General features: G+C 37.2%; 2 protein-coding genes across 3 annotated transcripts; one reads left to right on the plus strand and one right to left on the minus strand.

Moving 5' to 3' along the window:
• Window positions 1-21,925: 21,925 nt before the first annotated feature.
• Window positions 21,926-29,423, minus strand: LOC145630664 (tetraspanin-2-like). Its single transcript, XM_081682874.1, has 2 exons — window positions 28,932-29,423; window positions 21,926-22,243 (listed from the first exon to the last, which is right to left on the minus strand). The coding sequence occupies exons 1-2, from the start codon at window positions 29,421-29,423 to the stop codon at window positions 21,926-21,928; spliced, it is 810 nt and encodes a 269-aa protein (XP_081539000.1).
• Window positions 29,424-44,071: 14,648 nt separating this feature from the next.
• On the plus strand, window positions 44,072-63,535 carry LOC145643108 (glutathione S-transferase 2-like). 2 transcript variants are annotated; one of them, XM_081694270.1, is made up of 11 exons: window positions 44,073-44,130; window positions 44,285-44,381; window positions 44,509-44,565; window positions 49,465-49,550; window positions 49,650-49,721; window positions 50,780-50,833; window positions 50,947-51,022; window positions 52,082-52,143; window positions 52,469-52,528; window positions 52,689-52,799; window positions 63,264-63,535. In XM_081694270.1, exons 1-10 carry the CDS (start codon window positions 44,128-44,130, stop codon window positions 52,797-52,799), a joined length of 678 nt encoding a protein of 225 aa, XP_081550396.1. In that variant the 5' UTR covers window positions 44,073-44,127; the 3' UTR covers window positions 63,264-63,535. The 2 variants fall into 2 exon arrangements, with proteins under 2 accessions (XP_081550400.1, XP_081550396.1); XM_081694274.1 differs by lacking the exon at window positions 52,689-52,799 and having other exon boundaries at window positions 44,072-44,130.
• The last annotated feature ends 80,644 nt before the right edge of the window (window positions 63,536-144,179 follow it).

Below are 144,179 nucleotides of genomic sequence, written 5' to 3' on the forward strand. Positions count from 1 at the left end.
TTTGTAGACGGTACCGACATTCTCCCGAAAAAGAAAGACACGAAAAGAATCAAAGCGAAGTATTTTTTGAAGATGCATGTTGAATGAGCTTTATCCGTTAACGTTGTCTCTCACAGTACAAGGATTGTAACATCTTAAACTGTCCTAGTTGACTCGATAATGAAAGTATTTAGGTAACTTAGGCATGGAGGCTGAGTACTTCATACTTTGTGATGCAATGATAATTGATGAGCGATTTTGACATGACAAGGCATGCTTCAGCGTTATGCTAAGATTTCATGATAAAGGGTTCCTAAGGGAAAGACTATTTGGTCATGTATCTATGCGGTGTGTGATAGTGATACTAAAGTTAGGCCGCAAGGGCTAAGTGTGTGGAAAGATATTATTTTTAGAAGAGTCAAATAATGGTGACTCTTAGGCTAGGTAAGCTAATGATATAGGGATCAAGCCCCCAAATCTAGCTCTAAATGAATAGGGATGAGGATTGGAGATCCCTTGATATGATCAATTATGAACGTAAATATGAATGCATGAATTTTTATTACGGTCGCACCTCGATGTGAGGTTGACTACGTATCCGTTAGGAATCAGGCCGAACGTAGCTCTAGTCAAACCTCGCACAAGTGTGTGTGTATACCTCAAAAAGGTCTTTTAAAAGGGTTGTAACGTGGTTAGGCTAAAGGTTATAGAAGAAAGGGATAAAGGCTCAAGACCCTAAATAAGCCCCCAAGGTGTGCAACCTTGCTTTTGAATCTTTATACCATTATGCTTGAGGCTTTTAATTCTTTTTTAGCTCTCTTTTCTCTTTTGCTTTAGTATCTATTTTATTTTTATAAGTGTGGGCAATCCCGATCATGCGGTCTATCACTCACTTGGCATTCATGTTTCTCAGGCACGGTACCGAGCACTCGATAAGAGACACAATCTGAGACGTGTTCATATCAAAGACATTGGAACACTTGCCCTTTTGTACACTTTTATTTATTTATTTTTATTTTTTGCTATTTTAATCTTTTGAAGTCACTCAAGCTTTTTATGAAATTGAAAATTGCATAAGTTGCACATCACCCCATCCCAAGGTTAGGTAGATATGGGTTGAAAAATGAAAGGTCTATCGTTAGACGAGTCTCAAAGTGGTTTATCAAAAAAGGATTGCATATTTGAAGGGTGAAAGGTGACATGATGTGGCTTTAAGGGTGCCTCAAATCATTGGTATACCTTGCGTTTAGTTTGACATGAATTTTTTTTTATTATTATTATTATTTTTATTTTATTTATTTTATTTATTTTCTTAAATGCAATGTAATGAAATGGTCATATGCAAGGAAATAAATACTCATTTTATTAAAAGGGAAAAAGAAAGATTCTACAAAATTAATCTAAGGAAAAAGAAAGGTGCCTATGCTAGACTTATTGGGGAAAGGGTTTGAATAAAAAGAAGAAGAAAGCATGAAATCTTGGTGAGAAGCTTGCCTTGTGCATTTGTTTCATCATTACCCTCTTTTCTTTTTTTTCTTTTTTTTTTTTTGTCAATCACATGACTCAAACTCGATTCAACATGCATGGATGGAAGAAGGTAGGATGAATGAAGGTTGTGATATGGAGAAAGCATGTAGAGAATGGAAAGATGTTGTAGATGGAGAGATATGAAAAAATTAGGAATAGAATATACCCCCAACTCAAGACACGGAAAAAACCGACTCATGCATGAACCTAAGACATGGTCATAGTGTGAAAAGAGTATGTACAAAGTGTGTGCTAAGACTAGTGAGTTTAGGTGACATTTTAAGCTTATGTCATGACCATGTGACTAGACTTGAACAAAGACTAAGTTAAGACCTCACGTATATGCATTAAACTGGACAGGATGTGGTATTTTAGTCATAACTTTTGATCTGTGACTCTTATTGGGATGAAACCAAAGCCAAATTAAAGATAAAACTCGGGGCTACAGATAAATAGGTTGTACAACTCGTAGTTATTCCTAGAACTCCGTCTATGACCAAAACAAGTTGACGTTTGTGCAGTATACGGGAATAAAAATCCTGGTTGACTTAAAGGAACTATGACTCGATTTTAGGCATATTTATTAGCTGAAATTAATTAATTAATTAATTAATTAAAAAAAGTTCTTTATTCATTAATTATTTTATTTAGGCTTAATCACAAGTTAAACAAACGGTTAGGAAAAACACATAGAGTATGCACAAGCAAATAATGCACAATTAGGCAAGTAGGCACAATATGATGTAATGAGTTTGCAACCTAACCATGGCTCTAGTTCTCTAAAGTTCGGGATATGGGTTAGTCAAAGAGGTTCCATGGTTAATTTTCCGGATGCACCGCGCGGAAGCCTAACCGTGAAGGGTTGGCGCGAGTGGATGGGAGACCGCGAGTTAAAAACTCGCTTCCATGGTTTGGTGAATTCAACATTTTTGGATGTACCCTTTGTTGCACAGAGCGTTCAAGCAGGTAGATGGAGCATGAATTCCCAGAGGGTTATGTCCATATGTAGAACACATATGGGTTTCAGAAAAGTGAGAAAAACTCAATCAGGAAGTAGGATCGAGCAAACAGTGCTAAAAACTGGTCAAAATTAGAACGCATATTTCTGGCTCGGTATTGGAAGAACTTGGCGCCAGCAAACAGAGGCCGGCGCCACAATTTGGCTTTAGCGCCTAGCGACAGAAGACGTCGCTTGGCGCCAGAGTCAAATCAGTGGCGCTAAACTCTGTTTTCTGACGCTAGTTCCTACATGCCTCAACAACTTTCTGTGCTCGATAAAATTTTCCAGTTTTGTGCAACATTATTTCGATTCTATTTGTGAAAGATATTCCTCAAATTTCCTACGTGTGAAAAACCTATGTTTTTAACTCATTACGGATGGTCTTTCCAATGAGATCTTTTTTATGCATATGACAATAATGTTAATCAAAATTACGCCCATGAAATACTTAGAACTTTTCAAGTCTCATCCACTCATTCTAAATCATTGCCGAAATAAATTTCAGGAATTAAAATAGAAATCCTCCCCAACGGAGTCGCCAAAAAACTGTAGGGAATATTTCAAGCATTATCCCTAGCTTGAACCCCACTGTGATCATACACTAAAGTACGGTGGCGTCCAAAGGGAAAGAAGATAGAGCAATAGAGTCGCCAATAAGTTTTAGGAACTTGTAAATCGTTCATAGGGTGAAGGTTACACCCCTTAACGATCCAAGAGATCGTTAACTACAATAGGTCTGGAACCATGACTGGTAGTTCAGGGATGAAGGTACAAATCCAACCTAAAAGAGATTGAACCTGCCCTAATAATAGGCCTCTACTTTATTCTGATCGTATTCATGTGCGCTTTCTGACTAACATGCAATCAATAAGATTAACCTAAACCTGTTTAATCTATGTTGGTTGAATATTAATGCACAATTAAACTATTATTAGCGATCACTTGAGTTATAATCAAATTAACCCTAAACAAGATTATAAATTATCTTATTAAGCATGATTACAAGTACCAATTCCCTTTAAACATGCATAAAATGTGTGATCAAGCAATAACAATAAAATATCAAGCAACAGAATAATAATCATAATAATAATAATAATAATCATAATCATAATTATCATAACCATGTTAAAGCATAATATTAATAGCAAGATCCTAGGCATGATACTAACAAGATTAATAATAAACCCTAGCATGTCACTAAACAATAAAGATCAAAGTTTTAACCCTAACATGATACTAATATGCTATTAGGAAATAAAATAAGAAGCATCATAGAAATCATAATTGATATAAGCAAATCACCCTAAATATTAAATAAAGCATCCTAACATGATACTAGGAACATCCTAAACATGATACTAGGAATCAATAAAACATCCTAAGCATGATTTCTATATCATAAAATCAATAAATCAATTAATGCACCTACTTGGATGCCACGTACCTCTTTCTAATAACAAAATACACATGTTAGTAACTTCAAGGAAAATTTAAAATCAAACAATTAAATTAAATAATTGAAATAGAGATTTGGGACCAAACCCTTAGAATTATCAAACCTTTCACGTCTAGGGCAAAGGCAACTTAGAATTATGCAAGGGTCTAGTGCTAATGTATGAGGAATTATGTTTGTAAAATGCTAGGCTTAGAAAGAGAGAGAGAAACAAGAATTTCTTGATGAGAGTTGGTGATTGAAAAAGGGGAGATATGACCTCTATTTATAGAGAAAAAAGAGGGTCGAAGAATAAGAAAAGAAACCAAATTCGAATCGAAATAAAACTCGATGGACAACAGTTTTTACAGATTTTGTTTTTATCATATTTTTTGATCCAGAATTCCAAATAAGTCATATAATATGTAGTTGGAAAGCTCTTCAAGTCTACTTTCCAATACAATTAGAATCAGATTAAAATATTTTGTATATTAAAAGATATGTCCGAAATAGTAGGACGGTGTCAGTCTTAGATAGAGTTTGGTATCTCATTCATATCTTTTTCGTTATACCTTGGATTTAATATTATAATATATCATTGGAAAGATAATTTCAAGATCTATCCAACCATTTAAAATTTGGATAAAGATTATGAGGCACAAAAATATAATCTGACTGTCTTTGAACATCTTTAAATTGGAATAGAATTAGGATTAAAAAAAAGGAAAGTTTTTATAAAAGGAAAGTTTTTATTTAACTCAAATTCTTTAATCTTATCTTTTCAAAAAGGATAATTAAGGTCTTTTAGAAACTTAAGAAGCTTGTAATTAATCATAATTAGTTTAGGAATAGGATTAGACCTTTGGACCCTCCACATGATCATTGGGTCGTAAGTAAAATCCGATTTGGGCCCAGTTTAGTATTTTGGCCATAACTTCCTCATTATTCATCGGAGTTGGGCTTATAATATATCGTTGGAAAGGTCTTTTCAAGACCCATCCAACTACACTATTATTGGACCCATATCATGGACCAAACTATACTAGAATGCATGTTTTTCATAAATAAGGTAAGAAAAGAAATATTTTCAAAAACAGAAAGAAGAGATATTTTAATAAAAACATCCTCATCATTAGACTTTTCACACTTTCGCTATGTTCGATAATCAAATAACGTGAAAGGTATTCATCACTGGGTTTGGTTTTGGGGAGACACATTTGGGTGTCTGATGGGCGTTAGAACGGTCGCACATTCCACACTCAATCAAACACATTTATTAACAAACACCTTACAAACCAAGCATAATGACAAGTAAGAGTTCGGTCCACAAGGAACGGGATATGGTTGCCAAAGATCTTAACACTTAAGCTAATTTGAAGTCAATGGTGAATTGGGGTTCGTCAAGAAGACAAACAAACTATGGTTCTAAATCAATGGATTAAGGACACTAGGGAATGGGATCCACTCGACCAAGGCAAATAGACAAACGGGGAGTGAAATAGATAAGATATAGCAAGGACTATATGTAAGATCAACCTCATGCAATTAGGAAACAACTCACACTACTAAACTTAGATTCCTCATTAGTTTAGCAATAGAAGATACATAATAAAATTGCAATAAGTAATGCCATGCTTCATTCACATTTCCATGTCAAACTAAGCATATCATGCTATCAAGCTCCTAAATCAAGGGTAGCTAATCCTATCATTGAAGAACTAACAAGCAATCTCATATAATCAATTTAATTGCAATACAAACATCAATGCTTCTCCTTGCATAATTAACCCAAAAGGTTGAGCTTCACCCAACCCCTAGCAAGTAGACTACTCACAACTCATATTTATTAACATGCAAACAAGTATTAGGGTTCTAACTTCTTCAATAATTGGGGAAAAATGATTAACAATTGAAATAACTATCATCCAATAACAAATTATCAAGAACTAAGAAGATTTAAATATCATGCAACAACAAATAAAATCAGAAATTGAATGGAGAAAAGTAGAAGGAAGTTACTAATTGAGGCTTGAAATTGTTGAATACAAAGTGTCAATCTTGAGAAACAAACTTGAAACCAACTATTACAATGATTGAATTGATGAAAATTAAGCTAAATTAACTAAAAGGAATGTTTCAAACTAAGAGGAGTCTCTAAAAACTAGGCTATATCTGTCTCTCCCACAAATGAACTAAAGGGGAAGTATTTATACTCCCTGAAACACATAGGGAAATCCGTCAAAAGAAAACGGATTCCCAGCGAAGGAGCGCCCGCTCCACGGCCAGGAGCGCCCGCTCCAGAATGTTGCGCGCCCGCTCCAGCTGTCTTCAGAATACATACAATTTTGAAAGTTTGAGGAGGAGCGCCCGCTCCTCACTGGGTGCACTTGACATTAAGTTTGGCAGAAGGTTTGGAGCGCCCGCTCCTGAGGGGTGCACGCCCGCTCCAGCTGAAGCGCCCTCTCCATTCTCAATTTTCCTTGCCTTGAACACAAACCATGCACCGAATGCTTTCCAAATTGAGTCCATAGACCTGCAAAACATGAACAAACACAAACCAAGAGGGGGAAAGCCGAGACAGAACATTTTCATTCTAAAACGGGTTAGAAAGAGGGGAAATGAATGCAAAATCGGGTCTAAATTGACACAATAAGTGGTCAAATAAACCACTTATCAGTGTCTATAGAAATACTTAGACTAAAACCAATCCTAATTGCATTAGGAATGATAAATCCATATTAGGCCCTCCTCTAGATCATTGGGCCCCATATAAATATCAAACCGGGCCCAGTTTAGTAATTTGGCCATAAATTCCTCAATATTTATCGAAATTGGGCTTATAATCTATCATTGGAAAGCTTTTTTCAAGCTCCATCCAACTACACTATTTTTGGACCCTTGCCATGGACCACAACAAACTAGATTGGTTTTGGGGAGACACAAATGGGTGTCAACAGTTATATAAGCTATCTTGATCATGGGCTCATCCACTCATGCTATATCACAGAAATCATAATTGATATAAGCAAATTTTGACACTAATGTTAATCAAAATTACGCACATGAAATACTTAGAACTTTTCAAGTCTCATCCACTCATTCTAAATAATTGCCGAAATAAATTTCATGAATTAAAATAGAAATTCTCACCAACGGAGTCCCCAAAAACTATAAAGAAAATGTCAAGCATTACCCCAAACTTGAACCCCACTGTGATCATACACTTAAGTATGGTGGCGTCCAAAGGGAAGGAAGCTAGAGCAAAAGAGTCGCCAACAAGTTTTAGGAACTTGTCAACCGTTCACAGGGTGAAGGTTACACCCCTTAACGATCCAAGAGATCGTTAACTCCAATAGGTCTGGAACCATGACCGAAAGTTCAGGGATAAAGGTACAAATCCAACCTAAAAGAGATTGAACATGCCCTAATAATAAGCCTCTACTTTATTCTTCTCGTATTCATGTGCGCTTTCTGACTTACATGCAATCAATAGGTTAACCCTAAACCTGTTTAATCTATGTTGGTTGAATATTAATGCACAAATAAACTATTATTGGCAATCACTTGAATTATAATCGAATTAACCCTAAACAAGATTATTAATTATCTTATTAAGCGTGATTACAAGTACAAATTCCCTTTAAACATGCATTAAAGGCGTGATCAAGAAATAACTGAATATATATCAAGCAACATAATAATCATAAATCATCAAAATAATAATCATAATTATGTTAACAATAAAGCATAATAATAGCAAGATCCTAGGCATGATACTAACAAGATTAATAACAAATCCTAGCATGTCACTAAACAATAAAAATCAAAGCTTTAACCCTAACATGATACTATTATGCTATTAGGAAAGAAAATAGGAAGCATCACAGAAATCATAAAATATATAAGCAAATCTCCCTAAATATGATACTAGGAAGCAATAAAACATCCTAACATGATACTAGGAATCAAAATAATAATCTAAGCATGATTTCTATATCATAATATCAATTAAACAATTATAGCACTTACTTGGATGCCTCGTATCTCTTTCTAATAAAAAAATACACACATTATTAACTTCAAAGAAAATATAAAATCAAAGAATTAAATTAAATAATTGAAATAGAGATTAAGAAATTTTAGACTAGATTTGGGACCAAGCCCTCAGTAATATCAAACCTTTCACGTCTAGGGCGAAGGCAACTTCGAATTATGCTAGGTGTGTCTAGATCTTATGAAAGCGGAATTTTGTTTGTGAAAAGTTGGTTTAGAAAGAGAGAGAGAGAGTATCAAGAATTTCTTGATGAGAGTTGGTGATTGAAAACAGAGGTTTTAGGAGGCTATTTATAAAGAAAATCTGCCGGATATTGATATGTCTATTTTATATAGTATTTTACCCCCGTCCCTTGGTCATAATTAGTAGTGTTTTTTGGCTCTTTAGAACCACTTTTATTACTAATTGGTGTTTTCTAGTGTTTTCGTAGATTTGGTTGACTTTTGTAGAAATTTGCACTTTTGGAGCATTTTCCCGGAATTTTATGGAGTGACTACGAACATTGGAGAAATACGACCATCCTTTATAACCCAGGGCCGATAAGAGCCATCAAATCGGTGATTAAGGGCTCGGTGTATGTGATACCGGGGCATTTGGACCGAGCATTTAAGACCCGAAGAGGAAATCCGGATTGGCCCGAAGAACTGGAGCCCAATCGAAGTCCAAAGAGTGGCCCACGAGTGCCGCCCGGCCAAAGGAGTTCCCGCCCGAAGGCGCACCCGACCGGGCGAGGGAAGTAAAGTCGATGCCCGAACTCGCGCCCGGCCGGGCGCGAGAGACATACCTGATGAGAAAAAGGCACGCCCGATCGGGCGTGTGTTATTTTTAGGCGGTTTAATTGTCGTTTAAGTTTGTTTCGATTTAGGATTCTCGCTTAATATAAATACTTTTTCGTTAAGCGAGTTTAGGATCTTTTTTTTTACTCTTTCTTAATTCTTTTCTTAGATTTTCTCTCTGTACTTAGCTTTTAGATTAGTTTCTCTCTCTCATATACTTTTGTTCTTTACTCTACTCTTAATTCCAGATTACTTTGGTAATGATTTCTTCTACTTTAATCTCAGTTATTTATTTTAATTCTTTCATCATGTCTTATTTTATTGCTTTTATTAGTTTAGATTTAATTATGTGTGATTAGTTTTGTTTCTAGGGTTTGTGGGGATCCATAAATAATATGAAGGGGTAATTTATTGTTGTTGATTATCAATGCTAGATTAATTTCCTATTGATTGATTTAATGCTCTGTGACTAGATTAGGCCTGATCTTTTATGCATGAGTTTGACAATATTGATTCGAGATTCGAGAGATGAGAATTGATGTTTAGGTCTAGTTTCAATAGGCAGGTTAATTTATAAATGGTTAGGTCGAGATTCGAGAGATGAGATTTAATACCGGTAGATTAATTTGTGATTGTAATACGTAGCGAAAGCCCTTTATGATCTGATTAATTGATGCATTGATGATTGATTATTATGTTTTACCCTGGAATGTTATTTATTGGTGAACCTATGCCCTAGGCCTTTAATTCATTGTTTTCTCTTTACTCTTGATCTCCGTAGTTTAGTTTTATATCCATATTAATATATTGGTTACTTTATAATTTAGATTGCTTGAATTAATTAGGAATAGAAAGACCAATTTCCCTATGGATTCGACCCTACTTCCCTATCTGCATTAGTTAGAGGATTTAGGAATTATTTTTTATTGGGTGATTACGACTTTAGCCTGTCAGATATGATAAAAAAGAATCAGAGTTTGAAGAGGAATAAAACACGACTTTGTTGCCAACTACATGACCTGTCGCCAGCTGTCACACGACAGGCCTGTCGTCCGGCGCTGCAAGACAGTTTTTCGCGGATTTTGTTTTTATTATATCTTTTGATCCAGAAGTCCAAATAAGTCATATAATATGTCGTTGGAAATATTTTGAAGTCTAATTTCCAACCCAATTGGAATCAGATTAAAATCTTTTGTAGATAAAAAAGATATGGCCGAAATAGTGGAAGGGTGTCAATTTTGGATAGAGTTTCATATTCCATTCATATCTTTTTCGTTATAGCTCGAATTTAATATTATAATATATATCATTGGAAAGATAATTTCAAGATCTATCCAACCATATAAAATTTGGATAAAGATTATGAGGCACGAAAATAATATTTGAATATATTCCACTTCGTACAAAACAAGGATTCTCAAAAGGAGTAGTTTTATTCAATTTTAAACTCTTTGAAACATAATTATCAATCCTAACTCCATTTGGATTTAAAAGAACCTTATAGAGTATTCTAGAAGACTATAACCAATCCTAATAACTTTAAGAATTGATAATTAATAATAGGCCCTCCTCTAGATCATTGGACCGTAGGTAAAATCCGGTTTGAGCCCAGTTTAGTATTTTGGCCATAACTCCCTCATTATTCATCGGAATTGGGCTTATAATATATCGTTGGAAAGGTCTGTTCAAGCCCCATCCAACTACACCATTATTGGACCTTTTTCATGGACCAAACTAAACTATAATGCACCTTTTTCATAAATAGGGTAAGAAAAGAAATATTTTCAAAAAATCAGAAAGAAGTGATATTTTAATAAAAACATCGTCATCACTAGACTTTTCACACTTTCGCTTTATTCGATAATCAAATGACATGAAAGGTATTCATCACTGAGTTTGGTTTTGAGGAGACACATTTGGGTGTCTACACCCACACTTATCAAAAAATGCAAAAGCAAAAAAAAAAAAAAAAAAAAAGAAAAAAAAAAAGAAAAAGAGTTCAAAAGTGAGGAAACCTCAAGCATAAAAATATAAAGATTTCAAAAGCAAGGTTGCACACCTTAGGGGCTTATCTAGGGTATTGAGCTTTTATCCCCTTGTTCTTCAACCTTTAGTCTAACCACGTTACAACCCTTCAAAGGCCTTTTTGAGGTATACACACACTTGTGCGAGGTTCGGCTAGAGCTACGTTCGGCCTGATTCCCAACGGATACGTAAGCAACCTCACATTGAGGTGCAGCCGTAATAAAAAAAATGCATTCATATTTACATTCATAATTGATCATATCAAGAGATCTCCAATACTCATCCCTATCCATTTAGAGCTAGACTTGGGGGCTTGATCCTTACATCATTAGCTTACCTAGCCTAAGAGTCACCATCATTTGACTCTTCTTGAAATAATATTTTTCCATACACTTAGCCTTTGTAGCCTAGCTTTAGTGTCACTTTCACACACATCACAAATACATAGACAAATAATCCTCCTCTTAGGAACCTTTTGTTATGAAATCTCGACACAACGTTGAAGTACACTTTGTCATATCAAAATCACTCATCATTGCATCACAAAGTATGAAGTACTTAGCCTCCATGCCAAAGTTACCTCAATATTTTCATCTAGAATCAGCAATCGAAATAGCCTAGGATGTTACAATCTTCACACCCTAAGATACAACATCGACACATATATTTGTTAAAGCTCATTCAACATGCACCTTCAAAAACTTCGCGTCTTTCTTTTTTGGGACAAAGTCGGTACCCTCCACAAAAATGACGGAAATTTTTTGCTTTTTGACTCATAAGTCGACACTCTGCACACATGATTCACATCGAGTTGATTCGACCTCGAGTTGGTCAATCACATTAAGTCAAGTTTACACTTTGGAAAATGACAAGTCATATGTGTTAAAAGCACATTGAGTATTATGGAATGAGTCAAGCTAACACTAAGCCTTAGGTCAACCCTAAAATAAAAAAGATGAGCAAAGTCCTATAGTCCAAAATATAAATGCAGGTACGAGGAACCTTTACAAAAGATTTGAAGTAAAAGGATGCAAATGGCTTAGCAAATCAACTAGAGTCGGCCTTATCGCAATTAGATTGACGATCAGCCTGATTGATTAAGCACTTCCGAATTTTGATCAAGCACCTCGTTTGGAATAGTAATTGGTCATAATCGCGAACTTCCCAAGATGAAATATCTCTACGAAAATTAACTTGGACCCGGTAAAATCTTGAAGGATAGGGTTTTTGACAGAGTTTCAAGGCATGGGAAGCTATCACTTCCAAAGAACAAGCGAGCAAGAACATTCCCGGATTTTGTGAAAAATCGCGAATATAAACGCATGAAATTCTTCCAAGATAAGAGGAGTTTGAGCAAAACTTACATGGATCGGTAAATTAGAGATGAAGAGCTTTAATTTGCAAAAGATTTGAGCGAATTTGGTTGAAAGGAAACAACCAAGTTGAAGGTTTGGAGCGAAACCGAGCAACGAACAGCAGAAGCAGCGGAAATGGAGAAGAAAGGATTTTTTATTTCAAAAACCTGACTCTATTGCCAAACGACAAGATTGTCGTCTAGCACTGGTCTTTGTCGCATTCGACAGAAGTGAAATTGTGGCGATAATATACATTGGCGCGCTGGTGCGGCAACAAGATACGTGGCTCCCATATTAGATTATGCGGACCTCATGCAGTAATTTCAGGTTCCTTGGTATGCAAATTAGTAGTCAGCTTGATTACAATCGTAGTAAGTGATCGGCCTGATGACGATCATATCGAATGAACAGCTTTTGACACCTTTGATTAGAAATCGGCCCGATTATGGTCTTAATTGATGATCGGCCTGATGATGATCATATTATCGATTGCATATTGATTAAGCAAATTTGAAAACTGATTTGAGTAGTGATTGATTGTAATCACAAAAGATTCCTAGGATGGAGATTTCTACGGAGATTGACTTCAAGATAGAAAAATCTTAAGATAAGGTTCTTCCCAAAGCTAGAAAGGTCGATTACTCCTAAAAGTAAAGGCAAGAAGATTTAAAAATTCAAGATGAAGAAGCTTTAAGATTAAAAGAGTCTTTTGCTTGGATTTGAGAAGGATGGTTCGAGATGAAACAACCTTCGATAGCTTTCACTATGATTGGGGAGGTTATTATTTGATTTGAGAAAAGAATGATTCGAGATGAAGCAGTTTTTTATAGCTTTCTCTAAGATGGTGGAAATTATCATATGGATTTGAGAAGATGGCACGTGTGACGATGTTCGCTAAGATTGAGAAGGTTGTCACCCAGATTTCAGAAGATGGCACGAGATGGGCGGTCTTCGACGACGTTCGCTAAGATTAAGGAGGTTGTCATCTAGATTTGAGAAGATAGCACAAGATGGCCGGTCTTCGACAGTGTTCACTAAGATTGTGGAGGTTGTCACCTAGATTTGAGAAGAACGGTTCGTGATGAGGCGGTCTTCGACGACATTCGCTATGATTGGGAAGGTTGCCACCATGATTCAAGAAAATAACTCGAGATATAACAGCAATAATAGACGGTGATCCCTAAGATGTGGAAGATTTTCACAGTAAAAATTAAAGGCAACTACAAGCGGAGCAGTCTTCGGGCCATATCCCCTAGCTTGAGGAAGATCGTCAAGCAAAATTGGTTACTCTAGAGACGTGTGCTCGACAATGCAAGATACGCGTTTCTTAACACTCTTATCTGTTTAACTAACGCTATTTTGCAGGTATCGGCGTTACAAGAATGATTTAGGATTGCAGAACGTGCTGAATCATTCTCCGTCCCTATCGCTACTTTGACTTTTGTTTTTGAAACTTACGTTTCTCCAATCTCCGTCAAAGTGGGGTTTCTGTAGACACCCACATGTGTCTCCCCATACCAAACCCAGTGATGAATACCTTTCACGTCATTTGATTATCGAACAAAGTGAAAGTATGAAAAGTCTAGTGATGTGGATGTTTTTATCAAAATATCTCTTTTTCTGTTTTAAAAAATGTTTCTTCTTTCACTCTATTTATGAAGATAGCCAGTCCAATTTGGTTTGGTCTTTGATAAGGGTCCAATAATAGCGTAGTTGGATTGGGCTCGAAAAAAGCTTTCCAACGATATTATAAGCTCAATTCCGATGAATAAAGAGGAAGTTATGAATTAAATTAGATTTGGCCCAAAATGATTTCATGTGGCCCAATGATCTAGAGGAGGTCCTATTAATTATTATTCCTAAAGTTGTTAGGATTGATTTTAATCTTCTGGAAATATCTAGAAGGTTCTTTTTAATTCTAATGAGATTAGGATTGATAATTATATTTTAAAGAGTTTTATTTTGAATAAAATATGTGATTTGTCACAAGTATGATTTTAATCTCCTTAACGCGGAATTAGCTGCTTAATCGCATTAAGAAGATGATTCCGCGAAGAAGATGATTTCGCGTACAAAGCGCGTTTTAATTTTGACTTAGCGCGAGAAGACAAAGCTGTCACCTGGCGCTAACAGCTATCGCCTGGCGCTACTCCTGTCATCTAGCGCTAATTCCTGTCGTTGTCGACGGGAGGTATTTTATTCTGAATATGACTTGATTTATTTCCGAGCTATTTTTTCTATAAATAGGGGTCGTATATCCCCGTTTTTAATGATTCACAACAATAATCTAATTCTTTTCTTTCTCTCTCTAAAAGCTAGAAGCTTTCTTTCTCCCTCTAAAAGCTAGAAGCTTTCTTTCTCCCTCTTTCTAAACCTTCCCTCACAAAATTTCACATTTATTAGTTCTAGACACACCTAGCCAAGTTCGAAGTTGCCTTCGCCCTAGACGTGAAAGGTTTGATATTTCTGAGGGTTTGGTCCCTAATCTCTATTTCAATTATTTAATTTAATTGTTTGTTATTTTTCTTGAAGTTACTAACGCGTGTATTTTGTTATTAGAAAGAGACACGAGACATCCAAGTAAGTAATTTAATTATTATCTTTTGATATAGAAATCATGTTTTAATTATTTTAATTCCTAGTATCATGTTAGGATGTCTTTATGATTCTTAGTATCATGTTTAGGGTAATAACTAAAATTTCTAATATCATGTATGTTTCTAGGATGCTTCCTATTCTTTTCTTTATCTTGTTAGTATCGTGTTAGGGTTAAAGTTTTGATTTTTAATGTTTAGTGACATGTTAGGGTTTGTTATTAATCATGTTAGTATCATGCCTAGGATCTTGCTGTTATTATTATTATGCTTTATTATTATGATGATTGTCATTATCATGTTGCTTGATATATTATTATTGTTATTGCTTGATCACACCTTTTATGCATGTTTAAATGGAATTTGCACTTGTAATCACGCTTAATAAGATAATGATGCAAGTCTAAGCATGGAGAACTTCGAAGATTTGCTTATCATGCATCAAGATAACTTGTCCCTAAACATTGATTCAAGCCAAGCATTGCATGGACACTTTCTTGGATATCAAAGCAAAGCCACGGTTTGCTTAGTGGCTTTTCTTGGAGTCTAGTTCACTTTCTTGAACTTTCTTGAATTTTCTTTACTTAGATTTTGCTTACAAGTTTTTACCTTTCACTTGAAAGGGTTTTTCTTGGTTCAAGCATTAGGATCTTTAATCTTTATTTAATTCTTTAATTTTTATTTATTTATTTAGTTGCTTTAAAAATCAGTTAGTTAGCAAAATAAATCAGTTTGGTGTATGCTTGTGCGCCAAGGTGCTTGCTCTTCAAGCAAGTTAGAATTCTAGTTTAATTAGGATTGAATTAGGGACTTGTCCTAATCTTCCTAGGTAAACTAAGCCTTATAAATAGGGCTGTAAACACACAAATAAATATACATAGATTAATATTCAGATTTATTTCTTAAGTTGCATACTTGAGTTTTGGTTGATTGCGATCAATTGCTGTTTTGCTTGTTTTAGTTAAAACATTCGTTTGGATTGATTAATTAGGTGGATTCTTAATTGATTAATCTTAGTTTTTGTTTAATTCTTGGTGGATTTCCTGTATAGAATTAGACTTAAACATATCCCTTGTGTTTTGTTGATTTTCGGATCAATAATTCACATCATCTTTGGTATCAGAGCAGGTTTGCGCAACTTCGGCAAAAATTAAACTGGGAACAATTGGCGTGGAATTTTTGCGTGATTCTTTTTGCATTGAACTCTAAAAACGTCCAGATATCACCATATAAAATTTCATAATTTTTAGTTGAGTAACGCGTTCTACACAGCCTCAAACTTTTGGTGTTTGTGCACTGATTTGCGGATGGGAGTCCGGTTTTTGTGTTGCCTAGTTTTCCTTCAAGGTTCGATCTTTTAATCAAGATTTTTGCATAAACTGACTTGGTTTGTGTAGGAATCATGAGTGACGAAGAGGTCCCACAAGTTCCAAGGGGATTAACCTTAGAACAAGCTCAAAATCTTAGAAGAGATAGGCGAATTGACGAGTTGGCAGCAAGGATGGATGAGATATTAAAAAGGCTTGATACTCTTGCTGGAGATTCTTCAAGGAAAGGGAATTCTAACCCTAATTCTGGTTCAAGTGAGGAAGAACAACCAAGGAGGAACCCAAGGAGGCCACGAAATAATTATTCCTCAAGTGATGAATCACCAAGGCCTAGGAGGAGAGATCGACCAAAGGATGATGATAGGAACCTTAGATTAGATCTTCCCGAATTCAATGGGAGTATGAATGAACCTGAAAAATACCTTGAGTGGATTAGAAGGGCCGAGACACTATTTGATTACAAGGAGTATGATGAAAGGAAAGATGCAAATTGGCTGAATTGAAACTGACCGGTTATGCTAGTCTTTGGTATGATAATCTAAAGAAGAAGAGGCATAAGGAGGGGCGTGCAAGAATCTCAACTTGGGAACAACTCAAGAAGCACATGAAAAAAAGGTTCGTACCTAGTGATTATATTCAAGATGTTTATCTTAAGATGCAACTTTTTAAACAAAATTCTATGACTGTTGAGAATTATATTGGTGAATTTGAAAAGTTATGCATGCTATGTGGCTTAGAAGAGATTGTTGAGCATAAGATTGCTAGATTTATTTCGGGGTTGAATGATAATATTGCTGAAAAAGTTGAATTGCAACAATATTGGTCCTTTGAGGATGTTTGCAAGGTAGCTTTGAAAGTTGAAAAACAGATAAAGGGGAAGAAAGGGACGTACACTAAGTCCTTTGTAAAGGGTTTCACTAAACCTTTTGAGAAGAACAGCTTGGAGAAAAGTGGTTCTAGTTCGAACTACAAGGAGACTAAATCAAAATTTGAAGCTCCTAAAAAGCTTGTTGAAGATAGGAAGTGCTTCAAGTGTGGTAGTGTTGGTCACATTGCAACTAATTGTCCATCAAAAAGAGTAATGACTGCTCAAGAGTGGGAACAAGAACAAGCTAAGTGTGAGCAGGGTAGTGACTATGAAGAAAAGAACGAAGAGGAAAACTTTGAAGAAGAGGAGGGGCATATTGACGAAATTAATCCCGAGACTCATGGTCAAAGTTTGGTTCTAAGAAGGGCGCTACACTCTAAAACCGTACCTATGGAAAACAATCAAAGGGAGAAAATCTTTCTTACAAGGTGCAAGGTAGAAGATAGGTTGTGTGACATGATCATAGACACGGGGAGTTGCACTAATGTGGTATCTACTACTTTGGTAGACAAATTGAAGTGGCCAACTACTGAACATCCAAGCCCTTATAAGCTTCATTGGCTTAATAATTCGAGTGATGTTAAGGTAACTAAACAAGCCTTAATCTCCTTTTCAATTGGTAAATTTCATGATAAAGTTTTGTGTGATGTTTGTCCTATGGATGCTTGTCATATACTATTAGGCCGTCCTTGGCAATATGATAGATTTGTGAAGTTTGATGGAAGGACTAATGTGTATGTTGTGAGAAAAGGAGAAAAAGAGAGACCGGTTGCTTTAAAACCTTTAATATGCAACAAGTCTTCTAATGTTACCTCTAATTCGAAGAATTCTTATTTGATTAGTGAGAGGGAATTAGAAAAAGAGATCTGCAGCAACAATGTGGTATATATACTTGTTTCTAATGAGATTCGAATTGATCAAGATAAACAAGCAAAGAGGCCGTATGAATTGGAATCTGTTTTAGAAGAATTCAAGGATGTCTTTCCTAAGGAATTACCTCCGGGACTACCTCCTATTCGTGGGATAGAGCATCAAATTGACTTGATTCCGGGAGCACCATTACCTAATAAGGCAGCCTATAGAAGTAATCCGGAAGAAACAAAGGAGATGCAAAGTCAAATTGAAGAGCTTATGACTAGAGGATACGTGAGGGAAAGTATGAGCCCTTGTGCCGTGCCTACTTTACTTGTCCTAAAGAAAGATGGGAGTTGGCGCATGTGTATTGATAGTAGGAGTGTGAATAACATCACTATCAAATACCGATTTCCTATTCCAAGATTAGATGATCTACTTGATGAACTACATGGTTCAAAGTTGTTTTCTATGGATTTTATTGTGGGATTGCCGAGAACACAACGGGGGAAAGACTCTATTATGGTTGTTGTGGATAGGTTCTCTAAGATGGCTCATTTTGTTCCTTGTCACAAAGTGGATGATGCTATGAAAGTGGCGGAATTATACTTCAAAGAGATTGTTAGATTGCATGGAATTCCAAAAACTATTGTGAGTGATCGAGATACAAAGTTCATGAGTTTCTTCTGGAAGTCTCTATGGAAGCTTGTGGGAACTAAATTGCTCTTTAGTACATCTTACCATCCACAAACTGATGGACAAACCGAGGTTACTAATCGTACTCTTGGTGCGCTTTTGCGTGGGTTAGTGAGTAAGACACAAAAGGATTGGGACATCAAGTTAGCTCATGCGGAGTTTGCTTATAATAGATCACCTACATATGCTACCAAACATAGTCCTTTTGAGGTAGTTTATGGAGTCAATCCGAAACTTCCAATTGATCTTGTTCCATTGCCTAAGGGTGAGTTAATTCACAAAGATGCCGAGTCTAAGTTGAAGAGTATGCTGAAATTACATGCTCAAGTTCGAACAAGAATAGAGAAAGTAAATGACATGTACAAAGCTAGAGCAAACAAGCATAGAAAGCAACAAGGTTACAATGTTGGAGACTTGGTATGGTTACATTTGAGAAAGGAAAGATTTCCAGGAAAACGCAAGAATAAGTTGATGCCTAGAAGTGAAGGTCCTTTCAAGATTATTGAGAAGATCAATGACAATGCTTATAAGTTAGAACTTCCGGGAGAATATGGAGTTAGTGCTACATTCAATGTTGGCGATTTGGCTAAGTATATTCCTGATGAAGAACTTCGAGATTTGAGGACAAATTCTTTCGAAGAAGAGGAGGATGATGCAAGTCTAAGCATGGAGAACTTCGAAGATTTGCTTATCATGCATCAAGATAACTTGTCCCTAAACATTGATTCAAGCCAAGCATTGCATGGACACTTTCTTGGATATCAAAGCAAAGCCACGGTTTGCTTAGTGGCTTTTCTTGGAGTCTAGTTCACTTTCTTGAACTTTCTTGAATTTTCTTTACTTAGATTTTGCTTACAAGTTTTTACCTTTCACTTGAAAGGGTTTTTCTTGGTTCAAGCATTAGGATCTTTAATCTTTATTTAATTCTTTAATTTTTATTTATTTATTTAGTTGCTTTAAAAATCAGTTAGTTAGCAAAATAAATCAGTTTGGTGTATGCTTGTGCGCCAAGGTGCTTGCTCTTCAAGCAAGTTAGAATTCTAGTTTAATTAGGATTGAATTAGGGACTTGTCCTAATCTTCCTAGGTAAACTAAGCCTTATAAATAGGGCTGTAAACACACAAATAAATATACATAGATTAATATTCAGATTTATTTCTTAAGTTGCATACTTGAGTTTTGGTTGATTGCGATCAATTGCTGTTTTGCTTGTTTTAGTTAAAACATTCGTTTGGATTGATTAATTAGGTGGATTCTTAATTGATTAATCTTAGTTTTTGTTTAATTCTTGGTGGATTTCCTGTATAGAATTAGACTTAAACATATCCCTTGTGTTTTGTTGATTTTCGGATCAATAATTCACATCAGATAATTAATAATCTTGTTTAGTCTAATATGATTATAATTTAAGTGATCACCAATAATAGATTTGTTTGTGCATTAATATTCAACCAACATAGATTAAACAGGTTTAGGGTTAATCTATTGATTGCATGTTAGTCTAAAAGCGCACATGAATACGAGAAGAATAAAGTATAGGCCTATTATTGGGGCAGGTTTAATCTCTTTTAGTTTGGATTTGTACCTTCATCCCTGAACATCCAGTCATGGTTCCAGACCTGTTGGAGTTAACGATCTCATGGATCGTTAAAAGGTGTAACCTTCACTCTGTAAACGGTTTACATACAAGTTCCTAAAACTTAATGGCGACTCTTTTACTCTAGCTTCCTTCCCTTTGGACGCCACCATGCTTAAGTGTATGATCACAGTGGGGCTCAAATTTGGAATGCTTGAAATATTCCCTACAGCAGTTTGAACAACCGTTATAAAGGAGCAACTATTCTTTTTAAAGTGGTGAGATAACCGCTATAAAAAGAAAAATACAACAGCTATAAAATACAATATATGGCGTAGTGCTATTTTAGCAAGTGAACCTTAGGTTATATTTTATTAAGTGGTATAAATTAAGTTTATTAACAAAAATTATTAAAGTCATAATAACAACACTTTGCGCAAGGTCCAAAGTGTTAATTATTGTTTGAGTAATTTTCTTTTTTGTAGTTAACGGGTAGTGAAATATATAACTAACTAACTAATTATTAGTAGTTACTTGAGTTATTAGATTAAATAAAATTTATTGGTTGGTGAGATTATTATATTATTGTTGATGGTCTAAAGTAAATTCATAGAAATAATATAAAACTAGTTTTGTGCCCGTGCGATGCCCGAGTTGTTTATTAAATTTTAAGATAAAATTTTAATTTATATGTCAAATTTTAGAACATATCATTGATAAAATATTAGTTAGGAATTGATGTGTTTTTGTGACGATTTAAACTATGTGGTAGGCATGAAATGACTAATAATAATAATATTGGTGAAAAACATTTCTTGGTCCGTAATCTAAAATAATGACCCTGTCCGAAATGACTCGTGACTCGACTCGATTGACAGGTCTACACACAGTAATAAAATAATATTAGATTGTGAAGTATATTATTTTAATTGATTAGAATATATTATAAATATTGGATGTGGTACATTTTGAAATAATTCCTTCGCTTTCTACGATAGTTTATGAGACTTGTAATCTACTTATGTTTTTGAATAAAATTATAATTCAATTTGTACATATGAAATATTGGTACTTTATCGAAAATAAAACTCTAAATTAACAATTTCATTCTAAAATTATATCCAAATTTGATTGAAAATAGAATTCTAAACTAACATTTTTTTATCCAACATATTGGATTCTATATAACTCTATCCTACGTGGCGCAGCACTTGACGAAAAGTTGGAATGCCAAGTGTCGTTGTCTCGTCGTCTGGCTAAAAGTTTAGCTTTATATATTAGTTATATGATTATGAGATTAAACATGTAATAGAAATATTACATGCATGTAGTTTGAGATGACCAAGTTAAAAAAATAAAAATGTGTTGCAACTTATTTAAGATAGAAAGATTATGAAATTACAGTAATAATGATATAAACCCTATGTTATTTAACTTTTATGTTATATTTACTTTTTGCACAACAATGCATTTCTATAATCAAAATATCTCAAGCTATGTAATATCTAAAATCTAAAAGTTATATAGTTAGAAATTACAAATTAAAAGACTAGCAATCTAAAAAAATTCCACGTGACTATGTTTTGAAGTATAAGAAGAAATCATTAAAGCAGAAGATACCAAATGCATAATAATCTCTTAAGATTTAAAATGGGACAAACAAAAGAAAATGGAGGGAGTAATATATTTATAAATAATAAAAGCTTCATATAAAACAATTTTTATTTTGAACTTATAGTAAGCGAACAAAATTACAAACACGCAATAATATATATCAAGTGTTATTCTCTTAATTGAACTTTTATAGTAAACAAGTTATATAACTAGTTTACATGCACTAAAAAACATATATATACTAACTTATGCAACAAATTGAGGAAGTATTTCTTCCCTATCACATCGTTGACATTCCCATTGCCCTATTATATTCCCCACTACAAAGCATGAAATAATCATTACACATGCTATGACAACAACAATACCACTTATAATCCATTCGTTCTTCACATCTTGGGCTAAAGCATCCTTGCAGTCTTGACAATTGTAACATAGCTTTTCGGGATCGTTATCCCATTTGTAACAATCAGAATTTGAGTAGGTGTCGTTGGTAAGGTTGATCCAAATAGTAGGGCTTGAGAAATTAAAGGTGCACTCTACGGGTGGTTTACAACATCCGGACTATAAATGAAATTTATAATTAAGATCAAAAGCAAAACATAAAATTAGTGTATACAATAAAGTTTGTTAGTACACACCTATGATACAGGACAAAAAATTCAAACAGTTGTTGTCCTACCTGACCAAATTAGAGATAAGAGGTGTATAAATCATTTTATCAATTTAAGGAGTAATCAATTATTAAAAAATAATTTTAGGTTGAAACCTTATTTGGATTGTAGGATTGCAATACTTAACGCCTTTATAATGGGTGTGTAACCTAGGTCCATTTGATCATTTACAATTAAGAATATAAATAAATATATATCATTTATATTATTTTATAAATTGAAATTTCTTGGAAATAATTAATAGAACATTCAATTTTTGGAAATGGATGATTATTATATGATAGAATTTCTTATTTTCTTATTTAAACAACATGTATAAATAGTATTTGGGAATTCAACAACCATTGTCTTAGGTGTTATTTATGGTAATTATATTTGATACTTTTTTGATAAATTTGTTTCAATATTAATTTGGGTAAAATCGGTTGCTTAATATTAAATTTACCTAATACTAAAAGACCATTTTTTGAATGAACAACCTTCTAATTATTTTTATATTTTATTTTTCAAAAAATACCTTTCAAAAACCAAAAAAGTATGGGTAGGTCCCACTTTATGTCCTTCAATTTCTTGTTTCATCTTCGTTTTTACATTCTCAATAAAAATTTATTATTCCAAAAAAAAAAAAAAAAAAAAAAAAAAACCCTTAAAAGTCTTTAAATCTCATTGATTTGATATTATGTTTATCTTTTTTATTAACTCAAGAAACTAAGTTTTACTAATTTGGAAATTTTAAGTTTATCAAAGTTACATTGGGGAATTGGCTTAGGTTTATAATGAGTAGAATTATTGTACTTTGTAAAATTAAGAATTTTAATTTGGGGGTTTACAATTCGTAAATTAATATAGGCATTTAGGGTAAGATTGTAATTGATGTCCAACCTTTACTAGTTTATGGAATTTAGATTTATAAATGTAGGCCTTGTTCGATAAAAGATTTATGGATAGTTTTAAAGTAATTTGGGTGTTTGGTAACAAACTTACTGAAAAGATATTTAGGCTAAAAAAGCGATCTTATATATAGTTCATATACTTTTTATAATTAGCATAATGAACATTAAGCTCTTTGGATTGGAATATGGAATAATATATTGTGTATGAAATAATATTGTTGAATGTATATGGAAAAGTATAGTAGCTAAATAGATTAGAAGAATACAAAATTGTGTATTGATTATATTTTCCCTTACATACATCCAAAAAAAAAAAAAAAAAAAAAAAAAAAAACCATTTTGCAGGAACTTTCCACCATAGAGATGACTTGTATTTATTCCTTATCCAAATATGTATTGATTCTAATATGCATTCTATTATTTGTATGACATATATGGGATCAACATGATATCTAATACGAGAATCATATATCTTTAATATTGACCTTTCAATTGTAATGACTCGAGAGGCTAGATTAGCTATCAATTTTAGGCTATGGTTCTCACTGGATTCAAATATGTATTCCATTGATCAAAATATATATGGTAGTTGTAAAAGTGCCAAAAAAAACCTAGTATGATAAGTAAATATTTACAAAAAATTACATCTTAATATATATTTTAGCAAAAATATACTGTTATGTACTCTATTTATATAATGCTAATATAATGTGATGAATGAAGTAAAGCATGAGAATATATATTTTAATAGGTGAAAGGGACTTGATTTTCATTGCCCTTTTTTTTCTTTTATGTTTATCTCATCTGGAAATTTTAATTACTTTGATGGCAAATGAAAATTAACAATTTAAAGAATCTTATAGTTCAATAATTTATTATATAGGATCTTAGCTTGCTATACTTGTCTTGATTTTTAGTTTTTGAATACATAATTTTTATATTTTTAATAAATAGTTTGAGAAAGAGCTCAAGGGCATACATAAATTAAGGGTTTGTTTGACATTGTTGTGCTTTTTCTTTTTTTTTTTTTTTTTTTTCAAACTCATATGATGTATGTAATTTTTGTTTTTTTTTTTATTTTTAGTTTCCAAATACGTAATTTTTTTGTTTTTCAAATTCATGATAATTTTGAAAATTGGCAACAGAATAGTAGAAACACATTTTTCTTGTTTCCTATTTTTGGTTTATTTATTTATTTAAAAAAATAAAGCCAAACAAGCTCTAAATTTGTAGGTTGGTTTTTTGTGTTGTTTTTCTATGTTTTAAAGTTATTATTAAAGATATTTCCAAATTAAGTCTCTATTTTTTTTTTTTTATGAAAAATATTAATGTGTGGCCGGTATGTTGCTACTTTAATTAAACATTATGATTTTAATTTATATTTATGGTGCCTTTTTTCCCTTTTTTTTAATTAGACCTTATGATTTATAATTATATACATTTATTTTCATATTTATAAAATGGTTGGTAATTTGGCTTAGATGGTTAAATAACCATCCTCCTTATAAGAGGTTGGGTGTTCAAATTTCCTTATCTTTTCGTTTTTTACATGAAGTAATGTGGTTAATTGGCTGACAGATTAATTGAGTGGTGATTTGGCATAATGAGAGGTTGAGTAGGTGACATAGAGTATTAAAAATGGGTTTATGTTAGAACTGGCAATCTCGACCCCCACCCGAACGACCCAACCCATGACCCAAAATTGACCCAAAAACATCGACCTGAAACCCGAAATACCCGATATCCAAAATGTCCCAAAAAAGAAAATACTTTATAATTGGAATAAAAATTTCTGGTGCCATAAATAGCTCAAATTGTCATCTTCAACCGTAGCCAATATCATAAACCGAATTGATAGTTCTTATTATAACTATAACAAAATATAAAATTATTGATTTGAGCTTGATCCACAAATGGAACAACCCAACGAAGACCTAATTTGATTTTGACCTGACCCAAACATGACCTGAACATACTTAACCTGACTCGAATAAACCCAACTGGAACTCGGCCCGAAACCTGACCTGGCCCGAATTGTACTTGAAACCCGAAATGACCCGTACTCGACCTGAATATCAATTAACCTGAAATGACCCGACTCGAAATTGACTCGATCTGTACCCGACTCGAACAACCCATTTTTCAGGTCTAGTTTACGTACCACATAGATGTTATTAGGAAATCATTTTAGGATTCGTTTGTGTTGGTAGAAAATATTTGTAAAAAAGGTTTTTCTTGGTTTATTATAGTTTAGAAAAACTTATTGTGGAAAATATAAATGGAAGTTAAAGAGAGGGGATAGAGGAGAGTAATAGAGAAGAATGAAGTAAAAGACCATTAAAAAAAAGAAAAAAGTAAGAAGTAAAGAGGGAAATGTAGCAATACCTTTTTTACAAATGTTTTTTTTTTTCTCTAAAAACTAACTTATCACATAGGAAAAAAAAAATTTGTTAAAAAAAAAATTGTCAACAATAAGTCAATCATTGTCCACTTAGCTCAAAATAAGTTAACCTTTTAATTAACTAAAAGTAAGTCGATCAACCTCTATATAGTATCTTCTCAAACTGACCTGATGAATATTGGGGTAACCGGTTGATTCAATACATTGTGCCACTTGTCATTATGTGGTTGGTCTTTTTTGTTAAAAAAAAGTCAATTAAGATTTATTATTTTTTTTTAAGTAACATTTTTTTCAATTAACAAAAATATCAAATAAAAAAAAAATTCTCAATCATTCCCTACCCACTACTGGCCCCTTCCCCTCTAGCTCCTGCCACCGATGCGCAGGTTGGAGACCACCTATCCCCTGGCGTCGGCGACTCCATCTTCCCCCATCCACGACGCCCCCTATTTCTTCCTTTCCCCATACCCCCCAACCCTACCTGACATCCACCTCTCTCTTTCCTCTTTCATTCTCTAGTTTGTCGGGAACTCGTTGCACAAAATAAGGCAATGCATGCCTTGTTCTTTTGAGTTGTTATACTCTGCCCTTCTCGGCTCTGCTTGGCCCTGCCTTGCCCTACTTTGCTATGCTCTGCTGAAATCTGCTATGCTCTACTGTACAGTGTGTTGAAAGCCTTGCTCTACTCTGCTTTACTCTGTTCAGAAGCTCAAAAGAACAGGGCCGAAGTCGTTTAAATTAAAGTCTCACCTATTTTCCAATTAATTTGTAACTAGGTTTTTTATTCTTTTTTGAAGATTTTCCTAAATTCACTCTTCTCCGTTTTTCTCTTTCTCTTCCATCTCTTTTCTTCTTATCTCAATTGTAAACTTTTACAGGGGCTTTCACCGGTGTTTTTACCAGTGGTAAGCCCTAAAAAACTTTTTAATTGTTTTCAATAAATGGATCCCATCAGTATTATTGGAGGAAAAATTTTAAATACAATGCTGCCAAATGTCTAGTGGTGTTTATTCAATTAGGCTTATTTCTTTTGTTTGTTCGTGTGATAAAGGAAGTTATAGGGTTTCATCGTCTCCGAAAGTATATAGAAGGCCATATGAGTTTTTTCACCCAAACAACTACTCATCCATGGATCTCAAGCCGAATTAGTGCTAACTCACATATTGTATAGCTTCGGATGAAGTTTTTTATAAAGGCGATCATTGATTTATCGTATCTGTGATATAACTAGTTCTAGGATGATTTGTACTTGTGTTGGAATTTTAAAATTTCCTAGGAATTGTTTGTAAGTGCCGTTTGACTATTTTTCATTAATGAAATACCTTTTCTTCTTGTAAAAAAAAAAAAAAAAAAAAAAAAAAAAAAGGTTTGGTTTATATTTTATGTAAAGCAAATTTTATAATTTAGATACAATCTTTTCTTAAAGTGATAATTTTTGTAAAGCAGCGATTGTTGGTTTTTTTTTTTTTTTTTTTTTGCAATTATTATTATTGGAGAGAAATTTTTTAGGAAAAATTGAAAAGAATAATCCCACCTTTGCTCTATCTGCTTAAAACAAGCCAACCTTTGCGTATTCTGGGAACAATCCCACCTTTCATCCTTATTTTCTCAAAACAAGCCTTGACCTGTTTTCTAAATTGTCAACCGGTTTTAGCAATGACATGCCTCGTGTCACTTACTAATTGGCCCAATATTTTCAAATTATTAAAAATAAAAACATAAATTAAAAAAATATATATTAATAACCCAACCCCAGCTCAGCCCCTGAACGACAACCATTCCCCAACCCCTCATCTTCCCCTTCCCTTAAAAATTACTTTTGTTCATGGTTAATTTATTACTCAACATTTGATTTATATTTGGTGATTGTGAAATAGGGTAGATGTGAATTTTTGTGGGTATTAGCAAAAATTGAGGTTTTTATTGTTTAATTTAAGTTTGTAATTGAATTTTTCTGGGTAGAATTGTGGGTAAAAGCTGCTACCTGCCTTACTTGCTTGAATGTTCCATTCATAGCTAGAAATGGTAGTGTGGGGGTTGGTGGAGTACGCATCAAAGAGGGATGGTACACGAATGTGTGGCGTCAGGTGGGGTTTCAGGGGTTGTGGTTGGTGTTTTAAGGTGGAAGTCAATCGTGGTGTGGCGATTGTATGTGATGCAGTGGTGCTGGTGGGTTTTAGGGGGTGAGGTTTCGTGGGTGATGAGAGAAGCGGTGCTATTGGAAGGGTTTTCATGGCGATGAGGGTCAGCGGTGGTGTGAGAGGCGTCGTTGGTGGTGGGTTAATGGTGACATGGATGGAGGTGGTGGGCATGGAGGCGGGGATACGGAGGTGGGGTAAGGTAAGAGAGTGGTGCCTTGATGAACTGGTGGCTGGTGGCCGTGGTGGGGAACTAGGGAGGAAAGGGGAAGGAGGGAAAAGGTGATTTTTTTTTTTTTTTGTTTTTAACTTTATTTATTTTTATTTTGTTTTAGGGAAGAAAGATTAAAAAAAAATTGAAAAAAAAAAAAAACCTTTAAACAAGTTGTAGGTAAAGGGGCTTGTTTTGAGAAAATAGGGATGAAAGGTGGGATTGTTCCCAGATTACGCAAAGGTTGGCCTGTTTTGAGCAGATGAAGCAAAGGTTGGATTATTCTTTTTAATTTTTCCAATTTTTAATATAATGCTACCAAATGTCCAATATTGATTTCGCCTTTAATAATATGTAATAGATTTTTAAGATGATAAGAAGAGCCCAATTAACAAACTAAAATGTCACACACTCACGCCTCCATACTTGGTAAGGATTAGTGGGGGAAGGTAATATACTAAGATCGATAACCCCGAGCTCCAAAGAGTCTCCCTATTAGAATTTGATCCACAACTTTTGATTATGAGAATTGAATCTTTCCACTAGACTAGTTGTGTTCACCTTATTTTCACTTATTTCAGGAAAAATAAGTTCAGATAATTTAAGTTCAGATAAGGGTTATTAAATTTTGATAAGTTCAGATTAGATAAGTTCAGGAAAAATAAGTTCAAATAAGTTTTGATAATTGTAAATATAGGCTACCTAAGCTCAATTTATAACTAAAATAAATTCTAATAAGTTCAGATAAATAAAAACCAGGTGAATAGAACACATCCTAAGCCTTACGAATTACATAGTAACTTTTTCAATCATTAGATCAGGTCATATCTTACCTAATTTTATAATTTTATATTTGCATTCTAACTTATTAATTGCTTATGTGAAAGAACAAGTTCAATATACATATATATGTAGTACAAGATTTAAAGGCATACCTCAATAGGAGTTAAGCGTCTAGCAAAGAACTCTTCTGCCGTGTCATTAACATATTTGTGTTGGAATTGAGAGCACACATTGCTACCTTCATAAAGGCAATGCTTGATGTCCTTCCAATTCTCCGACTTACCAATTTTCTTTTCAAGTGAGGCGAATCCAATCGTGCTTTTTATTATAGCATAGCAACCGGTATATGCTATGACGACGAAGAAGCCTATCATACATAAGAAACATTTTGCAAATAGTTGATCATTATCTTCTCTGTTACAATTGATACTAGAAAACACGACACAACCACACCCAAGTATTATAAACAAGGCACAATTGAAATATATCCAGCCCGTGCCCATGTGCACACCTAGGCACATGTCACCGGGCTGGAAATCTAGCCACACACCGGTCGCAAAAATTGAAATTATTGAAGTGCCTATGACAAACAAGAACAACCGTCGTAAAAAGGTTACGATCCATGTAATCAAATAATCATCCATGTATCTATGTTAATAGAAAGGAACAAGAAGAGGGAGGAGAAGGAATAGATGTCGCTGGCTAAATTAATTTGACTACTTATGTTTTGGTTTGTAGAATTATTCTCTCTGTTTTTACTAAAATAATGTTGACCAAGAAACTCAACATATTATAATCATGCAATTATGCTCAAAATGTTTTGTAAAATATGAAAATGTAACAATTAATGATATATAATTCGCCAACAGTGTGATGCGCAACAACTAATTACTAATCATGACTTGGGACAATTTTATTTTATTAAATTATCTTGAATAACTCAACTAATGTTGCAGCAACATGACTAATACAGTCAATACATTGATCAAAAACGAGATTCTATGATTCAACTTGTATTAGTTAATTTTTGTGTTGAGAAACTTAAGATATTCACCGCCCATAATATCAAAATACTTTGTTCGTTTATGTTTCACAATCTAGTACAGTATATATATACTAAAAGACACACCATTAATAACACATGTCATCTCTTATTGTATACTTAGTTATTTTTATAAGTTTTTTAATAATTAAAAAATCCACTAAATAATTAAGTAAACAAATCATTTATGAAAATAATTTTTTTTTTATACATGTTCCATATTAATGTTGTAAATATTATATTAAATAAAAAGATTTCACAAATCTTTCTAAAAAAAATTGGCAACTATAAACCAAAAATAATAGGAATATTCTGAAAACATTTTGAGACCTATTTTACAATAAGAAAAAAGATTGCTTAGATTTTTTTGCCTACTTTTGTTTGTTTTAGGGGTTTATTAGAAACTACAATGAAAAAAATGCAAATATCAAATCAACCTATCACATACTTTAATTATCCCTCGACTCATTTATGATTATTATATTTTTTAAACAGTAATCTATAGCTATAGATCATCATGCATGATGACACGGGATCTAACCTGGTATATTACTAATTAATACACTTGTTATTGTATATGTCTGACCTTAGGCCCCGCTGACCCGAAGTGATTTAGAAAGATTCTTTTTTATCGATCGTGATCGGTCATGGTATCCATAGTGTTGCTTCTTTTTTGGCCAAACCCTGATTTCGTTTTGCTTTTTCTAGTCGTCGAGCCTGATCGACCCGACTCTTTTCCCGATCCAATCCAGTTTAGGCAAGTCCCCACAGTTGATTCGTGCTAATTCCTAGCAGCGGTTATGTAGGATCTCTGAGACCAAGCCATCCTAAGATTAAGGGGATAGGCTCCAAAAAAGTTAAGAACTATTGAAGAGAATAGTGCGTCGGCAGAATTAGGTTGTTGTTTTCCGTCCGGCCTCGAAATATGCCACTGTAAAACTCTACTAAGACAAAACAAAGATGGGCTGTCAAGAACGTAGAGGAGGTAGGATGGGCAGTGGTCAGATCTTGCCTCCAACTTCCCGAGCCCGAGGAGGATGCCTCATTCCTGTTTGGCCTTATATGCAATTGATTGTGTATTTAAATATAAATTATGATAAAAATATATTTGAAATTATAAGTTGGGACAAATTCAACAATGCATTACACAATATAATTTACAAGAAATATTTATAAATGAAGAAAAAATATAGTGAAAGTACCATACAAAATTTATATTAATCAAAATTAAACATCATATAATTAACTAATATATAAAGCTAAACTTTTAGCTAGACGACGAGACAACGACACTTGACTTTTCAACTTTTCACCAAGTGTCGCGCCACGTAGGATAGAGTTATATAGAATTCAATTTGTAGGATAAAAAAGTTAGTTTATAATTTTATTTTCAATCAAATTTGGATAGAATTTTAGGATAAAATTATTAATTTAGAGTTTTAGTTTCGATAAAGTATCAATATTTCATAAGTACAAATTGAATTTAAATTTTATTCAAAAACATAATTAGATTACAACTCTCATAAACTATCATATAATTTTTTTTTTTTGTATTTGAAGTGAAAGAATTAGTTCAAAATGTACCATATCCATTATTTATAATATATTCTAATCAATTAAAATAATATACTTCACAATCTAATATTATTTTTATTACTGTGTGTAGACCTGTCAATCGAGTAGGGTCACGAGTCATTTCGGACAAGGTCATTATTTTAGGTTACGGGCCAAGAAATGTTTTCACCAATATTATTATTAGGGCTTGCCCTAGTTCATCTCCTAGATAAACATTTGATGTTTATCAAGGGGTATATATGTAATTTTCTATATAAAATGAAGGACATTTTTGTAAATTTCACTATAATTCATCTTCTTCCTCAACGTTACTTCACGCACATCCATGGATCTCTTCTTCCTCCTTCCTTCACTCATCTCCATTACAAGCATTTGTCTCTTCCTTCGACCCCTTCATCTTCTTCTTCAAGCTATGTCAATGACTTCTCCGACACCGACATCACCATTTTCGGCGGCTTTGCCGTCGAATTAAACGAAAACCCTAATTGAAAAGAGAGGAATATAGGGTATGGTTAACCCTTAGAGGGTATGTGAGCTTTCCTCCTCCATTGAAGCTAAGCTTTTTATTCTGGGATTGCTTTTGAGCTTTTGTTCGTCATTGATGATGAAGCAAGAAGCTGAGAACTCACGTGAAATGTAGCAGTGAACCAATTATTTTTATTTTTGCACAAATATCAAAGCAATTTAATTACCCAATTGCCAGTTTGCCACTAGATAAACATTGTTTGTTTATCTAAGGAGATAAACTTGAATTTTCTCTTATTATTATTAGTCATTACATGCCTACCACATAGTTTAAATCGTCACAAAAACACATCAATTCCTAACTAATTTTGTATCAATGACATGTTTTGAAATTTGACAAATAAATTAAAAATTTATCTTAAAATTTATTAAACAACTCGGGCATCGCACGGGCACAAAACTAGTTTAAAAAATAAAGTGATTGTAAAACCAATTAGCTCACGCACCATTTCATACAACTGATAGTATGTACTAGAGGTGGTTATTGAACAAGGTAGCCCAATGATAATAGGGTCAGGGCCAAGCTTATAGGACTTTTAATGGAGAGGGCTATTAATGGGCAGGGCCCTTATTAGGTAGGGTCAATATAGGGCTAACATGTTTTTCAAATTTAGTTGATAAAGAAAATACATAATGTAAAAATAATTGTATAGATTAATTTGTATTCATATGTATTTAATAATGGCTTTGTCCAATATTTATTTTAATTGATATTTTGTAGGCCCGCCCATTATCGACCCGCGGCCCGCATTGTCCTGACCCTATATTGACCCTCTAAAATGTGACCCTCTTTGACCCTGACTCGCACCGACCCTGACCCGACCCGCCTAATAACCAGGTCTAGTATGTACTATGTAGTACCTAATTAACAAGGTACAATCAGTGGTAATTTGGTAAATATGCATGAGAAGCAAATTGATTTGTGTTAAATTAAATTTGCTCATTTGAATCAATTGAACAAAATTTTTACGAGGGTTAGTGAATTTATAGAGAGATTATAAATATAAGGAGTTTAGAAAATGAAAAGGAAATAGGATATACAATAAAATATACGTAGTACAATAAGACGAATCAAACAGAAGATATAGAATAACGAGAATTTATGATCAAAGTTTAACGAAACTTTTGGCTTAGGAGCAAAAGAATTATGCAATTTTTGTATGTGGCTGGCCACATGGTGTGACAGGGTTACTTGTAGGGTGGTACTTGTATTGTGGGGTTACTTATAAGGTGTTATTGGTTATGGTTAAGGTGTTACTTGTATTCTAGGGTTACTTGTAGAGTGTTATTGGTTTGATCAGGGGTTACTTGTAGAGTGTTACTCCCTCCGTTTTTAATTACTTGCTCTGTTTCTATTTTTTGCACTATTCATTTATCATACTTTGACTAATGGTTTGTGATTTATACATAAGAAAAAATATAGTCTTGTGGGTACTTGTTGGAATCATCGCAATGAATAGATTATTAATTATCAATTGTTAGAAGTTATACCTATTGATAATTAAAGATATTATTGATAAAAAAATAACATCGGCATGCGTGTCTGTAGACACCCATTTGTGTCTCCCCAAAACCAAACCCGGTGATGAGAGCCTTTCACGTCGAATCATAATCGAATGAAACGAAAGTGTGGAAAGGTCTAGTGTTGCGGAAAGTTTTATTTCTTTTCTCTTCTTCCTGTTTTTGAAAACTTTATTTAAAGAAAACAGCCAATCCAGTTTGGTTGGTCCATGATATGAGTCCAATAGTGGTGTAGTTGGATGGGGCTTGCAAAGGCCTTTCCAACGATATATTATAAGCCCAATTCCGATGAATATTGAGGAAGTTATGGCCAATTTACTGAACTGGGCCCGGTTTGAGTTTTAAGTACGGCCTAATGATTTAGGGGAGGGCCTAATGTAATTTATCATTCCTAATGTAATTAAGAATGGTTTTAGTCTTCTAGAACATTCTAGAAGGTTCTTTTCATTCTTAATTCAATTAGGACTCTTCAGAGTTTTAATCAAGATCAAATAGCATTTTCGACTGAAATTATATTATTTTATCTTCCAGTACGGGAAATTTATCGGATTTTCGAAAACGCGTTAAAAATCAGTTTGGCGTCCAACCCCAGGCCTTGGCGCCAGGCGCTAGCCATTGGCGCCTGGCGCTAGCCACTGATGCTGGCGCCAACTAGCCAGGGCTGGCGCCAAGGTTGATTTTCGATCTTCAGACTCTGTTTTGTTAAATTATCTTTTTTGGATGATTTTCTCTATAAATATCGTATCAAAAACTCCGTTTTCAATCATCAACTCTCTTTATTCACGAATTCTCATCAACAATTAGTTTTAATTAGCATTCACCAATTCTCTTCATTCATCGAGCTTTCATTCATTCTTTAGTATTCTTTTCTTTTCTTTCTTTTACTTTTTCACACAAAATTCCGCATTCACAAGATCTAGAAACACCTAGCCATATTCGAAGTTGCCTTCGCCCTAGACGTGAAAGGTTTAATTTCTGAGGGTTTGGTCCCAAATCTCTATTTCAATTATTTAATTTAATTGTTTCGTTTATTATTTTCCTTGAAGTTACTAATGTGTGTATTTTGTTATTAGAAAGAGGTACGAGGCATCTAAGTAAGTACTTTAATGGTTTAATTGATTTATGATGTAGATCTCATGCTTAGATTGTTATTTTAATTCCTAGTATCATGTCTAGGGTAACTTTAATATTAAGTATGATTAAAAGTACGATGCTTCCTATGTTCTTCCTAATATTAATTCATGTTAGGGCTAAAGCTTTGATTTTTATTGCTTAGTGACATGCTAGGGTTTGTTATTAATCTTGTTAGTATCATGCCTAGGATCTTGCTATACTTTAATATGATTACAATTATAATTTATGATTATCCTTATTTTTATGATGATTATAATTATTATTCATGATGTGATTATTTATTATGTTGCTTGATATGCATTATTTTATTTATTGCTTGATCACCTTTATTGCATGTTTAAAGGGAATTTGGTATTTGCAACCACGCTTAATAAGATAATTAATAATCTTGTTAGGGTTAATGTGATTATAATTCAAGTGATCGCCAATAATAGATTTGTTTGTGCATTAAATTCAACCAACATGGATTAAACAGGTTTAGGGTTAATCCTATTGATTGCATGTTAATAAGAAAGCGCACATGAATACGAGCAGAATAAAGTAGAGGCCTATTATTAGGGCAGGTTCAATCTCTTTTAGGTTGGATTTGTACCATCATCCCCGAACCCTTATTTGGTTCATGACCTTATGGAGTTGACGATCTCTTGGATCGTTAAGGGGTGTAACCTTCATCCTGTGAACGGTTTACAAGTTCCTTAAAAACTTGTTGGCGACTCTTTTGCTCTATCTTCTTCCCTTTTGGACGCCACCGTACTTTAGTGTATGATCACAGTGGGGTTCAAGCTAGTGGGATTTTAAAGGCTTGAAACTATTCCCTACAGTTTTTGGCGACTCCACTGGGGAGGATTTCTATTTTAATTCCTGAATTTGTTTCGGCAATGATTTAGAATGAGTGGATGAGACTCGAAAAGTTCTAAGTATTTCATGTGCGTAATTTTGATTAACATTATTGTCATATGCATAAAAAGGTTCTCATTGGAAAGACCATCCGTAATGAGTCAAAAACATAGGATTTTACACGTAGGAAATTTGAGAAATGTCTTTCACAACTAGGACTGAAATAACACCACGCGAAACTGGAAGATTTTATCGAGCACAGAAAGCTGCTGAGGCATGTGGGAAGTAGCGTCAGGGGCCAGAGCTTGGCGCCAAACTTTTAGCCGTAGCGCCAGACGCCAGTATTGGCGCCAGGCGCTACAGTTAAAAGTTGGCGCCAGTCTCTGTTTGCTGGCGCCAATTTCCCCCAATACCGAGCCAGAAATATGCGTTCTAATTTCGATCGGTTTTTCGTATTGTTTGCTTGATCCTGCTTCCTGATTGAATTTTTTCTCACTTTTCTGAAACCCATATGTGTTCTACATATGGACATAACCCTCTGGGAATTCATGCTCTATCTACCCGATTGAACGCTCCTGGCAACAAAGGGTACATCTGAGAGGTTGAATTCACCAAACCATGGAAGTGAGTTTTTTCTATAAACTCGCGGTGTCCTATCCACACGCGTTAACTCTTCACGGTTAGGCTTCTACGCGGTGCATCTGGACAATTAACCATGGACCCTATTTGACTAAACCATATCCCGAACTTTAGAGAACTAGAGCCATGGTTAGGTTGCAAACTCATTGCATCATATTGTGCCTACTTGACTAATTGTGCATTATTTGTTGTGCATATATATTCTATGCTCCTCTTAACCATTTGTTGATTTGTGTTGAGATTAAAATTAATGACTTAAAGAACTTTGCCTAATTAATTAATTAATTAATTAATTTGAGTCAATAAAGTTTCTTTTTAATCAGAATGGACCTAGTACGACTTTAGGCATACCCCAGTTGACTAATAATACCGAAAACAGTCCCAGACCAAAGCTCCAATGTTGGTGCCCAAGTCTGAGCTGTAGCGCCACTGTATGGTGTGTAGCGCCAGACATTTACTAAAAAGTCTGGCGCCAATCACTATGTTGTGACGCCAGTCCTGTCGCTTGGCCGACAGTTCGGATTATTTGTCGAGTCATCACCTAATGTCTAATTAATCAGTTTTCTGTTTAATTCGGTTAATTTCCGCTGTCAACAACACCTTATCGAGTCTTGGTCACATAGTCTAGCCACATGGTCATGATACGAGTCTTAACGCACCATTTACACTCACTAGTCTTAGCATACACTTTGAGTACACATCACCATGACTATGTCTTAGGTTCATGCATGAGTCGGTCTTTCCGTCATTTGAGTTGAGGGTACATTCTATTCCTAATTCTTCATATCCCTCCATCATTCTTCTTCACATTCTATTCCATCTTTCTTCACTTCCTCCTTCCATTGCATGTCGAATCGAGTTTGAGTCAAATAATTAACAATCAGTACCCCCAAATTCCTTTTCCACAGTACTTGGTCGAGGAGAGAAGGGCGATTAATCAAGGACAACCTCTTTATTCAAGTCTCGCTTTTTGATAAACCGATTCGTCAAAAGAGGAAGGCTAAGAAGATAATGGCAACTCAAGAAGAAGTCAATGAGCTTAGGAACCAATTGGTTACCATGATTGAAACACTGAAGATACTCACCCTCAAGGTTGATGATCCCGTGAAGCAACAACAAATGAACCTCATGCAAGAAAGCTTGAGCAAGCTATCTAGTGACTACAAATTTCAGGGCATGAGTTCACAAGGGGTCTCGCTGGACAAGGAACTTCTTCCGCATAAGTTCAACACCGCTGACATCCCTAAATTCAAGGCAACAGATAACCCTTACTTCCATCTAAGAGCTTTTGAAACTATAATGAGCATTAAGGGTATCAATAAGAAGGTTTTCCCCTCTCTGTTCCCACTATCTCTTGAAACCGTTTTCCAACAATGGTTCTTCTCCCTTGACAAGGAGAAAACCTCTACCTGGGAATTGATAGTGAACGCATTCGTTGATAGGTACAAGTACAATATCCAAGTTGAAACCGACCATAGACAACTTGAGATGCTAAGACAAAAAGAGAATGAAGGCTTTACTTCTTTCTTTAATAAATGGAGGGAAACTTCCGCCAAGATGATTGAGGTCCCCACTGAAAAAGAATCCATGAGGATGTTTATCAAGAATCTCCAAGAAAAGTATTCAAAGCACTTAAAATATCAACACAACTTGAATACTTTCAAGGCCGTCTATGACATAGGTATCGAGATCGAAGATGACCTCGCAAAGCAAAAAGCTACTAACAATAGCAACCACGGTGGCTGGAAAGGAAAGAAGAGCGACAATCCTTCTTCTTCCGAAAACGCCCACTCTAGTAATAATGTTAGTACCTTTGACCAAAATGATGTCTTATCCATGGACAATCAAGGATCTAAAAGGAAACCCAGGCGAGAGTTCACACCCATTGGAATGACCTACGATGCTGCTTTCGATCATCTCTATGATCGAGGATTAATCAAACCTATTGGCCCTACCGAGGATCCAACGCCAGAAAATCGATCTTCGAGATGGAACCCAAATTCCTATTGCAAGTACCATCGAGGAAACGGTCATACCACTGATGAATGCTACAGGTTTCAAAATCTCATTCAAGACCTCATAGAAGCAAACAAGGTCCCATTGCCTCTAGCTAGCGAGAAGACTGGGTGATGATGAAGCGAATGACACAAGACAAGAGGCGAGCTGCAACGACAAGATTTCATGGCCTCTTTTTTCTATTTCTTTTTCATTTTTTTTCCTTTCCCCAATAAGTCTAGCACAGGCACCTTTTCTTTTCCTTAGATTAATTTTGTAGATTTTTCCTTTTTTCCCTTTTTAATAAAATGAGCATTTATTTCCTTGCACATGATCATCACATTGCATTGCATCAAAAAAAAAAAAAAAAAAAAAAAAAAAAAAAAAAAAAAAAAAAAAACCATGTCGAATTAAGCACAAGGTATACTAATGATTTGAGGCACCCCTTGTAGCCACATCATATCTTCTTTCACCTTTCAAATATGCAATCCTTTCTTCATAAACCACTTTGAGCCTCGTCTAACGATAGACCTTTCTTTTTTTCAACCTACATCTATCTAACCTTGGGATGGGATGGTGTGCAACTTTTGCAATTCTAAAGAAAGCTTGAGTGATTCAAAAAGATTAAAATAGCAAAAATAAATAATAATAATAAAAATAAAAGCAAATATAAATAAAAGTGTACGAAAGGGCAAGTGTTCCAATGTCTTTAACATGAAAATGTCTTTGATAAGAACACGTCTCAAATTGCGTCTCTTAACGAGTGCTCGGTACCGTGCCTGAGAAACATGAATGCTAAGTGAGTGATAGACCGCATGATCGGGATTGCCCACACTTATTAAAATAAAATAAATGCTAAAACAAAATAAAGAGCTAAAAAAAAGAGTAGAAAACCTCAAGCATAAAAATACAAATATTCAAAAGCAAGGTTGCACACCTTGGGGGCTTATCTAGGGTCTTGAGCCTTTATCCCCTTCTTCTTCAAACCTTTAGTCTAACCACGTTACAACCCTTAAAAAGACCTTTTTTGAGGTATACACACTTGTGCGAGGTTCGGCTAGAGCTACGTTCGGCCTGATTCCTAACGGATACGTAGGCAACCTCACATCGAGGTGCGGCCGTAATAAACATGCATTCATATTCACATTCACACACTTACACCATGATCATATTAAGGAATTCCCTATGCTCATCCCTTTTCATTTAGAGCTAGACTTGGGGGTTTGATCCCTATATTATTAGCTTACCTAGCCTAAGAGTCACCACCGTTTGACTCTTTTCAATATATTTTTCCACACATTTAGCTCTTGCGGCCTAGCTTTAGTGTCACTTTCACACACTTCACACATACATGACCAAATATACTTTCCCTTAGGAATCCTTTGTCATGAAATCTTAACGCTGAAGCATGCTTCGTCAAAATCACTCATAATTGTCATTGCATCACGAAGTATGAAGTGCTTAGCCTCCGTGCCTAAGTTACCCAAATACTTTCATCATGGAGTCAACAGTTGAGATAGCCTAGGATGAATTAATCTTTGAACCTTGAGAGATAGTATCAAACAACATTTGACTAAGCTCATTCAACATGCATCTTCAAACTTTTGATTTTCTTTTTCACGTCTTTCTTTTTCGGGAGAAAGTCGGTACCCTCCACAAAATTGACGGAAATTTTTGCTTTTCTGCATTTTCGAGTCGCTCGATCACATTACAATGCACACACGAGTCATGTACACATTGAGTCATGTCGTGTCATATCACTTTGATTTGAGTCGAGTCGAGTCAACCTCGAGTCAGTCAATCACAGCGAGTCAAGTTTTTACCTTGAGTCGTGTCAAGTTATTCAGTCAAGCAATGCTAAACCTTAGGTCAACCCTAAGATAATTAAAGAAATTGGCAAAGTTCTATAGTCAAAAATAAATACAGGTGCAGCAGAATAGGGAAGACCCTACTCCAATTCTTGGCGCCAGAGATATCTCAGCAACGACAGAGCTCGAAGCCTCCCAGAAAGGGGATTTCGACCTCATGCAACAATTTTGGGTTCCTTGGTACGCCAGTTATCCCCTATAAGAAATTTGACATGATTAGTAGTCAACTTGATTACAATTGCAATAAGTGATTGACCTAACGAAAGATCATCTCACTTAGCTTAAGCGCCTAAGTATTGGCTCATTACAAGCACCAAAGCATCAGTTCAAAAGCAAGCACTTAAACGACAATATTTCCAAATATGGATTGTCGCGCATTCTTATTAAAACGACAAATTTTTCCAAAAATTGGATTGTCATCCCCAACTGACAATATTTCCAAAAATGGATTGTCGTGCATCTTCTTCAACGACAATTTTTCCAAGATTGGATTGTCATCTCTGGCAAAGTTTCCAAGCGTGGATTGTCGTGCTCCTTCTTTGTTAGGCAAGTTTTTCCAAATTCGGATTGTCATACATTCATCGGATCGTTGGCAAGTTTTCCGAAATTGGATTGTCATACACCCAGTTCCCTATAGCAAAATTTCCCAAAGGATTGTTGTAGGTTTCTATTCATCATAAATATCGGCAAAAGTTCCTCAATGTGGATTGTCATTTATTTCAGTAAGTGGCAGATTTTCCCGAAGTGGATTGTCGGTCGACTCTTTTTTGCAAATGTTCCAAGACGCGGATTGTCAATTGTGGCAATATTTTCCTAAAAGGATTGTCGCATAGCGTTGGCAAATTTCCAAGGTGGATTGCTTTCAAGAGTTATATTCCAAGATGTGGATTGTCGATCGTAGCAAAGTTCTTATGAAAGATTGTTACGAAGCATTGGCAACTTTTCCAAAAATTGGATTTTGGCAAATTTTCCGAGGTACGGATTGTCGCTTCATCGTGACAACATTTCCAAGGATGGATTGTTACGTGGCATTGACAACTTTCCCTAAATTGGATTGTCATACATCATACAAGAGTTGTGTTGGCAACTATTCCCAAAGAAAAGAGGATTGTCATCACAGCAAAAGCACCGACATACTGGTTCACAAGCAGCAAAGTACCGACGTACTGGCATAGCAAACATTAAGAAGCAGTGATTTTTTCGAAGACTATCACAGCGGAAATTAGAGTCATATAAAAAAGAAGCTCTTTGTTCAGAGACGAGTGAACATCGAAACAGCAAGGTGGCGTTCCCTAGATTGTGGAGAGTTGTCACAAACAACTGAGGATTGTTTCAAGAGAAGCAATCTTCGATAGTATTCCCTTGGACGTGGAATATTATCAATGCGGATGAGGATTGTTTCAAGAGATGCAATCTTCGATAGTATTCCCTTGGACGCGGAATATTATCAATGTGGATGGAGTTTGTTTCAAGAGAAATAATCTTCGATGGTATTCCCTTGGACGCGGAATATTATCATTGCGGAGGAGGATAGTTTCAGGCGAAGCAATCTTCTTATTTGGAAGCAGTTACAGGCGTAGCGGTTTTCAAGCGGGATGACATTCTCTAGCTTGCAGGAGGTCATCAAAACAAATCGGTTACTTTCAGAGACGTGTGCTCGACGGTGCAAGATACGCGTTTCTTAACTCTTTTACCTGTTTAACTAATGCTAGTTTTGCAGGTATCGGCGTTACAAGAGTGATTTAGGATCGCAGAACGTTCTGAGTCATTCTCCGTCCCTATCGATACTTTGACTTTCGTTTTTGAAACTTGCGTTTCTCCAAACTCAGTCAAAGTGGGGGCTTCTGTAGACACCCATTTGTGTCTCCCCAAAACCAAACCCGGTGATGAGTTCCTTTCACGTCGAATCATAATCAAATGAAACGAAAGTGTGGAAAGGTCTAGTGTTGCGGAAAGTTTTATTTCTTTTCTCTTCTTCCTGTTTTTGAAAACTTTATTTTAAGAAAACAGCCAATCCAGTTTGGTTGGTCCATGATATGGGTCCAATAGTGGTGTAGCTGGATGGGGCTTGCAAAGGCATTTCCAACGATATATTATAAGCCCAATTCCGATGAATATTGAGGAAGTTATGGCCAATTTACTGAACTGGGCCCGGTTTGAGTTTTAAGTACGACCTAATGATCTAGGGGAGGGCCTAATATAATTTATCATTCCTAATGTAATTAGGAATGGTTTTAGTCTTCTAGAACATTCTAGAAGGTTCTTTTCATTCTTAATTCAATTAGGACTCTTCAGAGTTTTAATCAAGATCAAATAGCATTTTCGACTGAAATTATATTATTTTATCTTCCAGTACGGGAAATTTATCGGATTTTTGAAAACGCGTTAAAAATCAGTTTGGCGTCCAACCCCAGGCCTTGGCTCCAGGCGCTAGCCATTGGCGCCTGGCGCTAGCCACTGATGCTGGCGCCAACTAGCCAGGGCTGGCACCAAGGTTGATTTTCGATCTTCAGACTCTGTTTTGTTAAATTATCTTTTTTGGATGATTTTCTCTATAAATATCGTATCAAAAACTCCGTTTTCAATCATCAACTCTCTTTATTCACGAATTCTCATCAACAATTAGTTTTAATTAGCATTCACCAATTCTCTTCATTCATCGAGCTTTCATTCATTCTTTAGTATTCTTTTCTTTTCTTTCTTTTACTTTTTCACACAAAATTCCGCATTCACAAGATCTAGAAACACCTAGCCATATTCGAAGTTGCCTTCGCCCTAGACGTGAAAGGTTTAATTTCTGAGGGTTTGGTCCCAAATCTCTATTTCAATTATTTAATTTAATTGTTTCATTTATTATTTTCCTTGAAGTTACTAATGTGTGTATTTTGTTATTAGAAAGAGGTACGAGGCATCCAAGTAAGTACTTTAATGGTTTAATTGATTTATGATGTAGATATCATGCTTAGATTGTTATTTTAATTCCTAGTATCATGTCTAGGGTAACTTTAATATTAAGTATGATTAAAAGTACGATGCTTCCTATGTTCTTCCTAATATTAATTCATGTTAGGGCTAAAGCTTTGATTTTTATTGCTTAGTGACATGCTAGGGTTTGTTATTAATCTTGTTAGTATCATGCCTAGGATCTTGCTATACTTTAATATGATTACAATTATAATTTATGATTATCATTATTTTTATGATGATTATAATTATTATTCATGATGTGATTATTTATTATGTTGCTTGATATGCATTATTTTATTTATTGCTTGATCACCTTTATTGCATGTTTAAAGGGAATTTGGTATTTGCAACCACGCTTAATAAGATAATTAATAATCTTGTTAGGGTTAATGTGATTATAATTCAAGTGATCGCCAATAATAGATTTGTTTGTGCATTAAATTCAACCAACATGGATTAAACAGGTTTAGGGTTAATCCTATTGATTGCATGTTAATAAGAAAGCGCACATGAATACGAGCAGAATAAAGTAGAGGCCTATTGTTAGGGCAGGTTCAATCTCTTTTAGGTTGGATTTGTACCATCATCCCCGAACCCTTATTTGGTTCATGACCTTATGGAGTTGACGATCTCTTGGATCGTTAAGGGGTGTAACCTTCATCGTGTGAACGGTTTACAAGTTCCTTAAAAACTTGTTGGCGACTCTTTTGCTCTATCTTCTTCCCTTTTGGACGCCACCGTACTTTAGTGTATGATCATAGTGGGGTTCAAGCTAGTGGGATTTTAAAGGCTGGAAATTATTCCCTACAGTGTCCAAGAGAAATGGAGCAAATATTTAAAAACAGAGGGAGTACTTGTTTGGTATAAGGGTTTTGTTTAGGGTTACTTGCAGGGGTTACTTACAAAATACAAGTAACCCCAAAATACAAGTAATACTTACAAATAACTCATACAAGTAACCCAAAATACAAGTAATACCTGACAAAACCAATAACACCCTACAAGTAATCTCTCCCGCATTAAAAAACCTAGGGAGGGAGTATCTTTGTACCATTAAAATTGCCTAAATTACAATAAGATTTTATTAATCTAGTCATGACTCATGAACTCAAGATTTTTTTAAGCATAAAAAGACTAAACTACCCATGTTATAGTCACTGACTACAAATACTGAGGCCATAGTTAGTCAATCTCGCTTATCAGTTGCATACTCTCTCCCAACTCTCCATCCCTGTTCAATTGATCATGGTACATCCTTTTCTCTTACTCCAAATTTTGATCTAATGTTCAAAAAAGAATACAATCGTTAATTTATTAGTATTGAATTTCAAATTTCCTGCCTAATTTAAATTTTATACTTTGAATAATTTGCCGTTATTAAATGAATTTGATGAACATATAGGCGAATTCAGAAGAAAGAGAAAAACCAAAATTGAAGCTCTACTCCTATTGGATGAGTTCTTGCGCCTGGCGTGTCCGTATTGCTCTCAATTTGAAAGGTCTCTCTGTTTTTTAATTTTTTTTTTTCAAACTAATTCGAATTTTGTAATTTTCCTTGAATAATTTTGGTATTCTGATTCTGTAAAATTATGGACTAATTATATTTTCCTTTTTATTTTGGTGCAGGGTTGGATTATGAGTACAAAACTGTGAATTTGCTAAAAGGAGATCAATTTAGTGACGGTGAGTTTCTGAGTGTTATGCATTGTTTCTTTTGATTTGGGTATGTTTGGCGTGTTAGAAATTTACAATGATGGAAACAAAAGAAAATACTGAAAGAATATACGAAGTAATTTCGTGATGATTTTTCCTTGAATTATTTATACACGTATAAAACTAAGTAGTGGTTTCAATGCTTATAGTTAAGCTACCAATAGGCTATTTAACATAAAGCAAGATTAACAGAATTCAGTAATCTATCGCACCCCTGCAATTGTAAGCTTGTAACGAGAGGAACACGAACACTAAGACTATTCCGGAAATCATCAAATAAAAGAAGAGACAACCTTATGTTTGGCATGTACTTGTTTCATTTCATTAAATGAAAAGAAATCTATCTGTAAAAATAATTGTAGCAAAGTATTAGAGGAAGCAGTCAATATAATATCATCAACATACAACAATATATATGCCGTATCACACCTATTCCTGTAAATGAATGAGGAACTGTTTGATTTACTTTTAGTGAAACTGATGATGGAACAAAATCAACAAACCTCTTGCACCTTGCCTTAGGGGCGTGTTTCAGTCCATACAAAGACTTTTGAGTTAATAGACATTATGTGGATGTCCGAATCTCGAAGCCCATAGGTCAGTACATATTTACCGTCTTTTTCAACTCACCATCTAGAAACATGTTCTTGACATTAAATTGATTGTTGTAAAATAAGGGGAAAGATGAGAGATAGAAAGAGAATAAATCTGTGTATATTATTCTATATGATAAGGTGTATATATACATACAATATATTAGGGTTTGATTGGATAAGAATATAAACCCTAGATCTAGATTGTTCCGGAATGATACAAAGGAGGATAATGGATATCCACAAATATTTCATAACATTGATTAATTTTATTTTTTATTTTTTATTTATTTATTTATTTTTTAATAATGGAGATATTTTCCAAATGGTTACTAGTTTAACCACTTGATTAAATGTTTCTCCACAATTAATGCCAACCTATTGCGTTTTACCATCAACTATAAGATAGGCTTTATGCCTTTCAAATGAACCATCTGATTTTTCTTTACAAGTAAACAAACATAAAGAGAATGATGTTAACATCTGGTGGATGAAGGGCACTAAATCGGTAAATTCCATGTCTTATTTTTAAGTAGAGCATTAAATTTATCATCTATACCTAATATTTAATTCAGGTCATAAAAGGCAGTTAACGGGTTACACAGGGTAGGAGGTTTTGTAAGTGTGGTATTATGAGCTTCATCTGTTTTATACTTTGGATGCTTATATATACTATATATTATATACTATATCGAATTGGGTTATCGGACATTGGTTTGTAATTTGGTGGGATGGGATGTAAATGTAATGTCGTGTGGGCTGTTGTTCGTCAATGTGTGGAGTAGAAGGTGCAGGTGGGACATGTGGATGCTGGCCTGCAATTGATTTTGATGGAGGAGATATTGTAGGTGTAGGAGAGGGTGGAAAGTGGGCTAGAGAAGGAGGGTGGTTGGGCTCTCTTTTATCTCATGAAAGTAGGATGAAAAAAGGCCATGTTAAGAGTGAAGAGAAAGCATTTCAGGCTAGGGGTGAGTCTTCCTTTAAGGGGAAGATAGAAAATTCTGGAAATCGTGGAAGAGGCAGAGGTGGTTTCTGAGGTCGAGGTAGAGGTCGTGATAATGATACCGGGCGTGGTAGAGGCCGAGTCCAATGTCGGTATTGCAAAAAATATGGGCACAAGGAGGCTGAATGTTGGTCAAAGCAGAGAGCTGAACTGAAATGAAAATAAGTTGAAGAGAACAGGTCCTAAGAGTGAATTGAAGTGGATGTGAATGTACCTGACTTATCTGTTAATGGTGGGCTGGGCTGGTAGTACCGCATAGTAATTTGAGACAATGCCAATCAATAAATTGAGTGTTGTTTAAGAAGTTGCTTATTTGTTGCTGGGTAGCTATCACTGGATAAGTACAGAACTGGACATCTGTTTTATTACTGCAGATTTATTTTGGACAAGAAGATTGGTGTTGGATAACCAAAGCGTATAGAAATGCTAATATTTTAGTTGCAAACACACTAATGGACATAGACGAAGTTAAGATCTATGGGGCGCTTGTACGTGTTGATTCAATGGCTAAGGTGGCTGAGATTAAGGGAGCAGAAAAGGACAAGATGAGGGAGAAAGTGAAGAAGATTATTGGTCATGGAATTAATTGTTTTGTTAACCGGCAGTTAGTCTACAATTTCCCAGAGGAGCTCTTTGCTGATGCTGGAGTGCTTGCCATCGAGCATGCTGATTTTGATGGTATTGAATGTCTTGCTCTGGTGACTGGTGGGAGATTGCATCAACCTTTGACAATCCCGAATCTGTTAAACTTGGACATTGCAAGTTAGTCTACAATGTAGTTGTTGTTAGTGACTTAGTGGTAAGTTATTCTAGCTGTTAGTGGAAGTACAGGTCACTAATTTGTAGAAGTTTCAGTTTGGAGTTTGTAATTTTCATTTCTTATTTAAAGCTTTGTATTTTGCTTTTGAGTGCAATGAACAATCAGCTTTCTTTGGTTTTCTCTCTTTAATTATTTTGCTTTGTTAAACATATTCTATTGACTTACCATGAAAATACAAGTCAACAAAATATGTTTAACAAAGCAAAATAATTAAAGAGAGAAAACCAAAGAAAGCTGATTGTTCATTGCACTCAAAAGCAAAATACAAGGGATTTTAATAGGAAATGAAAATAACAAACTCCAAACTGAACTCCTACAAATTAGTGACCTGTACTTCCACTAATGGCCAGAATAACTTACCACTAAGTCACTAACATTAACAGCAACCACGTTATTTTAAATAAGAATCCTAAGCCTACCAACTTTCCTAATTAATAGGAACGGATTTTTACCATTACTCAACAGTTGGAGACTTGGAGTATGGGCCAAAGGAATTTAGGTCTCTGGAGTTGGATTAGTGGTGTTTTGATTTGTGGCATGCAAGAGTAAGAAGAAGCTTGAGATTGGAGATGGTAGTGTAAGTAAGTTAGTAAGAAGAAGCTTGAGATTGGAGATGGTAGTGTAAGTAAGTTAGTAAGAAGAAGCTTGAGATTGGAGATGGTACTTTTAGTGTGCTATTGCTTTTGTTGTGACCTTTGGCTGAACATGCTAGGTTGCTTGGTTTGCCCAAATTGCTCACCCCATGGTTGAGTTGGATAAGAAAAAGGAGGCACAACACAAGGTGGTATTTGCATCCATGCTCACCACAGAAAAGGGAGGAGGTTGCTCCCTTCACCTTGTCTTCTAACTTTGATACCCAAAATCATATCCACCTCATTAAGTCCTGCATTTTAAGCAAGAACTCAAATGATGTTTGGTTGCATATATGCCTCTCATGTTTGTACCAAAATTCAATATATCATCAACATAAAGACATAAAATGATATCAAACCTTTGTAAATGTAGAATATATAATTTCTCCAAAGTTATGCATATAACCACGAGACTATAAGAAAAAAAAAAAAAAAAAATTACATAATCAAATTTCTCATACCATTGGTTTGGAGCCTTTTTCAAATCATATAATGATTTGAGTAATTTATAACATGCTGCTTACGAACCCTTATGGCTGCTTCATGCACACCTCTTCATCCAAATCCCCATTTATAATTATTGTTTTTACATTCATTTGATGTGCATGCAAACCAAATAAATAAGATAAACTAACAATACCTAATTTATCCAATTCTAGCTACGAGTATGTGTATTATAATACTCTACTAAATCTATTTGTGTAGAGCCTTGTCCGAAAATCTGTATTGAATGATCATTAACATTCTTTTCACCTTTGGAACTAGGAGGCAAATTTTTTAAGTCCCATTCATATTAGTCATTAAAGACTCCTATCATTTATTGCTTCCTTTTAAATGCTACATGTCTTTGGCTCATCATTCTCAACTTCCACATTGAGAATCATAAGAATTTTTATTGGTTTTAACTTCTTTGTATCCCTCCACTATATCGTGGGGTTTGATGAAATCCTACTCCAAATTCTTCACTTTTTTAGCTCATACACTTCTTATATAAATACTAGAAACATTTGGAATTGTCTTTGCATTCACATGAATAGGATTGTAACTTAATTCTATTCACAATGTTTGCAATGACTCATCAACACTTTTGGAATCACATTATAATTTTATTTAAAAAAATGTATCTCATATTCCTTAACATTTGAGTCCAAAACCAAAAAGCCTATAAGCCTTTCAATTTTTCACATATCCTACAAAATTACTTGTCAAAGTTGACCTAAATTAGCTTTTCTGGGGTTAGGGACCTTATAACAAGGCTATCATCCCCAAACTCTATAATAACTAATGATATGTTTTCTTTTTCTCAAAATATTTTATGGAGATAACTTTATTTTCCTTATAGGGAATTCTATTCTCACCCTTTAGGTTAGTAGATACGGAACCGGAATATTTATCTTCATTTAAGGCAACCACTAAATGTAACATTGTCTCTTTCAATTATTGTTGGCTATCTTGTGATGATTTCTGAAAACCAATTTTTGCTATCATAATTGTTTTTATTTATTAATTTTTATTTTTATATTAGAGAAGAAGGGGCATTATGGGTAGTTCATAAATTGGCACCAACCTTTTACTCATCCCTCACCCCTTCCCTTATATAATTGAGATATAGAAGTTGTGAGAGACATGCATTTAACTTTTCCGACTTACGGTAATTCACAGATTGCACACTAGTTAACTCTTTATTTATATATTTTTATTTTTCAATTATATTATTATTTTTTTCGATAGAATTGATAGTGCTTTTTCTTAGTGTCAACAATGCATTGTGGGTGCAATAATTCCTTTTCACTATTTTATTTTTTTATTTTTAATTGTTAGAGTTTCAAAAATTGAATCCTCTTGGTTATGTGCCGGTGTTGGTGGATGAGGATATAGTGACTGCGGATTCATTTGCTATCATAATGGTCAGTATACGCTGTCATATTATTCAAGATGAGAGTTTGTGGCTCTTATTTTAGCATTTTAAAGTATTTACTAAGGAAGCTTCATAATTCAATACGCAGTATCTAGAAGAGAAGTACCCACAACATCCGTTGTTGCCCCAGAATCTTCAGAAAAGAGCTATCAATTACCAGGTGTAGCATATGTTTTTTCACTAAACTTGGTAATTTGAATGCATATTTTGTGTCATGTATAAGCTGTTACTATGTTAGTATGGTCTGATAGAAATTAATTCACTCTCTTGTAGTCTTGTGTTGAGGCAAACATCAATTGGGTTATATACTGGTTGCACTTGCTAGTTTTTCTAACAGTTTTCATTATAAACAAATGTCATAATCATTTGAATGTCATTATTGTCACTGCCACTCTCTCTCCACGGTTCTTTGTTTCATTACTTTTTCAATCTTGTGCTAGTTTATGTAGTGTATAGCTTTTGTCTTTCTATATTATAACATATGCAGGCTGCATCTCCCAGATAAATTGTAAAATCGTTGATTATCAAGTATCTCTTTATGTGTGTATGTATTTGTTGTATTTATTTATATATTATTTATTTTTACAAATTTCTTTTTTTGTCTCTGTTCTTTTATGTTTCTATACGCCTTAAGTTAAATTAGCAATAACGTTGTCATCAATTGCTGATAGTTTTCTTGTTAACTACTGTGACGTTGCAATTAAATTCAATATTTCCGACTTTTGTAGGCTTTTTAGGAGCATTCTGCTACTATACCTATGTGCACATGAAAATTTCACCTTTTCATCTAAAATAATCCTTCTTCTGTTAGTGTGGAATTCAGTAAACCTGGTTCCTTTTTGTTTGGAAATCATGATTAAGAGAAAGTTGGTAGAGAGAGTAACATGAAAAGCAATGTTCAAATTAATTTTGGACATCCAAAATAGAACATTATGCAATTCTTTATGAAAAGAAGGGAGTATAAGTGTATAATAATAGAGTAAGGCCGGATACAGGCTGGGTGAAGGATGTATCCGTGTAAAATGGCTGGCCTAGTAGTCCAGGCTTTTGTTGACGTGCAAACATTTCTTATCTTGACCGATCCCTGTTTGCAAGTTGGGGGGGGGGGGGGGGGCAAAAAGTGTTGCTGAAAAGGTTAAATAATGTGGTGTTTTATGGTAAGAGACTAAGAGTACTTATTTTAAAATCCTATCTCACTTTTGTCTCTCTGTTTTCTAGGCTGCAAATATTGTGGCTTCAAACATACAACCTTTCCAGAACTTAGCTGTAGCGGTTAGTACTAATGTGTTTTCCATTATTTGCTATATTTTTCTGTTCTTTACCGTACCACTGTTTTCTTCTTACATTGTAGAGAAGCAAATATGATGCATTTTCTCTGAATGCAGAAGTATATTGAAGAAAAACTTGGTTCTGATGAAAGGCTTTCTTGGGTGCAACATCATATCAAAAAAGGCTTTGCTGGTTAGCCTTTACTTGCTACTCTTACAGATGTTTTTTTTGTTTGAAAAGAGCCGTTCCCAAGAACTCTTTTTTATTAGATTGTTTTCCCTTCTGCTCTAAGATTCAATATTCTTGCATGATATAATTGCATTAGGCTTGCTTATGTCAAGAACCACTGTTTCTCGTTTGGATCATGCCCTTTTTCAGATATGTCCGAAGATATATATATATATATATATATATCTGCTATATACATGATACTGTGTCATGGCCCAGAAGTTGCTGGGTACTATATATGCTTGAATGCTGACACAAACAATGAAATAAAGCAGTTGCTTTATTTTATTTTTCATGTACTAGATAATTTGTCAAAGTACAAATCACAAATTCACCTCTAACCACTATAGAGTTGCAAAGCCATTGTGTTGTCTAACTTCTGTGAGACCAATATTAGTTGTGAACTTGTTATTATGAGAACAATGCCTGTTTGGCATGGACGACCAAGGACCTAGCTTAATTCTCACTTCTATTATAATAGACTGAAGTGCAAAGAACTTGTAAATAAAGCAGATTGGAAATAATATGGGCTCACCCACATGTTTATGTAAGAGTGGATAGGAGTACCAAGGTATGATAATGACTACTAAAATACCTAAGAAACTATTTAACTTGCTCTCTTGCCAAAAAATTATTCTAAAATCCAACGAGGCATATTAACTTAATTTGGCCACAATTTACTAAAATAAGATAGTTATCCAGTTATTTCCACTGCTACTCTACTTTTTGTTGGCACTTACCGAGGAGCTAGTATAGATGAGTTGGGAATGGGCATGTTTATAAATGATTGTTTTGTCCTAAATTCAGCTTGGCTTTGATCTGTTTACTTTTCTTTATGTATTTTTACCTCATGTCCAAAGAATGGCTGAAGAAGTTGGTGTACATCTTTCGAATTGACAAAAAATGTTGTCAACTATGTGCAAACTTTCACCAGTCAATGCAGCTGTGACAAAATTTTGAGTTTCATGTGGCAATGATATCGGTTTGACCCTTAATTGTTTTCCATTTTGCTTTTAACTTCAGCATTAGAGAAGCTATTAGCTGAACACACTGGCAAATATGCTACTGGGGATGAAGTTGCCTTGGTTTGTCTCTCGGTCTCTCCTGCTAGCATTCAATTATAAAATAGAATTGCAATCTGATAACATTTCTATTGTTGAGCATTATCCTGTTCTCCTTTCCTTTTTTTTTTGGTTTTTTTTTTTTTTTTTTTTTTTTTTTTTTTTTTTTTTTTTGGTGGGGGGGGGGGGGGGGGGGGGGGGTTTGAGGATAGTGTTTAATTTTATACATTAAGGCCCCTGCTCCTCAAGTGAGACGGTTAGGTTATGGTAGATGAAGGTCTGATATTTGATGGACCTATCACCTATGGTCTTTTCAGTAATGTAATGCAGATTATTTGACTATATGCAGGCGGACTTGTTCCTAGCTCCCCAAATTGCAGGAGCAGTTAAGAGATTCAACATAAACATGGTATTATTAGCTTTTTTCAATTTCATATTATTTTGTTCTTGTTTCATAATAAAAGCGTCTTCTTTTTTCCTGTGCTTAACAGATTGCCATTGATTTATATTATGGTACTTATTAAATTCCTGCAAAGAAATAGTTATCTATTTTCTTGGAATGTTCTCAGGCCGAGTTCCCATTATTAGAGAAGTTAAATGGTGCTTATTCTGAGCTACCAGCGTTTCAGAGCGCTGAGCCAGGAAAACAACCAGATGCCCCACATAATGCCAAATCCTAGGTTAGTTGATTGATCTCATATAAGTAAAATATACTTGAATGAAGAGAATATTCATACATGGAGCCTATGATGAAGAATTTATGTCAGAAACCTTCCTAAATCTAACTCACTTTGATTCTAGCACTACTAATTTACTAATTGATAACAAAGCATGTGGCCTCAAACTTCTGGTGCTGTAAGATGGTGTGATTATTTTCAATTCCTCAAATTGGTAGTGTTGTAATGCAGAAAATTAGTTAAAGGATTATCCTTCAAGAAAGTTGGGTGGCTTTTTTACTTGTTTTTTTTATTAATTGATTTTTTTTTGGTCGTGGGAGGGGGGGGGGGGGGGGGGGATCTATTATAGAAAGAACAGAAATAACAAGTTTTGTAGAAGGTCAAGATTCAACAGCAATGATGTAACCTTCTACCCTAATTTATGAGGGGGTCGAATATAGATGTGGAGAATTTGCTAGAAACCCATTTAAATGTAGAGTTGAAGAAACTAATTGCAGATTCAGAAAGTGAACCCCGACCTCCCCCGCTGCTCAATTTGAAAAATAAATTGGAATATAGGTTCAACTTTGGAAGTAGAGAGTGGCAAGTCAATTATGTTTGTATTTCTTATTCAGTTGGAGGTGGTACGAATCAATGATCTTTTTGCAAAGCCATTGAGTTATTCCTCCAAAAGTAGTTATGTTAGTATCAATTATACTTTGAGTTCAACTCAAAGAGGATGGCGGAATGGTGTACTACAAAAAATATAGGACATTAGTGTAGGAGTTTATAGGTACGATTGCGGAAGACATGAATCATATTCATATAGCACCTAATCCCAAGATCATGCATAACACATAAAGAATTAGAATTAATACCTTTGTAGCGTGATTCTACGTATGATCGAGCAAGAATAATAAGGAGAATAAGAACCCCACGTGTGATTCCTCTACTAAGTCTACGAGCACGGATCAAACCTCTACTAATGCTAGTTAGTTATGACCGAACACTGCAATCAACCTTTGACGAATATGTGAGTCACGAGCACACCACGAACCACCCAAACAACCACCACACACGCCACCCAAGAGGGGCGGCCGTACGGACAGGGAGGAGAGAGAGGGTCGAGTTGAGAGAGAGAATTAGGGGTTTTGGGAGTTTGTTGCTTGGTTCACAATTAACAGTTAATTGTTATGTCATACAACCCTAGGCATGGATTATATATATAGAGCTCATCTCTAAATAAATCCATGTCAAGCCTAAAACATTCTAAGCTCATCAAACTATCCTAGCCCAACAATCAATGTGGCATGTCATAAACTCATGAGGCCCAATAATGGACATCTATCTTTTTTGACCCAATGCTCTTGTGTGTGACCTTATAGGATCCATTCTATAAGGCTTTGGACTATTTAACTAGCCCAAAGATTAATTGTCATATCTAGCACCAAACATTGACGACCCTATAAAATGAACTAATTATCTCCATAATCGTGATCCTTGATATATCTAGTAATTGCACTTATCGAACTCCTTCAATCTCCCACTTGTCCGAGACAAGTGTGCAATATTCAAATTCCTTAAGTAAATGTGTGTCGATTTGATAATATGATTGCATCTCATGTCGTGATCATATTAATCTACAAATCTTTTCTTGAAAGCTGAGTTAGAATTACAAAACAAATGATTACTATTTAATCCATTTGAGTACGGCTATGCATTTTCTGAATTCTCGCTCCTCAAGGGGATAAGACACATTCCTAATTAAATAGGTAGACTCAATCCAATCTTGTGGCAACCAAAGCTCCCACTCAACTCATGAAGTAATCGGGAAACACACTATATAATCTCCGGTTCCTGGCAGACGTTTGAGTGTACCACAGTTAAATCGATCATTGAATAGAATCAATGTTCCACTCATGTCAAAGGAATCCACTAATATATCCTATACTTGAACTTCAAAGTATGCCTATAGTTCGATCATGCATCATTCATGCATATCCATGTGATTGACCGAGCGTCATCACTATGCCCCTATAGCCTATGAAACTGCGCTATCCAATCAATCTTACATGCTAGTCCATTTATTGAAATCATTTATGTCCACTTTAATGATTCCGAAATAGGAACTAAATAATATATGGATTTTGTTCACCTTTGATGAGCCCATCAATCCATAATTATTTTGAACATTTTATATAATATCGAAAACCATAATTATATAAGAGAAATAATGAATTTTTGATTCAACATAATTCTGCCAATGAATGTATTACATATGTAATAAGTTTTTCTCAAAAACAAATACAACTTAAATTACATCATTAGCCTCAATCTAGTTGCATTAGCATGTTTCTCATGCTTGGGCAATGGAAGGGGTTTAGTAAGTGGATCAGCGATATTCTCATCCGTATGAACTTTGCACATCTTTACATATCCTCTGCCAAAGATTTCTCGAATGAAATGATACTTCCTTTCAACATGTTTAGATTTGAAGTGTGACCTAGACTCCTTTGATTAAGCAGTGGTGCCATTGTTGTCACAATACAACTCGATTCCTTTTTGAGCACTTGGTACAATGTCCATCTCAATTAGGAATTTCTTAATCTAAACTGCTCCGATTCTGCCGTAGAGTCTGCGACAATGCTTTGCATTGAACTCTTCCAGCTCACTGCTCCTCCATTAAAATGTGGGCTTTGAAATCATCTTTGTCTGTTTGGAAACTCGCATCCGTATAACCTTTGACAACCAACTCATCTTCGCCGCCGTATACTAGAAACATTCCTGTAGTCCTTCACAAGTACTTAAGGATATTCTTGGCAGCTGTCGGTGTGCTGTTCTCTTGGATTTGCCTGAAATCTGCTACACATGCTTAGAGCATATGAAACATCCGGACTTGTACATATCATAGCATACATGATTGACCCTACTGTCGAAGCATAAGGTTTATCAACAATACGTCTCATCTCTTTTGGCGTTTTAGGGCACTGAGATTTACTAAGCGTAATGCCATGAGACATGGGGAGAAATCCTTTCTTAGAGTCTTTCATCGAAAATCTGTCAAGAACCTTATGAGCATAAGTCTCTTAACTTAATCCAATCATCTTTCGAGACTTGTCTCGATGGATCTTGATTCCCAAAATATACTCCGCGTCGCCTAAGTCTTTCATGAAGAAACAACTTTTCAATCACTTATTGACTGACTCAAGCATTGGTATGTCGTTCCCCATGAGCAGTATGTCATCTACATACAAGACTAAGAAAACTATGCTGCTGCCACTGGACTTCTTGTATATACAAGGTTACTCTTCGCTTTTGAGGAAATCAAACTGTTTGATCGCTTCATCAAAACGAAGGTTCCAACTCCTCGATGCTTGCTTCAATCCATTGATGGATTTTTGAAGTTTGCATACCTTTCCAGGATTTTTTGGATCTTCAAAACTCTCAGGTTGTGTCATATACACTTCCTCAGTCAAGAACCCATTCAAGAAGGCGGTTTTGACATCCATCTGCCAAATTTCGTAATCGAAAAATGCAGCAATCGCTAGAAGAATCCGAATGGACTTAAGCATTGCTACTGGAGAAAAGTTTTCATCATAGTCAATACCATGAATCTGTCTGTACCCTTTTGCAACCAGTCTTGCTTTATAGATGTAGGCATTTCCATCCTCGTCTGTTTTAATCTTGTAAATCCACTTGCAACCAATAGGTTTTACCCCATTAGGCAAGTCCAACAGGGTCCACACAGCATTTTCAGACATCGATTTCATTTCGGATTTCATGGCTTCAAGCCATTCATTTGAGTTGGGGCTCACCAAAGCTTGCTTGTAGGTTGTTGGTTTCTCATTCTCTATTAAGAAGATTTCAAAATCCTCGGTTAACAGAACTTCAACAAACTGTTTGTTTTAAATTCTGGCAGACCTACGTGGGGTAGGAGCAACAATAGAAATGTTCTCTTCAACTCTTTGAAGATTTTCGCAAGAATTAGATTCAAGTGGGACGATAGGAGTCTTGCTAATCGAATTAGCCTGCTCTGACGCATGATTATGCGCCCTCGCCTCTGATGTGGTGTTATCCACATCCATTTGTTGCTCGTCTCGAATTTCTTCGAGAACTACTTTACTCCCACTTGGCTTTCTAGAGAGGAATTCCTTTTCTAGAAAGACACCATCGTGAGCAACAAACACTTTGTTGTTTTCACGATTGTAGATTTAATACCCTTTTGTTTTTTTGGGATAACCCACAAAGAAACATTTGTCTGATTTAGGGCCAAAGTTGTCGCTTTGTAAACGTTTTACATAGACCTCACAACCCGAAACCTTGAGATAAGATAACTTTAGAACTTTTCCGGTCCATAGTTCATATGGTATCTTCTCAACTGCTTTGGATGGGCTTCTATTTAGTATGTTCACAGCTGCTTCTAATGCATATCCCCATAATGATATGTGGAGATCAGTAAAGCTCATCATGGACCGAACCATATCTAGTAAGGTCCTATTCCTCCTTTCTGACACACCATTTAACTGTGCCGTCCCTTGAGGGGTTAATTATGAAAGTATTCCATAATTAATCAGATGTCATCAAATTCTTGAGTCAAATATTCACCACCACAATCGGATTGTAGTACTTTAATTGTCCTCCCAAGTTGGTTTTGTACCTCATTCTGGAATTCCTTGAACTTTTCAAAGGATTTCGACTTGTGTTTCATTAAATAGATATAACCATACCTACTTAAATCATCAGTGAAGCTAATGTAGCTATAACCACCTCTAGCTTTTGAACTCATTGGTCCATATACATCTGTATGTGTGAGGCCCAAAAGGTTACTAGCTCTTTCACCTTTTCCAGTAAAAGGCGATTAAGTCATTTTACCTAACAAGCATGACTAACAATTCTCAAACGATTCGTAGTTAAATGAAGTTAGGAGTCCATCCTTATATAATTTCTGGATGCACGATTGGTTTATATGGTCTAACCTACAATGCCATAAATAGGTTTGGTTTGATTCATCTGTTTGATCAATGTTGTAAATATGGGTTGTAGAATCTAAGACATACAAACCATTAATCAATTTAGCGTTAGCATATAACATATTTCCTTTAGAAATAAAACAATACTTGTCTCCTATTTCAAAAGAAAAACCTTCGGTATCTAAAACAGGTACTGAAATAATGTTCTTGGTAATTGTTGGGACATAATAACAGTTATTAAGCACCAAAATAAGACCAGACGGAAGTCTCAAATGATAGTTTCCAATAGCAAGTGCAGCATTTTGCTTCATTTCCTACTCGAAGTGTGTCTTCCCCTTTTGCTAACTTCTTACTCCCTTCTAGGCTCTGCATGTTATTAACAATGTGAGCACCACAACCGGTATCGAATACCCAAGTTGAAGAAGAAGTAAGATTAATTTCTACAACAAAAACATTTGGTAACTGTTTACCTTCCGTTTTCACTGGTGTATAATGGGGACACCCAAACATGTGGCAAGACCACCTACCGCAATAGAAGCAGTGGCTTCCCTCCCTCTTCAAGTACTCCTGGTTGACTAAGAGGTTGTCTTATGTCACTGTCAAGCCTTCATCATCATGAATAAGCTTGTCTAGATCAAATCCATCATGGAGCGAGAACAAGGTAGTGTCATGCGCAGAGTCATCATCAAACGGCCTCCCTAGGATATCCATTTATTCAATCAGTTCATTGACATGGGTCCTAACTCACTGGCTAGGCATGAGTTTCTTAGCATAATCTTACACTGGATACTGTAAGTCTCAAACCTTACACTCTCAGCCAGGATGGTTGTTGAGGGATCGAATTAACGACCTCTATTACATTATGGTTGTTGATGCCTCCACTTCCTAATGCCTCAATGCCACCTCGACAGATGGCACGAAGACATTAATGTAGATTAGTCAACTCATAGTGCCCGAACCTTCTTTTCCAACAAGTTGGAATAGATTCTAAAATGATATTCTTGATTTTCTCTGCATCGGAAACATCTTTCGCATGCCTTTCAGGAGTAAAACCAATAGTATATCTGCTCTCAATGGGTATATATAAGCGAGTTTCAACCCTTAGACTTCTGAGAGCATTAACTCGTTTTCCCATTCCCTGGAGTTTATGAGATTCAGCCTTAATTTCAATTTGTTTGACAAAATAGTGTTGTCGTAAAGGTTATTCATCTACAAACAAAAACAAAACGAGGCAAAATTCAATAATTATGTTTAATAAATTTAAAGTACCATAAGCAATTTAAATTTGGTAACTTTAAAACACTTTATTCAATTAAATAATCCCAATTTAAATTAAGTGATTCCAAGATCCTTTATTTGTGCAATAATTGACCGGACTTTGGTCCTGCCACCGGCCATTACATTTTCAAGGTGAGTAAACTCTTTACTGATTACAAACTCTTCTAATTCTTGGTTGAATAATTAATCATCACATGTTTAATCATTACCCTTAGCTTTAAGAATCTAAACTTTTTAGGTAACCTTGTTGAGTATAACCAATTAAAATTGCTAAACTTAATTTACCCCAACTCTCCCAAGATATAACATGATTCCCTCCCTGGCATAACCCATCACAAATATCAAAGGTTTATCGGGTTTTTAATTGGAAAAACAACCTCAATATTACCGGAACCTAGATTCATTATGTTTGTGATTTTAATATAGTGAACTTTAGCGCATCATCACAAGCATCAATAAAATCTAACATGCATAATCAACTAATGCATAGATAAAACATGACATAGTATGTCCCCTTAATCCTAAGAAAACTAATAAAGAAGAAAATGCTCCCACTTGAATCTTCATGGATCTTATCCTTCTTATTCCTTTGGGCCTCCACTCCATTGGTTTCTTGGATCAATTGCAACCTGTAATATTACTTTATTCTATGTACAACTTAAATAAAATAAAATAAATTACAAAAATACTTAACAGTACGCTGACCGCATTTAGATTACAAAAATACGAAACGATGCGCAGATCGTATTTATAATCTATGAGCCATACTAGTCTATATATACCAATAAATAATATCATATATTATAAAGTGCCACATGATAAATCACTCATCATGTTTTCTTAGATTACAACATCAAATTTTCATATTTAAAGAAACATGGCTCTAAATATCTCATATTTTAATTAATTACTGCAATTAGATAATATCCATATATTATTTCATACCAACCATAAAATATCATATATTTTATTTTAGGTAAGAGATAGAATCAAATCATATTTTAATTATGGAAGATAAATCATATTTATTTTCCATGATTATCCTAACTAATTTAGGATATTCTATCCTAATTGCCTAGCCAATCACATAATTTTAAATCAATTATTATCCAAATTAATTATGGGATAATCTCATTATTTAATCAATTATTATCCAACTAGATACTTTTGCTCCATTATTATCCAAACTTAACAAAATTAACCACTTTAACTTTGTTAATTATCTTTTCAAAATCAAAACTTATCTTTAAATTTTAATTTTGAAATCTGATTTTTATTAAAATAAAATAATTTTTTTTTTTTTGAAATTTACCGTGGCCAAAGCCGGCCACGGTGGCCGTACAATGTGAGGTGTACGCTGCTTGCAGCGCTGCATAGCAGCGGCAGTGCCGCGCAACCCTTGCACGGTGTTGTTGTTGCTGCCCTTGGCTGACCTCCTGCCCCACCCCGCCCTCCCTCCGGACCACTTCAGCGGCAGCCGCCGTGGCTGCGCCATCCACCCGCGGTTGCCGCTGCTAAAACCTTTTTTATTTTATTTTATTTTAATTTAAATAAAACAAAACAATTTTTGTTAAAATTAAATTAATTTTGATGTGGTCCAATTAATTTCAAAATTAAATCATATTCAATCTTGAAATTAGGGTTCCTCATGAAATTAATCCCCAATTTAATTTAACTCTTAAATTAAATAATTTGATCATGAAAATTCATAATTTAACATGAAATCAAATAGATTAAATTCATTAATCACTTAACTATCGAATTAAATCAAACACCAAAACACAAATTTCACAAATTAGGGTTTAGGGCTTTCGAAATTTTCGAAAATTAGGGTTGGGGGGTCGAAATTTTCGAGTGATTTAGGGGCAAAATTCGGATCTTTTGATGGCTAATTTAGAGCAAATTAAACAACTTTTAATGATTCTATATTGTTAAATCACATTTAAAATAATAATTGACCCATAATTAAATTGTTCTCCCTCCTAATTGAATAAAAATTGTGGACTATCAAAGAATTAATATTCAAAATCCGTACATGCATAGGCTAACTGATACCACTGTAGGAGTTTATAGGTACGATTGCGGAAGACATAAATCATATTTATATAGCACCTAATCCCAAGATCATGCATAACACATAAAGAATTAGAATTAATACCTTTGTAGCGTGATTCCACGTATGATCGAGCAAGAACAATAAGGAGAATAAGAACCCCACGTGTGATTCTCTACTAAGTCCACGAGCAAGGATCAAACCTCCACTAATGCTAGTCAGTTATGATCGAACACTTCAATCAATCTTTGACGGAGATGTGAGTCACGAGCACACCACGAACCACCCAAACAACCACCACACAGGCCACCCAAGAGGGGCGGCTGTACGGACAGGGAGGAGAGAAAGAGGGCCGAGTGGAGAGAGAGAGAATTAGGGATTTTGGTAGTTTGTTGCTTGGTCCACAATTAACTGTTAATTGTTATGTCATACAACCCCAGACATGGATTATATTTATAGATCTCATCTCTAAATAAATCCATGTCAAGCCTAAAACATTCTAAGCTCATCAAACTATTCTAGCCCAACAATCAATGTGGCATGCCATAAACTCATGAGGCCCAATAATGGACATCTAACTTGTTTGACGCAATACTCCTGTGGGTGACCTTATAAGATCCATTCTATAATGCTTTAGACTATTTAACTTGCCCAAAGATCAATTGTCATATCTAGCACCAAACATTGACGACCTTATAGAATAAATTATTTATCTCTATAATCGTGATCCTTGATATATTTAGTAATTGCACTTATTGAAGACATAACTCCTTCAATTAGTTATTGATTTGTTGTTGTGATATGATGTTTTGGAGTTAGGTCATCGAGTTGTGTATCTAAGAAAGGCATGGGACAAACTTAGGCACCACACTAGCAATGACTGTCTAATATAAAAGTGAATTTTGTAATTTGGTTGTATGGAAATGTAACTAATGTGCTAATGTGTGTCCCAGGAAACGTTGTTAAACTTCTCAGCTTGTTGAAAGGTTTAAATGCTCAACTTAAGCAACTAGGATAGTGGCTTTAGCAGTGAATAACCTTCCATATATATATGTCAGAATCCGAATGATGACCAAATGGAATTGAGAGATTATCATCCTTTGTGAGAAAATTGATACTTATGCACCTAATACGACCTCATTTCCTTTTTAGGATATATGTAAAAATGAAAGCGTAAATAACTGTTAGATTAGTTAATATCAATAAATAAAAAATATATATGCACGGAGTATATTGTTTGTTTTTTGGTTTTAAAAGATGAAAGTGCACAAAGGCCAAGGAAGTAGACGGGATTCAATTGCAAATCTTGGGTACCACAAAGGAGTAAAGGCCAAGGAAGTATACTTGAAACGCATTTAAATTCTTGTTAAATCTTCATTGCTAATGCTCTGTTATTTTGATCCAACATTTTTTTATTAAGACTTGTGCTTTCCATCTGCATTATCTCCAATGCATTAGCTTCAGTCTGACTTTCCGTTTCTTAATTCTTCTTTTTGTTTTAATTATGTATATAAATCTGACTTTTAATGTTGCAGTACATTCAACTAGCACTTTATGGCCATGCATTCTCTATTCTATATTAACCAATCCCACCTCCAACATAAGTTATCACAATAACCATACCCAACAGGCCAACATGGATCAGGATATGATATGTTTTAACAAAAGGACCCTTTTTGATCATATTAATCTTATCCTGATCATTTTTAGGGCTTGTTTGGTTGACATTATAAAATGAGGGTATTGAAAATTCATGGGAATTGATAAAGTGGGTAGTTGTTTGGTTGATCTAAAAAAGCAAAAATGAGGGAAGTGAGAATTCATGGGAATTTCAACTTCCCTCAAAACATGGGAAGTAAATTACCTAGCCCCCCCCCTTGGTAAACTACAATTCATGGGAATTTTAATTTCCCTCATTACCAACCAAACACACTTTAGAAATTCCTAGGAATTTTATTAAGGAATTAAATTCCCATGAAGTATAAATTCTTATGGGAATAAAATACCCACATCAACCAAACAACACCTTAGTTTAGTTGGCTATACTCTAGTATATAATTTGCAACCATTACTATATCAGGGAAGGTGACAGCTTTCTTGGACATCCTAAAATAGGTTTTGTGACTATTATTTCCTCCCAGTTCTTTACTAACTGAACTGTCATTTCCAACTTTTTTTTATTTGCAGTTTAGGCCACTTGTATCAGGACTGCTACTGCAATTCTCCTGAAAGAAGCGGTGTGGTGAATGTTGAAAATATACCAGCTTGTTGTAGTCAACTATCGCAGAATGTTAAGATTTTATCTCGTACAGATATAATCATACTAGTAGAAAACAAAGAACAACAAATAAGAAGGGCATTTGTAGTATTTTCTGCCTTCTGGAATATGGTTAATGCTGAAGGATGGCAGTTGTAGTATTTTCTGCTTGTGGAATAAGAAGAGTAAATATGAAGTATGGGGAAGTCTGCACCGGTGTGATCGTTGCTCCAAACTAATGACATAATAATGTTTTAACTGTCATATAAATGATGCATTGATGAATTCCATGTTGAATGTCTAGCAGTCTAGCTCTATTGGTAGGAGTTGGAGACTAGGGAGTCCTCTATGATCGCAATTTCTAAGCTTCACCCTAGTGCAGATAGCTGGACCACCGCTTACCCTAGCTTCCTATCTTTGTCTTCTTCCTCCATTACCACCACTGCATCTCTGCCACCGCACAAGATACCCTTCACAACATTCTCCAAGCCTTACTCCGTTGAACGAGGATAGCGAGGTTATCGATAGGCCTGTTCACGAATCGGATATCAAAAAATGATATCCAAATTCGATTCGAAAATTTCGGATATCCAAATACATTATCCAATATTAATTAAAATTGATTATGATTATTTTCTAAATTTTACTAATTTTATCGCTTTTTTATTGCTACGCTGTACAACATATTTTAACAACATAATAGTCTTTTTGCAATAAAAATTAACATAAAAAATATTAAGAATAATATAATAAAGTTAATAATACATGGTTAGTTTTATATTTACAATATATTTTAGGAAATTTTGACTTTTGCTACTTGTGAAAGACATGCATTTCAATTTTACTACCCGGGAAAACTTTATTTTATTTTACTACCCGGGAAAACTTTTATTTTATTTTACTACCGTACAAAATCAACTTTGTTAAAAAATTGCTACCAATTAACGACTTCTGTCACTGTTGACATTTAGGGGCCCCACCTAATTAACTAACCTTTCCTTATCTTCTTCTCTCTCCACGAATCTACCCCCTGCCAACCGAATAACTATCTTTCTCACTCAATTGAATTCCCTTCAACCCCCAAATTTAACTTCATTGAAGCCATTTTTTTTTTTACCACGAATCTTTATCTCTCATCTGTCAGCATCCCCATCTTTTTTTTATGTCTACTTTTCTGCAACTTGGAGGTAAAAGTGCTTGCGTAGAAGGTTTTGTTTGGTACATCGAAGCAAGGGAGGACGACCAGGTGGAAGGATTCGACATCTCCATTGTTGGGAAGTCGAAGATTCGACTGACAACGCTTCATTACAAGGTACGAAACCCTATCTATTTATAGTGGTCCAAATATGGTGGTAATTTTGCAATAATGTATGGAATTTGGGGTATTTTAGGGAGAATTTGAAGTAAACCCTAGCTTAGTGAGATATGATTATTTTAAGTAATGTTGTTTGACTAATTTAAAATTGACGTGGATACAGTTATGTGGTAGGGTATGGGTGTCTGAAATTGTCTTCATTTGTTGTAATTGAATTGATTTAGGTACTGTTAGGAATTAAATAGTGTTTGATTTGTTTATTGTTCTGTACTTTTAGATTAAAGAAATGGATGATGGTGATGATAATGTTGATATTTGACTTAGAATATTTGGTGGTTTTGTCTTTAAGAAGCGTAGGGGAACTGAGTACCAAGTGTATGAAGCTGGGTTCACTTATTGGAAAAGGGAAGTCCCTTAGACTAGGTTAACAGTAGGGTATTTAAGATATCTATGTGCTGAAGGGATTAGGGACATGGGATGGGATGTACCTAACATCTATGTACTTTGGTATAAACAAAAGGGTAAGACTTGGATGACTGGTAAGAGGAAGATAGAAAATGTTGAGGATGTATAAGGTTTATAGAAGCCAAGCACAGGGATGGGTATTTAGAGCTTTTTTGTACAGTTTATGATGACCCTACTCCCACTGAGGACCCTAGAGCACTTTAGTTGATGATAATAACCCCACCACAATCTCACAACAATCCAACTTCAATGTTGGCCATACTGAAGCTTCTTCCAACACAACCCAAACAGAACCACCCAAAAAACAACACTCCTCAACTGTGACTTCTAACGAAGTAAAATACCAGAAACACAAGACACTTCTATAGAGAACAAGGTGAGAAGAATATCTAGGTTTTCCGGGGGAAGGCTAAGCTGTGAAGAAGATGGGAATGCTTGAGTGAGGCTTGGTAGGGATAAAGGGAAAGGAACTGGGAAAAGTAAAGCCAGGAGGGTTCCGCTGTTGGATGAAGAGGATGAACCTAGATTTGGATCATCCACCTCAGATGCATCTGACCTAGAGATTGATTAGGAGCCTAGGGAAGAAGAATTAAAAAGTGATGATGATGAATGGCATAGGAAAACTAGAGAAGGAATCTTGACAGAAGTAGACAGCAGTTTGGAGGCTGTGAGACATGGAGCTGAACTTTCACAGGAAATTGTGTGTGCATAGTGAGGACAAATTGAAACAACTGAATAAGGACATTAATTGTAAGGGACTTTTATTGCAGGAAGAGGATTTTGAGTCAGACGAGCTTAAAAGTTTACATGGATCAGATGAGGAAGAAGATGATAGTCCCTGGTTTCATGCAGATGCCGATTGAGAAAAACCAGTGGTGTTAGTGAACGAGCTCCAATTCACTAACAACACCATTCTAAGGAAAGTATTGAGGACACATGCAATAAAGAACAGATATGAGTATTACTATATGCACAATGGTAGTGAGAGGATAACTACATTATGTAAGAGAAGGTGTAAGTGTCAGTGGAATTCCAAAAGAGGCATTCCAAAAGAGGCAATCTACCTGGAAGTGCAGTGATAAGGTTAAAAAATGCAACTTCAAGGTGGCTGCTAGAAGACTCTACAACAGTGCAGCTTGTCTAATCAAAGATTCGAGACTTAAGCATATGTGTATGAGGAGTAATGTGAACTCCAAGGTTACTGCTCAGTATCTTGCTAATTAGTATCTTGAGGAATCAAGGCACAATCCAAGTTGGAGAATCAAAAGTTTAAAAGCTAGGGTTCTGAGTGACTTAGGCATAACCATAACTTATGAAAGGAATAGTGTCCTTTGAACAAGTGTATTATTCTGATAGTGGGTTCAGAATTATCAGAAAGCTAATATATTCAGTAAGGTCAAGTGATCGGAATGCCTGGGTGGGGGCCGATTCCGATCAATAATATTAATGCATAATTAATATTACAGCTTAATCTTGACTGAACCCTACGGGTCACACCCAAGCAGTCAACGAACCGAAGCGACGAATTAATTCAGAAGGAATTAATGAGTCGACCGAGTAATATTTATTTAGACGTCGAAAATTCGAGCTTAGAGCGTCGAAACCGAGCGTCGGAAGTCGAGTCAGAAATAGTAAATGATGAGACGTGCAAATAGTAATAAATCAACATAATTCCCAAAATACCCCTAGAATCGGAGTACCCCGAGCAATCCGAGTGTTAGGGGCATAATGCACAAGCATGGTGGCTAGCATGCGCTCCAAGCCGAGCCAAGGCTGGCTGGTGCGTGCTAGCGCAACATTGCTAACAGCCACGACGTCCAAGGGCAGCAAGCTGCAACAGCCCGCACTCGGAGTGCGTGGCATGCTAGCAGCGTACAGCAGCAGCCTGCACTCGGAGTGCGTGGCTTGCTAGCCGCAAGCAGCAACCCGCATCTCCAAGTGTGGATAGCTTGACTATGGCGCGGGTAGCTAGGCCGTGAGCAAGGAGGAGCAAGTGGGAGCTTAGGGAGGACATGTGGCACATGGAGAGGAAGAGAGCGAGGAGCAAGTCTGGTCCCCCCCCCCTCTCCAAGTGGTCCTCACTTGCTCTCTCATGAATAGTTAACACTTGTTGATTTATTACTAGCTTGCTTAAATAATTCTACTCCCTCCGTTCAAAATTACTTGCAACATTTTGACTTTTTGCACTATTTACACATCTCACTTTGATCATCTTTTTAGCTATTATATGAAAGCCAATGTAATCATGTAATATGTTCTTAGGTCTATTTTAATGTATATTTTCTTAATATAAATTTTTATGGCTTATATTAGTATATAATAAAAGATATTAACGGTCAAACATGTGCATCGGTAAGCGTGTTCAATCAAAATGTTGCAACTAAACTGGGACAGAGGGAGTATTTTGCTTTTTTAAAAAAATGTGAAAATCCCACTATCCCACATTGGTGGGAGAGACAATCATACTCTCATCATTTTCTATAAATACCCAAGTAAGAGCATTAAAAATGATGCTTGAGTAAGAGTTGTAAAGGGCATCACAAGTAAGTGAAAACCCTTGAACTCAAGAGTTGGAAAATGTATCACATTTAGTGAAAGCCTTTGAACTCAATTACTCGGGTTTTATTGGTCGGGTCTTGCTAACCCCAAGACATTGGACCTTGTCGGTATTCATTGGTGCGGGTGGTCGGGTGGATCAACGTTGGAGGCTTCGTGTTTTCGGAGCTAGCTTTCAAGTAAGAGCCCATTCGGTCGGGCGAAGCACGCTCCAAAAGGTAATTGTTTTATCTTAATCTTGTGATTAATTTAGTTATGTTTATGGTTTTATTTATTGCGAGTGCGGTCTTGTTTTTGGGTTTGTTTCCGCGGTGAGTCGGACTCACCAAACCCCAATAACTTATTCCAAAGGGTGGCTTGCCAGAGCTAGGGCTAAGTTGAAGATTTATGGGTCAGTTCCAGAGAAATATGCCAGAGTATGGGATTATGGCAAAGCTATCCTAAAGTATGGTCCTGGCTCTAGGGTGTGTGTAGTGGTAGAAGGTGAAGAAAGCAGCCCTGAACCTCCATTGTTTATGAGGATGTACATTTGTCTGCAGCCATTGAGAAGTGGTTTCATAAAAGGTTATAGACCTTTAATAGATGTGATGGATGTCATCTGAAGGGAGACTATCCAAGATAAATACTGGTGGCAGTGGGCAAAGATGGAAATAATCAGATCTATCCCTTGGCATGGCTATAATTGAAGTAGAAAATAAGGACACTTGGTGTTGGTTGTTGGAGTGTCTAAAGAAGGACCTTGGTGATGTGTGTGAGGGTGGTGGTTGGACATTCATGTGTGACAAACAAAAGGTGCTCTTCTAAGTCTTTATTGCAGTAATTAAAGGAAGTAATAAACTCTGACTATGTTTGATCTAATTTATTCACTTTGTACATGTAAAACAGGGTCTCCTAGAAGCCTTTGAATTGCAAGTACCATTGGCTAAGAAAAGGTATTGTATGAGGCATATCTGGCCAACTTCAAGCTACAATCCACATGTTCCACTTTTAAGGAGCTGTTTTGGAATGCTGCTAGGGCTACAACAGTGGTGAGTCACTTTCATGTGTAGTTCTTTTATTTTAGTTGATTTTGTTTGGTTAATCAATTTGACTTGAATTCTGCTAACGTTTATAGAATACACTCTACTCCTCTTGTTGTAGATTGATTCATGTTAATAATTTGTATATCAACTTTGACTAGTGTATCAATTTTAGGTTGATATTTGTTTCATTAACATTTGATGAGGTTCAACTTGTAATGCTCTTTTTTTTTTTTAATTTATTTTTTATTTTTTTTTTATTTTTTTGATGTGGTAGAACTTAAAATAACCTTCTAGATTATTCTAGAATATTAAAGTCAATCCTAATAATTTTAGAAATATGGAAAATTTGTTCAAAAGGACCAAGGAAAGTGTCTCTTTTGTTCAGAAGGACCTATTAAGACAACAGTTGTTTAAAAGGACCACAAAACACACTTTGAGTTGTTTAGTGGGACCAGGTCACATTTTCAGGATAGTCAACGCCGGAGTTCACGTGACCTTCCTACTTTTCCAATAGCAATGATGTCTCCTTTCATATTATCACCAAAGGTCACAGTTCCTCCATAATAGAAATCCAATGAGAGAAATTTAGATTTATCTCCAGTCATGTGCTTAGAACAACCACTGTCGGGGTACCAAGTGTTGTTCCCCCTCACTAGAACCTGCATGAAGAATCAAATGTTAGTATCAAGAACCCAGGTTTCCTTGGGTTTTTGTGTAATAGGAGTGGGATTATTTTTCATAACCAAAATCTGTTCAACACATTTTTCATTTTTTTGTGTACTTTTTTCTTTCTTAGGACATTTGACCTGCTTATGTCCTGTATTTCCACAGAAATAACAAACAATACTACTAGGCAAATTAACATACTTCTTTTCCTTTTGGAACTTCTTCTTAAAAACTAATCCTTCTATTCTTTTGGTCTGAGCATTAGTGATCCAGTCAGGAACTCTATACTCAATAGGTTGATTTCCTTTCCTAACCTTCTCAAAGTTCCCCCTCAAGTCTAGCTTTCTCCATCTTTGCATTTTCCAAATCAGATTTTAATTTTTCAAAATTGGTGAAACGAGCTAGAGAAGGAACTTCAGAATTAGGAGTATCTATAGCAAGTTTTAATAAGGACAGTTCAACATTTAAAAGTATGTTATCATGTTTCAATCTTTCTATAGTCTCTTTTAAAACAGCGTTATCATAAAAAAGACTAAAGAATCTGTATTGAATGTCAAATTTCATGTTATCAACCCACTCACTATTTTCTTTATATATAGTCAAAGCTTTATCACTTTGCAGTTTAGCTCTATGCAATTCTTTAAGTTCCTCTTTAATATCTAAAACAACACATATTAGATTCTCTTTAGAAAAATGTTTTAAATCTTTTTAAGAAAACCATACCTCAGCCTCAAGTTCCTTTAGCTTGGCCTTTTCATCGGCTTTTGCCATTAGACATAAATGAGCCGTTTCTTCTGGAGGTTGGTCTTCTTCCTCTTCTGAATCTGTGTCTCCCCAGGCAGCGAGCATTACCTTCTTCACATTGTCCTTAGTGAAGTAAGGCTTATATACTCTGGATTCCTTAGATTGCTCCTTAGCTTTGTTATTTCCTTCCTTAAGTGGACAGTATTTAATGAAATGATCTTTTGCTCCACACTTGAAACAGGTAGTGTCTCTGGAACCACTGTACTTCTTGTTCTTGTCAAACTTCCGGTTATTCATCATCTTTTTAAATCGTTTGACTAGAATGTCCATTTCTTCTTCATCAACTTCTGAGTCCTCTGAGTCTTGAGCCTTTAGAGCAAGACTTTTGTTTTTGGAACTTTCAGTATTGGAACTCAGGTGTAGTTCATGAGTCATCAATGATCCTACTAGCTGTTCCATATTGAACTTAGTGAAGTCCTTTGCTTCCTTCATGGCAGTAACTTTGGATCTCCACCGTTTATCTTGTGGAAGGATTCTCAAGATCTTTGTAGCATGTTCATCAATAGGAATATGCCTGCCAAGGGAACTTAGTTCATTAATTATGTCATTAAATCTAGTAAACATTTCTTCTATAGTTTCCTTTGACTGCATTTCAAACCTTTCATATCTAGACATTAATAAATCGATTTTAGAACGTTTTACCTCATTTGTACCTTCATGAGTTACCTCTAGTAGATCCCAAATCTGTTTAGCAGTCTTGCACCCCATGATACGATTATGTTCATGAGGTCCAAGACCACAATGTAAATACTTTATTGCTAAAGCATTCAATTCAAAGTTCTGATAGTCCTCTTTGTCATAATAAGAAATAAGTTTAGGAACTACTTCGTTTTTATCATTGGTTGAAGTTACCTCAAAATCACCAGCTTCAATAACACGCCAAACCTGGTAATTTTCAGCCTTGATGAAGATCTCCGTTCTTCCAGTAGGTGTAAAACTTACCATTGAACATAGGTGGACGTTGGGTGGAATACCCTTCTTCAAGTTTCTCCTTGTAGTTCATTTCTCCTCAGGAACTTACTTAGCAAAATTATCTGCTTAACCGTGAGAACCTTGCTCTGATACCAATTGTTAGTTGAAACGAACACTACAAGAGGGGGGGTGAATTGTAGGTGAGTTCCTAGTGACTACTTTTGCAAATTATAAACAGAACATAAAAGGAACTCAACAAAGCAAACAGGATTTTACGAGGAAACCTTCCAGGGCCCAACTGGAAGTAAAACTTTGACCCTTCTAAGGGATTTCAACACAAAAACCAACCCACTATAATAGGACAAACACCAAGTTACAAACCTATTATAATACAGACCTTTGCTCACAAGTTCCAACTAGAACTTGGGACACATTAGGACTCTATCCTACTTATAGGGAATATTTCAAGCATTATCCCAAACTTGAACCCCACTGTGATCATACACTAAAGCATGGTGGTGTCCAAAGGGAAGGAAGCTAGAGAAAAAGAGTCGCCAACAAGTTTTAGGAACTTGTAACCGTTCACAGGGTGAAGGTTACACCCCTTAACGATCCAGGAGATAATCAACTCCAATAGGTCTGGAACCATGACTGGATGTTCGGGGATGAAGGTACAAATCCAACCTAAAAGAGATTGAACCTGCCCTAATAATAGGCCTCTACTTTGTTCTGATCGTATTCATGTGCACTTTCTGACTAACATGCAATCAATAAGATTACCCTAAACCTATTTATCTATGTTGGTTGAATATTAATGCACAAATAAAACTATTATTGGCAATCACTTGAATTATAATCAAATTAACCCTAACAAGATTATTAATTCTCTTATTAAGCGTGATTACAAGTACCAATTCCCTTTAAACATGCATAAAAAGTGTGATCAAGCAATAACAATAAATATATAGCAACATAATAACAATCATAATAATTACAATTATAATTATAACAATAATAATCATAATAAAAATCACAATCATGTTAAAGCATAATAATAACAAGATCCTAGGCATGATACTAACAAGATTAATAACAAACCCTAGCATGTCACTAAACAATAAAAATCAAAGCTTTAGCCCTAACATGATACTAACATGCTATTAGGAAAGAATATAGGAAGCATACTTTTAATCATACTTGATATTAGGAATTTTTAGTTGTTACCCTAAACATGATACTAGAAAGATCAAAACGTCCTAACATGACACTAGGAATCATAATAACAACCTAGACATGATTTCTAAATCATAATATCAATAAATACCAATTAAAGCACTTACTTGGATGCCTCATATCTCTTTCTAATAGCAAAATACACATGTTAGTAACTTCAAGGAAAATAATAAACCAAACAATTAAATTAAATAATTAAAATAGAGATTAGGGACCAAACCCTCAGAAATTAAAACCTTTCACGTCTAGGGCGAAGGCAACTTTGAATTATGCTAGGTGTTTCTTGGTCTTGTGAATGCGGAATTTTGTAGAGAAAAGAAAAGAATCCTTAAAAACAAGAACACTAGAGAATATTTGAGAATTAGAGAGAATTGATATTTTATGATTGTTGATGAGAAAAACGAAGGTTTTAGGAGTCTATTTATAGAGAAAATCAGCCAAACGGATGGAAAAACAGATCAGAGTTTCGACGAGGATAAAACAGATTAGCGCCAGGCGCTGAACATTAGCGTCATGCGCTAAGGCTAGCGCCAGACGCCAGTCTGTCGTCAGGCGCTAATTATTATTTTCACGCGTTTTCTTAATTCAGATAAAATTTAGCCGTACAGAAGGGCAAAATTGTATTTTCCTTAAAAACACTCCTTTATTCTGACTAAAACTCTAAAAAGTCAACCAAAGTCAATTTATCAATGCTAATTGAATTCGGAATGAAAAGAACCTTCTAGAAGATTCTAGAAGACTAAAATCAATTCTAATTGCATTAGGAATGATAAATCCATATTAGGCCCTCCTCTATATCATTGGGCCGCATATAAGTGTCAAACCGGGCCTAGTTTAGTAATTTGGCCATAACTTCCTCATTATTCATTTGAATTAGGCTTATCATATATCGTTGGAAAGCTCTTTTCAAGCCCCATCCAACTACACTATTATAGGACCCTTATTACGGACCAAACCAAACTGGATTGGCTGTTTTCTAAAATAGGTTTTCAAAAAACAGAGAGAAGAGAAAAGAAATTAAATCTATCCGCAACACTAGACTTTCCACACTTTCACTTCATTCAATTATGATTCGACGCGAAAGGTACTCATCACCGGGTTTGGTTTTTGGGAGACACAAATGGGTGTCTACAGAAGCCCCCACTTTGACTGAGTTTGGAGAAACGCAAGTTTCGAAAACAAAAGTCAAAGTATCGATAAGGACGGAGAATGATTCTGAACGTTTTGCGATCCTAAATCATTCTTGTAACACCGATACCTGCAAACTAGCGTTAGTTAAAACAGGTAAGAGAGTTAAGAAACTCGTATCTTGCACCTTCGAGCACACGTCTCTGAAGTAACCGATTTTCTGCTATACTGTTGTATTGTTGTATTTTTGACGACCTCCTGCAAGCTAGAGAATGCCGCCTGAAGACTGCTACGCTTGTACCTGCATCCAATTCTGCCATGATAGAATTATGCAAGCTAGAGAACCCCATCGAAGATTGCTTCGCTTGAAACCACCTTCTAGCACTTTGTGACCATCTTCCACAAGCTAGGGAACACGATCGAAGACAACTTCGCTTGAAATCACCTCCAGTTGTTTGTGACAACTCTCCGCAAGCTAGGGAACGCTGCTGATGATATCCTCACTTGATGCTATCCTCATTTGTTGTGATAATATTCCGAGGAAAATTACCGAAGACCCACGCTTGTCGATCTTTAAAAGCTCGCTTGAACTTTGCTTCCGCTATGCCAGTACGTCGGCGCTTTTGTAATCCCCCGTATTTTTAAAATATTTTATAAATGAAATTTTATTTTATTTATAATATTTATTTGTTATTTTCCAGAATTTAATTTCAAAAGTTTCAAATTATTAATCTGGGTCGAAAATTATTTGAACAAATTATTTTATGCACCTTTATTCTACATTTTATGTCCAATAAAACAAGCCTAACCCATTTGTTTACTCAATTGACCCATTAATTTTATGAGGCCCAATCTTTCTATTTACCCTACAACGTTTTCTCCTATAAATACCCCATAAATCCCTATAAATTTCCCACACAAAAATGTTAGTCTGATTTTCTTTCTCCTTTGTTTTATTAATTTGTGTAATTATAATTATTGATTTATGGGTTTTAATTTTATTGTTTGAAAGTAATTTAATTAGTATCAAGTAGTATTTTGATGATTAAACTTTATAATTTCAGATTTTATAAATGTCATAATTTTCAGATTTTGTAAATTTTATAACCTAGGGTGTTTAATTATTGAAAATCATGATTTTAGGGTTTTTATGAACAATTGATTTAGGGCTTTTATAGTATTGATGTTTTGAAATTTTGGTGATTATAACTACTAATTAGTTTAACTTCATTCCAGATTATTTTGAACATTTAAATTCGTGTTTTATTTTTAAGATTTCCATTCGTTAATATTAATCCCATTTTAATCCCGATCAGGTTCTGAACTCATCCGATTTTGATGAAAAAGTAGTGTTTTTCATGTGGAAACAACATTTTAAGAAAGATTCATTACGTACCTTTGGTAGTGAGCACCACCCTCTCGTGGCCAAATTCAGCCTCTAAATATGATTTTCGGGCAGTTTTTGATTTTTAACGAAATTTTTTTATACTTAAAATATTATCCTTGAGTTTGATTAATAAAATTAATTATGTTTAAAGTTAATTAAGCATAATTTTTATTGAAGTTTTAAGTGCTGGAAATAGTTTCTAAGTACTACTTTTGATGTTTTTATAAAGAGGGTTTACTCACCCATTAAAAAGGGAGATTATTAGGGGTTTTTAAATATTTTTCAGATTTTTATTAAACTTTAAACTTTCTGTAATTTCATGTATAAGAGTGTATTTTAAGGTTTTTATGAAGAAAATTTAAAGCACTATATATAAGCCTTTAATTTTAACTAAAGGGAAGATTTTAAAGTGTTGTTTGATTTTGATTTTAAAGGTTTTAAAGTAAGATAGTATTGCTGTAAATTTTACTGATTGAGTATTGATTGAGATGTTATTGTTTGGTTTAGGAGAGGAGTTTATTAAAGGTGATTTCTAGATAGTAAAGTGACATACCAATTCGTTTACTCAAGGTACGTACAAGTTACGAAACCTTGCTTGTAGGTGCATGTTTAAGGACGGATCGAGAACTTAGTATCATGTATAGGATTGACTGGGTTAAATTGTTTGGTTATACATTGTGAATTTCAAATGATGTGCACTAGTTTATAATGCAAGTATTATTTGTGCTCTAATTATGCAAGGTGCGCTTAAAGGCAAAGGTATGTGATTGGTGTAAAGATTAAATTATTACTCATTCATGATTATGCAAACAGGATGAGTAAAGGACGAATTCAAGTCTTATAAGACGAGGTTAAGGTTTTGGGGTGCCTTATGCACTCAAGGTGTTTATACACCGAGGTAGTAAAGGAATAATTAATAAATGTTGTTTGTCACTAATAAATCAAGAATTTAAATTGGGAATTTGCCATGTTTGGTGGAATTGTGTTTGGAATGTTTTATTGTATGTATATGAGTCATCACCAAGTCTAAACCTATAAATCACGTAAAGTGCAAGATGGATGAGCAATAAAACTCTGGATTGGTGCACATCTGGAGTAATGACAATAAGGGGTTGGGGTACATGGGGTATTAGCCGTGTACTTTTATCGAGGCCGTCTGATCTACGAGTCTCCTATTTCAAATATTATTTTTTAAAACTTGGAGTTAGGTGAGATCTCATACTAACTACGGTCACGGAGTCGCGCCCGTGGTCGTTGGATGCTTATTGATGTTTCCGAAAGGAGGCATGGGGTTTTTCTTTTATTGATGTTCCAAATGGGACATGGGTTGGACAACCTTGTCTATTGCTAAATCCAATGAAATAAATAAATGAGTTAGTTAATATTAACTAGTGAAGTCTTAATAAATTTGATGGTTGAGTCATGTGCCGAGTCTATAAACTAATGATGCGTAATGGTTGATTATTAGTAGCATGTTAGGGATTTCTTTTATGTTTTACAGCTTGTATGTGCTCATTTGCTGATTGTGTGCTTTGTGTGTCTTTCTTTGGTCATGGCCTTCGCCTTTCAATGACCCTGTGACGATCCAATTTTTACACTTGTAATATTGGGGAGCAGATTAACCACAGGTTCTTACACATGCAGCATTTGCATCAGGGTTGTGGGATTTTGAGTGGAGAGTTGGTTATTATTCGCAGTTTATTTCTTTTCATAAGTTTGAATTTATTTAAACTCTAGTTTTATTTATTTACTACTTTTGTTGGGTTTTGAATAAGGGCCTTAATGGTTCCAGCTTGTATCATTTAATTTGGTTTTGGTTATTAGTTTTGAAACTTATTTATAATTGAGTTAGTTTTTCCGCTACTATTTTCTGATAAAGCCTTAACGTTTGAACACGTGGCGGTAGCACGCCAGTAATTCTCTTGAATATTTTTCAGGGTCCTCACATGTTTAAAGAGAGAATTATTGGGGTGTTACAGCTTTTGCTGCTTTTGAACCAGTATGTCGGTGCCTTTTGCTGAATTATGAACCAGTATGTCGGTGCCTTCTGAATTATGAACCAGTATGTCGGTGCCTTTGCTGTATGAACCATTATGTCGGTGCCTTGCGATGAGCCAATTCTTAGGCGGTTTAAGCTAAGTGAGACGATCATTCATCAGGTCGATCACTTTATGCAATTGTAATCGAGCCGACTACTAAATCATGTCAAACTGCTTAGAGGGGCTAACTGGTGTACTAAGGAACCCAAAATATTGTAAGAGGTTGAAACAACCGCACTGAGTGGCTGAACAGTCTGTCGCCGCTGAAATATTGCTGGCGCCGCATATTTGGCTCTAGTGCCAGGCGCTAAACCTTATCGTCTGGCGCCAAAGCCTGTCTCTTGGCACTAGAGTCGGGATTTCCGTATATATCCCTTTTTTCTTCATTTTCGCTGCTACTGCTTGCTTTTCTTTGAGAATTTGCCGCGAAACTTCAATTTACTCGTTCTTGCTCTTTTCTCAACCGAATTCGCTCAAATTTGTTGCAAATCAAAGCTTATTTCATCCATTTTCCTGATTTATGTAAGTTTTCTCCAAACTCACTCTGGTTTTAATGAATTTTGCACATGTTTGTCCACGAATTTCTTGAAAATTCGAAACTTGAATTGCTTAATTCACTTTGTTTGTTAAATCTTATGCCATGAAATTACTTGATTATGTTTATATATTTCCTTGGGAGTAATTTGAGACTTGTTTGACTCAATTTTGTGAAGAAACGAACAAATCACCATTGTGGACCTCTTAAGGCCGGGAACACATTGTGGCTCGTTCTTGGTGTTTTTTGCTAGCAATTCTTGTCCAATTTGTCACAATAATTACCATAGTATTGCAAGAAATTGTTTGGATTCTTGAAAAATGTCGTAACATGCGGCTAGGCGAACCTTAGATACTATAGAACCTTAATTTATGATGATTTTGCACAATGTAGCATGGCTAGACAATGAGGTTTGGGTTCATGGTCCCGAGATGTGCGACGGGAGCATGAGCCCGTAGAGGAGGACGATGACCCGTCCACTTCTCTTGGTCCCCTCCCTGAGTGTGATGAGCGGACTCTGTACTTCTCCCCCGTCCACCATATTTCTGAGAGGGTGCGACCACGACTCAGGTTGCGATACCCTGGGCGACCTGTACAAGATGTACATCGGCATTGACGGAGAGGTGAGACTTCCCTGGGAGTCTAATGGATTGACTGCACTTTTTGAGACCTCAGAGGCCATGATTGCCTCTAGTGGGGGTCAGCACGTGGCTCGTGCCCTGATGGAGTTCTTTTGGAACACCACTAACACCTTCCAATTCCCCTGGGGTGAGATGATGGTCACGCTGACCGACTTCAGTCTTATTACGGGACTAGAGTTTAGTTCTGTTGCGCTGCCGTTTGACAATGAGATCAGCGTCTTTCCTCTTGAGGTTGAGGAGCTGTTGGGTCTGTAGGCGTCGTTCGAAGTGCGCCTACGTTAAAGCATGTGGTGAATATGCTTGGCACTCATAGGAAGTAGGAATTGACATTACGATTAGGGACAAATAAAGTAGGGAGCCGCCAACAAGTTTTTAAGGAACTTGTAAACCGTTCACGGATCATAAAAGGTAACCACGATAAGGGACCACGATAGGCAACAACGATTGACCCGTGAAGGTTACACCCCATTCATAATCCATGAGATTACTAACTCTATATGGTTCGGAACCACGAAAGGAAGATCGGGGATGATGGTACGAAGTGAGTCATGGAGCCACATTCGCCCGTATTGGCCTCTACTCGATTCTTATATTGAAAAGCATTCCTGTGATCTCAAAGGCATACAAACAATAATTCAATTCGCTCCAAACTATTATTTAACTAAATTGGTTGAATATTAATGCACACATAATTCTAAAATATTGGTGATCACTTCAATTAATAATAAGATTAAAAAGGATCCTAAACCGGTTGTCCAAATTATCTTATTAGGCGTGATTTTCAATTACATATTCCCTTTAACATGCAATATGGTGATCAAAATAAATATAATAGAACAAACATTAATACCCAATTAATCACAATTCCAACAACATAAAATCGTTAGAAAAATAATAATAATAAAAGGAGCATGATCCTTACTTTGATTCTGTTTGTTTGCAACTACAAAATAATAAACGAGTTAGTAACTTCAAGGAAATAATAAAACAATAATTAAATGAAATTAAATAAAAATAAAGTTGATTTTGGGGCCAAACCCTCAAACAGTTCTACCTTTCACGCCTTGGTTTAAGGACAGAACCTCGAGTAAAATATGGACTCCTTTAAGTGCTTGAAGAAGGAATTTTGAAGTGAAAAGGGTAGGCTAGTATTTAGGTTAATAGCATAGAAGAGATAAAATAAAACAATAAAATTCTCCATGCCCCGTACATCAGAAATGAGGGGGTATTTATAGGGAAAATGTGCTGAGGGAGCACACGGAACCCTAAAATGATAAAAACCCTAAAAAAGTATCTTGTGACACGGTCAGACTGTACCGTGACACGGGAAGCTCTACCGTCAGACGGTACACATTCCCGTGACACGGTACATTTTTGGTGCGACACGGAAAATTTTCAAAAAACGGGATGAAAAACGCGTTAAGGGTTTACGCGGAAAGGACACGGAACGTCCCGTGTCACTGCAGACCTCCCGTGTCACGGGAAATCCCACCGTCAGACGGGAAGGATTCCCGTGACACGGTGGCAGTCTGCCGTGGCGCAAGAATTTCCAGTCCATTTTCCGTCTAAATACATTTTTAACCCTAATTTCCTTCGGCTTTTTAAGTGCCGATTGATAATTTCGGGCCTTTTCTGACTTTTATTATTCGGGCTAAAATAAGAAAATAATTAAAATAAAAATAAATAAAAGGTTTGGGCCAAAAATAAATAATAAGACAATAAAATAAAAAAGGTTTGGGCTTAAAATTAATTAATCAGTTTGGGCTGAAATTAAAACTATGTTTTTTTACCAAACATCAAGACTAATCCATGGACTGTTCAAAAATTAAAATACGATTTTTTAAGCACTCTCGGGATTAAATATTAAACCCGACCAATAGTGGCGGTGAAAGGTTATTTATCATCGGGTTTGGTTTTGGGGAGACATTTTTAGGTGTCTACAGAAGCCCCCACTTTGACTGAGTTTGTAGAAACATCAGTTTCGAAAACGATAGTCAAAGTAGCCGATAGGGACGGAGAATGATTTAAGACGTTCTGCGATCCTAAAACACTCTGTATACGCCGATACCTGCAGAAAAATGTTAATTCCACAGATAAAAGAGTAAAGGGATAGAGTACGTATCTGACACCAGCGTATTGGTGACAAACGAATTTGGCAGCTTCCTAAGCTTGAAGGAATCCACCGAGTGACATTTGTTGAAACGCTTTCCATGCTTGAGGAAAGCCGACTGAAGAGTTTGGTAGTTTTCTAAGCCTGAAGAAAGCTACAGGATAATACTTTCCATGCCTGAGGAAAGTCGATGAACGAATTTGGTGTCATTCTATGCTTGAAGAAATCCACCGATAATGCCTTCCATGCTTGAGGAAAGCCGACAAAGGAATTTAATGGTTTTCTATACTTGAAGAAAAATCCACCGATAATGCCTTCCAAGCCTGAGGAAAGCCGACTTGGTGGTTTTCTATACTTGAAGAAAAATCCACCGATAATGCCTTCCATGCTTGAGGAAAGCCGACTTGGCGGTTTTCTATACTTGAAGAAAAATCCACCGATAATGCCTTCCATGCCTGAGGAAAGCCGACTTGGCGGTTTTCTATACTTGAAGAAAAATCCATCGATAACGCTTTCCATGCCTGAGGAAAGTCGACGATTGCTGAAATTGGTAAGTGTATGATGGTTCGTGGGCCGCAGATGATTCACAATTTTAAGCCGATTATCCGACCATATTAAGTACTTAAAATGCCGAAAAATAGACTTTGATGCTTGCCGGGGGTAAAATGGTAATTTTAGTCCCCTTTAAGTATCAGTTAGAATTTTCCGCGTGATTCCAACGAAAAATAATCGCCCAATAACCTCGAAAAATCATTCAAACTGGTCAAAAACGTTAGGAATATTCGCTGACAATGCACAGAGTTGCCGCGCCACGTCACAGCTTTGCCGTGACACGGGAACCTCTCCCGTCAGACGGGATAAAATCCCGTGTCACGGGAATATTTCCCCCACCCTTTTTTTTTGCTGTTTGAATCAGTCAACGCGTGAACATCGTGCTTTTTTATCGACGAATACCAGCACGCCACGTCAGCAGTGTACCGTTACACAATAACGGTAACCGTGGCACGGTGAACGGGGTTTGCAACGGTTACTTTTTTTTGCTTTAAATTCACGTTTTTGCTTCACCATTTCGCCATTTCTCATCTCCTCTCTCTATACTTCTCCATTTTCACCTTCTTGCTTCACACAAACGCCGCGCCACGTCTAAGAGAAACTGGCGGCCGTCCGGGCTTACCGTGACACGGGAACGGCAACTGTGCCACCGCGGTTTTGCATTCCCCCCCCCCCTTTTTTTTTTTTTTTTTTCTGCTGCGAGCCGCTGCTGTTAATTTTTGCTGCTGCTGTTGTTGTCTTCCGTCGGAGCTGCCGTCAGGTTCACATGAGCTCCGTCGCCTTTTGAGATTACCGTGACATGGGACAGCCTCGCCGTGTCACGGATTCTGCTGACCGTGTCGCGGCGGTCTGCTGGTGGCCGGAGCTTTTTCGAGCTTTTCGGGATCGAATTTTCACCAATTTTGTTGTAATTTCTTGCTATCTTCCTCATTTTCGACCCTCTACAAGCATCCATGTAAGTTTCCTTTGATTTTTGTCTTGAATTTGCTTCACATAAGTAATTCCATGAAAAACCCTTAAAAATCGATTTGGGGGTTTTTGATTTTTAAGGTTTTATGTTGAAATTCTTTCCATGATTTTACTTGTATATGTATGTATGTGTGTTTGTGAGGAATTTGAGACAAAAATTGCATGATTTGATGGAGAATTGAGCAAATCACCATTTTTGGGTACTACTTTGTGAAATAATGTTCATGTTACTCTTTTGTTCTTGAAATGGTGAAAAAATGGTGGTGAATCTTGATGTATTGATTCATACTTTGCATATGTACTATATTGTCATGGAGAACATAGTATCATGCGGCTAGGAGAACTGTAGTATTAGTTTGTCATGGAGAAACTAAATACCATAATTTTGTCAATTTTTAGCCTGGAGGTAAAAATTTAGCATATAATTCAATAAACAACTAAATAACTTAGGAAATGATGCTAAGTATTTAGATTTTTATTTTCTATAAATATGCAACTTTTATTAAATGTCTTAGGAAATGATGCTAAGTCATTTAGATTTTGATAATAGCATGCCTAGGCGACGAGATTGCGATCTTTCTACCCACGGCCGGCGTCGGGCTTTTCGGGAGGACACTCCCACCGTTCCTGAGGGCATGGACGACGAGGTCTTAGAGTCCGAGCCTCGGACTTCTACGAGTAGGGGTAGGTGGTTTCCACCTCCGTGGACTCCAGACCAGTTGGTTTTCTGCCGTGAAAACCATGTCTCTCATCGCCCACTCTCCGGCATAGTCGATGGCACGCTTCGCCAACATGGTTCCGGAGCCGGCGATTTGATCCCTCGACTTCACCAGGTCATTACGAGGGATCCTGCTACGAACGCCCTATGGGAATCGGCTGACTTAGTAGATTTCTACACGGCGGTTGTAGGGTTTCGCAGCCCCCGGGGTTGCGGCGTGACGGTCGTTCGCGCATTGTTGGAGTATTTCTGGGATACTACCAACACATTTCATTTTGCTTGGGGGGAGATGACGGTGACCCCTCTAGACTTCAGCATGATTAGCGGGCTGCGCTTCACCGACCGGGCTGTAGGTCAGATGTCCGATCTATCTTGGGGATTGGCTGAGGCAGCTGATTTGTTGGGTCCGATCGTTCAGCACATCAGGACTCGACCAGTGTCTCGAGGTGGTCCTCGGAGTGGACGATCGGAGCTGGCTTCAGTTCTAGCTCGTGGCTTTGAGATGGAGGATACGACGGCTGAGCAGCGGGTGCGGATCTTCATCCTGATCCTGATCTCTATGACCCTCTCTCCTGATAGGAGTTCACGCGTACTCCTTTGCTACCTCCCCTCTTTGGCCAGGATCCATGAGATAAGGTCCTATAGCTGGGTTAGTCTTGGGTACGCGGATCTTCTTTTATCTCTACGTCATGGCTGTCGGCAGCTGAATGACGAGTCTCCCATCACCGTCTATGGTCTGTGGAGAGTCGTAGAGGTGATGATCTTTTCTCTTTTTGTTTCACTTTAGTTTGTTCGCCTCATGTGCTAAAGATTACTTTCATCGCAGCTATGGTTCTACGAGTACTTCCCAGGCTTGGCTCTTCGCCGGCGTCGCGGAGCGGTCCATGATTTCCCTGCCGGGGCCAGCTGGCGTGACCGAGGAGAGTCGCGGGTGGAGTCCGTCCCGGCACTGCGTGGGCTACTACGCCGAGGCACCTCTTCTGTTGGCGTAAGGATTAGTTTTGTTGCGTTTTTTTCCTTCTGATGTTGTTTCCGTTGTTTCACGCCAACTTTTTATGGTTTCCAGGTTCCCATTGATGTCCAGTATCGTCCTTGGGCCGGGATGACTGATCTACCTAAGGCCCTGCGTCTTTCAGCGTACCGTACCATTTTGGTTGGTACCGGACGCTTTGTCTGGTATTTGGGGGAGCGAGTCGTCCGTCAGCATAGAGGCGATCGCTTTGTGGTGCCCTCATCTCCACCAGAGTCGATGCTGGACTCCCGCTTGATCAGCTAGTTGATCAACAGGGAAGAGCGCTATACTCTTCCATGGCAGGAGCTGGTTCACATGGAGAGTGACTATGCGCGGGACTTGCTTCCCTCTCTGGCTCCTCCACCCCGTCTTCCTGAGGTATGATTTCTTTTGAGGATCTTCTTTACTAGTCTCTGTTTTAAATAGTCGAATAACTTGATTATTCGATCATATTTTCAGACGACCATCCGCCCTGTGGGGAGGATCGAGATTCCTCCTCAGTTTGTCCGCTATCCAGGGCCGATTGGTATCACTGAGGACCATATTGCTGACGCGCCAAAGGGTTACAGACAGGCGCAGGAGTCTCTGCCCGAGGTCTTTGAGCCGGTGAGTTTTCTTCGACGCATTATCCACCCTTTTAATACTTCTTGTTACTGACTTTTCTTTATTTTATCCTCAGCCTAACCGCCCGGAGATGATGGGATTCATGAAGCTGGTGGACGCCCTGAAGTATTGCATCATCAAGCTTCGGCGTGGTGCGAGTTGTCGGAGCTCTAGCGACGTTCTTGAGGTATTATTCATTTCTACCATTTGTTTTATTTTGTATTGTTGACACCTTTTGATTTTGTATCTTTCAGGAGCGACGGAGGTCCCGCTCGCGCTCGAGGCCTAGAGGCTCGGACGAGGAGGAGCTTGGTCGTGGTAGACGATCTCCTGAGGCTCACCGGCGTTCTCATTTTCAGCGAGAGCCTCAGACTACTCAGCCATTTCAGGAGGCTCAGTGGCAGCAGCCTCAGTCTTCCCAGCGCTTTCCGGGCCAGAGTCAAGGGCAGCGAAAGTCGTTTTCACAGCCTCTGCAGCCTGAGTTTGGGTCTGTTTTGACTCCCTTGGATCCTGGTTCGTTTTCAGCTCCATTGTCCGGGATTCCTCCACCGCTGTCGGGCTTGTTCTCGGTTCCGATGTATGGGACGATGCCTTCACCGACGATTCTAGTGTTTTTGGGCCAGTCTACACCGTTTTCCGACTGGACGGGTCCTGCCTTGAGCTTGGCTACTGCCGGGGCTACAGGGACTAGTAGGGATACTACTCCCCGTACTCGGATGGTGGAAGGACTCTTCGGCTCGCCTTTCCCATATGCACAGGGTGGAGACGATACTGATTCTGGCTCTAGGGACTTTTGACCGAGGGTTTTTATTTGTACATACTAGACACTTGACATGTTTATTTATTACGACTCTTTGTACATTATTTACGGTTTATGTATTTATTATTGTGTGTTAGTGTGTGTTTGAGACTCCTTGTGTGTGATTGTGTGTTTATTTACGACGCGACGAAAAAAACATAAGTGGAGTAATGGAGGGTACCGACCTTCCCCAAAAGAAAAAGAAATAAAAAGACAAGCAAAAATAAAATTACCCTCCCCAAAAGAAAAAGAAATAAAAAGATAAGCGAAGATAAATAAAAATACCTTCCCCACAAGAAAAAAAGAAATAAAAAGACAAGCGAAAATAAATAAATAAAATTACCTTCCCCAAAAGAAATAAAGAAAAATAAATAAAGTGATGAATAAATAAAATAAAGATAATAATAATAATAAGAATATAGATAAAAAAAAAGGTGAGAAGTTTATTAGAAATAAAACTCTCAAAAAACTGGAAAATAAACGGTCAAGATAAAATACTATAAAAAATCCGGATAGATACGGGAAAAGATGAAAAAAGAAAACGCGTAAAGTGCCGTGATACGGCACTGTGTACCGTGTCACAGCAGAGCTTGCCGTGTCACGGCAAAAGCTCCCGTGGCACGGTGGAAGTTCCCGTGTCACGGGACGCGTATTATTCAGCGGTGTGTTTTACGCGTATGAAAAGATAAATTCTGGGCAGTTTCGAGCGCTTTTGGTATAAAATAAGACCAGATTATTCATGATATGCATAATTACGAAACACAAAAATAATTTAGAATTTCATATTTCAATAATCATGTCTCAGAATTTTGATAATACATTGCGTGACTGGTCTTATTCTTTGACCAATGCTGAAAAAAGAGAGTTAGAATTATTTCATGTCAGGGGTTTGCTAGCCCTGCGACACGTAGCTATTGAACATGATTTTTTTAGGGCAACATTAGATTATTGGAGTCCAGAAACACACTGTTTCAAATTTGAATATGATGAAATCTGTCCTCTGCCGGAGGAATTTGGTGCAATATTTGGATTTCCTTCTAGAAATCTTATTGCCATGCCTACCCTACGTGAATATTATTACCAAGATTTTGAACGCCACCTGAATCTAACAGATCCAGATTTAAATAGAATTGTGTGTGGTAATGAAGTAGACTTAGAAAAACTTGCTAATTTATATTTTAATCGCCCCATCTCTGAGTCTTATCATGTATATCGTAGAAGGGCATATATTTTTTGCATGTTTATCAAGCTTCTATTTGCAAACGGTAGGGTAGGACATGCTTGTCTAGCGTCTGTGCTTGAGCATGTCGAATCCGGGAGATCTCCTATGCCGACGTGTCTTGGAGAAACATTTCGTGGCCTCGACGAGGCAAAAGCTGACCGGAAAGCCATCAGGAAGGGCTCTCTGGTACTACTGCAGGTAAAAACACGCTCCGAATAGCCCCCGTGACACAAAAGAGGCACCGTGTCACGGTGGGTGTTTGCCGTGACACGGTTAAACCTGCCGTGTCACGGGAATCTGCATTTTTTTTTCTGTTTTTGCAGATTTGGTTGATGGAGAGTTTGGAATTATTTGAAGCCCCCGACGATATTGAAAAATATGGCCCTAAAGACCTAGTCCGCAGGAAAAAGAATTACTCTGCGAACATGTCGTATGAAGATTGGAAAAATTTCTTTGCAAAGAGGGAATTTTCCATTCGTTGGGTGGTGCCTTGGTGGAGGCTTACTAGGATGGTTGGCACGAATGAAACTCCATATTGCCGTGTTCCTAGTATCTCAAAACTGACCTTTATTGTCCCTCTCGACTGATGCGGCAGTATGGACTTGAACAAGTAATTCCACGCTATAACGACAATCCTCGTGAAGTATCGTTGCATGAAAGTAACGTTCACAAGTACGAGGCTTATTGGATTGGAAGACCTTTGTGGACCGTTTCTGCAAGTGACCAGGCTCCTCCTCCTTTATCTAGTGCATATAAGGCATGGTTGAACCCTAGAAGTAGGAGGGAACGATTCGGATCACGCAAGTCTGATGTGAAGAGTCGTCTTGGAAATAAGAAAGCTCCTCCTAAAGATCGTCTAGGTCCGAGAACACAAGGGATTGAGTTTAAGACTCCTATGATGCCAAGAAAGAAGAATTATGTGAAAGGAAAGGGTAAAGAAAAGATGGTGTATAGGGAGAAACAACCGAAAAAGTTCAAGAAAGGTGAAAGGGGTGAAAGTTCGACTAGGGGTGTGACGGTTCGGGCTACGAAAGACACATTAATGGTGAAGGCCGACCTAATTGACCAAGAGAAGGATGTTCCTAAAGAGAAGAGAGATTAGATCAATAGTGCTTTGCTTTTTATGATTTATAATTTTTATTTAAAATAAGGCATATGATGCCAATACTTGTAGTCGCATTTATTTTAATAATAGCACATTTATTTCAGCCTTAAAAATAAAAATTACAATGACTTTTATTTATTATTTATTTATCCGAGTCAAGGAGTCGGACGCAATGGAAGAACGAAAATAAAAACTCGAATAATGAATTCGCAACGAATGCGCCACTATTCTAAAAATAAAGGGTCCGATTGCTATTCGGGCTCGTGCTGAGGTAAATTCGACTCAGTTCAGCGCCAAGGGGATTCGCCGTTCGACTCTAGCGGCGGCTTTTGAGGATGATGCGACCACCCGAGAGCAGCGAGTGCGCATCTTTCTGCTTATCTTGCTGTCAGGGACGTTCTCCTCTGACAAGGGTAGTAGAGTGCTGCTTTACTACCTACCTGCAGTCCGTGATCTACACTTGATCAGGACTTATGACTGGGCCAACTTGGCGTATGCTGACTTTGTTCGAGCGTTACGAGACTCGTGTTGACACCGGTCCTTCACGGGGAACGTCGCTCTGTCCGGTTTCTGGAGAGTCGTAGATGTATACTTTATTTCCCATAAAGTTTAGCTCTAAGCTTTGGTTTAGCATTTGCTAATATTTTTTGTCTTTCGTAGATCTGGTTCTACGAGTACTTTCCCTTAGTTGCGCCGGCGAGACCGTCGCCGCGCAGGTTTCCAGTGAGTACCGCTTAAGGAGGCCGCCGCGCTGGGATGTCTATTGCTTATGTCCGAGATCAGATCATCTCGGTATGGTTCTTTGCATATTTGAACACTTTCGTATTACCTTTGGTAGATTCTTATCTGGTAGGCATTCTTTGTAGGAGCCTGACGTGCAGTACCGGCCGTGGATCGGCTTGGTTGTCCCTGGGTTAGCCGCGCAGTATACCGCCGAGCGTCGCTATTTCTTAAGGACATATGGAGCAGTTTCATATCTTGGAGAGAGGGTTGCTATTCAGCATTCCTCGGACACTTTCGTCGTTCCTTCTCCTGCGCTGCGTCGCATGTTCAATGGCGCGAGGTTGGTTAGCATGTCAGAGAGAGCTGGTACCCCTTGGCGATCTTATACGATCACTGGGCGGTGCTATGAGGAGGAGCTAATGCCGTTATTAGCTCCAGTCCCTGAACTGGCTGAGGAGGTGGCGGTATGATTTCCATCTTTTACCTTTGGTTAAGTAGCCCCCAAGTAATGTTTTACTAACTTTGATTTGCTTTTGTCAGGCTGGACCTACTGAGTTTGTGCCACCTCGTATGTCCATCCATTATCAGGGGACATACGGGCCGATCGAGGAGATGATTCCTCCGGCTCCTGAGGGTGAGCGCTTCGTGGAGCGATCAATTCCTCGTCACTAGACTTGGGTAAGCTTTATTTATTTGCAATTTTGTTCATATATGTTATGCATCATTACCGACTTTATTTCTTTGACAGTTCTCGCCGGAGTAGGTCACGACGATGGCACGGTGCATAGATGCCTTCCGGAGCCAGCTCGTTCGGATGAGGAATGTGGCTACGTGTCGCCGCGACGACGCCGTTCAGGAGGTAGTTTCCCTTCTTATTTTTGCATTAATGCTTCTATTTTGATTGTTTATGACTTAGTTTCTTCTTTCAGGGTCAGCCCATTCCTTCTCGTACTCGGGCGAGACCTGAGGTGCGGAGAGAACCGATGAGGTCTAGCTCGAGACGTCGCCATACTGGTTCTGGCGGTCGGGGTGGCGTTCTGAGGGTGCACATGCTGCGCCGGTAGGCCAGGGAGAGGCTACCTCGGCTCTTAGAGGTGGTGGGATGTACGAGGTCGGCTCATCATCGCAGCAGCCTCCGCAGCCTCAGCCTCAGGTTGATCTTGGGTGGACGGGTCCTGAGCTGAGTTTTCCGCCTCCCGAGGAGACTGGAGCTGGAGCTGGAGCTGGTGGAGAGGTTACTCCTCGTACTGCGCAGTTTTATGACATGATGGGTGTACGTCCTCCGGCGCCGTAGTTTATTCCTGTGCTTTTTTATTTTGACTTTGTATAGAACTTTGCCTTTATTTAGACTCATTTATTAGACATATTTGTATATACATACCACTATGAGTTTATTTATTTAACATTTATTTATTTTTTCATTTTTTATGTGCATGTTTGTTTGTGCAAAGAATGGTGTGTGCAAAGAATTGTGATAATTACTAATTTTGCGCAAAAATTCTGTCATTTTTATTATTGATGGAGGGTATCTGACTTTCTCCCCTAAAAAGAAAAAAAAATAAAAAAGTAAAAAATAAAAAAAGAAATATTGGATTTACAAAAACTTAAAAATTAAGTCCAGAAAATAATATAATTAATATGATTGATATATTAATTAAGAAAAAGGGAAAAATATAATTAGAAAAAGGGTATAAAAAGCATAAAATATCGAAAAGTCATTGTTCAGACTCGAGTCAGGCAAAAAACGCGGTTTTGAAAAGCTCGTATGATAAGACACGTCAGCGCCATCTGGCGCCACACGTTTCGGGTTAGCGCCAGACGCTAACTCTTAGCGTTTGGCGCCAGGCTCTGGCGTCAGGCGCCAATGTTTGGCGTCTGGCGCTGATGAGCGCTGACTCCAAATCCTTTCCGGATTGATACCGTGCCGATTTTGTGCATAAATTACCCCCTGCTCAGCCGATTTTCTTCATAATTTTAGCAGATTAAATATAACCTTAGCTTTTGAAAAAAATAATAATCATGTCTTTAGTCTGTAAGAGTTTCACCAACTTCACTCATGAATGGTGTCGGTCTCTAACTGCCAAGGAGAGAAAAGAGTTGGGGTATTTATGGTGTCAAGGGGGTAGATCTTGATGTAGACTTTATCATACCGCCTTAGATTATTGGGATGTGGATACTCATTGTTTTAGATTAGGGTGTGATGAAATTAGCCCTTTGCCGGAAGAATTTGGTGCTATATTAGGTTTCCCTGCATTAGATCTTGCAGTAATCCCTAGAATAAATTAATATTATTATAAGGATTTTGAGCGCTTCTTTAATTTAAAAGACAAAGATCTAACAACTATAGTAGATGGTAGCATCGTTAATTTGAAAGAATTTGCTCGCCATTATTTTGAAAGACCTTATTTTGAGTCTTTTCATGTTTATAGAAGAAGGGCTTTTCTTTTTTGCATGATTAATCAATATCTTCTCACTAGTGGTAGAGCTAATGAGGGTCAAGCAATCATATCAATTGTTTTGGAGCAGATTGAATCTGGGAGAAATCCAATGCCATCAATTGTTGGAGAGACTATGCTTAGTCTTGATGAATTGAAAAGAAATCCAAAAGCACCTTTTCAAGGCTCTCCAATTTTATTACAGGTAGAAAAATAATTTTTTAATTACAGAAATCAAAAACATATTTTTGTATAGTAAAATTAATTTATTTGCATTGATTTTTTTTTACAGATTTGGCTAATGGAAAGACTAAAATTAATTAGTCCTCCGAATAATGTTGAAAAATATACTCCAAATTGCTTTGTGAGAAGGAAGAAACGCTTCTCTAAGATGGGGCGCCATGAATGGAAGAAGGTCTTTGCCTCTTGCAACCTTGCCATCAAGTGGGTCAGCCCTTGGTGGAAAATAGAAAAGATGATTGGTGTCAACAAGCAACCCTTCTGCCGTCTTCCAAGCTTGTTCAGGATGACTTTTTATTATCCCTGCAGGGTAAAAAGGCAGTACGGTCTGCTTCAAACAATTCCTTCCGGGGATCTTCGTCGTCCCTATGAATTTCCTGTCTCTCAAGAAGTAGACAAATTTGATGCTTATTGGAGCGCTAGACCTTTATGGGAAGTGATCACCTAAAAGGTTCCTCCTTCCTTGCCCAATGATGTGAAGAAGTGGCTTCTGAAGAAACCTTCAAAGGACATGAAGAAAAATCAGAGTAAAACTGATGTGAAGAGTCGTCTAGGTGACAAAGTGATTATCGTTAAGGAACGCTTGGGTGAAAAGGTTGAGTTCAAAACACCTACAATGCCTAGGAAGAAGAGCTCTACGAAGGATAAAGGGAAGAGAAAAGCTAACACTTCAGAGAAGAAGGCTTGGGTAGAGAAGAAACATGGAGTCCTAGCTAAGGGAGAAACTATTTACTCCAAAATTGAATGTAGGTCCTCTAAAGGATGCCTACTAGCTAAAGTTATGGATGAAGAAGAGGATACAGACAAAAATGGGAAGAGAGCAAAGAAGGAGGAAAAAGATTAAAGCATTGCTTAACTTTCAATTATTAGACTTAGTTTTAAATTTAATGTTAATTTATTTAAGCTTTATTTAAATTCCATCAATAATGTAATTGTTAGTTTATTTTATTAATGAAATTGCAGCTCTTTTTTTTTTTTTTTTTTTTTAATTAAATCATCTCCTTTAAATTTAATTTATTAAAGCAATGAAAACTGAAAATATAATTTGTCAAAAATTTTTTCGATTACGGAAGTCGAAAATTTTCCGAAAACACCGAAATATTCCCAGGTACTTTGCAGAAAAATGGCGCCGCGCTTTTACGACTGGCGCCAGCTGCGGCAGTCTGGCGTCAGGCGACAGACATTGTCGTTTGGCGCTAAGGTTAATCGGTTGGCGACAGGGTTTTTTTCGTGACGCCGATGCTTCGTCGTATTTCTATCAAATTTATTTTTAAATCTGGGATGCGAGGTTTGCAAAAAGTAAAGTGGTCGCACCTGTAAAGGGTAGCTTACGTATACTTTCTTAAGGAATCAGGCCAAACGTAGCTCTCTTGAGTATCCTACTCAAGTTATTATGGGTAGTACTTTTTAAGTTGGTCAAGATTTTTCATGTTCGAGAACTCATTGCCATCCATATCAGTTAATTTTGCTGCGCCTCCTGATAGGATTGTTTTGACAATATAGGGTCCAGACCAATTACGCCTAAATTTCCCCCTTGGATCTAAAACATTCTTCCTTAATGCTTTTAACACCAAGTCTCCTACTTTGATGTTTCTTGTCTTGACCTTCTTATTAAAATGTCTAGCCATACGAGTTTGATAGCACTGAGTATGATGTAGAGCTTCTAGTCGTTTTTCGTCAAGTAAAATTAGCTCCTCATATCTCTCCCTGGTCCATTCAACTTCATCAATTTTGCTTTCTAATGCAATGCTTAGAGATGGTATCTCTAGCTCTACAGGTTGTACGGCATCCATTCCATAAACTAAGGAAAATGGCGTATTTCCTGTTGATGTGCGAATTGACGTGCGATAACCCCACAATGCGAAGTGGAGTTTGTTAGGCCAATCCTTGTAATTTTCTGTCATTTTCTCGATGATAGTCTTTAAATTTTTATTAGCCGCTTCGACTGCTCCGTTTTCTTGAGGTCTATAAGGAGAAGAGTGATGGTATTGAATGCCATATTTTTGTAACAATTCTTCACACTCAGCTTGAAAGTGAGTTCCATTGTCACTTATCATTTCATGTGGGACTCCATATCGACAAATAATATTTCTTTCGATAAAGAGTGCTACATGTTTTGCACTGAGTTTAGCGTATGATTGTGCTTCGACCCACTTTGTGAAGTAATCAATTGCTACTAGGATATATTCGTGACCTCCTGTTCCTGGGGGAGTGATTTTACCAATAATGTCAATTCTCCATGTAGAAAATGGCCATGGCGAAGTGTAGGTGTAGAGTAGAGATGGAGGAATATGTTGTAGATTGGCGTAAATTTGACACTTAGGGAATCTTTTTACGTATTGATGACAATCCCTATTCATGGTAGTCCAATAGTATCCTTCTTGCATTATCTTTTGGACTAGCATTTTTCCATTTACGTGAGTTCCACAAATTCCTTCGTGGACTATCCTCATTGCTCTTTGAGCATCCTTTTTTCCTACACATAAGAGAGTTCGACCCTTAGGTACCCTTTTGTGCAACTCGTTGTCTATGAGTACGTATTGGGTAACTAAGAGTCTTAATGCTCGTTTTTCTCTTTTGTCAGCATGGGGAGGGTATTCTCCTTTGGTGACATAATTAAGTATATCCGTATACCACAGTTCTTCTTCTTCTTCTTCTTCTTCTTCTTTATCTTGGATCACTTCATCATCTTCTATAGCTTGAATATAGGCCAGTTTATGCCTCTTTTCTATAGTTAGAGGCATTTGCTCAATTTCTGTAGGAATCCTAACCATTGAGTCTAGTCTTGCTAAGGCATCAGCAAATTGATTTCCCTCTCTAGGTAGATACGTGTATTCCACCTTCTCTAACTGATTAGTGAGAGTTTCCAGATAAGTTTGGTAAGGGGCTAGAATTTCGCTCCTTACTTTCCATTTCTTAGAGATTTGATTGATGATCAATGAAGAGTCTCCGAATATTCGTAATTTTTTCACTCACAATGCCAAAGCTGTTTCAAGGCCTACCACGCATGCTTCGTATTCAGCAGCGTTGTTAGTAACATCGAAATCTAGATTTATGGATATTGGTACATTTTCTTCTTTAGGTGATACTAGTAATACTCCAACGCCACATCCTTTTTAGTTTGAAGCTCCATCGAAGTATGAGGTCCAAATATCATCCTCCGTGACCATCAAGTCTTCGTTTGGAAATTCATTGTCGTGTATTGGCGTCGAATCTTCTATTGGAAAGTCTGCTAGAAAATCTGAAACCACAGATCCTTTGATAAATTTTTGAGGCATGAATCTTACATCGAACTGGGCTAATTTGACTATCCATCTTGATATACTCCCATTGAGTGTAGACTTCTCGAATAGATACTTAAGTAGATCCAATCGAGAAACTACGAAGACTGTATGCACTAGCATGTAATGTCTTAAGTTGGTTGTGGCCCACACCAATGCGAGGCACAATTTCTCAAGTGGTGTATAGCGTACTTCATACTCGAGCATCTTTTTGCTTAGATAGTAGATTGCATTCCCTTTGCCTTCTACTTCTTGTGTGAGCATGGCTCCCGTTGTTTTTTTTGGTGACTGTCAAGTACAACCTAAGAGGTATTCCTGGAAGTGCTGGTGCCAATATGGGAGGATTTGCAAGACTGGCTTTGATCTTTTCAAAGGCTTTTTGACACTCGTCATCCCATATTACCGGTACATTCTTTTTAAGCTTTTTGAATATTGGTTCACATATTGTTGTCAATTTTGATATGAACCTGCTTATGTATTACAACTGGCCAATAAATCCTCGAATTTGTTTCTCGGTTTTGGGCGGTGGTATTGACATGATTGCCTTGATCTTGGTTGGGTCTATCTCTATTCCTCTAGAGCTTATGACATATCCCAAAAGCTTGCCTGAGGTGACTCCAAAAGCACACTTAGATGGATTCAACCTCATGTTGTATTTTCTTAGCCTTTCGAAGAATTTTCTCAAGGCTATTTGATGGCCTGGGCGATCTTTTGACTTCATAATCATATCGTCCCATATACCTCAACTTCTTTGTGCATCATGTCATGGAGCAAGGCAGTCGCTACTCGTTGGTAAGTAGCACCCGCGTCTTTCAACCCGAGTGACATTACCGTGTAGTAGTAAGTACCCCATGGTGCTATGAAGGTTGTTTTCTCCATGTCTTCTTCCGCAATGAGAATTTGATTGTATCCCGCGTATCCATCCATGAACGAGAGAAGTGCATGATTCACTATATTATCTACCAGAATATCGATGTGTGGTAAAGGGAAGTCGTCCTTTGGACTTGCCTTATTTAGATCTCGATAGTCGACACACATTCTTACCCTTCCATCCTTTTTTGGAACTGGGACGACGTTGGAGACCCATTCGGGGTATTTGGATACCTTGATAAAACCTGCAGTTATTTGTTTTTGAACTTCTTCTTTTATTTTAAGAGCTACGTCGGGTTTTATTCGACACAACTTTTGTTTTACAGGTTTCATTCCTGGAATTAGCGGTATGGTGTGTTGCTCTATTTCTCTATTAATGCCTCGCATATCTTCATATGTCCAAGCGAATACATCGATGAATTCTTTAAGTAAATTAATTAAATCGGCTCTTTCTTGTTCATTAAGTGTTAATCCAATTTTAACTTCTCTTTTATTGGTTGAATCATTTAAGGTATCGACCGTCTAAGTTTCCTCAATTATCGATGTTTTCTTTTCAAGTGTTTCCATTGCTTTGATAAGTTCTTTTTCATTTTCATTTTTAGTTAAGCAATGCTAGTCATCTTGGGTTAAAGAAAAGCACGAGGAGTAAGAGGAAGAAGACATATTATTAAATTCAAAAATCATTACATCGAAGAGAGATATGTCCTCAGGGACTTGATTGCTAACTATCCTAGGGGAAGAGATAGAAAAGGAGGGTTCTACAACTAAGGATTTAGATGACTCTATAGGAAAAGACTCTAACTCTTCGAACATCCGTCCTTGCCCCGTCGTAATGGAGATTTTCCTTCCGCTTGAAGTAGTCACCTTGACTGTCTTGCGCCACCCTTGTAGTGATCCTTCCGCTGGAGTGATGAACTTTGAGGGATAAAAGCTTTCGCTTTGTAGGACCGTTTGGATGAGCGAGGAGTTATCCTCTATTTACGTCGGCTCATCTTTTTATCGCCCAAATAGTAATCCCATGACATTAAAGTAAAAGCATGGTGGAAAGAGGGTGATCCCATCGTAAGAGGTACTCTCCTTAAATGCCCATGGCCCTTTAAAAGCCTAGGACTTTACACTTGTTAGGGTGTATTAGGATTTGAATTCCTGACTGTTTGGGGGACCTTGAATTAGAAATAATTCTATCATACACGCTTTTTTGCAAGGAACAAGTAGGAGTCGCCAATGAGTTTTAGGAAAACCCATAAACCTCGTTCATGCCTTTCTCCCAAGTAGAATTTAAGGGATATTTAGCATGAATTATAAGTTTACCCATGCCCAAATTGGTCTACATAAACCAGAAATGAGTTCGGGAGCAAGGGTACCAAAATAACGTTCCCTTTAGAGGGGAATCGCGATCCTAGCCCTAGTGCGGCCTCTACTAGCTCTTCCTTTGCACAATTTCATCAACAAACAATATATGCAACGTGATACCTAAAACTATGTTAATTGATTTTATTTACACACATTAACTCACGTAAGAATTACATCGTAAGGTCGTTATTCTTATTTAATTAAATTCGTGAAAAGAATAAGAAAATAAAAAATATTCGACTTGGCTTAAGTGATCAACCAACAATTATTTTATTCAATTCTAATGTTTATTTAACGAAAGATACTATGTGAATTGATTAATTAATTATTTTAAAGGTGATCAAACAACACTAATTAATTAATTAAGGTTCTTTCACTAGTAGAAAATATCAAAAAGGCACCCCCTAATTGGCACCGGTCCAGTCCAAACCGGTGCCAAAAATGGCCTACAAAATTGGTGGGAAGCTGAACCAGAGTAAAAGGCACCGGTTCACTTCAAACCGGTGCCAAAATCATAAAGGCCACCGGTTTGAACCGGTGCCTTTGTGAATCGGGCCTTTAATTATTTAAAAAAAAAACCGACCATTAATTATAACCCTAAATCACTCTGCCTCTTCTCTCTGCTCTCACTCCGCCTCTTCTTTCTCCTCTGCTCTCCCTTCTCCTCTGCTCTCCCTTCTCTCTCCTCTAGATCTCCTTCATTCCCAATCTCTTCTCTTTCTCTTTCTCTTCGAGCATCTCCGCAACAACAACAACAACACCACCGCAACAACAACAACAACACCGCAAAGCCGCCGCCACCACATCATCACCACCACAAAGTTTGACGGCCGCCGCAAATCCCACCGACATCAACATCAACAACAATTTCTGGGTATAATTTATACGAGGTTAGGATTTAATTTGATTTTAATCGATTTTGTTGGATTTAATTTAGGGTTTAAAGTAATCAATTTTGGATTTTAATCAATTTTTCTGGGTTTATTTAATCGATTTTTGGATTTTAATTCGATTTTTGTGGGTATAATTATCCAAATTTAATGGGTTTTTTATTTTATTTCGATTTGTTCTCGTTTTTTCTGGGTTTAATTTTGGGTTGAGTAATCAATTTTAATTACATGCATGTGTTTTTTTTGGGTTTTTTTTAATTACATGCATGTGTTGTTTTTTTGGTATAATTTATACAAGGTTATGGTTTAATTTATAAGTTTAATTCGATTTTAATCGATTATGTTGGATTGAATTTAGGGTTTAAGTAATCGTTTTGGATTTTAATCGATTTTTCTGGGTTTATTTAATCAATTTTTGGATTTTAATTCGATTTTTGTGGGTATAATTATCCGAATTTAATGGGTTTTGTATTTTAATTCGATTTGTTCTCGTTTTTCTGGGTTTAATTTTGGGTTGATTAATCAATTTTAATTACATGCATGTGTTTTTTTGGTATTTTTTTTAATTACATGTATGTGTATTTTTATTTTATTTTGAGTTTCTGGGTTGTTTTTTTTTTTCGGGGATTTTGTATTTTTTTTCAATTTTATTTTTTATAATTTTGTGTTTTCTGCGTATAATTATCTGAATATAATCGTTTTTGTTTTTTTTTTCAATTTTCAGTTCGTGAGTTATCTTCGTCGAAAATTGGTGGCCGATACTTTGCTTCTGCAATTCAGCTACTGAGCTCGTTCGTCGAATATGAATTAATGTTATACTTTGCTTCTGCCATTTGGTTTTTTTTTTTTGGGCAAGTGTAAAACTACTGATTATAAATTTCAATTATATTATGTATTAATGTATTATGTAACATTTTGGTGATTATGAATTTCAATTATATTTGGTGTGTTATTACTGATTATGAATTAATGTTATAATTGGTGTTGTATTAGTTTTCTGCCAATTTTCAAGTGAACAAAGAACAAGAACAAAAACAAAACAAAACAAAAAAAAAAAAAAAATAATAATAATTTTGGGCAGTTTTGGCACCGGTTAACCGGTGCTAAAACCAATGAAATAAATATTTTGGTTCATTTTTGGCACCGGTTAACCGGTGCCTAATTGGATATATGGCACCGGTTTTGAACCGGTGCTAAAAAAGGGGTATTTGGCACCCCCCACATAGGCAGCGGTTCAAACCGGTGCCTTAGATCGGGTTTGAACCGCTGCCAAAGCACTTTTTTCACCTAGTGTTTTAAACAAGAAAATAAATGTTATTTAACTAAGTGCTCGAGAATTTACCACTTCTCTTTGCTAGATCTCCATTTAGAACACTTATGGATTCCTTCTTGTTGAGGAACCTCCACCGTAGGAACAAAGTATCAAAGGGGTGAGTGTTTAGGACAAGAGGGTTAGGAAGCACAAGTTCACAAGTATTCTGTTAGCATTTTTGGTTATTTTTCTGTGTGTTTAAGCCTCGGATTAGGGTCTTAAGTATAGGGAATGATTAGGTTTAGGGTTAAGAGCATTCTGCCGCAGCAGATGTCGCGCGCAACTGGATGAGTTGCGCGCGGCTATCGCGCGCAAGTGAATAAGTCGCGCTTGGAATATGCGTGCAACTATTTGTCTTGTGCGCAGCTCTATGGTAAGATTCGATTTTCCAATATTTTGATATTCTGAATCTTTCGCGAGCGCATCTCCAGAAGTTGCGCAGAGTGCTGCGCGCAGCTGAATAAGTTGCACGCGACAGCTGATCGCGACTTTGTGAGATGCACACAACATTTTCCGCGGCAGCTTAAATTTTAAGCTAGACGCTCCTAAATCCGCCATTATTGGGTTTTAAGCACGGGCTTAAGCCTAATTATGATCGGGTTTAGTTAATTGGACCTTGTATTGGCCTTGTTCTTTTATTCGGGCTAGTCTTTTGTGTTTTGTGGCTTAACTAGTTATCTATAAGTATTCTTCACTTTGATCCAACACAAAATGGCTTTATTTATCGTCATTGCACTTCCTGTCGGGACAGGAGGCCAAAAGTAGATGACTACAGTTATCCCCCACTTTGATCGACACTAGGATAGACGATGATCAAAGTAGTCAAGGAAAAATTCGAGACTTTTTCTGCGAAGTTCTCTAAGGTTAGAGAATATTTCAGTAATGTTTAAGGATGTCGAAACAATCCTCGGTTTGCTAAGTGTTTTAACAAGTAGCTATTAAGGCTAGAGAAAGTTTTCCCTAGTCTTAATGCGCTAAAGAATCTAGATTGATTCTTTGCAATTGTAGAATACTTTTACAAGTAAATGTATTCTGGGTGATGTCAAGTCATGAGAAGAGATCGGTTTTAGAAAGAATAAAAGGGGATGATTTCCTCTCAATCATGTCATCGTTGGTCTAAAGTCCCTCGATATTTCATTGAAACTTTAGCCTGACTTTAACAAAGTAAAAAGAACGAAAAAGGGTTTTTGATATTCGAACCGAAAAGGGTCCGGCATTCGAGCCGGGTTCGGTATTCAAACCGGATGTCCACTAGATATAAATACATGTCTCAGGACTGGAGGCATATATCCAAATCCAGTGAGAGGGAAGAAAGTCAGCAACTCTCTCAGCAGTTTTATCCACAAGATGAGTACACGTGTCTCAGGACTGGGGGCACGTGACTACATGGGTGCGACATTGTCTCCTCTCTCTTTATAGAGGGGGTGGACGGACACCCTAACTGTCCGGTAAGTTAGTAAGCTCACTAACTACCGTATTTGCTTCCATTCAAGAAGTGCCTGTTCCTGAAGGTTTGGCGTGCCTGTCGACTCGTGAGCTAACGCCTACTGTAATAGTCTACCTTTTAGTTCCGAGAGGTAGATCTCACAAAGCTTGGGCTGAGGTGAAATTTTACGCAACACCTACGCCGTACAATTTTATGCTGTACGCTACGCCATTTGCATTTTTACGCTGCATGAAAATGCCTTCCTTTTGCTTCGGACGTGAAAAAGAAGAAAACCCAGACACTTATAACGTCAGTACAGTAAAATGACAAACCTTTCTATGGGTGCTTTTACGTAAAGCACCACCACGGAACGTCTTAAGGCACGCTTACGAAAAACGTTCAAAACGTATGCTTGGGGAAGGCACGAAGCACGGAGTGCATGCAAAATGATGCAAAAAACTATCAAAGAAGAAAATAAACTGCAAATGCAAAGCAACTAAAAAGGATTTTGATAATTTGCGCACCATTACGTCTAACAACGAGCAAAAACCGTTGAAAAAATAATCAAACGGATCAAAATCCGGATACAGGTCATTTTAGTGACCAATATCCGCGCGCAACTTAGTGGGTCGCGCTAGCCAGGCGCGCGCATCGTCCTGAGTTGCGCTTCTATGTCACGCGCAACCTCTGGAGTTGCGTGCGACACTCAGTTCATCAAAAAGAAAATCGCGAATGTGATTTTTCATTTCGCTCTTTCTCTCTCTCTTTCCTTCCTCCATTTTCGACTCTTTCTCAATCTAAAGAGCTCCATTTTTTGCGATTTTTGAAGATGAAGGAAGCAAATCTCGCTCTTAATTTACATTTGCCATAATCCAATGTAAGTTTTTTGCTTAAATTCGTTCATTCTTGGCTGGCTTTTGAGCGTTTTTCGAATCATAAAACCCTAATTTTGAATTTGGGGATTTTTTATTCGGCCCATTATTCTTGAAATTGTTTGTTCCATGTTGTTATGCTACGTTTAAGGAGTGTTTTGCAACAAATTTCATGAAAAATGGTTAAGTATTGAACATTGTATGAGCATTTCTTTGTTTAAGTTCGTTCTTACTCTTTTTGTTCGAATTTTGCTTTAATCTGTTGCTTTTCTTGCTCATTTTGGTTATAATTGTTGATTATGAAGTAGATTGTAGTGTTAGAATTAGTATTAGTTTCATAATTCACATTTTGCAAATTTTGAAATTGAAAAAATGGCGCGAAGTGTATACTTATCTTGTTTTTGCCATATTCGAACTTCAAGATTGTTTGGTAGACGATAATTGTGTTGGTATTACTATTATTTGTCTTGGAATAGTTGATTCTTTGAGATTTTGAAACATAATCCCTTGAATGCTTAGTTGAAACTGGTATAAGATGGCTTTTGTGGGTGTTAAAAGCCCCCATTTACTGAGTTTGACTGCAGGTATCGTAGCCTCCAAGTATGGGTGGCATTCGATTTTTGTGTTTTGTCCTATCGGCAGCCGTTATGCTGATTAAATGGATCTAGAACACGATTATTAGTTTAGGAAAAAAATGAACTAATAGAGAAATCTCGTCTATCATAGCATGGATTCGCCTCCATTTGTCGACGCTGAGGAGATTCTATTCGGTCCTGACGAGGTAGTTCGCCCTCGAAAGAGGGTGACCCGGCCTCGTGAGGAGGTTCGAGAGCGACGCGCCGCTGCTGATCGACGTCGCCAGGAGGATCGGTTCCTCCCAACTGGGACTCTAGAGTCCTTAAGTGGGATCCAGACCATCACGTCTCGGTTCGAGGGTGGCGCGGCATCGTAAGTTTCCTACGCCTTCTTTCTCTTACTTTCCCTCCTTTTTTTTAATAACCGTTTTTTCTATTATTATTTTGGCTCTCTCACTACTTTATTTTTAGAGTGAGTCTAGCATGCGTCTATATGGCTCTGGTGACATGCGAACTCGTTTTGGGAGCTTACCCGATGAGGTAAAGGAGATTGTGGAGCTTTCAGGCATCGGTCGAGCGTTGGCGGCTCTTCGGGATTTGTAAAGTCAGTCTACTTCATCAGCTTTCCTCCGCGGATTGCTGAAGTTTTGGTGGGATTCCACCAACACTTTTAACTTTTCGTGGGGAGAGATGATGATCACCCCTTACGACTTCTCTATGATTACAGGTTTTCCTTTTGTAGGTGAGCTTGTAGTTATAGAGGCCGTAACGGGGCAAGACTTGAGACTGAGGGATCTCGTGGGGGATCTTCTGCCGGCGATCCTTCACGTATATCCTCTGTCTCGTCCATACTCGATTCTTGCCGACGAGTTGTCGGCTGACGAGGTTGACCGGCAGTGTACACCTGAGCAGCTGGCTCGGATATACATTGCCCACATTTTTTCCGTCACTCTCTTGAGTGATCGGGTAGAGCGTTTCCCTATTGGGTTACTTACTTGCCTAATAGACTTGGGGCAGGTAAGTAACCTGAATTGTGCGGAGGTGTCGTATGCTTGTATGCTTAGAGCTATGGGCAAGGCGACACGGGTAGTGGATCCTACGGCAGCTATTGAGGTGCCTCGAATCTCCCTTACATGGCATGGTCGTACCATGGATACTCGTACTTGCCTTTCCTAGCCCCCAGGGTGCTCGGGGCTGCTTGCTTTCCTATCGGCCATCGACTGGCTACGATTACGAAAAGGCAAACTACTTCAGCCGGCTACTTTCGCCAGAGGATTCTTTCGGCTGCGTCGGTGAGTATTTTGACAACACATGTGTATCTTTCTTTACATATTATTATTTTGTTTTGATGAATTTTATGTGATTACATTAGATCGATCTCTGTCCTTGGAGTTTGATCGTTGGAGTCCCTGAGGATAATCCGGTCTGGCATGGTTCGTTGCCGGTTCCGGGCTCTCTACTCGGGACTCCCGGTGCTTCAGAGGACGGACGCTTGGTTTTTAGGCGAGCGCGTTCTCTGGCAGCATTCGTCAGAGGAGCCTGCGGGTTCCTGTGGATCCCCAGATCTCGATGCTACGTCCGGATTTGTTGTCGATTGAGGATCGAGCTCAGGCGATCCTTGGTTATCCAGCGGATCAGATGGTGCTGCCGAATGCTTCTTATCCGGCTTTCATTGCATCCAGGCTGACTCCTTTCCCAGCTTTTTTTCCGTTTAGTATCTCAATTCTCTCTTTTTCTTTTTTTTTGTTTCTATTTATTTTTCGGAAATTTAACCCCCTTTTTTATTATTATTATTATTATTATTATTATTATTATTATTATTATTATTATTATTATTATTATTATTATTATTATTATTATTATTATTATTATTATTATTATTATTATTATTATTATTATTATTATTATTATTATTATTATTATTATTATTATTATTATTATTATTATTATTATTATTATTATTATTCTTGGGTCTATTTAAGCATGGTTTCGTGTAGGTTTTTTTTATCATCTCGCATTCATTCGCTTAGTTAAATTATAAGAACTAAAAAGAATAATCTCTCTAAATTCTTACTCTCCTTTTTTTTTCATTGAACAATGGTGAAGACCTTTGAACAACGTTTTGAAGCAATGGGTTACCTCCCTTTCAAACTGAAGAAGGCGTGAATTTAATTCAATTTATTGAACATTTCGTCTCCCCTCGTGACAACATGACTAAACAACGTTTTAAAATTCGTGCTTTATGCTATTGTCTTGTTGTCAATTGTTTACTTAGTTTAGGCAAAGAATATGGAGATTATTCCATGGTGTCCGTAGTAGAGCTAATATAGGGATATCATTCACCCGCTCCTTTGGCTTTGGTAGAAACCATTTTTTGCTTGAATCCCCTTAGAGGAGACCCTAACAAAAATGGTTTCACGGGAAGTCCACTCTTATTATGCGTAAGTTTTTTTTTCGTCGTTTTTTAAGCGCAAGCCATGAAGTTACGCTGGTATGACCAGCGCAATCTTCTGCGTTGCGCGTGGATGGCGCGTGCACCACCTTCACGTGTAAAAAATTGCAACATATGTTTTTCTGTGAAGAGGAATGGCTCATGGAGCGTTTGCAAATAGTTGATCAGCAACAAAAAATATCGAGGCTAATGGAGTACGGACATTCCTTGGACGTTGAATCCTTTACAAGCACAAGAATGAAGAGGAATGGACGTCGTTTTTCCGTCACGGGGTTCTATAGACACCCATTTGTGTCTCCCCAAAACCAAACCTAGTGATGAGTACCTTTCACATCGAATCATAATCGAATAAAGCGAAAGTGTGGAAAGTCTAGTGTTGCGGATAATTTCAATTTCTTTTCTTTTATCTCTGTTTTTAAAAACTTATTTTAAGAAAACAGACAATCCAGTTTGTTTGGTCCATGATATGGGTCAAATAGTAGTGTAGTTGGATGGTGTTTGAAAAGAGCTTTCTAACAATATATTATAAGCCCAATTCCGATGAATATTAAGGAAGTTATGGCCAAATTACTAAACTGGGCCCGATTTGAGCCTTATATGCGGCCCAATGATCTAGAGGAGGGCCTAATATAGATTTATCATTCCTAATGCAATTAGGAATGGTTTTAGTCTTCTAGATTCTTCTAGAAGGTTCTTTTCATTCCTAATTCAATTAGCATTGATAAATTGACTTTTGTTGACTTTTCAGAGTTTTAATTAAAATCAAAGAGCATTTTTGAGGAAAAATACGATTTTATCCTCCTGTACGGCAATTTTTATCTGTTTTTAAGAAAACGCGTGATTTTCTGAATCAGCGCCAAATGCCAGCTGTAGCGCCTGACGTCTGGCGCTAGCATTGGCGCCTGGCACTAATGTTGGCGCCTGGCGCCAATAGCCAGCGTTGAAGCTGATCAGGTTTTACGTGCGCCAAAAATCTGTTTTAATATTTTTTCTGTTGGCTGATTTTCTTTATAAATAACGTCGTAAAAACTCCGTTTTCAATAACCAGTTTTCATCAACATTCACCAATTCACCAACTCTCATCAAGATTTTCTTGATTACTCTCTCTCTCTCTCTTTTTCTAAACTAGCCTTCTCTCAAATATAAAATTCCGCATTCATTAGATCTAGATACACCTAGCCATATTCGAAGTTGCCTTCGCCCTAGACGTGAAAGGTTTAATTTTTGAGGGTTTCGTCCCAAATCTCTCTTTCAATTATTTAATTTAATTGTTTTGTTTATTATTTTCCTTGAAGTTACTAACGTGTGTATTTTGTTATTAGAAAGAGGTACGAGGCATCAAAGTAAGTACTTTAATGGTTTTTATTGATGTTATGATATAGAGTTTGTGCTTAGGTTGTTATTTTAATTCCTAGTATCATGTCTAGGGTAACTTTAATACTAAATATGATTCAAAGTATGATGCCTTTTATGTTCTTCCTAATATTTATGATTGTTAGTATCATGTTAGGGTTACAGCTTTGATTTTTTAATGTTTAGTGACATGCTAGGGTTTGTTATTAATCTTGTTAGTATCATGCCTAGGATCTTGCTATTCTTATGCTTTAACATGATAATAATTGTTATTATGATTGTTATGATTATTATTATGATTATTATTATGTTGCTTGATATATTATATTTATTGTTATTGCTTGATCACACCTTTAATGCATGTTTAAAGGGAATTTGGTACTTGTAATCAAGCTTAATAAGATAATTAATAATCTTGTTTAGGGTAAATTTGATTATAATTCAAGTGATCGCCAATAATAGTTTTATTTGTGCATTTAAATTCAACCAACATAGATAAACAGGTTTAGGGTTAATCCTATTGATTGCATGTTAATCAGAAAGTGCACATGAATACGATCAGAATAAAGTAAAGGCCTATTATTAGGGCAGGTTCAATCTCTTTTAGGTTGGATTAGTACTTTCATCCCCGAACCCTATTTGGTTCAAGACCTTATGAAGTTGACGATCTCTTGGATCGTTAAGGGGTGTAACCTCACCTCGTGAACGGTTTACAAGTTCCTAAAAAACTTGTTGGCGACTCTTTTGCTCTATCTTCTTTCGCTTTGGACGCCACCGTACTTTAGTGTATGATCACAGTGGGGTTCAAGCTAGAGGATTAACGCTTGAAATATTCCCTACAGGTTCCTAACATATGTTTTGTGATTCCTTGGTGGAACATAAATAGTATGGTTGGGAGTAGTCTCAATTGCCCTTAAATTAGGCTTTTAGGCCTATCTAGTGCTACTTACATTTTTCCTTGCAGGGTAATGAGACAATACGGGATGAAACAGATTATTCCCCTATAGGACTGTGATGCACCCAAAGATGTGACTTTTAGACCCGAGCGAATTTTTCGTTGGATAGAGTATTGGTTAAGTCTTCCAAGGTGGGTAGTACAAAATCCTACTGCGAGTATTGTATTATCTTCCTTTTATAAAGCTTGGATGAATGCGGCGGATAAGGGCGAATTAAACAAGGCCCAATCTCAATATCAAACTGCCACGGCTCGCAATCCACTTAAGACTTTAATGCATTCGGCCACCACTACCCCTCCTAGTGGCCAAAACAAAGGAGTGAGTAGAAAATTAGACTTCTCATCTCCTAAGGCGCGTTCGAAGAAATCCAAAAGGAAAGTTCCCTCCAAACCCGCACAAAAAGGTGTGATAATCAAGGAACCTTCGCAACAAACTCAAAAGAGGACTCTATCAAAAGCTTCGGAAAAAGGAAAAAGGGTTGAAAAGGCTCCTATTCCTAAATTGAAGAACAATGTATGGGTCAAGAAGAAGAATGTAGGAGAAAGCTCTAAGGTTTCTGAAAATACTGCGATGGAAACTACTCCTCCATCATCCATGAAGATTGAGGATATAGTGAAGCCTTAGAGTGTTATACGATTTCGTTGTGTTCTTTTTTTTTTTTTGAATAAAGTATAATCACTACTATGCCCCTTTTCTTTATTTATGATCTTGTTAAACAATATCTCTTTTTTTGAATTTGAATGAAATAAAAATGAGCTTTATGTTTTGATATTTTGATATGACCGAATCATATAGATTGCCTACGTATTCGTATCACAAAATCAGGTCATTGCGTAGTTCTAATTCTTTTTTTATGTATATTTTTTATTTTTTTTCTTTAACTCCTTAGGTAGAGTTAAATGAAAAAATTAATCAAACTTTGTTTAAAAAGAATTAAATCAAAGTTTAATTATTATATTTTTCGAGTACATGTTTATATTCACAAAACGCCCTGCTTTTGTCGTAAGTAGAACTTCGTTCAAACAAAAAAATCCGGGTTCGCAGTTTACGATCAGGTGGCGCGCGCAACATCTAAGATTGTGTGAACCTGTCGCGCGCAACAAAATGAGTTGCACGTGACATTCGCGCGCAACTATTCCAGTTGCGCGCGACACCTGTACTACGAGTGTTTCGAAAAAAAAATTTATTTATGTGCTATTACCCCCCCAAGTGTGAAGATTTTTTTTCGTGAAGTTCGATAAAAAATCTGAACACTTAGAACGGTTTATTATTTCTAAATTACCCCCCAAGTGTTATGTATTTTATCGTGTTATTTGGTAAAATGCATAACACTTAGAATCTTTCAGTTGAATGTTAATTAAATTTGGTTGTATGAATGAACGAGTAATCCGGATTTCATATGTAATATTTTTTAAGTCGATCAATGTTTATTAATTGGCGAATTTCATCTCTTCCAATGTCCATTAATCTGACGGCTCCTCTTGATAGGATTTCAATTACGCGGTAGGGACCTATCCAATTATGTTTGAATTTCCCTCTTGGATCGGTAGGTGGACCCCTAACCTCTTTTAGTATAAAGTCACCTTCTTTTATATTTCTAGGTTTTACTCTTTTATTGAAATGACGCGCAATGCGCCTTTGGTAGACTTGTACATGATGCAAAGATCTTAATCATCGTTCATCGAGCAATAAAAGCTCCTCATACCTCGCTCTTACCCATTCAGCTTCCGGTAGCTTACTTTCGAGTACGATGCGTAAGGATGGTATTTCCAGTTCGACTGGTTGAACTGTGTCCATTCCGAAAACTAAGGAGTATGGAGTTACTCCTATTGATGTTCGTATAGACGTTCTATAACCCCATAGTGCAAAGTATAGTTTATTCGGCTAGTCTTTATAATTATCTGTATTTTCTTAATGATGACTGTTATATTTTTATTTGTCGATTCTACAGCTCTATTCATTTGAGGTCTGTATGGGGATGAGTGATGATGTTTTACTTTATAACGAGTTAAGAAGGTCTCGACTCCTGCTTTGAATTGAGATCCCTGATCACTAATTAGTTCATGTGGAGCTCCATATCTACAAAGTATGTTTCATTCGAGAAACTTTACGACATGTTTAGAAGTGATATTCATGTAAGAAGCAGCCTCAATCCACTTGGTGAAGTAATCGATGGCTACTAATACGTACTCGTGCCCTCCTGCTTCTGTTGGAGAGATTTTTCCAATTATGTCAATTCCCCAAGTTGAAAAGGGCTAAGGGGAAGTGAGATTATATAGTTCGGATGGTGGAAGGTATTGTAAATTAGCAAATATTTGGCACTCTGGACATTATTTGACATATTCTATGCAATCATGTTCCATAGTGGACTAATAGTACCCTTGTCGTGAAATTATTTTTGCGAGCATTTTACCATTCATTTGAGGTCCGCAAACACCTTTGTGAGTATTCTCCATAAGGCGTGTGGTTTCGGGTTGGTCTATACACAATAAACTTTGACCATTAGGTCCTTTTTGGCATAATTGACCATTTAATAGACCATATTGAGCCGCAAGTGTTCGTAAGGATTGTTGGTCTTTCGATAAAGTATTTTCGGGGTATGTGCCATGAGTAATATATTGGAGGATATGATCATACCAAGGATTGTTTTCTTTGATGTCATTTATTTCCTCTATTGCGTTGCTATATGATGGTTCTTCTTTTCTATCAACGCATAATGGCATCATATTCAAGTGATTTGGAATGTTGATCATTGAAGCTAATTTTGCTAGCGCATCGGCAAATTGATTATCATCCCTTGGGAGATATTTAAAGTCAATATGTTCAAAATGCTCGATGAGTTGCTCTAGGTGTGCTTGGTATAATATCATTGTGGAGTTCTTTATTTTCCATTTTTTCAATATATGATTTAGAATCAAACTGGAATATCCATATACCTCTTATTTTTGCACACCTATGCTAGCTGTTGCTTCTAATCCAATAACGCACGCTTCACATTCTGCGGCATTATTAGTAACCTCAAAGTCTAGTTTGACAGAGATTGGAGTATGTGCTCCCTCTGGACTTATGAGTAACACTCCTACGCCACATCCCTTTTGGTTGGATGCACCGTCGAAGTACATTACCCATTTGCCATCTTGTGTCATGAGAATCTCTTCATCCGGAATATGAGTAGTTTCTACATGACTTGTTTGAATTGGATGTTGGGCCAGAAAATCGGAAATTACTATTCCCTTCATTGATTTTTCTGGAATATATTTTAACTCAAATTCGGCCAACATCACCAACCATTTGGATATTCTTCCTTGTATAGGTGGTTGTTCAAACAAATACTTTATCAGATTTTGTTGAGAAATCACATGAGTAGTGCGTGGTAGCATATAATGTTGTAATTTTTTAGTTGCCCACACTAATGCTAAACTTGTCTTTTCTAAAGTGCTGTATTTCGTTTCATATTGGATGAATTTTTTACTTATGTAATATATTGCACGCTCGACTTTTTCTACCTCTTGTGCTTACATGGCACCTGTGGCCGTGTCTGTCACTATAATGTATAGCCTAAGAGGTAGTTTGGGTACTGGTGGTGCTAAAATTGGTGGACTTTTGAGATAATCTTTGATTTTCTCAAAGGCCTTTTGGCATTGATCGTCCCATTCATGTTTTTCCTCTCTTTTCAATTTTTTAAATATTGGCTCACAAGTCATAGTCAATTTGTTGATAAATCGACTAATGTATTGCAGTTTGCCAAGGAACTCCCTAATTTCTTTTTCTGTTTGAGGGGGAGGCATGTCAACAATTACCTTTATTTTAGAGGGATTGATCTCAATACCGCGTGTGCTTACTACGTATCCGAGTAACTTGCCGGAAGTTACTCCGAAGGCGCATTTTTGTGGATTTAATCGCATGTTATATTCTTTTATGCGAGTGAAAAATTTGCGTAAAGATTTTATATGTCCCATTCTATGTTTGGACTTTACAATCATATCATCCACATACACTTCTATTTCTTTATGCATCATATCATGCAAGAGAGTCGTAGCCGTTCTTTGGTACGTAGCTCCTGCATTTTTCAAACCAAATGGCATGACTGTATAGCAATACGTACCTCAAGGGGTGATAAAGCATGTCTTTTCTTCGTCTTCTTTTTCCATTAAAATTTGGTTGTAACCTGCGTATCCATCCATAAAGGATAACATCGCATGTTCAGCCGTGTTATCTACCAATATATATATCAATATGTGGTAGAGGAAAATCATCTTTAGGGCTAGCCTTATTAAGGTCCCTAAAGTCGACACACATGCGAACTCGTCCATCCTTTTTAGGGACTAGGACGATGTTCGCTACCCATTCTGGATAATTACATACGCGAATGAAACCTGCGTCCAATTGTTTTTTTACTTCTTCTTTTATTTTTAACGCGACGTTAGGTTTCATTCGTCGAAGTTTTTGTTTTATTGGTTTAGAGGTAGGGTTCAAGGGAATGGTATGCTCCGCAATTTCCCTATCTATTCCAAGCATGTCCTTGTATGACCAAGCAAAAACGTCTTCGAATTCTTTGAGCGTCCATATGAGGGTCGATCGCTCTTCCGAATTTAGAGTTAAGCCAATTTTGACTTCCCTTTTGTTTTCATTAGTTCATATATTGATTGTTTCGGTTTCTTCAATGATAGGGTTTTTTTGTTCTCGTTCATTCATTAGTTCAACCAACTTATTAATATTATCATATTCATTAGATTGATTGTTATAGCATTCGAAAGATTCAATCAAAGGTATATACTCGGAAATAGAGCTCATATTATTAGAATCAAAAGAAATTACATTAAGAGAAGAATCCTTTTTGGGATCTTCGTCCTTAGAACTAGAAAATAAAGACTCAGTAATGGCCACAAGGCCTAGATTTTCAGCTTCCCTAGAGTCTATAATAGATTCGTCGTCCGATTCTTCAAACATCTTCCCTTCGCCTGTGACAATTTCTAGCTTATCGCCTTTGTGATTGGTCCACTTGAAAGATTTCCTCCACCCATGCTCCAAGGTTTCATTAGAAGGGGTGATCAATAAAGTTGGGTCAAAATCTTCATCTTGTATGGCATTTTGATTGGTCATCGTAGCGACATGATTTTGTTCTAGTCCAAATAGCAAGTTAAATGCTTGCCTATCATAGCACCCTGGAATTGGGTATTTTGATTTAATGATACTAAAATCTTCATCCAAGAAGTAGCAATCGTGAAATATTTCGAATCTAGGCTTCTTGATTCCTTCCAAAACTAGTGGTTCTGGAAAGTCATAGCATGGGTAGTCTTCTCCCTCCCTAATGAGCTGTCCATTAAGGGTTTGTTGGTAGGATGGGAGTAAAGTGACTATCCCTTTCTTGTTGTTTTCTCTACGTGCTTTGTTTTTCGCATAGTGAGACTTCAATTCTTCTTTGGTTGGTTTATATCCCAATCCAAAGGAGAAGCGTTTCTTTAGGATGGGAAGTAAGAAAGATTTCTTCATTCCTATTCCTAAAGGCTTCCCAGGAAAGTAACTACTCTAGAGTAAGATGTTGTTTACTATCCGGGTGGAATATAGATCAAGCTTGAAAGGTTCTTCCAAGTCTTCTTCCATTTCTATTGTGCAGATTGGCTCCGCGGTAAATCCCCACATGTCCTCTTCATCATTATCGTGGTTTATTTCTAAGAGTGATTGATCATTTTTTGCTATTTTAAGTGGAGAAGCATGTACAGTCATAGGAAGCCCTGGATAGTTCAACCTAATCATTTGATGAAGTGAGGATGGTATTGCACCAAGCTCATGTATCCAAGGACGTCCAAGTAGAAGGTTGAATGTAGGTTTTATGTCCATAACATGGAATTCAACTATCTTTTGTATTGGGCCTGTGGGAATTGGTAGCTTAACAGTTCCACACACTGATCTTCTCGAATTGTCATAGGCCCTAATGCTTTATGTTGTTGATTGAAAATCTTTTTCTGGATTAAGGCCTAAGTATTTTGCAGTTCACAATGGGCATACGTTTACAACTGACCCATTGTCTACCAAAGTTAGAGTGATGTTGTATCCCTTGCACCCCACAGTTAAATATAATGCATTGTTGTGGGTAGTGTCTTTGAAGGCAAATCATCATTAGTGAAAACGATTGATTTGTCAGATTTCTCGCTAGTAAGCAAGCTAACGAGATCTTGAGGGGTTGTGTCTGTGCTTACAAACAAAGCCGTTAGAGCATTCATAAGAGAATTCCTATGTTCTTTAGAAGTACTTAGGAGTTCCCAAATGCTAACATTTGCCTTAGATAGGCGAAGTTGTTTGACCAATGGATCTTCCACCTCAAGTGGAGGTGGTATTGTATTTTGCATTTGACCTTGAGTTTGATTTTGTGTGGTTGAAGATCCATTTGGTGGTGGTGCTTGGTAAACTCGCCCAGAACGAGTTAGATGTTCTATCTCGTTTGGATTAGTTGTAGGACTCACAAACCAACTTTCTTCTAGAGGCTTTGAGCGTGCCTCCATTTAAAGATGTTCCATGATTTGAGTTTGATGCCATTGTTCATCCAAGGAGATATTTGATAAGTCTTGTGACTTCCCCAAGAAATAATCCCAATCAAGTGTTCCATTTGTTTCATTTTGTAAACAAGATGGAGGTGGGACGGCGGCATACTTAGAGACATATAAGTCTTGAAAGTCATAGTCCCATAGTTCACATACTTCATTAGTTGCCCCTATGAGTATTGTGGATAGATGTTCTCTTATAGGTGTGATATAGCTCAAAGGATTGAACATATCGCTTCCCATATGGTCCTCATTGATGTGAAACACCCTTAAGGGGGATGCATTATTATTAGGTTTAGGCGTGGGAATTCTCCCATCGTCTACCAAATCTTGTATTTTATGCTTTAAGACAAAGCAACGTTCAATATCATGTCCATTGCCTCTATGATAAGCGCAATAAGCATTACCATCCCAATTAGCAAATCTTCTTTCTGGTGGAGTGGGTGGTGTTGGTCCTGTTGGTGCAAGTAAACCTTTTTCATTTAATTTCTCTAGCAATTCTTTATAGCTCAAAGGAAATGGAGTAAATTTTATTTCTCTTGTCCATCTTTTCCTAGGATCATTATATTGATTTGTGTTATTGTATTGCGTGGTGGGCGCAAATATGTCAATAAAGGATGATGTGCCATCATTCCCCTTCTTGTAGTTATTTTTAGGTTGATGATGATGGTGGGGTTTATTTGCTTTTTATTTAGCAAGATCATCTTCAATCCTAGTAGCCACGGAATAGACCTTTTGAAAAGTGACTAAGCCAAGGTAACGTAGATGTTTGTTGTACTTTTCATGACAGTTGTCAATGACTTTTTGTACTAATTTGAGTTCAGGTGGCCTTTGGGCAAGGTGGGCCACCTTTTCTCGCCATCTACCATAGAAAGCAAGGAAACCTTCATCGTCGCCTTGCTTTAGCATTTCGAGTTCACGTAGAGTGGATTTGAACTCTACGTTACTCTCATATTGGGTAATGAAAGCCGAAACTACATCTTCCCATGTTGCCTTGAATTTTGGATCTAGCCCATAGTACCACTCTCTTGCGGTTGGGTCTAGAGATAAAGGGAAAGTCAAAGCATAAAGCTTAGGATCTACTCCCTTTAATGCCATGGTTCCAGTAAAACACATTAAATGATTTTGTGGATTATTGGTCACCTTAAATATTGGCAAGTCTGTAGCTACGAACTTTTCTGGTAAAGCAAGTCCTGCGGGAGGAGCAAACTTTTATGCGTTGAAGTTCTTGTTCCCCATTGTAGAACGAAGAACTAGCTTCTCCAACGACTTTTCTTTGATGGATAATTGTTCCATCTTTTCTTGCAAGGCTAAGGCTTCAGCATTTTTCTTATTAGCCTTTTCAATTTTCTTAATTCTTTTCTCCTCGGCTTCTTGAGCCTTTTCCTCTCTCAAATGAAGAATCTCCTCTTGAAGTTCTTTAATGGTTGACATTGTTGTTGGACTAGGACTAGTTGTCGAAGAAAAATGGTTTGAAAGGGATTGATCTTTGGGTGGTAAACGTAGAAGGCGAGTGCCCGGGAGTCTTCTTTCCCAAGATTGGAAACCGACCCTAAAAGAAGTACGAAAGAATAAGTAAACCGATACGCTTTCTTAGAAGGGGAAGAAAGAAAAAGAAAAAAAAAGAAGAAAATGACGCAAGATATATTCGAACGGATAACATCGCCCTTAACAATTCTTGAATAAAAATATCGTTTTGACGACTCAATTTGTTTTTTGAAAAAATCAAAATTGATTCGTAAAGTGGGCGCGCGCAAGAGATTCAGTTGCACGCGGCTATCGTGGGCAAGAAAATAACTTGCGATGGGAGGGGTCGCGCAACTCACTGAGTTGCGCGCGCCACCTGCTCGTATGATTTTTTTTAATTTGAGCGCTTTTTTTTTGTTTTCCTTTTTTTATCAATTGTTTTTTCTTATTCTTTTTTTTTTTTTGGGTTTCCCTTCGAATATGATTCTAAATCACGAAGAGATGACTTCGTAATTGGGAACCTAGACCGAACTAAAAAGAAAAAAAAAAAAGAAAGAAGACTATCCTAACACGTTGCATATAGTCACATAATCACATAAGCATGCCACAAGTCAAGATTCACGTATTGCCATTCTAAGGTCGAAAAAGGCTTGGTTGTCCAAATACCATATCTTAAGAAACGACCCACAAATCAATCACTCAACGAGTTGCCCTATGGCATTGTCCTCCCAACATTTTGTTGGCGATATGGGTGGGATGATTGTTATTGATTTTGGGATGGAAGCCTAGTGTTGGAAACCCCTAGTCAATGAGCCAATCCCCAATGTTTAAGCGTGCTATACTTATGCATGATGCAATGTTGCTTGTTTGGTTTTTACTTTTGTACAAAAGGAAGATATTATGCGTTCAAGTCTCGCTCTCTAACTAGAGATTATCCAAGTTAATTCTCGTTACAACCTGACAGGGTAAAGTCGTATCCCCTAATCAAAAATAATACCTAAGTCCTCTAACTAAAGCAGATAGGGAAGTAGGGTCGAAATCCACAGGGAAACAAGTCTTTATATTCCTAATTAACTAATATAATCTAGATTATGAAGTAACCAATATTTATATTTGAATAATGAACTAAACTACGAAGATTGAGAATAGGGAGCAAACAATATATAAAAGGATCTAGGGCATAGGTTCACCAATAAATAATACTCCAGGGTAAAACATAATAATCAATCATTGACATTGCATAAATAACATGATTAACAGGCTCTCGCAATTTATTAATCAACATAGATCTAACAGGCTCTCGCAATTTACTAGATCTAAGTTCCTACTGAAAATAGCCTTTAATATCAAATTAACATCTGCTCGATTCATCAATTCAATATTGCTATACTTTTACAAGCCATAATTGTAAAGCGTTAAAACAATTCAATAAGAAATTATCATGCAATATCAAGAACCAATAATAGTCAATCATCAATGCATTAATTAACCAGATTGTAAAGGGCTTTCGCTACGTATTACAATCACAGAATTAATCTACCGGTATTAAATCTCATCTCTCGAATCTTGACTTAACCATTTATAAATTAATCTGCTTATTGAAACTAGACCTAAACATTAATTCTCATTTGTTGAATCTCGAATCAATATTGTCAAACTCATTCATAAAAGATCAGGCCTAATCTAGTCACAGAGCATTAAATCAATCAATAGGAAATTAATCTAGCGTTGATAATTAATAACAATAAATTACCCCTTCATATTATTTATGGATCCCCACAAACCCTAGAAATTAAACTACTCACACATAGTAAAAACTAAACTAATCAAAGTAATAAAGCAAGACATGATTAAAGGAATAAAATAAACAACTAAGATTAAGAGAAGAGAAATCGTTACCAAAATAAATCTGGAATTAAGGATGGATTAAGAACAAAGGTTTAAGAGAGAGAGAATCTAAGAAAACAATTAAGAGAGTAAAGAAAGTGTAAGAAGGGAGAAGAAGGAGAGCTAAAATCGTATTACGGAGGAGTATTTATACTTCGTACAAAATCGTAAACTAAAACAAATTAAAACGACACTAATCGTCTCCTAAGAAATACACGCGCCCGATTGGGCGAGGCACTGCCAGATCGGGCGCGCCTTTTTACTTCCTAATACAAATCTCGCGCCCGGGCGGGCGCGTCTCCGGGCGACCACCTTAGCTTCTCCCGCCCAGCCGGGCGCGCCTCCGGGCGCCAGTCTCTTTGGTCGGGCGGCTCACTTGGGCCTCTATTTAGACTACGATTGGGCTCCAATTCTTCGGGCCAATCTGGGTTTCCTCTTACGGTCTTGAATACTCGGTCCAAATGCCCCGGTATCACCTATACCAAGCCCTTAATCACCGGTTCGATGGCTCTAACCGGCCCTGGGCTATAAAATCTGGTCGTGCTTCTCCAATGTTCGTGATGGCTCCAAAATATCTCGGGAAAATATTCCAAAAGCATAAATCCCTGCAAAAGTCAACCAAATCTACGAAAACACTAGAAAACACCAATTAGTAATAAAAATGGCTCTAAAGAGCCAAAAACACTACTAATTACGACTAAGGGACGGGGGTAAAATACTATATAAAATAGACATATCCTAAAACTCAATGGCAACTCCTACTTATTCCATTGTTAGGCTTATCATACACGCTTTTTTGTAAGGAATAAGTAGGAGTCGCCAATGAGTTTTAGGAAAACCCATAAACCTCGTTAATGCCTTTCTCCCAAGTAGAGTTCAAGGGATATTTAGCATGAATCATAAGTTTACCCATGCCCAAATTGGTCTACATAAACCAGAAATGAGTTCAGGAGCGAGGGTACCAAGATAATGTTCCCTTTAGAGGGGAATCACAATCCTAGCCCTAGTGCAGCCTCTAATAGCTCTTCCTTTTCACAATTTCATCACCAAACAATATATGCAACGTGATACCTAAAACTATGTTAATTGATTTTATTTACACACATCAATTCACGTAAGAATTACATCGTAAGGTCGTTATTCTTATGTAATTAAATTCGTGAAAAGAATAAGAAAATAAACAATATTCGCCTTGGCTTAAGTGATCAACCAACAATTATTTTATACAATTCTAACCTTTATTTAACGAAAGATACTGTGTGGAATTGATTAATTAATTATTTTAAAGGTGATTAAACAACACTAATTAATTAATTAAGGTTCTTTTAAACAAGAAAATAAATGTGATTTAACTTAGTGCTCGGGAATTTTCCACTTCTCTTTGCTAGATCTCCGTTTAGAACACTTATGGATTCCTTCTTGTTGGGGAACCTCCACCGTAGTAATAAAGTATCAAAGGGGTGAGTGTTTAGGACAAGAGGGCTAGGAAGCACAAGTTCAAAAGTATTCTGCCAGCATTTTAGGTTATTTTCTGTGTGTTTAAGCCTCGGATTAGGGTCTTATTTATAGGGAATTATTGGGTTTAGAGTTAAGAGCATTCTCCTGCAACAGGTGTCGCGTGCAACTTGATGAGTTGCGCGCGAGTGAATAAGTCACGGCTGGAATACGCACACAACTATTTGTCTTGCGCGCAGCTCTATGGTAAGATTCTATTTTCCAATATTTTGATATTCTGAATCTTTCGCGAGCGCATCTCCAGAAGTTGCGCGAAGTGCTGTGCACAGCTGAATAAGTTGCGCGCGACAGCTGAGCGCGACTCTGTGAGATGCTCGCGACATTTTTCGCGGGAGCTTAAATTTTAACCTAGACGCTCCTAAATCCGTCATTATTGGGTTTTAAGCACGGGCTTAAGCCTAATTATGATCTGGTTTAGTTAATTGGACCTTGTATTGGCCTTGTTCTTTTATTCGGGCTAGTCTTTAGTGTGTTGTGGCTTAACCTGTTGTCCATAAGTATTCTTCACTTTGATCCAACACGAATATGGCTTTATTTATCGTCATTGCACTTCCTGTCGGGACAAGAGGCCAAAAGTAGATGTCTACACATAGGGGTGCTTTCTCCTTGTGGATAGGAGTTGGGATTTCATCTAGAAAATAACAATCTAGGAAAATTTTGAATCCCGGTTGCCTTATGCCATTTACGACAAAAGGTTCGGGAAATTCGTAGCATAGATAGTCCTCTCCTTCTTTTATGAATTGTCAATTGAGGGTAAGAGGATGCCGTTCCATTGGGATTGCTTTTTTTTTTTTTTTTTTTTTTTTTTATGCGAGCGTTCCTACGTGCTTTTGACTTTTCCTGGGCTCGTTTGAGATCTTCCCGAGTCGGTTCGAAACCAAGTCCGAAAGTGTCTAATTTAGGGAGGCCAGGTGATTCCAACGATTTTGTTATTCCTTTCTTCTTTCCTAGAGTCATCCCAGGAAAATTTCCTTGGTTCTTCAAAATAGCGTTCACTATCATATTGGAATGGGGGTCGTGGAAGAGAGGGGTCCTTTCATCCTCCTCAATTAAGGAGACCTCTTCATTAAAGCCCCACAAATCTTCATCATCTTCATCGTGCTCCACATTAATTATTGGATTTTCTATGGCTTTAATCCTCATGGGTGAAGCATCGATCGTAATGGGAATTCCTCCAACTATGGCCTTTACTTGTTGGTGGAGAGATGAAGGGACGGTGTAGACACCTAAAAATGTCTCCCCAAAACTAAACCCGATGATGAACAACCTTTCACCGCCACTGTTGGTCGGGTTCAGTATTTAATTCCGAGAGTGCTTAAAAAACCGTATTTAATTAAATTCGTATTTTTGAATAGTCCATGGATTAGTCTTGATGTTTGGTCAAAGCATAGTTTTAATTTCAGCCCAAACTTATTATTTAATTTTATCCCAAACCCTTTTTTATTTTACTGTTTTATTATTTATTTTGGCCCAAACTTTTTATTTATTTTAGCCCAAATAATAATAAAATCAGAAAATGGCCCGAAAATTATCAATCGACACTTAAAATGCTGAACGAAGTTAGGGTTAAAAATGAATTTAGACGGAAAAGTGGATTGAAAATTCCCGTGTTGACAAGGTAAAGTCGTATCCCCTAATCAAAAGTAAATACCTAATTAATTATTATAATCTAAATTATCTGAGTAACCAATATTTTTGGGAATAAATTCTATACTACGAAGAATAAGGTTGGAAGAAATAAAATAGGGAGAAAGTCATTATTAAAAGACCTAGGGCATAGGTTCACTAATAAACAATGTTCCAGGGCAAATCATAATAAGCAATCATCAAGCATTGATTAATTAGATTATAATGGGCTTTCGCTACGTATTATAATCACAGAGTTAATTTACCGGTATTAAATCTCATCTGTCGAATCTCGACTTAACCATTTATATATTAATCCGCCTATTAAAACTAAGCCTAAACATCAATTCTCATCTGTCGAATCTCGAATTAATATTGCTAAACTAATACAATTAAATCTGGCCAAACCTAATTGCATAGCATTAAATCAATCAATAGGAAATTAACAGCGCATTGATAATTAACAATCACAAAATTACCCCTTCATATCATTTATTAGATCCCCATAAACCCTAGAAATAAATCTACTCAAGCATCATGATAACTAAACTAATCAAATAAATAAAACAAAACATAATCAAAGAAGCAAATAAAATAGCTGAAATTAAAAGAGAAGGAATTGTTACCAAAAGAAATCTGGATTAATGAAAGGTAATTAAGAACAAAAGTTGAGAGAGAATTTAAGAGAGAGAAATATCCTAAGTAGAGAGAGAAAATCTAAAGAAGAAGGTAATCCAAAATTACGTACATAATTCGTACTTAAACATCCCTCAAAAAAAAAAATTAAAACTAATCTAATCAGCTCTGAGAAAAACACGCGCCCGATCGGGCGAAGGGCCGCCCGATCGGGCGAAGGGCCGCCCGATCGGGCCCTTCTTTCCCGCTACTGGTGTGACGCGCCCGATCGAGCTTACGCTCACCCGATCGGGTGCGTCTCTTCCTTGAGGGTCCTTATGCGCGCAGCCGCCCGATGGGGCGTATGCTTGCCCGATCGGGCCCGGTCTTCTTCTTCGAGGCTTTGATTTCGATTGGGCACAATTCCTCAGCCCAATCTAAGTTTCCTCATCGGGTATTGATTAATCGATCCAATAGCCCTGGTATCTCATACCGAGCCCTTAATCATCGGCTCTTACCGATCTTGGGCTTCAAGAGTGGTCGTGTCCTTCTAGCTTCCGTAGTTGATCCATGAAAACCCGGGAAAATGCTCTAAATGTGCAATTTCCTGTAAAGTACAACAAAAACTACGAAAACACTAGAAAACACAAATTAGTAATATAAGTGGCCCTAAAGAGCCAAAAACACCACTAATTATGACCGTGGGATGGGGGTAAAACACTATATAAATTGGATATGTCAAACTCCCCCAAGCCAAACCTTTTCTTGTCCCTAAGCAAAGAGCTCATCAATGAACATATAAAACATGCCTCATCCCAATAAACAAAATCAAGCACAAACGATTCAAGATAACTCTAATGAACATGCTTCAATGTCAATCAATCTCATACATCTAATTATCATTCATCCCCAACAATTATCAAGTAAAGTAAACCACATGAGCATATATAATTCAAGACTAGTGCTCACGCACTCAACTCTCATTTATGTGGCGAGTAAAAGATGTACTCGATCGCTCTCCAACCAACCCCTTTTATTTGTGAACAATGCCCAACCATCTCACACTCTCGTGTGTTTAAAACAATGAACGCTCTACCTACTAGTCGACTCGAAATATGTCAAATCATAACTTGCATAGATAAACAACACTTTCATATTCACACAACTCTATGCACAAAGGTCGGAAGGTCTTTAAACCTTGTAATGTAAGGCTAGGGTAAATGGTAGGATATATTTGGGAATATGTGAGAGAAAAGCTATGCATTAAGGGAGACAAATCCTAATAAACCCATGATCAAAATAAATGATGATCATACATCTCCATCAACATAACTAACTCCAACAAGAATCCACCGAATACAACTCCAAAAAATATAAACAATCCCAACACTTACAATTTTAACTCATAAAAATATGATAATGTAGAACTTGAGTGAAATACAAACTTTGAACTCATTCTTTTTCTTCTTTTTGAATTTTTTTCTTTTTTTTTTCTTCTTGAACAACCTTAAAATAGAACATTTGAACATATGAAACAACTTTTTTTTTTCTTTTGCTCTTTTTTTTTTATTTTTACTTTTTAACTCATATTGGAAATTTCAACTTTGTAACACAATATATCAATATTTTCCAATCATAAAATCAAAGAACAATCACTCTTCTTTTATTCCCTCATTGTGCAAATAATGTGCACACCACAACTCCCTCACCTCACCAACTAATAGCTCCCCCAAGCCAAGCTTGGGACTAGTAACCAATGGGGCTCATATAGGCTTGTAATGTGGCTAAATAAACAATAAAAGGGCACAAGAAACAACATGGGTAACAAGAAGGGAACAAATGTATCTAATATCGTTTGAAGGCTTCCTAAGAGAACAAATGCCTTCATCCTCCTCAATGTGCATAATATTGAGCTATATAAACATTACTAATAGTTGCAAACTAATACTCAAATTCATTGACATACCAGGAACTATCACACATTCCTAACCAAATCAACTAGTCAAGCACTATATTCACAAATAGTTGGAAAAATTGACGCATGTTTAGGAATCCAAACAACTAAACTTCAAATTTTGATCAACAAATTCACAAAGCTCATTATTATATACCAAGAATCAAAACAATATTTTCTAAGTATGGGACACAGGGAAGCATGAATTACAATTCATTGGAACGTATTTTTGGATTTTTTTATTTTTCAAATTTTTTTGTATTTTTTCATAAAGGAAAGCAATAAAATCTACACTAGGAGAGCAATAAATAGAGAAGAGAGTAAGAAAGTTACCATATATACAAGAAATCTCCCCCCAAGCCAAATCAAGCAATGCCCTCATTGACTTGGGAGGGTAGCTAGGAGAAGTTACTCCTCATCGTCATCCATCCTCTCATATCCTCCTCCATAGCTCGAGCCGGCACCACCCTGGCTCGGTCCAGCACCACCATAACCCGAACCACCTGCAAAGTAGTTTGGGTTCACATTCCCCCCCAAACCCCCAAAAGGAGCATCACCCCCATATCAATGGACTGAAGAGTAGTCCACATAAGTACCAAATGCACCGGGGTGAGAATACCCTCCTTGGGGGTATTGGAACCAATCGGGAACTAATGCCTCGGGGGGAATAGCCCCTCGGCGTGCATAATCGTCGTACATGGGGTATAGACCCCTCCCGAGGTTCCTCTCTATGTGCCCTACCCGACTATCCAAGGTGCTTAACCTAGAATCTAGGTTTTGCACCATGCTCTCAACTCTCCTTTGTCCCATCTCAATACGGTCCAATTGGCTCCTAAAAGCCGAAAAATCATAAGGGGCATTGGGGTCGACGTTATAGTCGACCGAGGAAGTGGGTACGCCATAGGTGAAGGGTGGAGGTGGTGGGTAGTGTGGTGAATGGTGATGGGGGGAATGGTCTTGGGGAGATTGGTGGGGTTGTGGTGAAGGGTGAGGTGGTTGAACCTCACCTTGACCGTTAATCTCAAATGTATAAGAAGGCTTCCCCTTCTCAAATTTGGTCAAGGCGGGGTTGGGTAAGGTGAAGGCTTAGTCCCTCCTACCTGATTGTCGGTGGACTATCCACCAAGTGTCACCCCCCACGGGTTGCACCTAGTTTAGACTCCCTAAATAGTCTAGGTCCATGCGGTTTGAGCCTACAACTTTACTATGCCCATCCGGGTTCCAACCTAGGTGTTTTTTGGCGATATGGGTCACTAACCCCCCAAAATATATAGGTGCCCTAGACCTACTCGCATCGGCCGCATTGGCCGCCCTTTGGAAGTGATTGGCTATCCTATGGGGTATGTTCAATTTTTCAGCGTTACGAATTACATAGGATGTCAATAGTTCCAATTCATCCCTCCTCACATTTGCCGATTCATGCCTCCACAAAATAGTGAGGCCGGAAAATCTTTGCCAAAATTTTAGGACGGGATGTTGAATCCACGTCCCTTTGGCGTGTTGGAGGTTAGCCAAATCCTCCCCAGTTAGCCTCATGTAGACCACGACAGTGTGGTCTTGAGAGGGTTCGATTGGTTTATCCGATTTCAAATCAAACAACTTTCCAAATTCTTTAAGAGCTAATCTCACATCGTTGTTCAATAATCAGAATTATACATGAGTGATTAATGCATTCATTTTAATAACATTAAAACTTGAGATAAATTCTAATGTTAAATAGTCATACGTATCATGACACATTTGAAAGAAACCACTCATGCCTATACCCTTAAACAACTTTTCCACATATTTATCTAGACCTAATCTAGCTAGTGTGGGATGATGAACAAAACGGGTTGAGATTACCTGTCGATTAATGAGGTTTAGCATCCTAGCCCGTTGCTCCTCCGACGTGATGACAACCTCCTCCCATTTCGGTATTTGAAGCTCTGGGTTGACCGTGGGTTGTTGTGCCCTCGAACTTTTACCCCTTTGTGTCCTTGAACGCTTTGAAGCCATTGTATGTGGAAAATTAGGTATTTGGAGCTTTCTCTCTCTAAGGGTTTGAAGGAAGTATGAGAGAAAGGGGGAGAAAATGGGTGGAAAATGTAGAGGATGGTGTGAGGATTAAGAATATGTAAGAAATTTGAGGTTTTGATGGGTGAATTTAAGGAGATCTTGGATTGAAGGTGGATTTGAAGGTTTGAAAATGGAGGTTTTAGAGAGAGAAAGTATGAAGGAGAAAGAAGAAGTAAGGAAGAAAAAGAAAAGAGAAAGGGAGAAGGGGGTTTAAAACCCCGGATTAAAAAGGCGTGCCCGATCGGGCGAGCCTCGCCCGATCGGGCGAAGGTGGTTTATGCTGATTTGCAAAGTGCGCGCCCGATCGGGCGACCTCCACCCGATCGGGCGCGAATGCGAACCTTGGAATTGCCATTTCGCCCGCCCGATATTTATTTTTTGGCACTTGATTTCTCCAAAAATCTGCCCGATAGGGCGACGTTTTCCTCAATTTCTTTCTTCACTTACGCGCCCGATCGGGCGACCTCTGCGTGATCGGGCGAAATTAGCTCCGACAAAATCAACATTTCGCGCTCGATTGGGACTCCTTGCCCGATCGGGCGAAATAAACTTGAACTTTGGACCTTAGGTGCGCGCCAGATCGGGCAAGCCTCGCCCGATCGGGCCCGTACCCAGATCTGGAGTTCTCTTTCTTCGCATTTTTTTTCTCTTAAAACCTCCGTACTTTGTGATCTAAACCTATATAAAAACACTCATGAAAGGCAAAATTCACTCTCCTCACCTCTTTAAGAAAAAGTAAAAAATAAAGAAAAATAAAAAATTAGTCTAGAAAGCAAGAAATACGGGTTGCCTCCCGCAAAGCGCTGGTTTATCTAGGTCCCACACGACCTTCTTACCACAGTGAAACTCAGAGTGAATCGGAACCCTTATGATATAGCTTGAGTCTTTGGCCATTAACCTTAAACTCGTTACCATGTTTGTCGAAAACCTCCACAGAACCGATTTTATTGGCCCTTTTTACAATGAAAGGACCCGACGACCTTGACCTTAACTTTCTTGGGAAAATTTTAAGTCGAGAGTTGAATAGTAACACTTTATCACTCTCCTTGAATTCTCTCGGAAGGATCATCTTGTCGTGCCGCTTCTTCGTCTTCTCTTTGTAGACTCGAGCACTATCATAGGCCGTCAACCTAAACTCATCGAGTTGATTAAGTTGAAGTAACCTCTTTTCTCCCGCTAGTTTTGCATCTAGATTGAGCTCCTTAATTTCCCAATATGCCTTATATTCCAATTCGACCAGGAGATGACATGCTTTGCCGTACACGAGTCTATACGGAGTAGTACCTATAGGGGTCTTGAATGCGGTTCTGTACGCCCAAAGGGTGTCGTCCAACTTGTCGCTCCAATCTTTCCTTGACTTTGCCACCACCTTCTCTAGAATGGCCTTGATCTCACGGTTAGAAACCTAAACTTGGCCACTAGTTTGGGGGTGGTAGGCTAAACTTGTCCTATGGTAGACACCATACTTTTTGAGGAGGGTGTCTAACTTCCGTTCATGAAAGTGAGATCCTCCGTCACTTATTATTGCTCTCGGTACGCCAAATCTTGGAAAGATGGTCTTCTTGAAAAGTCTGTGGACCACCTTGGCATCATTGGTAGGAGTGTCGATGCCCTCAACCCACTTGGATACATAGTTGACGGCGACAAGAATATAACGGTTCCCTTTTGAAGAAGGTAACGGTCCCATGTAGTCTACACCCCAAACGTAAAAAATTTCAACTTCTAGAATTCCGGTTTGGGGCATCTCATGCCTCCGCGAGATGTTGCCAGTCCTCTTGCAAGAGTCACAAGCCTGCACAAAAATGTTAGCATCCTTAAACATTGTAGGCCAATAGAATTCCGACTCATTAATCTTGGCCACCGTTTTAGTGGGGCCATGATGTCCTCCATATGGTGAGGTGTGGCAACTAGTTAGCACACCGTGAACTTCCCATTCGGGAACACACCTGCGAAACAATCCATCTGCACACTCACGAAACAAAAAAGGATCATCCCAAAAATAATGTTTAACATCAGAAAGGAATTTCTTTTTTTGTTGGTAGGACAAGTCAGGAGGTAGAGTACCACCCACTAAATAATTAGCAAAATCCGCATACCATGGGTGTTGTTCTACAACTGCATAAAGGTTGTCATCAGGGAAAGAATCATCTATAGGTAGAGAATCCTTACCCTCATCATACCTAATACGTGACAAGTGGTCTGCCACTACGTTCTCTGCTCCCTTTTTATCTTTTATTTCTATGTTGAAGTCTTGGAGTAGGAGAACCCATCGGAGTAGCCTTAGCTTTGATTCTGCCTTAGCATTCAAGTACTTTAATGCTGCATGGTCAGTAAAAACAATGACTTTAGAACCAACAAGATATGATCTAAATTTTTCTAAAGCATAAATAACAGCAAGAAACTCCTTTTCTGTAGTGGCATAGTTGACTTAGGCTTCATCCAAAGTTTTGCTTGCATAATAAATAGCATGCAAAATCTTGTCCTTTCTCTGTCCAAGCACGGCTCCTAGCGCAAAGTCACTTGCATCACACATGATCTCGAAAGGAAGATTCCAATAGGGAGCACATATGATGGGCGCCGATATCAAAGCCTGCTTAATCCTGTTGAAAGCCTCAAGACACTCGTTAGTAAAAATAAAAGGAGCATCCTTGAGCAAAAGCTGAGTCAGTGGTTTAGCAATTTTAGAAAAATCTTTGATAAAACGGCGATAAAACCCCGCATGACCTAAGAAACTTCTAACTCCCTTAAAATTAACTAGGCGAGGTAATTGCTCAATCACTGATGTCTTAGATTTGTCTATTTGTATTCCCTTATCAGATACAATGTGACCTAGAACTACTCCCTCTGTCACCATAAAGTGACATTTTTCCCAATTAAGAACTAAATTGCACTCTTCACATCGTTTCAAAATTTTAGCGAGACTAATTAAACATGAATCAAATGAAGAACCATACACGCTAAAATCATCCATAAACATAATAGACTCTATGAAATCAGAAAAAATGCTCATCATACAACGTTGAAAGGTAGTGGGTGCATTACATAAACCAAAGGGAATTCTACGATATGCAAAAGTGCCATAAAGACATGTAAAAGTAGTCTTTTCCTGATCTTCAGAGTGAGTCGGAATTTGGAAAAATCTTGAATACCCATCCAAATAGCAAAATAATTTATGATTAGCTAACCTCTAAAGAAAGGGAAGAGGGAAGTGGTCCTTTTTAGTGGCGATATTTAATCTACGATAATCGATACACATATGCCACCCTGTGATAGTTCTAGTGGGAATAAATTCATTTTTTTTCATTTGTTATCACAGTCATCCCACCTTTTTTTGGCACTACCTGCACAGGACTTACCCATTTGGAGTCAGAAATAGGATATATAATACCTGCATCAAGTAATTTCATAACCTCCTTCTTGACTACTTCCTGCATGTTGGGATTTAATCTTCGTTGGGGTTGAATGTAGGGCTTATAGTTGTCCTCTAAATTTATCCTGTGCATACAAAAGTCAGGGCTAATTCCCTTGAGATCATCAATACTATACCCAATAGCCTTCTTATGGGTTTTGAGAACCCCTAGAAGTTGGGAAGTTTGTAGGTCAGTGAGTGCAGTACTGATGATCATGGGGTATAGTTCCTGTTCATCAAGAAAAATATATTTTAAATGAGAAGGGAGAGGTTTTAACTCAGGTTTCTTGACCTCTGAAGGTTTTGATTCCTGAACTAAATTTACTACCTTCGTTGTTTCCTTGGGGCTTAACTCTTTTAAGGAAAGAGCCTTTTCAATATCTTGTACCTCATTACCCCAAACACTTGCATTGTCTTTAGAAAAATTCTCACAGAGAACTTCCTCGCAAGAACATGTGGCAAGTTATTATCACAAATATAATCCATTATATCAATTACATCAATATAACAATAATTTTCCTCTAGCATAGGCCCTTTCAAAACCTTCCCTAAATTAAAAATAACATTGTCGTCACCTACAGAAAGGGTTAGTTTACCATTTTTAACATCAATAATTGCGCCTGCAGTATGGAGAAAAGGCCTACCTAATATAATGGGTATTTGCGTATCCTCTGCCATGTCTAACACAACAAAATAAACATGAATAAAAAAATTTACCAACTCTGACAGGGACGTCCTCTAAAATACCTAAAAGGTTTTTTACCGAACGATCTGCCATTAGCAAAGTTATATTAGTAACTTTTAATTCTCCCACATTAAGTTTAGCACAGACAGACGATAGCATGACACTGACACTAGCACCCAAATCACACAAAGCTTTATCAATAAAAACATTCCCTATATGACAAGGGATAGAAAAACTACCGGGATCCTTTAATTTAGGAGGGGATTTGTTTTGCAATAGAGCGCTACACTCCTCTGTGAAAGCTACAGTTTCTACTTCATTAAAGGCCCTTTTCCTAGTTAGAATATCTTTCATAAATTTAGCATAAGCAGGAACTTGAGTGATTAAGTCAGTGAAAGGAACTGTTACCTGCAGGTTTTTCACAACCTCTAAAAACTTACCGAACTGTTTATCAAACTTACTCTTCAGTTGTCTATTAGGGAATGTAAGTTTGAAACCGGGCTCTGCACATCTCCTCCCTTATCTTGCGATTTACCCTGCACAGAAACATTAGTAGAGTTAGTATCTATTTTTAGCCCTATAGGGATAGCAACATTAGCGTTTGGTATAGAGGAATCTAGATTAGGGACTGGTCTATCTTCCTTTGGCATAGGAGGTCCATCATAATGTGAACCACTGCTTAGAGTGATTGCATTAGCATGATTTGTAGGATGGATAAGTTGTGATGGTAGAGCTCCCTGCTGACGGGATTGTAGGGTAGATGAAAGTTGTACAATTTGATTGTCCATGATTTTATTATGGGCTAAAATGGAATCAATTTGCGCATCCCTACTCTCCATATGCTTTTGCATATTGGCAAGCATTGCTCTAATTCTGTCATGGCAGGGTTGGAAGATGATGAGGGTGATGCTTGGCTTTTCTGGCCGAAATTAGGATGATAATATTTTTGCTGTGGTGGGGTTTGCTATTGTGGTTGTTGTGGAGGTAGAGGATTTTGTACATTGGTGCTCCGGTATGAAAGATATGGATGGTTCCTATAACCGGCATTGTAGGAATTGGAATATGGGTTATTCTGCTTATAGGTTTGAAAGGCATTAACTTGTTAGGAGCAATTCCCTACAATCTTGCTCCCAATGCCCTACAATTCCACAATTTTCACAAAAAGCTTCATTGTTAGCAACAGTAGAAACATTAGCTACAGAGTTAGGAGCAATAGTAAGATTATCTAATTATTGACAAATAGACGTTAATTGAGCTTGCAAAAAGGATACGGGATCGACATTATGTTTTCCTTTATTTGCAAACCCTCTCGGATTCCCGTATTGGGAATTGCATATTGCCATGTCTTCGATAACCTGTCCTGCATCGTCCACATTTAAATTCATGAACCTCCCACTGGCTGCAGAATCTAGCACTGACCTAGAAGAATTTCCAAGTCCATTGTAGAATGCTTGGATCAATTGCCATTATGCTAGATTGTGGTGGGGGCACTCTTTCTGTAAATCCTTGAACCTCTCCCAAGCCTCATATAGCGTTTCGTCGGCCTCTTGAGCGAAGTTCTGAATAGCACTCCTTAGCACCGCTGTTCTCTCTACAAAATATTATTTATTATAGAAATTCAAAGCAAGAGTTTCCCAGTCAGTAATACCAAGTGCAGTTCTATTCAAACCATTAAACAATAATTTAGCTTTGCCAAAAAATTAAAAAAGACAAAAGAATCTCCCTGATTTGGTGTTGCGTGACCCCGGCTTGTCTAATGGTGTTACAATATTGGCAGAAATCTGCGATGTGAAGATTAGGATCTTCACCCTTAGCTCCACTGAATTGCTTCCTCTCTATCATAGTGATAAATTGGGGCTTGATTTCGAACTGAACTCCGTCTAGTGCCGGAGTGGGAGTAAGGTGCGGGAAATCTTTGAGCTTCGGCTGCGAGTAGTCACTGAGTTTCTTCTGGGCCGTTATCTCTAATTCGGAATCTGAAGGAATATCTATGTCACTAGGATCAGAGGGAGGATCTCTTTGACTGTTGTCCACCTCGGAACCCACCAGAATTTGTCTTTAGATTTTCCTTTGCCTATGAAAAGAGCGCTCGATCTCAGGATTGAATAGGATGTAACCTAATCTAGAACACCTCGGCATAAACAAGGAACTCAAAGATAAATATGAGAATTGCCTCAAAGAACTAACGTTCTCTGAGATAAAAGGGGATAATCTAGACTACAAAAAAATAATCAGAAAATAAAAATAAAACCGTTTCCCCGGCAACGGCGCAAAATTTTGACAAGGTAAAGTCATATCCCCTAATAAAAAATAAATACCTAAGTCCTCCAACTAAAGTATATAGGGAAGTAGGGTCTAACTCCATAGGGAAACAAGTCTTTCTACTCCTAATTAATTATTATAATCTAAATTATCTAAGTAACCAATATTTTTGGGAATAAATTCTATACTACGAAGAATAAGGTCAGAAGAAATAAAATAGGGAAAATTAATTATTAAAAGACCTAGGGCATAGGTTCACTAATAAACAATATTCCAGGGAAAATCATAATAAGCAATCATCAAGCATTGATTAATTAGATTATAAAGGGCTTTCGCTACGTATTATAATCACAGAGTTAATTTACCAGTATTAAATCTCATCTGTCGAATCTCAACTTAACCATTTATAAATTAATCCGCCCATTGAAACTAAGCCTAAACATCAATTATCATCTGTCGAATCTCGAATTAATATTGCTAAACTCATACAATTAAATCTGGCCAAACCTAATTGCATAGCATTAAATCAATCAATAGGAAATTAACCAAGCATTGATAATTAACAATCACAAAATTACCCCTTCATATCATTTATTAGATCCCCATAAACCCTAGAAATAAAACTACTCAAGCATCATCATAACTAAACTAATCAAATAAATAAAACAAAACATAAACAAAGAAGTAAATAAAATAGCTGAAATTAAAAGAGAAGGAATTGTTACCAAAAGAAATCTGGATCAATGAAAGGTAATTAAGAACAAAAGTTGAGAGAGAATTTAAGAGAGAGAAATATCCTAAGTAGAGAGAGAAAATCTAAAGAATAAGGTAATCCAAAATTACGTACATAATTCGTACTTAAACATTACTCAAAACAAAAATTAAAACTAATCTAATCAGCTCTGAGAAAAACACGCGCCCGATCGGGCGAAGGGCCGCCCGATCGGACCTGCCTTTCCCGCTACTGGTGTGCCGCGCCCGATTGAGCTTACGCTCACCCGATCGGGCGCGTCTTTTCCTTGAGGGTGCTTATGCGCGCAGCCGCCCGATCGGGCCCGGTCTTCTTCTTCGAGGCTTGGATTTCTATTGGGCTCAATTCCTCGGCCCAATCTAAGTTTCCTCATCGGGTCTTGATTAATCGATCCAATAGCCCCGGTATCTCATACCGAGCCCTTAATCATCGGCTCTCACCGATCCCGGGCTTCAAGAGTGGTCGTGTCCTTCTAGCTTCCGTAGTTGATCCATGAAAACCCGGGAAAATGCTCAAAAAGTGTAATTTCCTGTTAAATACAACTAAAACTACAAAAACAATAGAAAACACAAATTAGTAATAAAAGTGGCCCTAAAGAGCCAAAAACACCACTAATTATGACCGTGGGACAGGGTTAAAACACTATATAAATTGGATATATCACGCGTCACGGCAACAGTCCACCGTGTCACGGGAAACTATCCCGTCTGACGGTGGGATTCCCTGTGACACGGGAAACCTGCTGTGACACGGGAATTTCCGTGTCCTTTCCGTGTAAACCCTTAACGCGTTTTCTCTCCTGTTCACTAAATATTTTCCGCTCCACACAAAATGTGCACCGTGTCACGGGAATGTTTCCCGTCTGACGGTGGGATTTCCCGTGTCACGGTACACTTTGTCGTGTCGCGGGATACTTTTTTAGGGTTTTTATCATTTTAGGGTTCCGTGTGTTACCTCATCACATTTTTTCTATAAATACCCCCCTCATTTATGATGTATGGGGCATCTATTAATTCTCTAGTTTTTTCTCTCTTCTGTGCTCTAGCCTAAATACTAGCCTACCCTTATTCTTTCAAAATTCCTTCTTCAAGCACTCTCAGGAGTCCATACTTTACTCGTGGTTTTGTCCTTAAGCCAAGGCGCGAAAGGTAGAATTGTTTGAGGGTTTGGCCCCAAATCAATTCTATTTAATTTAATTTAATTTAATTATTGTTTTATTATTATTTCGTTTATTATTTTGTAGTTGCAAACAAGCAGAATCAAAGTAAGAATTATGTTCCTTTTATTTCTATTTTTTTTCTAACGATTTTGTATTGTTAGAATTATTGTTAAATTGCTTCAAATATTAATGTTTATTCTATTATTATTTATTGATCACTATATTGCATGTTTAAAGGGAATATGTAATTTAAAATCACGCCTAATAAGATAATTTGGACGACCGGTTTAGGTTCCTTTTCAATCTTGTTATTAAATCAAGTGATCACAAATATTTTAGAATTATGTGTTGCATTAATATTCAACCAATTTAGTTTAATAATTGTTTAAAGCAAATTGAATATTTTGTTTATATGCCTTTGAGATCGCAAGATTACTTTTCACTATAAGAATCAAGTAGAGGCCAATACGGGCGAATGTGACTCCATGACTAACTTCGTACCATCATCCCTGATCCTCCTTTCGTGGTTCCAAACCATATGGAGTTAGTAATCTCATGGATTATGAATGGGGTGTAACCTTAACGGGTCAATCGTTGTTGCCTTTGTTGTCCCTTTATCATGGTTGCCTTTTATGATTCGTGAACGGTTTACAAGTTAATTAAAAACTTGTTGGCGGCTCCCTACTTTATTTGTCCCTAATCGTATTATGTTAATTCCCACTTCCTATGAGTGCCAAGCATATTCACCACCATGCTTTAACGTCGGCGCACTTTGAGCGACGCCTACAATTTGGAGACTTCACTGGGGAGGATTCTTGGTTATTTATCGATTTGAGTGATCGTTATTTAATTAAGATGAGTGGATGAGACTTGAAAGATTCTTGAAAAATATTCCTATGATTAATTTGGCATTTTTGCATATGCATAGACGTTTTAAAGTCGCATTTAGGTCTGTCTCGTAGGAGAAATTGAATAACTTGATTGCGTACAAAGGAAAATAGGGCACCATTAAGATTTTCTGACTGCCGTGCCATGGCAGAATCTACCGTGTCACGGTATAGTGCACCGTCTGACGGTGTGCTACCGTGGCATGGGAATATCTATCGTGTCACGGCAGTCCTAAAATCAATCCGGTGGCTTATTTTCTCTTCTCACAGTCAACTTTCTTCGGTTTTTCTGAAAAAACGTGTGTGTTCTACATGTGTCTTAGCCCCGGGGGATTTAAGCTCTATCATCCCAAAAACGCATATGGCAATAAGGGTTCATCCGAGTTATTAAATCCACAAAAACCATGGAGTCGAGTTTGATTTCATCACGAACTCGCGGAGCCGCCCGTTGGCATACACCCTCAAGGGAGACTGCCTTGCTAACGCGTCTAAACCCTTAACCATGGTACCCTTTCGACACCCAAAGCTTGACCAATAGTTGAACATAGATCTTGACTCTAGGTTGCGTTTACATCATCGTGACTAAATGCTACATGGTGTGTTTGGTGCTAACCTTCATGTGTTTATTCTTTTTTGTTTAACCCATGACCGAGGGTTTTTATTTCCACATAGTAATTAGTACGGACCTAAAATCGACTAAAATATGGAAAAATCACAAAACAGACCCGAAACTGCGCACTATGTCACGCCAGGTTCCGCCGCGCCACGGTGAACAGTGCCGTGAAATGACGCTTTCTACCGTCTGACGATAGACTGCACCGTGTCACGACAGTCAGCACCGTGACACGGTGCCGAGAAAAAGTGTCCTGTCAGTCTTTTTCGGTTTTTGTGCGTACGTGTGTGGTTTATATGTCCAGTTTGGTGTCATGTCTAGCTAAACGGTCAAAACACGCGTCCATAACCTCAATTAATCACTCACATATCGCGTTCACACACTTTTTTTTTCTTTAGTCGTGCACCACTTTTTGACCGTATTTTAGGGTAGTCTTTTTTTTGTGTCGTTTTTCTTTTCGGAGTAAGTCGGATAGTATCCTCCCATATTTTATTTAAAAAAAATAAATAAATAAATAAGTAGAATTTCAAAGTTATAGATTTTTAAAATTCAATTTTTTTTTTTATTTTTTATTTATTTTTTTTCGGATGGGTTAAGGTTAAGTTTGGTCTTTAAAGGTGTGTTTATTTTGGTGTCGCAGCACTTGGTCAAGAAGCAGGGGTAGATTGTTACGGTTCGATTCAATACCTCAACAACCTCTTATACCAAAGAGGCGTACAAGGAAACACCACAATCATCTCCACAAGATCCATCTCCAGTCTACTTTCAACCAATGGCTACTAAGGAAGATATCGAGAACATCAACAGGACAATTGAAATGTTGTCTAACATGATGCAAACACTCACCACTAGAGTCAACACGGTAAAGCAAGACAATCAAAACAATGTCACTGCCGCTGCAATGGACAAGATTAAGGAACAGATGAGTAAGATTTATGAAGAATTCACTTATGTGGAACAATCTGTCACCTCTTCATCCATAAGGGACAAGCTTCCTGAGAAGATTTCCACTGCTGACATTCTCAAGTTCAAGCCTACTGATAATCCTCTTTTCCATTTGAAGGCTTTTTCTGCAACTATGGCCCTTAAGGGAGTAGATGTGACACTCTTCCCTAAAGTGTTCCCTCTTTCCTTGGAGCATGACTGTCAACAGTGGTTCTACTCTTTGGAATCCAAACATGTCGTGACCTGGGAGAATGTTGCTGAAAGCTTTATGAATCATTACAAGTGTAACATTCAGGCCAAGAATTCTGAACGTGAACTCTCCATTCTCAAACAAAAAGAGAATGAAGGCTTCACCACTTACTTAAGCAGGTGGAGGGAAACAGCCGTGCTCTTGGTGGATCCCCCGAAGGAAAAAGAGATGGTTCGCTTGTTCATTGCCAATCTGACTCATAAGTACAAGCAATACTTGAAGTTTTTGCCTCTGAATACCTTTGAAGCTGTATACGATATTGGGATCAATATCGAGGATGAACTGATGAAGACGCTGGTAGCAACAATAATAACAACACTTGGAAAAACAAGAAGAACGACACTCCTTCTTCTTCGTCTTCCAAGCCCAATATCGCTACCAACAATATCAATATCAATGATGTGCTGGACCTTAATGCTCCTCCTCAAAGATTCCAAAGGCAAAGGAGGGTTTACACGCCTTTGGGAATGACTTATGATGCTGCTTTTGAACGTTTGCATGGTCAAGGACTAATTATGCCAATTGGACCATTTCCAGAACCTTGACCAGAGAATAGGACCGCTAGCTATGACCCCAATGCTTATTGCAAGTTTCATCAAGGCAAGGGTCATAATACTGAGAAGTGTTGGGGGTTGAAGGATGCGATCCAAGACCTAATTGATGCTAATCAACTTCCTGTCCCTCCAGGGGGCAAGAAGCCTAACATTCAAACAGGTCCTCTTTCCGATGCTTTGGCTATTATGGGAGATGAAGTCTCCTTTGATCTGTCAATATTCATTCAACTTGTAAATGAACCTCTGCCGGAAATTGTATTTGTCTCAAGTTATGAAGAAGTGAATGGAATTTGGGATAGTGATGATGAAGACGTCTATCTCAAGGATATAGCCTGTTCATCTCTTGTCACAAGTGAAGATGTTTGGGGAGACCTTGAGGTCAAGGTTCTCACCAGAAGTGGACGGTTGCAACAACCTAGTCCACCTCCACCGCAATCACATTCGATAGTTGATGCCATCGACCTTGTCAACAGCGATGTGGTCAAACATTTACAAAAGACCAAGGAGGAGATGAATGTATGGAAGCTTTTGGCCACCTCTCACGAGCATCAGAAGGCTGTGATGACTGCACTGGTGAAAATAGGAGTTGATGATGATATGACTCCTCAAGGACTGGTCAACTTTCTCACTACTAAATTGCCAAGTACTAGCAATCTGATTTCGTTTTCTGACAAGGATCTGCCCCCGGAAGGGGATCAACATAATAAGGCCTTACACCTCACTGTGGTGTGTAGGCAGATGAATGTTCCTATGAGCCTGGTTGATAATGGCTCTGCAATCAATGTATGCCCACTCCACACTGCAAAGAAGTTGGGCATAAAGAATGAAGAACTGACTCCCTCTACTCAAGGGATTCGCGCTTATGATAATACTCACCGTCAAGCCGTGGGTACTATCACACTAAACATAACTACTGGGGCCATTGAACGTCGCACCAAGTTTCAGGTGGTAGACATTAAGGCCTCTTTCAATCTGTTGTTAGAACGCCCTTGGCTTCATGAGCTAAAGGTGATTCCATCATCGTTGCACTAGAAAGTGAAAGGCATAGTTTGAGGGGTTCTAATTACCACTGATTCTTCTCCCATGCGCATTCAAGTTATCAACACTCCTATCGTCTATGTCGAACATGACGAAGATCTTTGGGGGTTTTCACTCGATGATGTTCCATGATCGAAGAAGAGGAGAAGTGTCATCTCGACTTCGATCCCTATTCAAACACCAACATTAATGCCATTATGAAGAAGCAAGGGCATTTCCCTTGAATGACCCTCGGGCTCAAAAAGAAAATGGCTGAACTTTGGGGCCATCCTGGTGCACTCAAGAAGGATACTTTTGGCTTGGGATTCAAGCCAACAAAAGAAGATGTGAGACAAGCCCTCTTGAAAATGAAGGTTCGCAATAATACTTGAATCATGAAAACCGAAATGGCCATGGATCCATATCCATTCACTCTCAATGGCCAGTACATCAAAGAAGGGGAAGACTTCCCATGCTATGAATTCCCTAAGCCTTTCGTCCATGATGGGAAGCGTGAGCTAGGATTCGAGATGTTTCTCAATTGTGACTTTATCGATGAAGGCGAAGAACTCTTCACAACTGAGAAACCAGCTAGTCCAAGCTCTGATGATCTAAACATTAACCTTCTTTTCGGACTAGAAAAGAATGAATCCAAGTATACTTGTAATGATGATTCCGAGCTCATTCAAGCTGTCATATCAAACAAGGATTTTGACCCCTCCTAGTTAATCATCCAGGCTGATGATATTTCAAAGGGATGGCGCAAGACATTGAGGATAAATACACCAAGTCGAGAGAAGTTGGAAATAACCGCTGGCGAAGGTCCTATGTTTGATGAGTCTGTGTCATCTGGGTCCGAGTCCGAGTCTGAGTCTAAGTCTATAGGCGAGTCCTTAGAGTCTGAGGCCGACCCTCTTTCTGCTATAGAGTCCAATCCTAAGTCTCTTGTTGAGTCCTCTCTTTCTTGCCCAAATAATTCCGATGAGGTTGCATCTAACCTTGCCCTCCTTGATGTATTCACCGATGAATTCAATAAAATGAGTACCTTTGCTTACGATGTGTGTCATCCCCCCTAACCCTAATCAATATTGCTTTGCTAATGATAAAAATGACAAAGATATAATAAAAAGCAACGAAAGAACATGAAAATAAAACGCCAGTTATCGAAGATACAGAAACAGTTAATATTTCCAATGATACGACTATTAAATAAGTAAAAATTGGATTAACACTAAGTCAAGATGAACGCAAAGAACTAATTAACTTTCTTAGTGAATTTGTTGATGTATTTGCTTGGTCATACCAAGATATGTCAGGAATTGACAGGGATATAGCTAGCATACGATACCACTCATTCTAGGTATGAAGTTGTAGACACCCATTTGTGTCTCCCCAAAACCAAACCCGGTGATGAGTACCTTTTGCGTCGAATCATAATCGAATGAAGTGAAAGTGCGGAAAGTTTAGTGATGCGGATAATTTTAATTTCTTTTCTCTTCTCTCTGTTTTTGAAAACTTATTTTAAGAAAACAGCCAATCCAGTTTGGTTGGTCCATGATATGGGTCCAATAGTAGTGTAGTTGGATGGGGCTTGACAAGAGCTTTCCAACGATATATTATAAGCCCAATTCCGAAGAATATGGAGGAAGTTATGGCCAATTTACTGAACTGAGCCCGGTTTGAGCCTTATATGCGGCCCAATGATCTAGAGGAGGGCCTAATATAGATTTATCATTCCTAATGAAATTAGGAATGGTTTTAGTGTTCTAGATTATTCTAGAAGGTTATTTTCATTCCTAATTCAATTAGCATTGATAAATTGGCTTTTGTTGACTTTTTAGAGTTTAAATTAAAATCAAATAGCAGTTTTGAGGAAAAATACGATTTTATCCTCCTGTACGGCAATTTTTATCTGATTTTAAGAAAACGCGTGCATTTCTAGGATGGCGCCAAACGCCAGCTGTAGCGCCTAGCGCTACGCTTGGCTCCTGGCGCTAGCATTGGCGCCTGGCGCTAATGTTGGCGTCTGGCGCCAATACCTAGCGTTGGCGCTAATCAGATTTTATCAACGCCAGAACTCTATTTTTATATTTTATCTTTTTGGTTGATTTTCTTTATAAATAACGTCGTAAAAACTTCGTTTTCATTCATCAACAACCAATTTTCATTCATCAATTCTTATTCAATTCTCTCTATTTTCACCAACTTTCATCAAGATTTCCTTGATCTCTCTCTCTCTCTCTTTTCTATACTAGCCTTTCACATACAAAATTTTGCATTCATTAGATCTAGAAACACCTATCATAATTCGAAGTTGCCCTCGTCCTAGACATGAAAGGTTTAATTTCTGAGGGTTTGGTCCCAAATCTCTCGTTCCATTATTTAATTTAATTGTTTTAGTTTATACTTTAATGGTTATTATTGATGTTATGATATAGAGTTCATGTTTAGGTTTTTATTATGATATTCCTAGTATCATGTCTAGGGTAACTTTAATATTAAGTATGATTAAAAGTATGACGCCTTTTATGTTCTTCCTAATATTTATGATTGTTAGTATCATGTTAGGGTTAAAGATTTGATTTTTATTGTTAGTGATATGCTAGGGTTTGTTATTAATCTTGTTAGTATCATGCCTAGGATCTTGCTATGCTTTAATATTAACATGAATATGAATATGATTACAATTGTTATGATTTATGGTGATTATTATTATGATTATTTTTATGATGATTATATATTATGTTGCTTGATATTAAATTTATTGTTATTGCTTGATCACACCTTTTATGCATGTTTAAAGGGAATTCATATTTGTAATCACGCTTAATAAGATAATTAATAATCTTGTTTAGGGTTAATTTGATTATAATTCAAGTGATCGCCAATAATAGTTTTATTTGTGCACTATATTTAACCAACATAGATAAACAGGTTTAGGTTTAATCATATTAATTGCATGTTAATTAGAAAGCGCACATGAATATGATCAGAATGAAATAGTGGCCTATTATTAGAGCAGGTTCAATCTCTTTAAGGTTGGATTTGTACCTTCATCCCCGGACCCTATTTGGTTCAAGACCTTATGGAGTTGACGATCTCTTCGATCGTTAAGGGGTGTAACCTTCACCTCGTGAACAGTTTACAAGTTTCTAAAAAAACTTGTTGGCGACTCTTTTGCTCTATCTTCTTTCCCTTTGGACGCCACCGTACTTTAGTGTATGATCACAGTGGGGTTCAAGCTAGGGGATTAACGCTTGAAATATTCCCCACAGTTTTTTGGCGACTCCGCTGGGGAGGATTTCTATTTTAATTCCTGAATTTATTTCGGCAATGATTTAGAATGAGTGGATGAGACTCGAAACGTTTTAAGTATTTCATATGCGTAATTTTGATTAACATTATTGTCATATGCATAAAAAAAAAAGATCTCATTGGAAAGACAATCCGTAATGAGTTAAAAACATAGGATTTTACACGTAGGAAATTTGAGAAATATCTTTCACAACTAGGACCGAAATAACACTGCGCGAAACTGGAAAATTTTTTCGAGCACAGAAAGTTGCTGAGGCATGTAGGAATTAGCGTCAGCTAACAGAAGCTGGCGCCAGACAATAAACTGTAGCGCCAGACGACAGCTCTGTCGCTAGGCGCTACAGCTAAATCCTGGCGCCAACCTCTGTTTGCTGGCGCCAAATTCTTCCAATATCGAGCCAGAAATATGCGTTCTAATTTCGACCTGTTTTTCGCATTGTTTGCTCAATCCTACTTCCTGATTGAGTTTTTCTCACTTTTCTGAAACCCATACGTGTTCTATGTATGGACATAACCCTCTGGGAATTCATGCTCCATCTACCTGATTGAACGCTCTGAGCAACAAAGGGTACATCCGAGAATGTTGAATTCACCAAACCATGGAAGTGAGTTTTTTCTAAAACTCGCGGTGTGCCATCCACTCGCGCCAACCCTTCACGGTTAGGCTTCCGCGCGGTGCATCCGGACAATTAACCATGGACCCTTTATTGACTAAACCATATCCCGAACTTTAGAGAACTAGAGCCATGGTTAGGTTGCAAACTCATTGCATCATATTGTGCTTACTTGATTAATTGTGCATTAATTGTTGTGCATATATTTTATGTTTCTCTTAACCGTTTGTTTGACTTGTGTTGAGATTAAATAAATTAATGAATTAAAGAACTTTGCCTAATTAATTAATTGATTAATTAATTTGAGTAACTAAAGTCTAATTTTTTAATCAGAATTGACCTAGCACGACTTTAGGCATACCCCTATTGATTAATAACCTCGAAAACAGTCTCAGATTGAAGCTCCAGCATTGGCGCCAAAATCTGAACTGTAGCGCCACTTTGTGGAGTGTCTGACGCTACACTACAAAGAGAGGCGCCAGTCCTGTCGTTTTTGCGACAGTTCGGATTATTGATCGAGTCATCACTTTGTGTCTAATCAACCAGTTTGCTAATTAATTCGGTTGATTTTCGCAGTCAATAATACCTTGTTAAGTTATTAATTGAGTCTAGTCACATAGTCTAGCCACATGGTCATGACACGAGTCTCAACATGTCACCTACACTCACTAGTCCTAGCACACACTTTGAGTAGACATATCACCATGACCATGTTTTAGGTTCATGCACGAGTCGGTTTTTTCCGTCATTTGAGTTTGGAGCACATTCTATTCCTAATTCTTCATATCCCTCCAATCTACATCATTTTTCTTCACATTCTATTCCAATCTTTCTTCACTTCCTCTATCCATTGCATGTTGAATAAAGTTTGAGCCAAATAATTAACAATAGATATCCCCAAATTCCTTTTCCACAGTACTTGGTTGAGGAGAGAAGGGCGATTAATCAAGGACAACCTCTATATTCAAGTTTCCCTTTTTGATAAACCAGTTCATCAAAATAGGAAGGCTAAAAAGATAATGGCAAGTCAAGAAGAGGTCAATGAACTTAGGAATAAATTGAATGACATGACTGAGGTGTTAAAGGCTTTCACTCTCAAAATTAATGACCCTGTGAAGCAACAACAAATGAACCTTATTCAAGAAAGCTTGAGCAAGCTATCTAGTGACTATAAATTTCAGGGCATTAGTTCACAAGGGGTCTCGCTGGACAAGGAACTTCTTCCGCATAAGTTCAACGCCACTGACATCCCTAAATTCAAGGCAAAAGATAAGCCTTACTTTCATCTAAGATTTTTTGAAACCATAATGAGTATTAAGGGTATCGATAAGAAGGTTTTCCCCTCTTTGTTCCCACTATCTCTCGAGACCGTTTGCTAGCAATGGTTCTTTTCTCTCGAGAAAGAAAAAACCTCCACCTGGGAGTCCATAGCAAACACTTTCATAGATAGATATAAATGCAACATCCAAGACGAAACAGACCATAGACAACTCGAGATGTTAAAACAAACAGAAAACGAAGGGTTCACTTCTTTCTTCAATAAATGGAGGGAAACTTCTGCTAATATGGTCAAGGCTCCTACCGAAAAAGAATCTATGAGGATGTTTATCAAGAATCTTCAAGGGAAGTATTCAAAGCACTTAAGATACCAACACAACTTGAATATTTTCAAAGTTGTCTATAATATAGGCATTGACATTGAAGATGACCTTCTGAAAGATAATAATGCGAGAGGAAAGAAGAACGACCATCCTTCTTCTTCTTCCTCTCCCATTAATGAGGTACGTACCACGAACGCCTCTAAATCACGAATCCAAAGATCAAAAAGAGTGTTCACCCCACTTGGTATGAGTTATGAAACAGCTTTCGAGAAGCTACATCACAAAGGACTAGTCATGCCCATAGGGCCCATCAAAGATCCAGTTCCAGAAGCCAGGCCACCCAAGTGGGACTCTAGTAAGCACTGCAAATATCACCAAGGAAAGGGTCACGACACTAAGGAGTGTTGGAAACTCAAAGAAGCTATTCAAGATCTGATCGATAACAATGAAACTTCCGAGATTCTAGCCATCGAAGAAGATCAAGCATCCTTCGATCCATCACTTCTTATCACACCTGTAGGAGAGCCCATGATCAAGACAACTTATATGACCTCTCTCGATGAAGTGGCCATGATTGGGGAAGATGAAAGTCTTTTCTTATATAATACCAGGGAAGACTCGTCAAGTCTAAAAGAGGACGTTCGAAAATTGCAAGATGTCGTTTCCATGCTCTTGAACGTGGTAGAAGGATTAGCAAATCGGGTGATGGTCGTCTAAAGAAATTCTCGCCAAGGGTTTAATGAAGAACTAAATGCTCCTAAGCCACGAGCAAAACGGACCATTGAAGAATACACACCAATAGGAATGACTTACAATGAAGCTTTTGACTGTCTTCACAATCAAGGTCATATTCACTCTATTTGTCCCAGTCAAGACTCTCCATCTGAAAAACGTTTTCTCAATTGGGATCCAAATTCCTATTGTCGATACCATAAAGGTCGCGGTCACACTACTGAAAAGTGTCTCACCCTCAAGGATCGTATTCAAGACTTCATTGATTCAAATCTCCTTCATGTTCCTCCGCGCGACAAGAAGGCCAAGATTAGTAATGACAGTAACAGCGGCTGTAAAGGGAAGAAGAACGATTATCCTTCTTCTTCCAAAAACACCTACTCTAGCAACAGTGTTGGTACTTTCGACCTTAGTGAGGTCCTAGCCATGGATAATCGGGGATTTAGAAAGCAACAAAAAAGGGATTTTACCCCTATTGGAATTAGCTACGATGATGCTTTCGATCGACTCCATGCCAAGGCAATCATTACTCCTATTGGACCTCTTCAAGATCCCCCACCTGAGAAGAGAGTGCCTAGTTGGAATCCAAATGTGCACTGCAAGTACCATCAAGGTAGGGGCCATGATACTGAGAGCTGTTAGAAGCTAAAGGAGGCTATCCAACATTTGATTGATAATAACAAGCTTCCCATACCTCCAGTTAACAAAAAGAGCGAGTGATGATAAAGCAAACAACACAAGACAAGAGGCGAGCTTCAACGACGAGATTTCATGACCTCCTTTTCTATTTCTTTTTCAATATTCCCCAATAAGTCTAGCATAGGTACCTTTTTATTCCCCTTAGATTAATTTTGTAGATTCTTTCTTTTCCTTTAATAAAATGAGCATCTATTTCTTACATATGATCATTTCATTATATTGCATTAAAAAAAAAATCCATGTCTAATTAAGCACAAGGTATACCAATGATTTGAGGCACCTCTTGTAGCCACATCATATTACTTTCACCCTTCAAATATGCAATCTTTTTTCTTCATAAACCACTTTGAGCCTCGTCTAACGATAGACCTTTCTTCTTCAACCCACATCTACCTGACCTTGGGATGGGATGGTGTGTAACTTATGCAATCTCAAAAGATTGAGTGATTTCAAAAGATCAAAATAAAAAATAATAAGCAAAAAAAAAAAATAATAATAATAAAAGTGTACAAAAGGGCAAGTGTTCCAATGTCATTGACATAAACATGTCTTTGATATGAACACGTCTCATATTGCGTCTCTGTCGAGTGCTCGGTACCGTGCCTGAGAAACATGAATTCCAAGTGAGTGATAGACCGCATGATCGGGATTGCCCACACTTATTAAAATAAAATAAATAAAGCAAAAAAAAGAGCTAAAAAAGAGAAGTAAGCCTCAAGCATGAAAATATAAAGATTAAAAAGTCAGGTTGCATACCTTGGGGGCTTATCTAGGGTTTTGAGCCTTTATCCCCTTCTTCTATAACATTTAGCCTAACCACGTTACAACCTTTAAAAAGACCTTTTTGAGGTATACATACTAGTGCGAGGTTCGGCTAGAGCTACGTTCGGCCTGATTCGTAACGGATACGTAGGCAACCTCACATCGAAGCGCGGTCGTAATAAACATGCATTCATATTCAAATTCACACACTTACACCATGATCTTATCAAGGGATATCCTATTCTCATCCCTATTCACTTAGAGCTAGACTTGGGGGCTTGATCCTTACTTCTTTAGCTTACCTAGCCTAAGAGTCACCACCATTTGACACTTTAAAAATAATATTTTCCCACACACTTAGCCTTTGCGGCCTAACTTTAGTGTAATTTTCACACA

This window comes from Chenopodium album, chromosome 1, assembly GCF_948465745.1.
Source record: "Chenopodium album chromosome 1, dcCheAlbu1.1, whole genome shotgun sequence".
NCBI classification, from domain to species: domain Eukaryota; kingdom Viridiplantae; phylum Streptophyta; class Magnoliopsida; order Caryophyllales; family Amaranthaceae; genus Chenopodium; species Chenopodium album.

What these genes read in the sequence shown, in the direction of transcription:
- LOC145630664 (XM_081682874.1), bottom strand. Translation starts at nt 29,423, where the DNA reads ATGGATGATTATTTGATTACATGGATCGTAACCTTTTTACGACGGTTG. An exon ending in GACGCTTAACTCCTATTGAG is followed by an intron (nt 22,244 to 28,931) that starts GTATGCCTTTAA and finishes TTTCATTTATAG; the next exon opens with TCCGGATGTTGTAAACCACC.
- LOC145643108 (XM_081694270.1), top strand. An exon ending in TATTGCTCTCAATTTGAAAG is followed by an intron (nt 44,382 to 44,508) that starts GTCTCTCTGTTT and finishes ATTTTGGTGCAG; the next exon opens with GGTTGGATTATGAGTACAAA. An exon ending in TATCAAAAAAGGCTTTGCTG is followed by an intron (nt 51,023 to 52,081) that starts GTTAGCCTTTAC and finishes TTTTAACTTCAG; the next exon opens with CATTAGAGAAGCTATTAGCT.